Below are 121,633 nucleotides of genomic sequence, written 5' to 3'. Positions count from 1 at the left end.
CACTGTCCCACACTGGCACTGTCCCCACCCTGTCACTGTCACCACCCTGTCACTGTCCCCACCAGGCACTATCCCTGTCCTGGCACTGTCTCCATGTAGGCACTGTCCCTCCTGGCACCGTACCCACCGTAGCGCTATCCTCATCCAGGACTGTCCCCACCCCGGCACTGTCCCCACCCCGGCACTGTCCCCATCCTGGCACTGTCCCGCCCCGGCACTGTCCCCACCCCGGCACTATCCTTCCCTGGCACTGTCCCTGTACTGGCACTGTCCCCATTCAGGCACTATCCCGATCCCGCCACTGTCCCCGCCCTGGCACTGTCCCCACCGTGGCACTGTCCTCACCCCAGCACTGTCCCTATCCTGGCGCTGGCACTGTCCCGATCCCGGCACTGGCACTGTCCCTTTCCTGGCACTGTCCCCGCCCTGGCACGTGTCCCAGGTGCGCTCCCGTTCCAGCCCCGGGGCCGATGGGAGCCGCTCCGTTCAAACTGCGGCCGTTGTTCCGTGTCCCGTGGCAAGCCCGGCTCGGCGGGCCCGGCTCCAATTAGTGCGGCTCCAATTAGTGCGGCTCCCATTAGCGCTGCCGTGCCGTGCCGTGCCGTGCCGTGCCATGGAGGCCGGCGGGGTGCGCAGGGTCTCGCTCTGCTCCCGCCGGGCCGCTCCGCTCCCGGGCGCGTCCTTCTGCCTCAGCACCTTCGGTAAGCGCGGAGCCCCGAGCCCGGGGAGCCCGGGGGTGCCGCCCCGGCCGGGAAGCGGCTGCGGAGCTGCTGCTCCTCGCAGGAATCGGGGCCGGGCAGCAGCTCCTGCCCCGCTGTGCCCCGGAGCAGGAGCGCCCTGAGCCCGCTGCGGTGCGGGAAGCGCTCCCGGGGTCCCAAAGGCGCAGCCCGCTCTGCCCCTGCATGGACACGAGCTGGGGCAGGGCTGCCTGCAGCTGTGCCCCGTTCGGGCAGAGCCCCACGGTTCCTTTTTGCTCCTCGGGGTCTCTCTGTGGCTGCCTCAGGTGTGCAGAGTGGGTTTGGTGGCCCCTGGCAGCGCTGGCTCTGCGGGCGGAGCTGGCCCGGCCCTGGCTGGGAATCTGGACACCTTGTGGATGTCCTGGCCGCTGTGTTGTCACAGACATCTTTTATGAAAAATGCTTTCTTTAGGATTTTTCCTCCTGAGAAGCTGAGAGGCCTCAGGAACAAAATGTAACCAATGATTATCTGCTGCTGTGGAATGCAACAGGTGGATCTGGGATTGGTCTCATGTGGTTGTTTCTAATTTATGGCCAATCACAGTCAGCTGGCTCAGACTCTCTGTCCAAGCCACAAACCTTTGTTATCATTCTTTCTTTTTCTATTCTTAGCTAGCCTTCTGAGGAAATAATTTCTTCTATTCTTTTAGTGTAGTTTTAATATAATATGTATCATAAAATAACAAATCAAGCCTTCTGAAACATGGAGTCAGATCCTCATCTCTTCCCTCATCCTCAGAGCCCTGTGAACAGGCTCACACTGTGTCAGGACTGTCCTGGCAGCAGTGTCACACATGGGGCAGCTGGGTGCCCCTTCTGGGTGCTGCTTTCAAAGCAGCAGTTTTGTTTTCTTTCAAAGCTTCTCTTGCTCTCATGACCACGCAGTGAGCTCCTTCCTAGGGATGTTTACCCTTCCCAGGGATGCTGCTCCTTCCCCTTATGGCCTTCCAAGTGCCAAACTGCTCAGGACAGCATGGAAGCTGAAATCCTCCTGTCTCTGTCTGGAGGATAAAGGCCAAATAATGTGGGTTCTGTGGTGCCTCCTGTCTCTGGTACTAAGTGCAGGCAAAACATCATCTCTGCAGTCACAGTTCCCCTCGTGGGCTGAGCATCACTGGTGAGATGTGGAGTTGTGTTCTGAGCTGCAGAGCCTGGCAGGACAGGGCCAGCACTGCCCTCTCACTGAGGGTGGCTAGGAGGGAGTCTCCCAAAGGGCTGGTGCCAGGGCAGAGACTGTGGATGGTGATTTTGGGGTGCCTTGTGCCCATGGGGACCTCCCACCCAGGGAGGATCTGACACTGTGTCCTCTGGCAGGAACCCCCACTGGCATTTGATAGATGTTCTTGGCTGTCCCAGCCAGGCCCAGCACTGTGTTTTTCCTACAGAAAAGCATTTAAGAAGAACCCCAAATTTTCCATTTGTCAGAGACCATCAGTAAGGAACAGGTTTCCCTGCTTTTCTGCTCCCATAGAAGGCTGCCCTGTCCCCTCCCTTAGCCTGGCAAACCTCTCTCATGGGTGGGAACATGTTTGATTACCATCTTGTGCTTGTTCATGCCCATTTTCCCCTGTTCTCCTTGTGCCAGCTTTGTTCCTTGGCAGGAATTGCCTCTCCTGGCCTTGTGGGTCCAGGTGGATGGGGCTGGGAGCTCTCTGTGCTGCACCCCTGCAAGCCTGGCTGAGCTCTGTGATGGGATGTTCACCCAGGAGCTGCATGTGGCTTCTCCCTCTGCCCTTCTTCTGCACTTATTTTAATTTATATTAACCTTTATTTAACAGAGAGGACCTGGGCAAGCTGTGTCAGGGCCTCTCTGCTGGGGCTTGTTTCCCTCAGTTCTGGTTAGGGATGTATCAGGAGATAAATGAGGGGAAAAGGTTTCTCTGACCTCTGCACTTGGATTGAGGGGGGAATGCAGCCCATGAACCTGCCTTGACAGGGATTGTGCTCCTGCCCACCCAGGTGTGGCACCAGGTCCCTGCTCTGCTCCTCTGACAGAGTGCCCAGCTCTGTCTGAGCACAGGCCTTGGCACAGCACATCCCTCCCACCAGCTCCAGCTGGATCATTCCTCCCAGAGCAGCTTCCCTGTCTGATCCTGGTCCTACACAAGCCAGTGAGTGCCTGGGGTCAGGCAGGGGCTGGGGTGTGCTGTGGGTTCTGATTTGTCCCTTCATGTGCTTGGGAGACACTCAGGAACAAATGCATTAAGAGGGAAACATCCTCTGCTCCTCACAGAGGGGAGAGCACCTCAACTCCCAACCCCTACTATGGCCAATTTGTGTTTCTCCCCAAAAAGGCAGAGCTGCCCCTCTTCTCCCTGCTCTCCTGTCCTTGGTGCTGGGGACCCTGTCCCCACAGCAGTGACACACACGGGGCAGGGGTGACCCCATCCCTCACTGTGCAAACCCTTGGCCCCTGAGCTCCCCAGGAGCAGCCCCAGCCACCGCAGGGCAGGGCAGGACAGTCCCCAAACTGGCATCCCCCAAATCACCCAGCACAAAAACTTCCTCTCCCTTCATCCCCCTGACTCCTCCTCGTGCTGGGCTGCACTGGGGCAGTTTCCTTTGTGCTGTAACATCTGTGGTGTGCTAACAGCAGAGCAGGCAGGGCTGTGGGGCTGGGGCAGGGCTCTCTGGGCCCTCTGGGTGGATGAAAAGGCTTTTCCCACGGTGGGAGAGGGTGCCTAGGGAGTTCCCTGCTCCCATTCCCAGTGTGGATGGGCAGGGTGAGGCTGGGCTGGTGTGGGTGCTGGAGGCTGTCAGAGGAGGGATCCTGGCACAGGGGCTGTCACTGCCTTTGGCAGGGGCACAGAGCGGCAGCGACTGGGGGTGCACAGAGCTGTGCCCAGAGGGTTCCCACAGCCCCAGAGACCTGCAGGTGGCAGAGGGGTTCCAGCCTTGTGCCCAAAGCCTGCAGTGGGAGGATGACACTGGGGCACAGCGTTCTCTCTGTGGCAAACCAGTGTTAGAGCTGTCCTGACTCACCTCACCCACCCAGCTCCTGCCTTTGCTCCCTCACCTCACACTTGTGCAAATGCACACAGACCATTTCCACGTGTCCATGCACACGTGAGCTGCTCAGACCTTGGACTTTTTTTTTTTTTTGAGTGAAAAATGTGTTCTCTGAATTGTTTCAGGTTAAACAATCCCATCAGATATCCCCTCCCAAGCAAGCCCAAGCCCTTGGGTGTGTCTTTGACAAAATGAAATGTTGGGTTTTAACTTGCAAGATGTTTATGTGTCTGTACGTTATGTTTACTCACCTGTAAATGATGTTTACTCACTTGTTTGCTGTGTTTTGTAAACTGGGGAAGAAGTGAAAATGGGATCTTTGCTTTGGACTAAGGGAAACATGTAGCAGTGATGGTTTCAGTCCTTGGATTCTCCAGGGGTGTTGGGAAATGTTTAGTTTTGGGTCGATCCAGAACAGTTACATGATTAGAGACCCTTCACTGCCATTAAAATCTGCACATCCTATTGATGCTGGCAGGCCCAGCTCCTGGGGAACCTTTAGGGAGGACACCCAGAGGGGAGGCAGCTCACCCTGCACCCCATAACCATCACACCCTGTAGCCATCACACCCCATAACCATCACACCCCATAACCATCACACCCCGAGGGGAGAAACTCACCCTGCACCCCATAACCATCACACCCAGAGGGGAGAAACTCACCCTGCACCCCATAACCATCACACCCCATAACCATCACACCCCGTCACCATCACACCCCGACCCTGGAAACACCATGGGCTGAGTCCTCTGTCAGTCTGGGCCTTGTGGGGGGATTTCTGGGCTGATGCAGAGCTGCCAGTGCATGGAAAAGCGAGGGAATGGGTGTGAGCAGGCTGGCAGAGCAGTGGGGCTGCCCTGCTGTGGTGCTGTGCCCTCACCCAGCAGGGCACACCCTGCTCTCCTGCCCAGGGCTGGGGCTGGGGGTGGCAGTGCTGACCTCCACCCTGAGCCTCTGTGAACTGGAGGGAGGCAGGATGTGCCTGGCCCTGTGTGAGCCTTGCAGCTGAGGGGTGGCTGAGTCCCTCAGCCTGTCCCTCAGCCTGTGCCCTCATGTCCCTGGTGTCCCCAGGCCAGCTGAAGCTGTCCATCGAGGCGCGGGGCCGGACGCTGGTGCTGCACGGTGAGTGTGCCCCGGGGCATCCCCAGTGAGCCACACTGGGCTGGGGTGGGGACAGCATTGCATGCTCTTCTTGGTTGGGAAAAACCCTGGGGTGCAGTGGCACAGCTGGGAGCTCTTTGATTAAGAGACCAAACTGAAACCTTTCCAGAGACCTTCATGTGTTTGCACCCATGTGTATAAATTACTTTTATTCCATATGAAGAGAAAAAAGGCAAATGCAATTTGGAAAGTCTGAAATGCTTTATCTCTGCCAAAACACTTTTGCCATATTTGCCAGGATTTCCAAACTGTTCTGTTGCCTCCAAATGCTGCAGTTTTTAACACCAGCAGTATTTCTTCAATGAAAGTGTTTTGATGCTGATTATCAGAGAGGCCAATGGGAGTGTCAGAATGATCCCTTTTTTTGGGAAACACCTGTCTGGGGGTCTGGCACAGGCTTTACCCCAAATCCCTCCATCTGGAGCAGCCCCAGCGTGAGCTGGGTGTGAATGGTGGGGTCTTGTCCTGACACATCCCAACACATCCCTGGCACATCCTGGCACATCCCATGCACATCCCTGGCACATCCCTGGTACATTCCCAACACAGCCCTAACACATCCCTGGCCCATCCTGGCACATCCCTTGCCCCAGGCAGCCACAGGGGCCGAGCAGTGTGGGGCAGTGCCAGAGCAGTGTCAGTGCCAGGGCAGTGCCAGAGCAGTGTCAGTGCCAGAGCAGTGCCAGTGCCAAAGCAGTGTCAGTGCCAGAGCAGTGTCAGTGCCAGAGCAGTGCCAGTGCCAGGGCAGTGCCAGAGCAGTGTCAGTGCCAGAGCAGTGTCAGTGCCAGAGCAGTGCCAGTGCCAGGGCAGTGCCAGAGCAGTGCCAGTGCCAGAGCAGTGCCAGTGCCAAAGCAGTGTCAGTGCCAGAGCAGTGTCAGTGCCAGAGCAGTGCCAGAGCAGTGTCAGTGCCAGAGCAGTGCCAGTGCCAGGGCAGTGCCAGAGCAGTGTCAGGGCAATGTCAGTGCCAGGGCAATGTCAGGGCAGTGCCAGGGCAGTGGCAGGATGGGCTGTTATGTTTAACTGGAGGATCTGTTTGGCTCCAGGGGAGGGAGAGCAGGGCTGGGCAGGTCGGGCAGAGGGAGTGCAGTTTGTGCCCCTGGGTGCTGAACTGCTCTGCCACCAGCTCAGCCCAGGCTGCATTTATAGCACGGGTGTGTTAAAGGGAAACCATCAACCCCTGCCCCTGTCTGAGGGGGTTCTGCCCCACAGGGAGGGATCAGCCTGGGCAGCAGAGGGGTGTGGGGTAGGGAGATGCCTGCCCTGCTGCTTTGGGATGTGATAATTTCATCTCCTTTCCAGTCATGGAAGCAAAAGCTCTGATGGGAGCAGAGTGCCGTGCGTGTGACTCCTATGTGAAGGTGAGTCCTCCTGGGGCTTTGCTCAGGGACCTTTGTGCTTTTTGGGGACAATTTTGTGGTTGGCTCCTCCAAGCTTGCTCTGCACTGTTTTTCCCTTCCCTTTCCTTCTCCATCCTGCTCTGGAAGAGCATCCCTAGCATGCAGGGACAGCTCATGGGTTTTGTTGGCAGTGTCTGGATGAAGCAGAAAAGGGGAGGACAGGACCCTGCTGAGGGCTGTGCCAACCATTCCTTGCAAGAACACCCCAGAGGGTGCCCTAGGCCTGGTGGGGATGTTTGCTGCCACAGGGTGGGTCTCCTGCTGGGATGTGGTGTGGGTCAGACCCCAGCCAGCCACACTTGTGTACATCACTCCTGATTTTTCTGCTCTGTTCCCTCCCTCCCCTGCCCCAAGGGGTTTTGAAATGCAATTACCTGGCAGGCAGAAGGGTGGGGTGATCCCATCCAGCCGTTAGCACGGGCTCAGCAGGATCTTTGAGCTCAGCCATCCGTGCCAGTGCCTGTGCCAGTGTCCTGCCAGGGCAGCTGGGGATGTGCTCTGGGAATGTTAACACTGCTTGTTTTCCTCCCAAAGATGTCCATTGTGCCAGATGCTGGCTGCAAGTGCAGGCAAAAGACGAAGACAGTGCCAGACAGCAAAAATCCTGTGTTCCATGAGCACTTTGTGTTGTGAGTATGGCAGGGCAGAGGCAGCTCTGGGCCATCCCCGTGTCACACAGAGCACTGGGGACCCCGTGCCACTGTCCCAGGGCTCCCTCTCCACGCCACAACCCTGTGTTTGCTTTTGCTTTGTGATCTCTAATAAACACTGAGCACGCCTGAGCAGCTCTGCTGCTGAGATGAGGAGTGACAGCCATTATTCTGCTGCTTTTCAAGGCTGAAGTGCCCTGAACTTTTGGGCAGAGCTCTGCAGAGCTCTCAGCACACCCAGCATGGCAGCGCTGCTCCTGCATGCTCAGATCTTCTTGCTGGGCAGGAGCTGGACAAACACACTGCATTTCCTAGACCTGCAATAGTGTGACTGAGGAAGGTTAAAGGGTTTCCTACAGCTCCAGCATGTCTCTGCATGGGGAAGGAGCTGCATGACTTTGTTTGAGTAGAGCTTGTCACTGCTGGTGACGGGGGCTGTGCCAGCCCTCTGACCCATGCAGGGCTGGGTTTGGCACAGGCTGGTGCTTTCAGAGCATGAACTGGGACTTGTTCCTTGCCCTTACCCTTTGGTGTTGGATGTGTCTTCCTGCAAGATTATTTCCCCCCTGAAGCCACATGAGTGGTGTCCCCACACCTGCCCAGGAGAGGTGACATCCCCTTGCAGCTGTCAGGAGTGAGCAGATTGCTCTCTGGGCAGGGGCTGCAGTGCTCTGTGCAGGGACTGGAGGAGAACACCTGGCTGTGAGGAGCCTGTGGCTGTGAGGGCAGCCCTTGCTGGGTGCTCCTTGGAGGCTGATGGGCTGTGCCCTCTTGTTACAGCCCCGTGAAGGAGGAGGATGAGCAGAAGCGTCTCCTGGTCACAGTCTGGAACAGAGAGAGGAATTCCAGGTAAGGGGCTGCCAGCTGTCATAGGATCCTTTTCAGGTGGGGCTTTTGTGGCAGAGACCCTGTCCCCTGCTCTGGTCACCCCATGTGAGCTCCTCCAGGGCCCTGAGGGACTGGCCCTGACCTCAGGGCTGCTCTGCTCAAGGATTTGGCCCAGGGATGTCCCAGCTGGGACACTCCCAGGAGCATCACAGGCAGCAAACCCTGCCCTTGGCACTCTTTTGGTGCTGCCTGGTAGCCACCAGCTGGGTCAGCATTTAAACCCCTGTGGCCACTCATGCCTGCACTGTTGGCCAAAGGCAGGTGGGGCTGGAGTGGGCTGGGATCTCCCCTCCCTGTGGGGACAATGCAGGGAGGGCACCCAGGGGGGTGGCACCTTGCAGGCTGTGCTGCCAGCCCAGCAAGTGCCACCTTGGCCAAGCTCCTGCCAGCACCAGGTGGGCTGGAGGTGACCATGGGGCTCCAGCCCAGCTCCTCCTTGCCCTGCAGGTGTCTGCACCGTGTCTGCTCACACCAGGGGCATGTCCTGGGCACTGCCTGGCACCCAGCATGGGCAGGGATGGTTGGGGTGAAAAGGGGTGCCAGGGGGGATCTGGTGCTCCCACAGGCGTGTGCTGACAGTCCCTGAACTCTGGTTGTCCTGCAGGCAGAGTGAACTCATTGGCTGCATGAGCTTTGGTGTGAAGTCCCTCCTGTCCCTGGACAAGGTACCTCCGTGTCCCAGCGCAGGGTGTGGGGCTGGGCAGGGCTCTCTGGGCTCTCTGGCTGGATGAAAAGGCTTTTCCCACGGTGGGAGAGGGTGCCTAGGGAGTTCCCTGCTCCCATTCCCAGTGTGGATGGGCAGGGTGAGGCTGGGCTGGTGTGGGTGCTGGAGGTGGTGCGGAGGCTGTCAGAGGAGGGATCCTGGCACAGGGGGTGTCACTGCCTTTGGCAGGGGCACAGAGTGGCAGCGACTTGGAGTGCACAGAGCTGTCCCCAGCACAGGCTGCCTGCCCAGTTTGCAGGGGAGGGGACACAGGACATGGGGCCAGGCTGGCACGGGTCACATCTGACACGTGGGACGCATTCAGGAGTCTGCCCGATTCCCAGCAGTGTGCTGATGGGCACAGGGCAGCCACAGAGGTTTTTGGCTGTTCCTGCAGGAATTCTGTGCCAGAATCCCTGTCCCTGCTGCCGAGGGTTTGGTCACAGTGCTGCTGCCCCAGCCTGGCTGCTGCTGGTCAGTACAGCTGGCTCTGCCTTCCCGGGCAGGGCTCCCAGCGAGCACCAAAGCCTGGGAATGCTCCGTCCCATGGGAATGCTTCATCCCAGGGGAACTCTTCATCCCATGGGAGTGCTCCATCCTATGGGAATGCTCCATCCCAGGGGAACTCTTCATCCCATGGGAGTGCTCCATCCCAGTGCCCAGCGGGGAGGGGTTCTGTCCCTGGGCAGCAGAATATCTCAGCAAGCTGGAGAGGTTTCATGGAGGTGTTAATACATCCCCTGAGCTCACAGAATCACAGATCATCCTGAAGAGACCCACATGGAGCATTAAGCCCAACTCCTGCACAGACAATCCCACCCAGTGCCTGAGAGCATTGTCCAAAAGCTCCTTGATTTTTTAAAGTTTCTCACCTGAGGTGTGGATGTTTTCTGCATAGCAGGAGACTAAAAATGAGCTGCTGGTGGTGCTGGGTGAGAGGTGGGTGAAGCATGGCCTCCTCTGAAATTTGGACAAGTGAGGTGCAGCTTTTTTAAAACACTTTGGTGCTCACAGGACCTCAGCAAGGCTGACATGAGTCCTGTCCCCTGGCTGCTGCATGATACTGCTGGATATCCCTCTAAAAACCTGGAATCTGCTGGATATCCCTCTAAAAACCTGGAATCTGCTGGATATCCCTCTAAAAACCTGGAATCTTGGTGCTTCAGTAAAAACCTGGAATCTTGGTGCCTCAGAGTTGCTCATTCCCCCTTGCAGGGAGGATGGAATTTGAACTGTGGCTGAGAGCAGGACTGTGGGCTGTGTGTGTGAGCAGGTCTGGGCACCTCTGTGGCTGTAGCTGGGGCAGCTCCTGCCCTTGGTTGGGTGCATGGGGCTGAGCAGCTGCCCTGCATGCACAGCTGCCCTGCATGCACAGCTGCCCTGATGCACCTCTGCTTCCCTCCCCACAGGAGATCAGTGGCTGGTATTACCTCCTCGGGGAGGACCTGGGCAGGACCAAGCACCTGAAGGTGGCCATGAGGAGGCTGAAGCAGAGCCCAGGTGTGTCCCAGCACAGGAATATCTCAGGTGTGTCCCAGCACAGGAATATCCCAGGTGTGTCCCAGCACAGGAATATCTCAGGTGTGTCCCAGCACAGGAATATCTCAGGTGTGTCCCAGCACAGGAATATCCCAGGGGTGTTGGCAGGGCTTGCAGGAGGAGTCACTGCTGTGTCTGAGCCTGTGTGTGGAGCAGCCCCAGCCCCACTGCACCCTGTGGGCACTGCTCTGCCCTGTGCTGCTCAGTGGGCACTGGCATCCCAAAATCTTGTGGGGTGGGGATTCTGGCTGGTTCAGCAGTCCCTGCTCTCCTCTTCAGTCTCACTTCTGGGGCTCTTTGGGGACCCCAGCCCTGCAGCCACATCTCTCTCTCTCTCTTGCTTGGCTTGTCCTCATGCTGCCTCCTGTCTCTCACACTTGGGGCTCATTGCTGTGGCCACTCTCTTTGTCCCTGGGGTCTGGGCTGGATGTTTGGGAGCTTTTTCTCCTGCCTTGCTCTTGCCAGGGAGTGGAGGAGCAGGGGCTGGCCCAGGGCAGGGTGTGCAGCCACCCTCGAGCTGCTGCCTGGGGGGATGTGCCCATGCCATGTAAAGGTCTCATGTGCAGTGTGGGATTGCCAGATGTGCTGTCACACTCATGGGGCCTTTTTCTTTTTTAAAACATGTTTTAAAAATAATTTCAGAAGTCAAGCCAGGAAGTCAAAGTGCAGCCCAGGAGAACCAGGACGCTGTGACCCTGCAGCAGCTGAAGGTGGGTGTGACAGGGCTGTGACCCACAGCACTGGGAAGATGTGAGGTTGGGTGCCTGCCTGAGGGGTTTCCAGAGAGCCAAGGTGTGGTGGTGTTTGCAGGGGTCTTAGGATGAGGGAAGAGACGAGAATGTTGACTCCATGTTTCAGAAGGCTTTATTTATTATTTTATTATATATATTATATTATATTAAAACTATACTAAAAGAATAGAAGAAAGGATTTAATCAGAAGGCTAGCTGAGAATAGAAAAAGAATGATAACAAAGGCTTGTGACTGACTGAGACAGTCTGGACAGCTGGACTGTGATTGGCCATTAATTAGAAACAACCACATGAGACCAATCCCAGATGCACCTGTTGCATTCCACAGCAGCAGATAACCATTGATTACAGTTTGTTCCTGAGACCTCTCAGCTTCTCAGGAGAAAAAAATCCCAAGGAAAGGATTTTTCAGAAAATATCATGGCTACACCAAGGGACAGTGTTTTAGTGGGGCTGATGCTGAGGTGAGAGGGCTCTGTCACCTCCCTGTCCCACCATGGCTGTCACAGGCAATTTGTTACTCCAGCCAGGCCCCAGCTGGTGGAGGGGGTGATTTGGGTGCTCACCCCCATTGCCCCAGGGACCTCCTGTTTTCCAGAGTATTCCCACTCCAGCCAAAGCACCAGCAGTGCCTGGGATGGCAGGGCTGGCTTGGCACGCTCCTGCCCCACAGCACAGGCCCCTGCCTGGCTCTGTGGCTCCTTGGACACGTCTGCTCCTCTCCTCCTTCCAGGACCGTGTGCTCTGGGAAGGGAAAGGCCCATGGTGGAGCCTGGGTGATTTATAGGAGAGGCAAGGATGGGAAATGGGAACACAAACACATGGTTTGCATCGGAAACGGGGCTCGGGCGGCCCCGTGATTTATCTGTGCCGAATTCCGCCCTGCGCTTCCCTCAGCTGCATTTGCAGTTATTTGTTTTACAGCACAGGGCTGAGCAAGACAAACAAAGCCAGCGCCCCTCTCCTCCCTTCCTCTCCAGCAGTCGCCACTGGTTTGAGCAGTGCTGGCTGGGAAGGAAAGCTGCTCCTCCTCCCAGCCCCAGCCCCAGCCCCAGCCCCAGCCCCAGCCTGCCAGTGTGGCTGCCCTGACAATGCTCTGATGGCTCTGCCACCGCGGCTCCCCTGGCAGTGCTGAGGCTCCTCAGCTCCCTGCTTGGCCTCCCTGGCCCTGCCACCCTGGTTACTGTGCAGGAGAACCTGGATTTTGGGTTCCCTCCAGCCTTCCCTCCTTTATCATCCCCCTGTAGAAGTGTGGAAGGTGTTCTCTTCTGTTGGAACCACATCTCCAAGGAGTTGTGCCCAACTCTGGCAGTGGGTCAGCTGAGCCCTGCTGCTGGCTGTGCTCAGAGTTCCTCTTGGCTTTTAATTCCCAAATTCCACCAGGGATGCAGCTCAGTTGACCTCGGTGCTTCCCCCTTGGTGACTTTATGAGCACAAAGCACGGGGACATGCATATCCTCTGGGTCTGTGCTTTCAAAAACAAACTTTTTTTTTTTTTTTTTGCTTCTATAAACCCAAACCTCTGATTTTTTTATGAGTATGGAGTCATGTCCTTCATGGAGCGAGGCTCTCACAGCCAGTCCTGTGAAACGCCGCTCAAACATCCTCCAAGTGTTTGTGAGAACGTCGCAATAACAAAGTGCTCCGTGCGCCCCAAGAATGCCACGGGAACAAAAGCCACATCAACAGAGCTGGGACTGGGGAATACTAAAGAGTTGACAGGAATTTTAATATAAAACTCTCTCCCTTCCTCGTCAGTGAGGGCTTTCAGGAAGCCTCTGGCTTATCGTGGAGCGGCATACAGCGCTCGCAGGGGCCGGGGAGGTGAAAGGTGGCTTCCTGCCATTCTTCTCGGGAGCTGGGTTCCCATGGGCGGTCATGCCAGCGTGACTGGGGCTCCTTCCAGCCCGAGCAGTCCGGGAGTGCCGCGGGAGCCGCGGGGTTTTCATGGGCTCGGGGGGCACAGCCATGAACCGCTTCCATGGGCTCTGCAAGGTGTGCTCGGAGCCGAGGTACCGGCAGGTCTGTATCCCCCTGCACCCACCTGGGGCAGATCCCTGAGAGCCTGGCAGCTCTCTTGCCATGCCTGCATGTGGGGAATGGATTTGTAGGGCTGGATATGGCAAATGGATTTCTACGGCTGGATGTGGGGAATGGATTTGTAGGGCTGCATGTGGGGAGTGGATTTGTAGAGGATTCTTAAAGCTTGACAGAAAGCTCACATAGTATATAAACTTTGAGATAAGAAATGCTGGCGTAGAAATGTCATGGAATAGGACAGATATTGTTGTGAGAGGAATGCAACTAGAAATAAGTTCAAAGCATGGCCTTGTAAATAAAACAAAATACTTTGGAGAAATAGAACTATGAAAGATGCATTGTAGTGGGACCCTTGAGGGGTAATTTTAGATAATTTGCTTTAAGGCATTTACAGCATGGTGTGGCAAAAAGCTGATAGGCCAAGAAACACTTACAATGTATTGTAATTAGGAAATAATTAGCTTCTGATTGTGATGGTGAGAATTATAACATCTGTATTGTCTCACCCTTCACATGAGACTGAAAATTGAATAAAAGTTTTTAAAAGGCCTCTCAGTTGCCCATCTCTGGGTCAGAAAAGGGCTTAATCCAACAAATGGACTCTGTGGGTGCTGCTTGTGAGGCATCGACTTGATACCGTTACAATTGGTAAATTACAGTGAGGGTAGAAGGAAAGCATCTTCACATGGGTGCCTGTGGCTGGTCTCTGCTTGTTGCTGCAGTGGAGAAATGGGCAGGGAGGGGTGCTTTTCAAATATATATAAATTATTAAAATATATAAATATATGCAAATATAAAAAAATATATTTGCTGTACAACTTGCAGGTAGCGTGCTGATGGTAACAGTGTTAAGCTGCAAGGTGTTGTCCTAATTTTCCCCTTATTAGAGAAGAAGCAGGTACAGCAGGTTACTACTGCCTCTTCTAAAATTATTTTTGTGTTTTTGGGAGCCAACAGCACTTGTTTCCTGGGGAGTAGCTCACTGTGCTGGTTGCAGTTCTCTCAGTGCACAATGCCAGCTGTGCTTTTCCATGTGCAGGTCCCAGTCTCCTGCATTTCAAAGAAATATTCTCTCTGTGGGATTGGGACTCCCAGCTCAGGGTCAGCTTCTCCCTGTGCTCCTGAGCTCATTGTTCAGGTTATTCCAAAGCTGCTGTGGGGGACAGCAAACACTGGGAATTACAAAAGCTGCAGAATTCCAAACCCAACTGCCCCCTCCTTGCCAGGGCTGTGGTGACCATCTCATGCAGGAAAGCTGCTCTGCCTTGGCTGGATAACAACTGACTCTGCTTTGTCTCTTAGAGCTCCTCAGGTCTTTATTTTGAAAATATCCTCTGCATTTTTTGGCAAAGTTTGTGTACATCAAGCCTCCCCACCCACCTCCCAGCTCATGGCTGATGTTCATAGTTGTGCATAGTTGCATGGCAGCACAAATGGGCAAAAAATGGGAAAAAATGGGCAAAAAATGGAAAATGACTGTCTGAGATGGCCATGGTGGTGGGAGGTGAGGAGCATCAGCAGGGAGAAGCTGCTCTTCAGTGGCACAGGGCAGGTGGGGGGCAAGGTCAGCCAGCTCAGGGAGAAGGACTGGGGGGAAACCTTGGGCTGGGAAGTGCCCGTGGAGTCTCCGTGGTGGGAGAGATGCAGTGCTTGGTGTTGGAGATGAAAGTGGAGGATCTGGAATATCCTGAGCTGGAAAGGACTCACAGGGACCAGGAGTCCAACTCCTGGTTCATTCAAAGGTGCAGAGCCACCTCTTTGAGGAACCAGCAAACTCCAGAGAGAAAAATAGTGAGTGCAATGGGACTGGATCTGTGTTTGATCCTGCCAGGGCAAGACAGTTTCTCTTTTGAAGCCTGATTTTATGCTGAGCAATCACAAAGGGACAAGGTGCAGGGAAATGAAATCTCACTGCTTTGCCTTCCCGTGGTAAAGGAGTGAGGAACCGCATCACCTCCTTGGCAACTTCTGCTGAATTCCTCATCTTCCTTCTGCCTGTTTGTTCTCAAAATTATACAGGTCAGATGTAGGATTTTTAATTTTCTTTTCTCTGTCAGTAAAACAAGCATCTTGACTAATGTCTTGGGGGCTAATCAGGTATTTACAGGATCTGTCACGCTGAGCTGCTGCTGGAAGCCAACATCAAAAAATAAGTATAATTTTATTAATAAGCTCAATGCTCCTCAAATCAGGAGGAGAAATGAGCCTAAATCAACCCAGCATCCCTCCTCTCCAAACCCAGTGAGGGAAGACACACTCAGCCCAGGGAAGGGGGTGATGCACACAGATGTCTGGAGGACGAGAGTGTGCTGAGCTCGCAGCTCCCTCCGGAGCAGGGGAGTGCTGCTATTTCTGTATTCTCCAACAGGAAATGAAATGTTTAAGTGATCTGCTTAGAGAAGTCAGTGTCAGGGCCAGACTGCCAGGTTTTCCTTTCCAATGGCTTCTCAGACCTTTCCTTACACTTGGAAGGGCTGGGAGCAGAGCGTGTGCTAAACAAACACTCCTGGGAGCCTTTTAGCCCCCATTCCACCCGTGGGGGTCTCAGTGACAGCCCTTCCCCATCTCAAATGCCACGTGCCAGCATTTCCAGGGGCTGTGGGGCAGTGTGGGAGTGAGGATCACACCCAGTGGCTGCTCTCCCACCTGACAGGTGTCTCCCTGCAGATCACCATCCCTCGGGGCACTGACGGCTTTGGCTTCACCATCTGCTGCGACGCCCCAGTCCGTGTGCAGGCTGTGGACTCTGGTAAGAGACTGGATCCTTTCCATCCCTTTTGACTTGAATCAATTCTTGTTCCTTTCTTGCTTCCCAGAGCTGGTTGTGATACCCACGCCTTACAGGACTCGGGTACCTCCAAGAAACTTCATTAGATGAATTCTCTGTTGCCTCTAATGAGGTCAGAGGCCACTGGGTTAGCACTGTCACTATTTTGGCAATGTTTTCAGTAATTTGCAGGGATTTTGTTCCCTTCCCTCTCCAACCTGAAAACTGTCTGTCTGGTTGGGTGACCTTCAGAAATCATTTGGGGGGAAAACAGGTCAGAGGGGATCAGGATTGTGGGAATCCTCAGTTCCCTGAGTAGAACCTCTTGCTGTGCACCTGTGGGATGGACTGGTGTCTCCAGTGTGCTCTGTTGCTCCCCACTGCACCCCAGGAAACATGGGGATTTCATGCACTAGCTCTGAGGGAGCACTGCTGGCTCTGTCCTGGTGCTCTGTGTGTGTGGATGTGCTGCAAGGTGAAGCTCCAGGTTGGCTGATCCCACTTCATTTTCGGGTGTGGGTGTCAGATGGGGTTTGGGGGAGTGAGGGCTCCAAGCTGTGGAGCTCTCTGGGGGTCCCCAAGCTCCAGGGCTTCTCCTCCCCCTCCCACTCGGCCTCCTGCCTGGCAGGTGACTGGAATTTGTCCCTCTCAGGTGGCCCAGCAGAGAAGGCAGGGCTGCAGCAGCTGGACACGGTGCTGCAGCTGAACGAGCAGCCTGTGGAGCACTGGAAATGTGTGGAGCTGGCCCATGAAATCCGGTGAGTGCTCCCCAAAAACCCCAGGGCAGGGAGAGATGGTCTGGGGGAACCCAAACCCCAGGGCAGGGAGAGCACTGAGTGACTGTGGGAAGGGAAAAGCTCTGAGGGGTGCAGGACACTGGGAGAGGATTCCCTGGAGGGGAAGGATACAGGAAAGGATTCCCTGGAGAAGGAAGGATGCAGGAAAGAATTCCCTAGAGAGGGAAGGATGCAGGAAAGGATTCCCTGGAGAGGGAAGGACGCAGGAAAGGATTCCCTAGAGAAGGAAGGATGCAGGAAAGGATTCCCTAGAGAGGGAAGGATGCAGGAAAGGATTCCCTGGAGAAGGAAGGATGCAGGAAAGGATTCCCTGGAGGGGAAGGATGCAGGAAAGAATTCCCTAGAGAGGGAAGGATGCAGGAAAGGATTCCCTAGAGAGGGAAGGATGCAGGAAAGGATTCCCTAGAGAGGGAAGGATGCAGGAAAGAATTCCCTAGAGAGGGAAGGATGCAGGAAAGGATTCCCTGGAGAGGGAAGGATGCAGGAAAGGATTCCCTGGAGAAGGAAGGAAGGATGGAGGGGCTGGGGAGCACATGAGAGCAGCAGAGGATTTGGAGGGAGGAAGGGCTGCAGGGCTGGGTGCAGGACACGGTGCTGCAGCTCTGATTTCCCCACCCCATCTGTGCCAGGAACTGTCCCACGGAGATCATCCTCCTGGTGTGGAGGCTGGTGCCTCAGGTGAAGCCGGCCCACGAGGCCATGCCCCGCAGGTCCTCCTGCAAATCCGCCTACGACCTGCAGTCCCCTCCCCAGAAGCGGGAGAAGAGCGGCCCCGCGCAGGCCGAGCAGCGCCGCAGCTGCCACATCCTCTACGATGGCTCCGAGGGGCTGGGGCTGCACACCTGGGACAGGTACACGGAGCTGGGCAAGCGGGGCCAGAACACCCTGCCCGCCCTGTCCCGGGTGCCCTCTGCTGCCGACCAGAACTACATCATCCTGGCCCCGCTGAACCCCGGCAGCCAGGTAGGGCTGGGGCTGCACATGGCCCTGGCTGCAGCCTCTCCTGGCCCCTGCTTCAGCCTTATCCAGCATCAGCTCGAAATATTTGCCAGTTTTACAAGCCACACCTCTGTCCCCTTTCACTGTTTTCCTAAAGCATTTCCCTGCTGCCTCCCCTCAGGGCTCACCCCAGGGGTGTGTGGCGGACGTGGGGAGTGTTCCAGAGAGCCTTGGCTCCATCTGGCACTGCCTTTCCACTCATTACCTGGGGGGGGGTCACAGTCACAGCCCACTGTCTTGTTCCCACTGCACAAGACCACACTGTTGGTCATTGCTCTCCTTTTCTGCTGCAAAAATAATTTTTTTCCCCTCTCTGAAGTGCTCTGGCTTGGCTGGGTTTGGCATGTTACCCTCTGTAGCTGGTTGTGTCACTGTCCCTGGGGGTGACTGTGTCCCTGTCTCTGTCCCCACAGCTGCTGAGGCCCGTGTACCAGGAGGACAGCACCACTGTGGGTGAGTGTGCCTGGGCTGGGGGAGCTGCTCCCAGCACCCAGCTCCAGGCTGGGCCTCCTGGCACCATCAGCTCCCTGTGCCAGCCCTGCAGGGCTGGGGTTTGAGGGCAGGAGCAGCAGCCCAGGGGCTTTGGGATCATCCTTGAACCCAAAATCAGAGGGGAGCTGGGCACAGGGTGAGCCTCACATGAGGGGTCTGGGGAGCTCTCAGAGGGCTCTGCTGTGGGGACCTCCCAGGGCAGGGTGAGAGCTCTGAGCATCCATCCTGCTTCCCACGTGTTCTCCTCATCCATGAGGCCTTGCTGGGAGAGCTGCTCCCTGCTCTGACACTCCTTCAGTGCCACAGGAGTGAGGCTGTGCCTCACATCAGTGCCAGCAGCTGGGTCAGATTTGGGGAATATTCAAGCCCTGGGCTGCTGCAAAGTCTCTGAGCCAGCTCTCCTCAAAAAACCTTTGAAACATAAGCTCATAACATGGACCACAGCTGTGACAGGTGTGTGTGGGATGCCTGGAGCTCCCTGGGGATGGTTGGACCTGTGGGAAGAGTGGGCTGAGGAGGGTGGCAGGGCTGGGCACTGCAGGAATCCAGGTCCATGTGGAAATCCCCCTTGTCTGCTCATGGATTTGGGAGCTTTGGGAGGCTGTGCTTGCCTGGCCTGTCTGGATGCCCTCAGGATGAGCTGTGGATCCCTAGGAGAGCTGAGCTCCTGGAGGATGTGAACCCCTCAGCATTCCCTGTCTGGTGAGGGCACAGCTGGCAAACTTGGTGCTGTCTCTGAGGTGGGGCTGTGTCCAGAGAAAGCCAAGAGCGGGGCTGCAGAGCCGTGGGGGCAGTGCTGGGGAGCAGGAGGGAGCAGGGAGGGCCAGGCCCCCCTGCCTTGGGAGCTCCCAGCCCTGGAGCTCTGCACCAGGAGAATTTTCCACTCTCAGCTGCGGGGGATGTTTTGTTCTGTGGATAATTGCAGCTCTTTCCTGCTGTTTGTGGGTCCTGTGAAAAGATGAGCTGGACCAGGGGGACTTGTTCTTACAGTGGGGTGGGATTTGAATGGCTTGGGCTTCTTCCCGTAGCAAATTTTGGATTTTTATGGATTTGTTTTTAATTATTTAATGTTAAGTTCAGAGGGAGGGAGGTATCAGCTAACCTGAGCAGGGATGAAGTGTGGCAGCACAGAGCTGCCCACCCAGTGGCAGGAGCTGACATTTGGGTGTGTTTCTGTGCCAGGACCTGTGCAGGTGATTATTTCCTCTGATAGAACGAGGTGATTTAGGCATAAGAGCAAAAGCAAATCCTGAACAGCCCAGACAGATCTTATCTGGCCTGTGCTGAGCTGTCTCTTGAGCTTTGATGTTATCTGCCAGTGCAACCAGGAAAAAGGGAAAAGGGAAAATGTCAGGATTAATGCACTTAGAGGTGGAAACAAGCTCTTAGGTCATGAGGGTGCCCCCAGCAAAGGCAGCTGCTCCAGCCAGCAGTAAACAGCCAAGCTGGCTTCCCAGCCCAGGCTGGCTGCCTCTGCTGCCTTTATCTGGGAGTAAATGTGCTATTTCCTAATGCTTAATGGAATAGGTAATGCTGGGCAGCTTTGTGTGTTTGCTTTGGACCAGACCTTATCTGCCCTGGGCCATGGTCAGGAGTGTTTTGGCTCATTTCTGCCTGGGAAGGTGCTGGGCATCCCTCACAGTGCGAGGGTAAAAGGCTCTGGGTGGGAACAGGAGCTCCAGAGGCTCTGTGGTGGGAGCAGGAGCTCTAAAAGGCTCTGTGGTGGGAACAGGAGCTCCAGAGGCTCTGTGGTGGGAACAGGAGCTCCAGAAGCTCTGTGGTGGGAGCAGGAGCTCCAGAGGCTCTGTGGTGGTAAAAGGAGCTCCAAAAGGCTCTGTGGTGGTAAAAGGAGCTCCAAAAGGCTCTGTGGTGGGAGCAGGAGCTCTAAAAGGCTCTGTGGTGGTAAAAGGAGCTCCAGAGGCTCTGTGGTGGGAGCAGGAGCTCCAGAGGCTCTGTGGTGGGAGCAGGAGCTCCAGAGGCTCTGTGGTGGGAGCAGGAGCTCTAAAAGGCTCTGTGGTGGGAGCAGGAGCTCCAGAGGCTCTGTGGTGGGAACAGGAGCTCCAGAGGCTCTGTGGTGGTAAAAGGAGCTCCAAAAGGCTCTGTGGTGGTAAAAGGAGCTCCAGAAGCTCTGTGGTGGGAGCAGGAGCTCTAAAAGGCTCTGTGGTGGTAAAAGGAGCTCCAGAGGCTCTGTGGTGGTAAAAGGAGCTCCAGAAGCTCTGTGGTGGTAAAAGGAGCTCCAGAAGCTCTGTGATAGGAGCAGGAGCTCTAAAAGGCTCTGTGGTGGGAGCAGGAGCTCCAGAGGCTCTGTGGTGGGAGCAGGAGCTCTGGGGTGGCTGCAGGGAGGGAAGGAGAGGTGCTGGGGGTCCCCAGGGAGCTGCAGGAGGGATGCTCATTCCTGTTCCTGAGACATCCCTGTGGGGTTGAAGGAGAATGCTCCAGCTCCTCACCTGGATATGTTCAGTCCGAGTGGAGAGCTCTGCCTGCAGCCCCAGGCTGGCTCAGTTCATCAGCTACAGGAGGAGGGAGGAAGGAAATACGTTGATTTTTCAGTGGGGCTTCTTTTGAAGGTGTGAATTTTGGTTAGAGAGCCATGCAGTTCCTGTTGGATCTATTGCCTGTGAGTTTTAGGGCAGTTTTAGGGCAGTTTTAGGTTGCTGGGGTCCATCAGGACAGCAACAGCTGGGGTGGGAGGGTGCAGGAGAAAGGCTCCTGTAATCCCCCCTTTGAGTGAGGATAACTCTTCAGGGAAGAGGGACAGACTGAAAGCCAGTCAGGCTGCTTGGGCCTTTTCCAGCCCAGAATGCAATGCTGGAAAACAGAGGCTGATGTGATGCCAGCCTCATGAACAGTGAGCTCATCCTTTATAAATACACCCAATGTCTGAGAAAGCACTGCTGGCAGCAGCAGGGGTTGATCCAGCCATGAGTGTTTGTAACTCCTGCCTGGTTCTCTGGCACCTCCAATCCCAGCATCTTCTGAGAGCTGTCATTAACCCACTGCCCCATGGCATGGCATTCCTGCACTTTGCTAATTCCATGACCAGAATCCAGAGCAGGCAGGACTTGTGTGGATAAAAATGTTGAAGTTCCTCTCCTGGGGCCCCTTCTGGCCCTGCAAGGGGCTCTGAGCTCTCTCTGGAGCTTCTCCTCTCCAGGTGAGCACCCCCAGCTGTCCCAGCCTGGCTCCAGCCCCTGGAGCATCCCAGGAGCCTCCTCTGGACTCATCCAGCAGCTCCAGGTCCTTCTGTGCTGGGACCCCAGGGTGGGACAGAGCCCTGCAGGGGGACACTCAGAGGGCAGGGCACTGGTGGGATGTGCTGGCCTGAAGCAGAGCTTGCTGTGGCCTCCCTGGGGTCTGTTTGTGCCTTCCCAGCCGTGTCTGTGCTGCTGGTGGCACCCACTGAAGTCCTCAGGCCACCAAGCAAACAGCCCTGGAACAAAACCACCCAGGGGCCTCTTGTTTGCCATTAGAAACAATGGATCAGTGCTGTTATTCCTTGAATCCCTGGGACTGCTGGGCAGCTGAGTGATGCCTGTCCCTGCAGCTCCTGGCCCCAGCAGTTCCCCAGGATTCCCAGAGCCTGCTCCAGCCTGGGAGAGCAGGACTGAGCTGGAGTGACAGAGCTGGAGCTCCCTCCTCATCCTGTGCTTCCTTCTGCCTCCTGTGTCCATCCAGGGAATGGCTCTAAAGGGAAATCCCACACGGGCTCTGGGAGGAAATCCAGGCTGATGAAGACTGTGCAGAGCATGAAGAGCTATGGGAACTACCAGAACTGCACCATAGTGAGGCCTCACATCCCCCATTCCTACGGCACCTACGTGACCCTGGCCCCCAAAGTGCTGGTGTTCCCCATCTTTGTGCAGGTCAGTGCAGCCACGGGGGCTGGACGTGCTCAGTGCCCAATCTCAGCTCCAGGGAGTGCCCAGCCTGGGCATCCCTGCAAGGATCTCCCTCCCAGCAGGATCCCTGCCATGCTCAGCTCTCCTCTGGAGCTGGCTGCACTTGGCACAGTGCTGGGGGCTGTCTCAAAGGGAATTCTGTCCTGCCCAAGCAATTCTCTGTTGGATTTTTTTTTTCTCCTTTTCAGCTTTTCAAATGTGGCCCTTGGTACTTGCTTGGGTCAGGTGGAGGTGTCCCAGCTTTTGGGCTTCAGAGCTGACTTTGGAATTGCAGATCAGTGTGGTTCTTCTTGAGGGTTCTTGTGCTGTCAGTGTGTGCAAAGGGGTTTTAGTTTAGCTGTGGGCACACTAAAATTTGGGCAGCCAGGGCCTCACCATCCTCACAGGGAAGGATTTCTCCCCAATATCCCACCCATCCGTGCCCTCTGTGGTAAAAGGAGCTCTAAAAGGCTCTGTGGTGGAGCAGAGCTCTAAAAGGCTCTGTGGTGGTAAAAGGAGCTCCAGAGGCTCTGTGGGAGCCATTCCCTGTGTCCTGTCCCTCCATCCTTGTCCCCAGTCCCTCTCCAGCTCTCCTGGAGCTCCCTCAGGCCCTGGCAGGGGCTCTGAGCTCTGCCTGGAGCTTCTCCTCTGCAGGTGAGCACCCCCAGCTCTCCCAGCCTGCCCCCAGAGCAGAGGACAAGGATTCAGAGCTGTAATGGCTCCACAGGGAAAGTTCTGCCTCTGCAAGTCCATGAGCTGTTCTAAGACAACAGCCCTGAATTTGGTGGTGGTAGCTCTGACTTCCTCTGTGTCCTTCATTTTGTCCTTCATGTGGCCAGAACCCCAAAAATCTCATCTGCTCCATGTATTTTAGTACATTGCTGATGAATCCCTTCCTTTCTGAGCCTGTGGGGAGCCCTTTGTCCTCCTGTGCCAGTGGCAGTGTCACTGTCCCCTCAGCCCAGCCTGAAGCCATGGTCCCCATTCCGTGTCCCTCCTGCCTGAGCCCTGGGCTGCCTGAGGCCAGGCTGGGCTGGGCTGGAGCTGGGGGAAGGTGTTTGATCACCCCCTCCTCCCTGTGGCCCCTGGCTGAGCCCTCAGCTTGTGTTGGCAGGAACACAACTGGCACTTTCTGCCTCCTTACTCCCAAACCTCATCCTGGCTTGTGCCTGGGAATCTGCCCCTTCAGGAGCTGCTTTTCCCTCTGCAGGGCCCTGTGCAGATCCCTCCTGTTCCCACTCTGCTGCTCCAGGCTGCTGCTGCAGGGTCTCTTGTGCACTCAGGACACGTGAACCTGTCCCATTCTCCAGCATTGATCTGGGTGTGGCACGGGAAGGGACAGGAATTGCTAAAAGTTGCTTTAGGAGTGATGCACACCATCAGGTTCAATATTGGTGCCTGAGGGACGTGGGAACCTGCCCTGCCAGCCCTGTGGTTGTGCTTCCTGCTGACAAACACCCATAACTCCCCCTGCAGAGCAGCCCCTGTCAGAGGCAAGGCTGCTGCTCTTTTCACAGCTGGGCTGCTGGAGGTGTGAGTGCAAGGCTCTGCTTTCTCCTCTCACTGGACTGCGGATTTTGTGTCCTTCTGAGCACAGTGCAGGGTGGCTTCTCCCCATGTGAGTTACAGCTCAAAGTGACACAAAGTGGGTTTGGTGGGTGGAAAGTGTATCTCACTAACCACACTGCCAGTGGAAGGTTTGACTGTTTCTTTTGTTTCCTTTTTTTTATTTTTTTATTTTCCCATCCAAATGTAGCCCCTGGATCTTTGCAACCCAGCCCGGACTCTGCTGCTGTCGGAGGAGCTGCTCCTTCTCGAGAGCAGGAACAGGACCACACAGGTAAAACTCTTCCACATTCTCTGGGCTCTCCAAACCTGCTCTTCTGCTGTCTTACATAGAGGGTTGAATGATAGAATCACCATGCTTTGGGTTAGAAGGGACTTTAAGCTCATCCAGTCCCATTCCAAGGGCAGGGACACCTCCCACTGTCCCAGGCTGCTCCCAGCCCTGTCCAGCCTGGCCTTGGGCACTGCCAGGGATCCAGGGGCAGCCCCAGCTGCTCTGGGCACCCTGTGCCAGGGCCTGCCCACCCTGCCAGGGAACAATTCCTAATTCCCAATATCCCATCCATCCCTGCCCTCTGGCACTGGGAGCCATTCCCTGGGTCCTGGCATTCCACACCCTTGTCCCCAGTCCCTCTCCAGCTCTCCTGGAGCCCCTTCAGGCACTGGAGGGACTGGAAGGGACACCTCATTACATGGAGAAGGGAAATGTTTCATTGTGCAGTGACTGTATTGATATGATATTTGGAAAGGCTTCTGGATAGTTTATTGTGGGATAAACTAAATATCAAAACTCTCTGGGCTAGAAATCAACTGTTGTTCCTGTTGCCTTTGGGCTCAGAGAGAGGAAACTGTGGGTGGCAAATGCACATCAGTGACAGCCCAGCAGGCTCAGGAGGAGGGGGTTTAAGGATGTTTTGTGCCAGGTTAGAGAAGCACAGAGTGGTTCAGGCTGAAAGGCACCAGGGGAGGTCATCCAGTCCCATCCCCTTGTTCAGGGATCCCCTGAAGTCACTCAGGGTTGTGTCCACATGGCTTTGCAGCATCTCTAGGGAAGGAGAATCCACTAGAACTAGAAGCAGACAGAGAACTTGCTGCAGATGTTCTCAGAATTTCAGTTCCTGAAACAGCTCACGTGTCCTGCCCAAATTCCTCTCGTTCTTCTTACTTCAACTTTTCTGCCATGTTGTTGGAGAGCTGTTGGAACTCTGGGGGCACAACAGGACTTTGGCACCCCGGGGATGAGACAGCTCTTACATCCAAACTGGCAGGGTTTGGATGTGTTGATCACATTTGCTGCTGCTTTCACTTGCATCCAACTGCAAAGTCTGCAAAGCCTTGGAATCTGGGAGAGAGGCAGAGCCCACTCGTGCGCTGCTAACCAGGAACAATTCTTCTGGGGTAATTTCAGAGGATCTCACTGAGTAATTTGGGGTTGAATTCAGTAGGAGTGAACAATGTGTCATCTCCACAGATCTGTAGAGAAAGTTCTGCTTCACTGGTTTTAGTTTCTGGGTGGCCAACAGCAGAAGGCCTGAGCCAATTCCCATCACTGGCCACTGCAAACCAGCAGAGGGTTGTGCTAAGTGACTCCTCTCTCTCTCTGGTTTTCATTGTGTAATTCATCCCTTGCTTTGACTTGAACATCTTTTCCTTTTTTTCTGCCAAAAAGTACATGAAAATACATCAAAGTACATGACAAATTCCATGATTGATTAGAAAACTTGGCACTAACTTTTAACTAAACCCCTTTCCCTGTCTGCCCTGCTGTCCTGTGCTGCTCAGACTTTTCTGGGCACCTGCAGGACTGAAACCCAGGTAAACTGCTGTTGTGTGGCACAGCTGTGCTGGATGGTTTGGGGGTGCAGCTGAAGTCAGGAGTTCCTCCTGGCTGGGTTGGTTTACCTGCCTTCAGGTCAGACTCAGATATTTGGAGCAGCAGCCAAATGTAGAATATTTATGGATAACTAATGCTGTTTGCAGCCTGGGTGGGGTATTTGTGCACGTGGGAGTGATGAAGAACCCCAGGACAAGTGTGTTTGGAGGAGCAGAGACCCCAGTAGGGGCAGGGTGAGGAGGAAAATGTCTCAGGAAAGGACTCTGCTTATGATGCTCTTGGGGTGAGCCTGGAGCTGGGAGAGTCTCGGGTTTTGGTTGTTGATTGCTGCCCTGAGATGTGCAGGGTGTCTCTGCTTCGGCCCGTGCGACTGAAGAATGAGTCTGGACTCTTCACTTTTCGCTCTTGAGGTTGTTTATTAATTCTTATCTGTAAAATTTTCTTCCTGCCCAGCCAAGATCTGCTCAGCAGGGCAGCCACAGGCACTGTGACCGCCCCTGGGGCGGTGTTGTCCTTTTATACTACAAACTACGTATAACATATTGACACTTAATTCCCAGTACCTATCACCTATGTTAGACAGTGCACTTCTATTCTAAATATAACATATTTACTCTTAATTCCAATACCTATCACCCATGTTAGACAGTGCACTTCTATTCTAAATATAACATATTTACACTTAATTCCAATACCTATCACCTGTGTTAGACAGTGCACTTCTATTCTAAATATAACATATTTACACTTAATTCCAATACCTATCACCTGTGTTAGACAGTGCACTTCTACTCTAAACCAATCCCAAAGTGCCAACATCACTGCAGAAAATGGAGAACAGGAAGAAGAAGAAGAAAGGCTAGGCACGCTTAAGTTCTTCCATCTTGTCTCTGCAACTCCCATACCAAAATCTAAAATCTACATTTTCACCTTGTGATCATTTTGTTCTTAAGCTATTCAAACCTGTGTGACTTTCAGGTCCTCATACAAAGTTGGCAACTTGCTCCAAGGGTCAAGATCAAATCCCCAGGTGCTCTGGCTGCGTGCCAGGGTCTCTGAGCCCCCTGGTGGGGTCCTCGGCAATTCTGGACACCTGGAGGGATGTGCTGAGTTCTGACAGGAGAGGATTTCCCAGCTGGAGCTGGTGCCAGGGAAGGGCAGGGTGCAGGCCAGGAGTGTGAGGCAGTGTTTGGGAATGCTGGTGCCCTGGGGCTGTGCTGTCTGGGTGAGCTGGCACAGGGGCAGGGCAGCAGGGGCTGAGTCAGTGGGGTGAGGAATGAGAAATGCTGAAGGGAACAGCCCGTGGTGCTGAGCCCCTGCTGGCAGGGACAGTGGAGAGAGCAAGGCTGGGATGTCACCTGTGGCCCTTGGGAAGGGCTCTCTCCTGTCTGAGTGTGGGCACAGCCATGGAAGGCTCTGGGGAGCTCCAAGGAGCTCCTGCAAGTCTCTGCAGTGCCAGGCTCTGCTTTGGTCTTGCTGAGCTGTGAGGGGAGAGAACCTGAACCTCTGCATCCAGCAACACCTAAAACAGCCTGGACACCACAGGTGCAGGAGGGCTCTGACTCCTCTCTTTGCTGGCCTTGAGTTCTTTCCCTCTCTGCCTCCTCTGATGCCTGGACAGAGGCTGTCTTGTGTCCAACCAGTCCTTTCTTCCTTCCTTGCTCCATGAGGTTTTCTGTTTTCCCACTGCTCTTCCCACACAGCCTCTCTCCAGCTGGGCTCCTGTGCTTTGCAGGACTGTTCTCTGTGTGTTTTTAATCTGCTTTGCCTGAGAGGCTCAAGACAGGAGGGCCTGGGTGCAGGGCCCGGAGCTGCAGGTCCTACTCCTTTCTTTCCTTCCCAAACCCCCAGAATCTTTTCCCTGGGGCAGTTTCCACATCAGGCACTGCATCCTTGTCCCTGAGCAAACTCTCTCCCATCTCCTGAAGGAATCAACCTATCTCTCTGGAGGCTTGCCAGGGTCTGTCCTTTCCCTGACCTTACCTCTGGGGCAATCCTTATTCAGGCCTTAATCACATCCTGTCTAGACTTTGCTGCAATTCCCATTTTATGGCCTCCTGAAATCCCTCCAGCCCGTGGAGTGCCAGAGGAGCCAGCGGGCGATGGCCCACGGGGTGTCCAAGGTGGCCTTTGGCCCTGTCCATCCATCTCCAATGGACCTGGAGTTCTCCCAAAGCCCTGAGGTGTCTGCTCAGGGTGGGCCACGCTCCTGCCCTCCTCATCCCTCCTTTCTGCCACTCTGGCAGGGTCTGCAGGTCAGGATGGGCCTCCTGAGTCCTGCAGCCTCATGGATGGGCTTGGCTGGGTTTATTCTCCTCTCTGTAGAGGAGGAGCCTTTCTCCTCTTTCTCTCTTCAAGGCCACATTTCTGGGCATCTTTTCACAGTGATTTTGTTGCCACATTTTCTTCCCAAGTTGTGATATTGGCTCCCTCCTGCCCAGGGCAGGGCTCAGTGGCAGTCCCAGGGTTATCCCCCCTTGGGCAGCACACTGGCCCATTGCTCCTGCTTTCCCTCTTGGCTTTCAGTTTCTCCTGATTTCCCTCTTTAAATGTGTCCCTGTCTCCTGTGCCAGTGCTTTGCCAGTTTTGTCCTGTAGCTGCTCAGGTCCCTCAGCAGAAGAGGCTTTGCTGTTTGTGGTGCAGAGCACACCCAGGTGAGCAGTGTGGAGACATCAGGGTCAGCCTCTATGAACAACGTTTCCCCCCTAAAAGGCCCATGTGACAATGGCCATGTGGCCTCAGTCACTGCAGCAATGACCCAGGGTGCTCAGCTCTGTCTTCAGAGAGTCCTTCTGTCCTGGCAGCTCCTGGATTTCTGACTGTGGGCTAGGAAATTCTGCTAAATACCCAAAGCTACTTTGACCCTCCAAGGAGCAACTCTGGTGAATTCTGTGACCTGCCTGGGTGAGCCCAGACGTTGTGTTTGTTGTTTGTTTGCTCTTGACTTTTAGGAGCCCTGTGGTTTTTCAGGGTAGATCTTTTTGCCCAGGGCTGTTACAGACAGGTCACAGCCCGTCAGTGTGGGATGGCAGCCCAGGGCAGAGCTCCACGTTACTCCTCCAGTCCCTCCTTACCCCTGCTGCCCTGGGGTCATCCCTGGGTGCCCTCCTCAGCTCTCAGGTGTCCAGCTCCAACCTCTGGGTCTGCCAGAGCCCCAGGCCCTGCAGTGCTGGGCTGTCCCTGTCCCTGCCTGTGTCCCTGCCCCTGTCCCTGCCTCTGCCCCTGCCTCTGTGGGTGGAAGGGGCACTTTTGTTTTTCCTCCCAACAGCCTGGAGGAGCAGAGGCACCTCTATCAACTGCTCTCAGTTCAATTGTCTTCCTGGAAGCAGCATCTGACAGAGATGCTCCTACAGAACCTGCACTTTTGTGCTTTTACCTTCTACATCCTGAATACAATCCGTCCAATTTTCCTGTAAAAGTTCAATACCTGTAAATTCTTAGCCATGTAATTCCATTTCCAAGATTCCCTATTGAAACTTGCTTGGTTTTGAAGAGATTTCCCTGCTGCTTCCACTCTTTTTTCCACCCTTTAAACTTCCACAGGTAGTAGGTTTTCAGTTTCTTTCCTCCATTTCTGTGTTACTGTTAGCTGATCATACTTTTATCTCCTTCACTTTGGGTTGCTATCCCAAAATCCCTTCAGCATCTCTTCTTTGGGGTTGAGGGGCCTGAGATGGCAGCAGACATGTCCCAGAAAATGGCACACCTTTGGCCACCTTTGGCCACCTTTGGCCACCTTTGGCCACCTTTGGCACAAGGTGGGCATGGGATGAGGGTTATAGTGCAGTTTCTGCCTGGTTATTCCTTGTGTTACCAACAAGATCAGAAGGAATGAAGAGGGTGGATGTGGGCACAAGGCCAGCAGAGTGCTGAGAGCAGAGGAAGGGATTTTCCAAATAACACAGACAAGAACATCCCCTCCCTGGTTTCATTGTCAATTAAAGCTCCACCAGCAGCTTTGTACTTACTGAGAATCCCACAAAAATGAACTTGCACTGCAAGGAGAAGTCTTGTGGCAAGGGCTTGGTTTTGGATTTGGAGCCAGATGCTCTTCCCTGATGTGAGACTCCCCAGCATGTGACAACTGTTACCCAGCTTGTCTTCCTCAGGATGTGTCCATGAACCACAGACACAAACTGTGCTGTCAGCTGGGACTTGGTCCCTGTGGGAACAGAGTCACCTCTCTGTGTTCCCTCCCACCCCTCTGTGACTCTGGGTGTTGTCTCCTTTTGCTAAAAGACCACAAACCCTTCCTTGCTGTGGCTCAGTGTTGCAAAGCTTTCCCTTTGCTGTGGGAGGTTTTGGGGGGCACTGCAAGGCCCTCACCCTGAGCAGGTCTGGCACCCACTGTGCCACTGTGCCATTGCCACCTTGCAGCTGCTCCCTGGCATCTCTGATGACCAGGGACAGCACTCAGGGGCACGGCTGGAGCTGTGTCAGCTCAGGCTGAGCTCAGGGCAAGGCTCTTCCCCCAGAGGGTGCTGGCACTGCCCAGGCTGCCCAGGGAATGGGCACGGCCCCGAGGCTGCCAGAGCTCCAGGAGCCTTTGGGCAGCGCTGCCAGGGATGCCCAGGCTGGGGTTGCTGGGACAGGGGCTGGGCAGGGACAGGGGCTGGGCTGGGTGACCCTGGTGGGTTCCTTCCAGCTCAGGATATTCTGTGGTTCCATGATTCTGTGATCTTTGAGGCTCTCTGTGTGCCCCAGCTCCTGGAGAGCAGGGCAGGCTCACACCAAGCCTCTCATCCCTGGGAGGCTTCTGGGTCCAGGATCTCCAGTGCAGTGGAGAAACCCATTCTCATTTTCAAGGTGCCATTAATCTGAACTGATTGGACTGAGGACCTCAGGCAAGTAAATGCAGGGACAGCATTTCCTGTCCCTGGCCTGGAGGAGCCCCCAGCCCCTGGGACACCTGAGGCTCTGCTGGAGCTCAGCTCTGGGAGACACTTGGGTGGTGTTTCCTGTCCACCCCCACCGTGGTTTGAGGTGTCAGGTTTGTCCCCTGCAGCTGCTCTCTGTGGTCCTGCTCTTGTAAAAACCAAACTTTACTTTCTCACTGAGAGCAGTGAGGGTGATCAGAGGGATCAGATTTGCTTTCAGGCTGCAACTTCTGCAGAGTGCTGGGATTAGTTGGCAACTTTTTCCCTCCTCCTGCTGTGATTTGTAAGTGGGAAGTGACAGGAGGGAGCAGAGAGGGTGTGTTTGTGTGCTGTGGAACTGCCAGGCAGGTTTATCCCTCCTGTCACAGGACTCACCAGCCTCAGGAAGCGGCTGCCAAGTGAGGGGAGCCTCATCCGAAGCTCGCTGGGTGCAGCAGCCAGCAGCCCCTTGGGAAGGGCTGTCTGGGCTCCCTGGTGCCTCTCCCTGGGACAGAGGACATTTCCAGGACACTCAGTGCCAAGAGATGAGCTCCCTATAGCTTCTCCTGTGCTGCTCCTGTGCTTCCAGGTGACTCTCTTTGTCTACTCCGACCTGCTGCTCTTCACCAAGGAGGACGAGCCCGGGCGCTGCAATGTGCTGAGGAACCCTCTGTACCTGCACAGTGTCAAGCTCCAGGAGGGTGAGTGTCTGCAGCAGCAGCTGGAGGCATTTTGGGGTTTTTCTGGCTGCTGGCAGCAAAGGTTTCTGGCCAGCAGCACCCTGCTGTCCTGGTGCTTCCTGGTCATCCTTGCTGGGGTGCCAGCACCACCCCTGCTGTCCCTGCATTTACCTGGGAGCTCCATCTCCTGGGACACCTCAGGAGCACCCAGGCCCTTTGCAGCCTTTCTGGGTGCATGGCTCAGGATCTGGGCTGGCATTCCCCAAGTGGTGTCACCCTGTGACAGCGGGGACTGGCCAAGGCTGGGAAAGGGAACTGAAGCCTTGAGGTTTCCCCCATGATGCCTCGAGGGAGTTCAGAGATTGGCTCCAAGCGTGGCTGGCCAAGCTCCTTTGACCTTGACTTTGCTGCTTTACTTTGCTACTTCTCTCTTGAGCTGCCCACGGTTTCCCTGTTGCTCACATCCATCCCCCTGCTCACCCCTCTGGGGAGGAAAGGGCAAACCCTCAGAGCAGGGCTGGCGACCTTGCCCTCACCCTGCACCTTGGCTGACACCTTTTGTGTCCAGCTGAGGGCTCAGAGAGGGCTTCTAGGGCAGGGGTGACTGGAAATGGGTTATTTCAGGCTGTACAAAAGGCTCCCTTCAGCTCCTCGTGGTCTAAAGAGGAGTGAGGGAATTGCTCTACCACATCCTATTTGCTATGGTGGAGCCACTTGTTGGCCCTGGGCCCAGTTTCACCTTGTTCCTTGTGTGGTGTGGTCGCTTTTGGGTATGGGCTTGTTTTATGTACAGTTACCTGACTGTGCCACAGCTCCTCTCCAGCCCAGGCAGCTGCCTTGGGACCCCACAGGGGAAATCTGGATGAGATAGAAGGAGAAACTTTCCTGTCATGAGGTTGGTCAGATATTGAGTTGCCCAGAGAGGTTTTGTGATCTCCATGCCTGGAGGCATTCAGGACTCCTGAGTGCCCTGGTCTGTGTGCTTTGGTCAGGGATTGGACTCCAGAGCCCACCAGAGAGGCCCTTCCACCCCAAATTACTCTGGAAGTCATGAGCAATGTCTTTATGCAGTCCTGTGGCCCTGACCAAAAGAAATGAATCCAGATCTGGGCTGTTTCTCCAAAGGGATCCTTTTCTGGGTGAATTTTGCTGCTCCCATGACTTTTGCCAGCTGAGCCACGAGCCCTGTGGATGGGCTGTGTCTCTCCACATGCATCACGTTGTTCTGAGCTCAGTGCTGGACACCACAGGCTGCCTGTCAGTTGTTATTTCCCATTTCCAGCAACATTTCTGTTTCCAGATGGATTCCCTGACCTATTTGGTGGGAGCAGAAGCACAAGGGAGGGAGATGGGGCACCACAGCCACGAGCCACTGAGAAAAGCCATTGAAGCTTCCCTGGGGTTTGTTGAGTGTGTTCTCAGCACTGCTTATTTCTAAGAAAGGGACAAAAGAAATTGTTCCTTGTTAAAGTGCTTTTGGTCAGCTCCTGGACCGTGTGTGTGTGCTGCTCCTGGCTGCTCCCAAAGGCTGGGGAATAGCTCTGCTTGGAGAAATCAGCTTCCCTGGCGCTGCTCCTGGCTCTGCACACTGAGCTGTGCTTGCCAGCAGCCACAGGATTGAGCCTCCTCACCTCGGGCACGGTGGATTTGTGAGCAGTTTTCTGCCACTTATTGCCTTGTTGCCGTAATAACTCAGCTGGATCGTGTCTGGAATAGCTTCCCAAGGCTCTCCAAAGGAGATGGGGTCCCCACAGCACTGATTCACCCCCCCGTGCACTGGGAATCCAGCCCAGCTGCTGTTCAGGCAGCTCAAACCCCCCTGCTTGGGGCAGGGCTGCTTCAAAGGCGGCTGGAGAGAGCTCGGAGCTGTCTGTCCCTCTTGGCAGGGATTTGCTGCTGCTCTCCTGAATGACTGAAAGGCCCATGAATAGGAACAGGCGTGTGGCTGCCTCCAACAATTGAGACATCTCCGGTGCGCTCGGGGCCATTGTGCTGTTTCCTGTTCCTGCCGCTCGCTGCTCTGTGCGAAAGCAAATCAGTCTGATCTGCCTCACAATGCTGCCTCTTCCTGCTTCACAAGCCCAGCACCGGCTGATGAGCTGGCTCCCAGTGACACAGGGCTGGCTTCCTCAGCAGGCACTGTGGGAATTTCCACACACCGGGATCCTGGTTCCCCCGCAGTGGGTGTGCTCAGCTTTGGGACAGAGAGGGGCATTCCTTTATCCCTTTATACTCTGGGAGCCCATCCCCAGCTGGGATCCTGCAAACAAAGGCTTCTTGACATCCCAGCCTGCTGTGTTGTGCAGCCCCAGGATGCTCAAGGGGCAACAGTGGGATTTATGGGCCTTCTGTCCTTCCTTGGGATGCTGGGGGGCACCCAGGGCTTGCACCCTGCCACGCTCCCCCAGTGGGATGAGCTTGTCCCCTCCTGCAGATGGGTTGGGATGTGCTCAGCAGCTCCCTCCCTTCCCACACATGCAGGGCCTGGCAGCACCTTGTCCTGGCTGCTGGGTGCAGTCCCAGCCTTGCTGAGCAGAGGTGAGGGTTTGGGGTGCCTGCCCTCACCAGGGCATTGCCACAGCTGCAGGGCCAGCTTCCCTCTTTTTCCCATCCTTCTGACCCAACACCAGGCATGCACCCCCAGATCCTGAGAGCAGCAGGTGCTTTCCATGGGCTGCACAGGGAAGTGGCAGAGGCAGAGAGGAGCTGCTGTGCTGTGTGGGTGTGCAGGACAGGGTTTAGCTGGAGAGGGGACGTGTCCCTGCAGAGCTCCCACTGAGCCTCGGGCCCAGCCTGGCACAGGCTCAGCTCACGTCACTCTGCAAGGCAAACCAGTCCCCAGCTCAGCACATCAGGAAGAGAAGGAAATACCTCCAAGTGAGTTTTTTCCTCCTGCTTATTTCATTTTAGCTTTCCCCTGACTTTGTCTGAGGGAATGTGCTGTGCTGCTGTCACGAGAGCTGTGGGGAGCAGAGCTGGGGATCATTCTGGGCATCTGCCACCCCTCCAGTGCCAGCTTGTGCCTCTCCCGTGTATTTCTGGGCTCTGGGCACATCAGGCTCTGCTGCTCCACCCTGACCCTCGAGAGACTTGAAAACATGGAAGGAATCCTGGCAAACCTGGTTTGTGGTGAAATCTGCACCCAGGTCAGCCCTGCCTGGCTCTGCCATTGCCCTCCAGCCTCTCCCTGTGCCTTGCCAGGGATCAGCCCTGCCTCAGCCCAGCTGCTGGGATGGGCAGCCAGTTCATTACTGGAGCTCTCCCTAAAGGCTGGTAGAAAATGGGATTTAAGCCATTCCTTAGCCCAGACTGGCTCCCTGCTTTGTGTGTCCTGTAGGTACAAAGCTGCTGGGCCATGTGTAGCAGTGAGTCCTGGAGGGACAGGAACAGCAGCTGCTGGCTCTGGAGGTTGCTGGTGCCAGGATTCACAGCTCAGGGGAGAGGAATTTGAAAGGGAACTTAATTCTGGTGGGTTTTCACCTTGTCAGGATCAGTTATTACTGCAGAAGGAATCCACAGAGGCCCAAGGGGAGCAGGGTCATTCCCTGTCACACTCCAACAGGACCTTTCTTTATGAGGATCTCACATTGTGAAAATCATGTTCACTCTCCTGGGAAAATGTAAAAAGTTTAATAAAGGACAATAGGAGACAAGGAGCATAGAGCAAAGGTTATTAGGGCTGGGTGCATCTTGGCACCTAAGTGTTATCTTTGGGGATATCCCTTAAATACCTTTTCCCTTCCATCAGCCTGTTGCACATTCACAGACCTTCTGCATAGTAAACTTTTCCCCAAACTAGTTTACATGTTCCAATAATTGTTAGCACATCTCCTCCTTGGATCTGTTTTTTTAGAGTATGTGTATTTTTTGGTTATGGTTTTAGTCTACTTTTATTACTTCTAGCTTTTGGGCCTTGGTCCACCCTGTGACACTCCATGGTGAGTGCTGATAGCTGGCACATCTGTAGTAGGTGTCTTCTTCATATGTTCATTGGATGTTATCTAAGTAGGCATTTTAATACAAGTATAGCTATTTCACTACTATGTCTAAGCTTAATAGCAGAAATAAAAACTATATAACAAAGTTACTTTAACACTATTCATATAAAATCCATTTTAATATTTGTGAAAAGCCAGTATTATAATATGTATCTATAACAACATCATCAGGGAAAACCTGGCTAAAGCTCCTGAGGAAACAGAGCTGGGATGTGCTGCTGGTCCTCTGTGACCTGCTCTGCCAGTCAGCCTGGAGAGGTCCTGGGGCAGGGAAGAGCAGGGCCCAGCTCAGGAGAAGCAGGAGCAGCAGGACTCGTGGTGTGCCAGCCTTTTCTGAGGGGAAAAGCACAGGGTGAGGGGCTCCAATGGGCTCCACAGGGAAAATGCTCCCTGATGGTCCTGCTGGGAGTGATGGGAGAGGGGCTGGGAGCACTCAGGCACTGCCATGGGAGCAGTGGGGGTTTCTCTGTGTGCAGGGGTGAGGGATGGGCTCCAGCCAGGCCCAGCTGCTCCTGCTGCCAGGATCCAGCACCTCTTCCCTCCTGGGAATGAGCATTTGGAGGGGCAGCCCTGGATGAGCACGGGGAAGGTTTTGGGAACACACAGGGGCTCCTCACCTGAGAGGGCCACAGCAGCACTCCCAGTGGTGCTGGGCTCCTGCAGCCTCTTGTCACAGTGTCCTGGTGGCCCTGTAGGGATTTTCCAGCCCAAATCCTGCAAAATTCATTAAAACTGAAGCTGGCAGTGGAGGCAGAGCTGTGACCCCACAAAAGGCAGCTGGAATAGACACCCAGCAAAGGGCTCCAGGCCAGTTCTTCCTGGGTTTCACGTGGCCCAGGGAGTGACTCAAGAGGCACCTGAGTCCCTCAGTGGGTCACAGCTCTTATCTGGACATTTGGGCTGCTGCCTGCAGCAGGAGAATTGTTTTCCTCCAGGGAACAGGGTGTTTCCAGCCCTGTGCAGAGCCTGTTCCCATCCAGCAGCTCAGGCTGCTGAAATGAAGCAGAGCTTGTGCTGACACCACTGCAGCCATGCCCAGGCTGCAGGCCTGAGCTCCTGGCACAGATAATGTCATTAGGAGGGTCAGGGAAGCAGCAGCCCCACGGTGCTGCCAAGGGCAGAGCTGCTGTGGAGGGGCCAGCCAGCTCCTGGAGATGGGATGTTCTGCTTCTGAGAAGGGATGTTCTTCTCTGGAGATGGGATGTTCTTCTCTGGAGATGGGATTTTCTGTTCTGGAGAAGGGATGTTCTGCTCTAGAGATGGGATTTTCTGCCCTAGAGATGGGATGTCCTGCTCCAGAGCAGAGGTGATCCTGTCCTGGGGCAGTTCCATGTCCTCCTGTAGGGCTGGTGTATGCGTGGAGATGGGATGTTCTGCTCTGGAGATGGGATTTTCTGTTCTGGAGAAGGGATGTTCTGCTCTAGAGATGGGATTTTCTGCCCTAGAGATGGGATGTCCTGCTCCAGAGCAGAGGTGATCCTGTCCTGGGGCAGTTCCATGTCCTCCTGTAGGGCTGGTGTATGCCTGGAGATGGGGACACACCAGGGCCAGGGCAAATCCTCAGGAATGCCTTTTGTTTGGGTGCAGGGAAGGCTGGGCCTGCAGGGACCAGCCTGGGGGAGCAGCTGGAGTCTGACACATCTCCTGGGTTGTCTGGCAGCAAGCTGAGGAGCTCCTCTGGGTTCTCCATCATTTAGCAGGAGGAGGATGGCAGAGTTGGTGATTGTGTTGTCCCCAGCACCATCTCCTTTCACAAAGCTGTGGAAGTGGAAGTTCCCTGGCTGGGTCTCCTTGCTGGGCACTTTGTCCTCAGCCCAAAGGAGCAGGATGAGCTCCTTCCCTGCCCCATCCTGCTGCTTCCCATTGCTCTGGGATTTGGCTCCATCCCCTTGCAGAGGCAGTGCTCCAGCTGCTGGCACTGGTGGAGGCTGGGATAGACAGCAGGACGGCCCAGGACCACCAGGACCAGCCAGGACTTGGGGCAAGAAGCTGGAAATGAGATGCAGGAACAGGAGTTTCTCTGTGAGTCCTCCTGGGAGTGAAGTGCCCCCAGGGATAGGATGGAGAGACCCATCCTTGATTCCCAGGATGGCTCTGTGGGTGCTGCAGGAGCTGTGCAGCCCTGGGACGCTCCCACAGGCTGCAGGTGCCAAGACAGGTTGGGCAGCAGAGCCTGCAGTGGCCTCTGAATGCAGCAAACCCTTTCCAAAGGAGGAACCCCCGGGAGGATCCCTGCCAGGGCACTGAGTCCCTGCAGGGCCATGCCCGGCCCTGGCAGATGCCACATACATCACCCAGGTCACAGCCTGGTACTGGGGACAACAACAAACACTCATTCAGTGCTGTCCCTCAGCCAGTTCCTCTGCCAGTGGCTCCACTTGCAGAAATGCAGCTGCAGCTTCGCTCTGATCCTGGTTTTTCTTCCCTGCAGGTTCAGAAGATCGCAAGTTCTGCATCCTTTACCTGGCAGAGGTGAGTGCTGCTGATTTCCACTTTAACCTTCCAGTGAGAATGGCCAGGTACTGGCAGCTCTGATCCTTTCTTCTGGGGCAAGGAGCACAGAAAAAATTGATTTTAACTTCTCTTCAAATGAATTTGCCAGAAGCCTGGAAAAGAAAAGTAATGGCTGTAGAATATGTGAATAAGAAGCTGCTAAAAGCAGCTTGGGCAGCACTAGGACAGGTTTCTTTTCCCCTTCTCCCTATGGATTTTCCTTGAGACATCTCGCTTTTGTTTTCTCTTAGGATTCTTACCCCTGGGGGCAGACTTCTTTCCCAAATGTTTTGTCATTATTTTTAGGCACTTTGCTTTTCTTGTCTTCAAACATCCAGGTTTGGAGCCCTCAAATAAAATAAGGAAGCCTAGTCTGAAAGCAGAATCATAGCTGTAAACCCACATGTAGCTGAGTGCTCTAAGCAGCTTTGCAGTCACCCAAACTTTGGCACAGTCCCTTTTGTCAAGTCAAGGACTCTGCAGAGTTGGTTCACACTGGACCTCCCTAACACTGAAGGCCGTGGGGTTTTTTTGCTTTTGCAGTGACTTTGCTGTGTTCCTGCTTTCAAGGCCTTGTACTCTCTGAGGTGGAAAGGTGGGTCTGGGAAAGCTCCCCAGGGCACAGAGGAGAAAGGCAAACACTGCTCAGCAGCACTGTGCAATAATGAGCCATTGTGAAGGCTGGGTGCAAATGCTCAGTGTGGAAGTTGTTCACCTTGAGAGGCTGGAGCTGGGCCAGGGCACGACTCGCTGCAGAGTCCTGCACTCCCCTCCTGTTCCTTCCCTCCTGCTCCTTCCTTGTCTGCTGTGTGCTCTGTGGCTGGGCAGGAGCTGAGCCTCCCCTGGCTTTGCTCAGTGTGTGTCCCAGGGAGGGCAATGTCACCCTGGGCTGGTGACAGCTGGGCTGTGACTCAGCCAGGCTGTGCTGGGTGCTTGGATGAGGCTCTCCAGCATTTTCTCAGGCACTTGGAAAAATGCACTCAGAGTCTGATATTTGGTTTGGAAGCTTAGTGCCCCTAAGTAGAAGTGACCAAAACAGAGCTGGCTGTGTTTCATGAGATCCTGAGATGTGAAGAGTGTCTTTGTCAGGCTGTAATGAAGGGCTGGGCTTTCTTCTGAGGGGCCTAATTGGCTGTGAGAGCTCTGGTGATGGAGATCCCTGGCATCTGCTGTGGCTGGAGTGGAGCACTTGGATAGAAAATGTGAGATTTTTGCTTTCCCACCTCCTGTTCCCCCACAGACTTGAGCAGTTCTGGACTGGCCACGCTGTGGGACTCTGCAAACCCTGGCTGCTCCTCCTGGGCTGTTTTGGGGCAGTCACAAGGGCAGTGGAGCTTCCCAGCAGCTCTGCCACGTGCTGGACCCCAGGGATGGGTGATCCCCCCCTGCACTGCCAGCCCAGCTTTGAGGTGACACTGGGCAGCCCTGGCTTGGGGACAGCACCTTGCCAAGCAGGACATGCCCTGTGCCACCCTTCCCTGCCAGCCCCACGGCTGTAAGAGCTGAAATGAGGGAGGTGGGACTCCAGGGGCTCTCCAAAATGCAGTTTATTGTATCCAAAATGCAGTTTATTGTATCCAAAATGCAGTTTATTGTATCCAAGGTGTCACAGCAGTCCAGAGTCGTGGGTGACAGAGCTGTGCCCACAGCTGCCAGCTCCAGCTGCAGGCAGGCCTGGAGACCCTTTGGGTTTGGTTCCAATGCATTCTATACTTTTCTTTTGGTTACAATGCATTTTATACTTTTCTTTTGGTTACAATGCATTATAGACTTTTCTTTGCTCAGCATCTTAATACAGCAGAACCAACCTATACCTTAATTATTACCTATAGCCTATCATAACTACTATAATTACCACATTCATGTTACTGTTCTCCAATCACTCAAAGTTAGCACATTACAGTTTAAGCTAGGAGTTGTTTTTCACTTTTCTTGCAGTGGAAAATTCTGAGACCTTTTTTCTACTTGCAGCTTTGCTGCCTTGTTTGCCTGTGCTCTCTTCTGCTTGGTAAAAACATCTTCTTGTTTGGGGTGGGTTTATCCTTTGCTCTAAGCCATAAAACCCCTTCTAACTAACACAGCCTTTGCCTCCTTGGTTATCCAGTGAGACTGGCTCAGCAATTCTTTTCTTCTAGATCAAAACTTGCTTCCATCTCTATTCTTTCTTCAGATTCTACATTCAAAAATCTTTCTGCCAAGCACGCACACACCTGTGAGACTTTCTTGTCAAACTTTCATCCTTCCTAACACATGGCTGCTGCTCTGTCCTGACTCCAGGGTGGAGGGGACAGGAACCTGCCAGCTGTGGGTGCCCTGGGGCTCTCCAGCAGTGGGAAATTGGGGTTGGAAAGGGGAACAGAGGGGGGGATGTGTCTGTGAGTCAGCAGTGAGCCAGGGCAGGATGGGGCTCTCCCAGCAGACTTCTCTCAGACTTCTTTTCTGGGAAACAGTGACCTGCAGGTCACTTCCCCAGGAGCCACAGGGAGGGGGTGACAGGGCTGCAGGGGCTGGGCATGGAGCAGGAGAGCAGGAACCTCCCAGATGTGCAGCACAGGGGTTGTGCCCTTGGCCACAGGTGGAGAGTGAAAGGATGGGATGTTCTGGGAGCCAGCCTGGGAGCATTCCAGCATCTGGTTCTGGCAGGGAAGTCAGGAAGAGCATCTCCTTCAGGTTGTCTCTCTTTTCTTCTTTGCATTCACATTTTGGGAGCAGATCTTTGCTTATAGGCCTGTGGGGGTGTCAGCAGGAGGCTGGGAGGGGACAGTCCCCTCAGAGGTGTCCCTGCAGGGTGGCTCTCACAGAAACACTGCAGGGGGACAGTGGGGAGGCTGTGGGTGCCTCTCTGGCCTGGTGGGAGGCTGGGTTTGTGTGATAAGGTGATGTTTGCAGTGGGCCTGCTCTCAGATGAGGGCTGGGCACTGGGAAGTGCCACTTGCAGCACACAGAGTCCCTGGGCCATCCCAGTGCAGCTCTCCCCATCACCTGACAGCTCTGGTGTCCAGTGAGTGCCACACTCTGCTTGTGGCACCTTCTGCCCTGCTGAAAAGCTCAGCCTCCTTCCTGGCTGTGGGAACAGCCTCTGCAAGGATGGGCTCCCCTGAGGGGCTGGCTGTGCCCTGGGGACAGAAATTCCTCTGGAGAGAGGCTGGCTATGGCCTGGGTACAGAAATTCCCTTTGAGAGGGGCTGGCTGTGCCCTGGGGACAGGGATTGCCCTGGAGAGGGGCTGGCTGTGCCATGGGTACAGAAATTCCCTTTGAGAGGGGCTGGCTGTGCCCTGGGGACAGGGATTGCCCTGGAGAGGGGCTGGCTGTGCCCTGGGGACATGTTCAGGTTCCTGAGGGGGGTCAGGACTGCCTGGCTGCCCAGCCCTGGCAGCTGGAAGGGCTGAGGATGGATAAGGGCAGGATGTGTGAGCTCTCGTGGCTTTTTGGCCCCGTGTCACCCTGAGGGGTCTGTCCCCATCGTGACCTGCTCCATCCCTGGCTCTCTGTGTGCCCAGAGCCCTCTCCTGGCTCTGTCCCTGCTGCTGGTGGCTCAGGGGGGTTTGTGGCCACTCTCAGCTGGGCTCCTGTCGCCGTGGGCTGGGCAGACACATCCATTGTGCTGCTCTGATGGGCTGGGAGGTTGGAGGAAGCTCTTGAGCTGCTGTTTGTTGCCCACAAATCATCTGCAATGAGCACTAATGTGTTTAGTGCTGCTGAGAGCTGAGAGGAGCCCGTGGGGCCAGGCTGCCACTGCCTTTGCTGCAGGAAGAGCTCTCTGCTGAAGCCTTGAGCTGCAGCCTCCTGCTATTGCTCATCTTGAGGGTTTCTGAGTAAGGTTCTGACCCATAAGGTCACAAATTTGCATTTGGATCTGACACGTTACAAAATGAAAGTATGTTCTAATACCTGTGAGTTCCTTAATTTATTATAAACAAGACAGAAAATTCCAACCTTCAGGAAGTGTCACAAAAAAGCTACTGCTGGTCATCCTGTCTAATTGTGTGTAATAAATCACTGCACAGAGTTGGAACCCTGGGCACTCTGGCTGTTGGCAGGCAGAGCCAGCAGGAGCTGCAGAGCCTGCTGTGGGTTCCAGCACCAAGGGTGTTTGTTTTACAGCCTCTGCAAGGTGACAATTGCAGGGTTTGGGGATCCTGAGTGAACATGGACCCGGTTCTGGAGGGGCACTTGGCATCCTGGAAAGGCTGAATGTAGAATGGGATTGGAAAGGATGTGACAGCAGAGGGAGGTTCTGCACTGAGCTGTTCCCTGTGGGGGTTTTGTTCCTTCTGGTGGCTGTGATAGCCCCAGCACAGACATGAGCCAGGATTTTGGAGGTGAAGGTGGAGATGGAGGTGGTACCTTTAGATCTCAGGAATGCCTGAGTGTGTACCTGGGATCACAGAGTCCCAGAACAGCCAAGGCAGGGGCACCTGGGGCAGGTGTCACAGGAAGGTGTCCAGGTGGGTTTGGGATGTGTCCAGAGAGGGACACTCCACACCCTCCCTGGGCAGCTGTTCCAGAGCTCTGCCACCCTCATGGAGAAATGTTCTTCCTCATGTTGGGTGGAACTCCTGGTGCTTCAGTTTATGGCCATTACAGCTCCTCTAATTTTCTATTTGCCAGCTGAAATGTTAAAAACTCCTGGCAGTGCACTGAGACCTGGCCTGGGCATCTTTCCTTTCAGGATTTTAAGTCCAAAGAGCACAGTTTGAAGCTGAACAGCCCCTGCCTGTGACAGCCTCTGGCTGATTTGAGCACTGCAATAGGTGGAGCTGGCACAGGGTGCCCAGAGCAGCTGGGGCTGCCCCTGGATCCCTGGCAGCGCCCAAGTGTTGGACAGGGCTGGGAGCAGCCTGGGACAGTGGAAGGTGTCCCTGCCGTGGCAGGGGTGGAATGGGATGAGGTTTAAGGTCCCTTACAACCCAAACCAGTCTGGGATTCTGGGATTCAGTGTGGACCCACATTTCTGCACCCCACAGGATTTGGGGTGTGGGAGTTTGCATTTTGCCCATTCCCCATTCCCTGCAGGACACACTTACCTCATGGGATGTGTACAAGCTGTCAGCAGGGAATGTTTGCTGCCTGCTGGGAATGGGCAGCCTCAGAGGGAGCTGTGTGGAGCTGTGAGTGTGCTCCAGGGCTGCATTCACACCCTTCCCTGCTCCGGAAATATCCTGCTGAGAGGAAACTGCAGGTCAGGGGTTTAATGCATTGTTACAAGTGTTTGATTCCAGCCCAACATATTCAGACCAAATCGACTTAAAACCAAACAGCTCAGTAAGTTTTTCCTTTGAAAAGCACTGGCAAATTTGATCTTTTTTTTTTTTTTTTCCTCTGGAAGTTTTCATCTGCAGACACAGGAGTTTGTCTTGGGAAACAGAAAATCCTTCCAGCAGCAGCTCCTTGTGCTGCTGTGGTGAGCACTGGTCCAGAGCTGAGCAAATTGATGCTGTGACTCTGTGCCTGAGCTGGCTTTGCCTTGGACATGCCCATCCTGCACAGGAGAGCCTCTGGACAAGTGCCAGGGAAATGCCACTGTCCCCCACCTTGCCCCATCAGAGAATCCCAGACTGGTTTGGCTTGGGAGGGACTTTAAAGATCATCTTGTCCCAGCCCTGCCATGGCCAGGGATGGCACTCACTGGACAGAGCCCTGGACACTTCCAGGGATGGGGCAGCTGCTCTGGCAGCCTGGCTCTGTGTGGGCACATCCCTGCTCCTGCTCCTGCTCCTGTTCCCACCCTCGGCTGTGCCAAGGGGATGCTTTGCACAAATGGATCACAGAATGCTGTAGCCTGTGTAATGTGCCTTACTCCATCCATGGCCCAGCTCATTCCACAGCAGCATTCATTTCCCAAGGTGTTCTCTGCTCACTGGGTGCCCTTTGGGATGTGGCATTGTCCCAAAGGGAGGAGCCAGGGAGAGCCCAAGTTCTGTCTCCAAACAGCAAACCTGAATGCTGGGAAAAGCAATTTACTGATGGCACAGAGGACAAGTCTCAGGGACACTCTGGCAGGTTTTAAACACCTGGGTAATTCTGGAGCTGGCTGTTCTGGACATGTCATCAGCAGAGTTTGCAAGGAACATTTTGGGCACTGTCTGGGCAGACCTAGAGGGCACTTGGGCAGATGGTTTGGTGATAGGGGTGATAGGGAGAGGGCAAAAGGGTTGAGCTGACATCAAAGCTACATGCCCAAGTGAACAGCTGAGGGGAATTTGTTCAGTGAGAAGGGAGTGGAGATGAGCCTTTGTGTGGGAAATGGGCTGTGTGCTCTGCTGGAATTGTGTCTCAGTTTCCTCTCATTCACAAGAGGACAGGAGAAGGTGCTTGTTAGGTTTGTGGCTGTAATTTGTGTGATGGGCTTGTCCTGCACAGGGGAAGGGTCCCCTGGGCTGTGGGGAGGCACTGCAGGCAGGGCTCAGGCCCTGGGATCAGTCCCAGGACTTGGGGCAGAGGCAGCCTGGAGACTCCTTGTTCTCACCACTTTTGTGACAGAATATTGTGAGAGAACAGAACTGTGCACCTCTGTTCCCATCTGTTCAGGGGAAGGGGGGACTCCCTGTGCTCCATTCTGCTGCTGGTGGCCAGGAGATGTTACCCAATGAAAAATCCTTTCCTGCTCTCTGGCATTGCCTTTGTTTTCTCCATGGCTCATTTCTGGGATGCTGGAGAGGTTCCCCAAGCCTTGAGTCACCTCTGAGAGCTGGACACTGAGTCCCTCTGCCATGTCACACTCACAGCAGCAGCTTAACTCTTTCCTGAGCTGAGCTTTCCATTTTCCCCCCTCCAAAGGCCCTCAGGTCCCAGCCCCTGCATTTCTCTGGGTGGTGCTGAGCAGTGCAAGCTGCAGCTGCAGGGAGGCAAGGTGAGAGCAATGCCAGCCTTTGGAGAAGCCCCTCTGGGGGATGCTGTGACATGAGCCCACGTGCAGATTGCCCCAGATGCTGAGGCTCTCCAGAACTGCCCAACCCAGCATGGCCATGGCAGCCCCAGGTTCCAGTGGCAGTGTTCCCCTGGCCCTGCTGTCTCCTGGGATGTCCCTGGAGCTGCAACACCCATGGAGTGGCTCTGGAGCTGGTGGCCAGGCTGCTCTGTGCAGACAGACCCTGAGCTTCACCTCCTCTGCCCAGGGGCTTTCCCTGGGTCAGATGTTGGGTGACACCATGGCAGAGCCCCAGGCTGGCACGACCCAGAGCCTGGGCACAGGGCAGCTCCTGGGCACTGCCAGCTCCCAGCTCAGGGCTCCTCAGCAGAGCAGGGAGTGCTCATGTCCCACTGGAGGAGCAGATAAACAGGGACACTCTGCTCTCCTGGTTTTGTGCATCTTCACACAGCTCAGCCTGACCCTGAGTGTTGAGATAACAAAAAAACCATGAGTTTCCCCCCCCCAACTTTAATTTTGGGGTCACATTTCCCAGGTGTTGGCAAAAAGAAGAGTTGATTTGGTGCAGTTACAGTGCTAGAGAGATTTTTAAAATGCCCAGGCAGCACAGGGTGATGATTTCAGAGGGCCCTGGGACTGTTTGCTCTCTACCCATGGGGCTGTGCCAGGGAAGAGGCATGGAAAGCTCTGGGAGAGCTCTGGGGCTGTGCTGGCCCTGGGTGGGTGAGCTTGGTGCTGCTGGGGCCACTCAGCTCTGAGCTGTTTCCTCTTCCCTGAGAGGAAAGGATCCCTGCAGAGCAGGAAGGTGCTGGCCCTGCTCTCTGTTTGCAGTGGGGGCTCCGTGCCTGGCTCCTCTCAGGGATTCCTGGGAAGGCTTTTACCTGATGAGACATGTAAAGACAACTGCCTGGCCTGGAAAACAGCCCTGTGTCCTCACTGGCTGCTCCAGAGGGGGTGGAAAAGGTTCTTCAGGCTGATTTTCCTCCTGGAGGTTTAACAGAGAACCACAGAATAACAGAATGGTCTGGGCTGGACCTTAGAGCTCATCTTGCTCCAGCCCTGCCATGGCCAGGATGCCTCTCCCTGGGTCAGGTTGTTCAGGGTCCTGTCCATCCTGGCCTTGGACACTTCCAGGGATGTGGCATCCACACCCTCTGGGCATCCCCCAGGCTGTGCCATCATCAGTGCTCCCAGAAACAGGACCCAGAGCAGAGCCATGCAGGGATTTCTGTGTCCTGCCAGTGTTATCTCCATGCACATCCTCTCCTGCAGCACTACTGGCACCTTCTGAGCATCCCAGCTCTAGCAGGGCCCCTGCTGTTAGTGCCAGGGTTTGTTTTTTGGGCATCACCAGTGTGCCCAGCAGTCCAAAACCCACAGGAAGAGCCCTGGTCCCCCCCAGTCCCCCAGCAGGGAGCAAACAGAACTTTCTCAGCAGCCCTTGGCTGGTGGAGCATGAAGTCAGCAGGCAGCAGTGCCCTGTTTTGTGCACAGGATATTCCCAGGGCTGGCTGTTTCTCCCTGGGAAGGTTTGCTCTGTGATTTGGAGCCATTGTAGTCTGGAGCAGTTTCCGAGGTACTTCCCCTCTGGGATCTCTGCTGCCCTTGGCCAGGGCCCAACCCCTGAGCCTTGGAGGCCAGGGGCTGCCAGGGCTGGGCTGGGAGCCTGTCCCCAAACCACCCTGCCACCAGCCCTGGGGACAGAGCCTGGGGAAGGAGCACCAGTGCATCCCTGCATCTGTGGGAGGAGGGTGCCCAGAGCAGCTGGGGCTGCCCCTGGATCCCTGGCAGTGCCCAAGGCCAGGCTGGACAGGGCTGGGAGCAGCCTGGGACAGTGGGAGGTGTCCCTGCCATGGCAGGGGTGGCACTGGATGGGCTTTAGGGTCCCTTGCACCTCAAAGCAGTCTGGGATTGTGTGACATGACCCCTCCCTCCCAGCCTGGGAATGTGTCCCTCACACAGCCAGGAGAGTCAGTGGTGAGAGAACAGCCCTGGGCTCTGCTGGGCACTGAGCTCAGGGCACCAGAGGTGTCAGACTGAGTCTGGCTTCTCATTCCTGTGGTGTCTCAGCTTTGCAGTGTCACACAGAGCCCCAGGGGACCCTGCACAGAGGGGTGTCTGCATTCAGGGGCTCGGTGTGTGGGGTCTGGGGGCTCCTGCCACTCTCTGGGGGCTCCTCTCATGATTTATGGGCTACAGAGTGCACAGTCCCTCCTTGTGTGCTGTCTGCTGGGGTCGGCAGGAGCTCTGCATGGCCAGACCTGTCCCTGGCTGCCGTGGGGTTGGGTTCCAGCCTGGGGGAGCTGTTCCCATGGAGCAGGAGGAACTTTTCCTGCAGATCATCCTTGGCTGTGGCAGGGCCTGTCTGGTGCTGGTGCTGGCTTGGGCCATTCTCTGCAATACCTGCTGTGTTCTCCTGCCCTCCCTGGGCAGTGTGGGGTGCTGGGACTGCCCTGGCTCAGCAGTGGCTCCTGAGCACACAGCACCTGCAATAACATGTTTGTCTCTGGGGGCAGTGGCAGAAAGCCACTGGCAGCCACTTCAGTCACTGCCTTTATCTGGTGGCAAAGGCCCCCTTCACACCATCTGCATCCTCCTTTCCCAGCCCTGGAGATCAACCCCTGTTTTCTCTCTGTAAATATTGGCAGGCCAGCAGCAGCCTCCCTGAAGGAAAACAATCAGGGGAGGCTGTTCCCAGCTCGCAGGGCAGCGTGGGCAGGCACAGCTCCCTGACCCCTCCCCAGCCTCCCCTGGGTGGGCAGCTCCCTGCCCAGCATGGACCAGGCTCCAGGGCCACATGCCACGAGTTTTTATCCCAAATAACACCCAACCCTTCACCTGGCTGCATCCCAAAGGGCTTTGCCTGGTTTGGAGGCAGCTGTGGGTGCTCAGCCCCTGCAGGTTGGGCTTTCCCCAGTCCAGGTGAAAGTTTTTGGCAGAGCAGGTTAATGGGAGAGGGAAAACCAGAGCTCTTTCTTTGGGAAATGCACATTGGAGAGGTTAAATGTCACTGTGGTGATAATAAAACAGGTACATGTTGGATAAATGCAATTTTGGCTGTTCATGTGCCCCCTCAGCCTTGCCCACAATGGCTGGCACACACTTTGGGCTGGTTGCCCTTTCCCTGAGTTCTGGAGCAGAGGGAAATGTGCTCTCCTGGCTGTGCCACTCCTGGGTGGCCGAGGCTGGGGAGCCTGCAGCAGCTCAGGGGGAGCAGGGGGCACTTTGCTCTCAGCAGCCAGCAGGAGCTGAGCATGGCTGAGTGCTAAATTCAATCAAAGAGATGGGCTGTAATTGAATCAGGGAGGGGCTCAGGGCAGGGCTAGGTGAGCTCTGTGTCTGTCACAGCCAGGGGACAGAGATGTCCTTGGAACTGCTTTCAGCCTCGCTCCAGCAGAGCCACAGGAGCTTGGCAGGGCTGGGAGTGTGCAGCAATTCCAGCCTCAGGGTGGGCTCCTCACAGCTCCCCATGGCTTTGGGGCTCTGCTGAGCTCCTGCTTTGTTCTCTTCTCACCACAAGTGTGGGGCAGGGAAGTGCCAGCCTGGATTCCATCCCAGCAAATGGTGCCCATCCTCCCCTCTAAAGTGGGAATGACTTCCTAGGGATGAGTGGGTGTCACAGTGGTGCAGCCTGGTGACCTGCTAGTGTGGGACTGGGACAGACTGGGACATGCAGGATGGGAAAAACTCACTGTGACACTCCAGGGATGCTCTGAGCATCACTGCCACCCAGGATCTGGGGGCAAGGGGGAGCCCTACCACTTCCTGTCCCTGAATCCCAAACCTCTGCTCATTCTGGTTGTGCTCAGGAAGCCTGAGAAGGAATTTTCAGTGTTGAAGCCTGGAGGAATAAGTGTGGGGATGTCCAGGCATAAGAAAGCTCAAACTTTCTCCTTCATGGAAGTCTCCTTGCAGGGGCAAAGGACTGAGCCAGAGCCCTCTTTCCTAGGAGGTGATGTGGGAGCTTGGTTTATTTACCACTTCAGGGGAGTTTGGATGGAACATGAATGAATTCCCATCCAATGCAAACACTGATTTAAATGGTGTGACTAAAGAGCATTTCCCCTTCTGGCTGTGTTATGTCTCTGGAGTCACAAAGCTGCAGGTTCTCTCTGACCTTTCTGGGAAAAACCAGCTACTGGGGACCTGCCCTTCTGGAAGGAAATTCTGGGGGGAAAGAAAAAGGTCTTTTTTATGGCCCTTAGTGAACGACTCTTTTTCCTTTATTTTCAGTCTGTCCTGAAGTTGTGCTTTGATTTTTTTTCTCTTCCCCTCTGGATGATCCAACCTTGGGCATTTCTGGACCCTTTATAAAGTGAAACGTGCAAAATCCCAGCAGGCAGCAGATGTTATAATGCTTAACTTTTAGCATGAGAGATAAGCAGTTGAAGGGCTGGGAGACAGCTGCTGAGGGGACTTAGTCAGAAAGTTCCTTAAGTGAGTGAGATTTGGCCCAAAGAAAACCTGTCCAAGAGGAACAGAGGGTATGTGCAGGGAAGGGCACAAGAAGAGGTGAGCTCAGCTGGGATGACTTCTCATAATTTCTCTCAATCCTTCCTTGCTGCATATTGCTAACAGATAATGTATGACCAGAGCTGGAGCTTCATCCCCACATTCATCCTGGTGAGGAACAGGACAGGGAGGCTGGAGTTCATCCCCAGATACGTCCTGGTGTTCAGTGAGGAGCAGAATGGGGGGCTGCTCTGGAGTTTATCACCAAATTCTGATCCTGGTGTTCAAGGAGGAGCAGGATGGGGAGGATGCTGTGAAGTTTACCCCCAAATTCATCCTGATGTTAAATGAGGAATAGGATGGGGGGCTGCTCTGGATTTTATCCCCAAATTCACCCTGATGTTAAGTGAGGAACAGGACAGGGAGGCTGCTCTGGAGTTTATCCCCAAATTCATCCTGGTGTTCACTGAGGAGCAGGACAGTGAGGCTGCTCTGGATTTTATCCCCAAATTCACCCTGGTGTTCACTGAGGAGCAGGACAGTGAGGCTGTTCTGGAGTTTATCCCCAAATTCATCCTGGTGTTCACTGAGGAGCAGGACAGTGAGGCTGCTCTGGATTTTATCCCCAAATTCACCCTGGTGTTCACTGAGGAGCAGGACAGTGAGGCTGCTCTGGAGTTTATCCCCAAATTCACCCTGGTGTTCAGTGAGGAGCAGGACAGTGAGGCTGCTCTGGAGCTTCCCTGAGCTCTTCCTCCCAGCCCCACCCAGCCCAAAGGCTCTTGTTCTCACCAGTTCATGCTCTGGTGCCTCATTAATGTTTGCATATGGCAAAGAGCAGTTTCCACCCTCGGTTTCCCCTGCAGTGGCACAGGGTGCAGGACAGCCTGTGCTCTGCCTGTGCTGCTCCACTCCTGCTCATGGAAGCTCCCCTGCAGCACTCTCCCTGTCCCTGGAGGGAGCTGATCTCCAGTCCCTTTGTCTCACCTGTGCCCAGGGTGCAGGACAGGGCTGAGAGCTGTCCCCTGCTCTGCTGTGGTGTGTGGGGACAGAGGAGTTTGCAGGGCCTGTGACACACAGCTAATGACCTTCTCCCTGCCTGTGTTTCCTTTACGTCAGAAGTCAGAGTGCTTATTAAGTTTGGAGGCTTACTCCCAGGAGCAGAAGAAGAGGATCTGCTGGTGTCTGGCTGAGAACATCACCAAGCAGCAACATCCGGCAGCGGCTCCTACGGAGAGCAAGGTAAGAGAGCCACAGGAGCTGGGGATTCCTGCCTGGAGCACGGCAGGCTCTGCCTCTGGGGGGCTTTGCTCAGGGATGCTCCTGCCAGGAGGGTGTGCAGGAGGCTCTTTGATTGCCAGGTGAGCAGGGAGTTTGTGTTCAGGCACTGCTGTGTCTGCAGCTTCCTGCTTTGCCTGGGGAGCAGTGACTGCATTTGCATCTGCTGGCTGGAGCTGAGGCAGGCTGGGCTGACACCTCCCAGCATCTGTATTTGGATATTTGGACAGCTGAGGCTCCACAACCCCGTGGCCAGCCTGCTCTGAGAGCTTGCCTCTGGGGCAGGATGGAGAGATGAGAGCAGAGGGAGAGATTCAAGCTGGGATCTCTGGGTGCTGATGAAAAGGCTGAGGTGATGGGAGTAGTGGGGCAGAGATTTGCCCCTTCTGTGCACTTGGGTGGGCTCAGATGTTTGATCCTGACCCCACAGATGTGCACAAAGCACAGAGGGCTTGTTTGGGCAGTGCTGTTTTTCATGCCCAGCAAGGCAGCCCCAGCACTTTTCCCACACTGAGGAGCTCCAGCCTGGCCCGGGAGCGCTGTCTCAGCAGCTCTGGCAGAGAAATGTGTGTGAGCAGAGCTCTGAGGCTCTGCCTGCCCTCTGTGGGTGCACTGAACACCCTCACCCACCTCCTCTAGGGCTGGGGCTGCCCCACGGAGCTGTGTGGGACTGTGGCACTCTCTGCTGGGTCGTGTTGTGTCCCGGGGGCTGGGTTTGGATTGCTGGAGAGTGACAGTGCTCTGGGAGAAGAGAAATCCCTGGAGAGTGACACTGGGAGAGGAGAAACCCCTGGAGAGTGACAGTGCTCTGGGAGAGGAGACACCTGTGTGGGTGTTTGAGGAGCTTTAAGTGCTGCAGATGGGGATTTTGGGGGTAAAATGCCCGGATCCCTCCCTTGGCTGGTGCAGGGTGGTGGAGCAGCTCCTGCCCCATGTTCCTGTCCCCGTGTGGGGCCCTGTCCCCGTGTTGGTGCCTGTCCCCTGCTGTCCCCGTGTGGATGGCTGTCCCTGTGTGGGGCCCTGTCCCCGTGTTGGTGCCTGTCCCCGTGTTGGTGGCTGTCCCTGTGTTGGTGGCTGTCCCCTGCTGTCCCCGTGTTGGTGGCTGTCCCCGTGTTGGTGGCTGTCCCCTGTGTGGGCTGTCCCTGCTGTCCCCGTGTTGGTGGCCTGTCCCCGTGTTGGTGGCTGTCCCCGTGTGGGTGCCTGTCCCCGTGTGGGTCCTGTCCCGTGTGGGTCCCTGTCCCCGTGTTGGTGCCTGTCCCCTGCCGGCCCAGGCCGGTGGCTCCTCCCTCAGCCGCGGCCCGGCCCGGCCCGGCCGGCGCTGCCCGGCCCCGCTGCCGGCGCTGCGGCTCCGCAGGCTCCCAAAGTGGGTCAGCACAAACAGCTCCGCAGGAGACACAGCCTCCGGATTCCTTTTCCTGCACGTTTCAGGCGGACTAAAATAGCAACAGCAGCGCACAAAGCCTGAGAACCTCGTTACCAAGCCAGCCTCCCGCTCTGCGGGCGGCCCCGGGCCGCTGATGCACACAGGTGACAGCTCGGCCACCTCTGCTGGCCCTGGGGCACCCGGCTGGCACTGCCCGGGCACGGGGCCCTGCTGGAACCCACCGATCCTGGCTCTGTGCTGGGCTGGTGCGATCCTGCCACGGGCTGGGGACCATCCAGGGTGGAGCTGTGCAGGGACCTTTCCAATCTGAGCATCTCACAGGGGCAGCTCGGTGGGGCTCCACCATGGCAGGAGCTCTGGGCTCCTGGGGCTTGCAGGGGATGGGGCTGTTTGCCCTCCCCAGCCCAGACTGTTCATGGCAGGCCATGGGGCTGTGATCACAGCAAAGCCTGGAGCATCTGCTCCCTGAGCTCTGGAAGGAGCCTGGCCACTGGGCAGGTGAAAAAGTGCTCCAGAGGACATCACATCTCTTTCAAAAGCTTTTCTATGCCTCAGGAGCCAAGAGGGTGTTTGTTCTTTGGGTGCTGTGGAGAGCCACCATGGGCCCTCCAAAGTCGTGACAAAGGGGGTTTATCTTGGCTTACCAAAGCTGGTGGAAATCCCACTGGTGGGGTGTGGGGCCAGGAGGGAGAAAAGGAGTGTGACAGCAACTACCAGGCACTGTAAATTGAGTTTATAGCAACACTGCCATCCCAGCAAGGTGTAAAGTACCCAGGATGCAATTTTAAAGCAAATCTGGTGTGAAATGCAAGAAGGAGCAGCAGGGAAGGAGCTCCCAAGGGGACAGGGAGGGTGCTTGGGGCAGGGTGGGCACACAGGGCTGGGCAGGAGCCTGACCTGGGAGAGCTGCAGCTGGGGCTGTGTCCAGGCTGGTTTGTCAGGACAGACCTCTCTGGGGATGCCAGAGCAGTGGGAGACAGGAGCTGGGAAAATCAGCTGCTTCTTGCAAGGGAGAACTGATCCATTAGCTTGGCTTACCAGTCATTTGATACTAGGGCTATTTAGGGAAAAAACCCAGTGTCTGTGTTCTGTGAACAGACAAATTAAGCTGGAAATATCAGCCTGGCCAGGAATCTGATTTGCAAAGCTTTCAAAACTGCTGCAGCTTAGCAAGAGGCAGCTCATTTTGCTGTGGCCACAGTCTGGCCAAGGGGATGTGGGCTTTGCTGTGGGGTGGGAATGAAGGGCCAGCACAGCCTTGGTGCCAGCAGAGCTGTGCCATGTGCCAGCTGTGTGCTGGAGCCAGGAAAAGGGACACTGACCGAGCACAGAGCAGCTCCTCAGGAGCCTCCATGGCTGCCAGCAGTGGCAACCTCCAAGCTGTGCAGAGATCAGACAGATTTGGGGCTTTGGGGTGGTGCCTCCTGTTTCTCAAGGCCCCCCTGAGCTCTGCCTGGGCAGGGCAGCACTAAGGGCAGGAAGGTCCCTTGGCTCAGGGCAGGCTCTGCAGAGCTGGCAGTGCCTCTGGCAGTGCCCCTGGCAGTGTCCCCAGGGAGGATGGTGTCAGGCCAGGAGGATGAGCCCTGCAGGGGCTGTGTTGGCACTGCTGCTTTCAGAGCTGGCTTTGGAGCAAAGCTGTTGGTTTCTGGGGGACTTGAGCAAATACAGCATCTGCTTCTGGAGATGGAGGAAGAGACAGCCATGAGGGATGCAGCTGTGATAGTCCAGCCCAGCTCCCAGTGGGCTTTTCCTGCCAGAGTCAGGGCAGGAGGAGCTCTGGGGACAGCGTGGCTGTTGTTGTGGCCCAGCTCCCTGTCTCCAGTGTCAGATGTCAGTGTCAGGGATGTGGTGCAAATGGGGCTCTGCTGCCACTGTAAGACTTGGCTGAACTCCCCTGAGCTGCAAACCCACTCAGGCAGCTGAGCAGCTCCCAGGAATTACCCTGTGGGTGTTTTCTCCACCTGCAGAGCCTTCCCCCTCTCGTCCTTGTGCCCAGGTCTGCCCTGGGATGCTGCCCCCTGACCTGCGACTGTGCTGAGCTAGTCCCTGTAAAACACATCCCCAGCTTGGAGCAAACCTTCCCCAGCGGGGCTGTGAGGAGCCTGGAGGCTGCCTGGGGCTGCCAGGAACCACAGCCATGGCAATGTGACTACAGAGGAGCAGCTTTGTGCTTTAACTGAGTTAACCCCGGCTCGGGTGCTGACCATCAGTGCTGGGCTCCCCTCACATTGCTGCACCTGCTGGGCAAATTCAGCCTGGCTGAAGGAAGAGAGGGCAAATGCAGAGCAGGGGCAGGGCAGGCACCGGGCTGGAGCTGCTCCATCTGCTGTGGCTGCCAGGGAAAAGCTCCACACACAGCAAACCCCCGTGTGTGATGGAAAAGCTCCACACACAGCAAACCCCTGTGTGTGACAGACCTGCTGCCACCGTCTGATTCTCACTGCTTGTTTCTTTGTGTCTTCCACACTCAGAACGGCTGATTACTCTTCCCTTCTGGCTCCGTGACCTGAGATTACCTCGGAGATGATGGCTGGCTGTATCTGAGAGATGCAGATTATCCTTAAGCTAAATAATTACGGACACTCGGTGGCGTGGACTTTGGGAGTCCAGGACGGGTGCTCCCCTTGTTTCCCGAGGGCGGTGGTGGATGCTCAGCGCTTTCCCAGCCCTGCTGGGAGCAGCGTGGATGACCCGGCCCCTCCTGGCAGCGCTGGCTCCAGTGCGGGGGGACCGGCCCCTTCCTGGCCGTGCCTCTGCTCAGGAAGGGCAGGGCTGTTTCTCTCACTTATTTACAACGTGCTTGACAAGTGCGAGTAAATGAGCTGTCGGCAAAGCAAACAGTGTGTGATGGAGGGCTGATTGAAACCAGGGCTGGGAGGGCTCCGGGGCTGCTCCTGGCACCTGCAGCTGCTTCAGTGGGGTCACCCCTCTCCTGTCCCACCCCCTGCCTCCTCTTCCTCATCCCGAGCACCCCCAGGCAACCACCCCCACAATCCCTGCTCCTTGGCACCCCCTGCCCCAGCAAATCCCTTCTCCTTGCACTGGGGCATCTCCTGGCCCTCCTTGCACAGCCCAGCACCAGGCTCGGGGGTGGCTGTGACAGGCACCTGGGGACAAGTGTGGACAGCCCCGTTCCTCCCCGTGTCTCTGAGCAGGTGCTTCACTCACAGCAGTTTAGCCAGAGTGTGATCACCTCTTTGATGGGGAAGGAGAGGAGGATTTTGTACCTTCTGATTTTGTTTCTGGCCAAAGTCTTCCCATTTTGGGCTGGGAACCTGCTGTCCCATGGGTGCCGTCTGCTCCAGGGGGTTCTGCTCATCTGCTGCTGTGGGGCAGGACATGGCCAAGGGTGCAGGAAAGCTGGAGCTTGACCAGAGCCTTTCCTGCCACACACCAACACGAGAGGCTGGCCAGGGCTGAGCACATCACAGCAGCACCTGGAGGGCCAACCTGAACCTGGCCATACATTCTGAGCACCTAACTGTGCTGTCAGGGGGCTCAAAGAGGGGAGAAACCTTGAGGGTGACTCTGCCCCAATGAGGGTTAAAGCAGGATGTACAGCCTGGTCACAAAACCAAAACAAAGTCTTGTTCCACTGTTCCACACCAGGGAGCACAGCCCAGCTCTGACCCTGGACTGGGGAAACTCATTGCTGAGGACAGCCAAAGGCTCCATGGATCTGTGAGGCTGTGGGACCAGAGATGCTCTTCCTCTCTGAGTCAGGCTGCAGTGCAGCTCTGTCCACTTAAAAGTCTGGAGGAAGTTGTCCCACCTTGAACAGTTATGGAGCTACAGACTGGTTTGGGTTGGAAGGAATCTTTAAAATCCAGTTCTACCCCTCTGCCATGGGCAGGGACACCTCCCACTATCCCAGGTTGCTCCAAGCCCTGTCCAGCCTGTCCTTGGGCACTTCCAGGGATCCAGGGGCAGCCAGAGCTGCTCTGGGCACCCTGTGCCAGGGCCTGCCCACCTCTACAGTAAAGAATTTTTTCCTAATATCTGACCCAACCCTGCCTTCCTTCAGCTTAAGGCCATTCCTTTGTCCTGTCATTTCAGGTCCTTGTCCAAAGTCCCTCTCCAGCTCTCCTGGAACCCCTTTAAACACCCCTTCTAAACTCTCCCCAGAACCTTCTCTTCTCCAGGCTGAGCCACTGCACATCAGTCGCCTTCCAGCCTCCATTGCAAGGACACGTCCCAAGGCCCCAGGGAGCTGGGCTGTGCCTGTGGGGTGGATGGGATGCTGGGCTGGGTGCTGATCTGTTTATCACCTCCCCTGAGCCCTGGGTCACTGAACCCTGGCTCCCCTGGCCTCACTGCCAGCCCTGGTGCCCTTTCTGGTGGCACTGAGGGACTCCCAGTGCCTGAGGCAGGGGCAGGAGGAGTGGAGCAGAGGGGCCCAGAGCCACAGCTCCCCTGGGTTTGTTCCTTTGCTTGGCTGGGCTCCTGAGCCATGAGCAGAGCAGAGCTGTTCCCCCTCCCAGCGGTTCCTGGGGCAGATCTCTCCTGGCCAGCCCGCACCCCCTCACCCCCAGCAGCAGCAGCAGCAGCAGCAAGGCTCGGGGGCAGCCGGGCAGGAGCAGCTGCCAGCTCTGCCATCATGGCCAGAGGCAGTGTTAAACCCTGAGGGGCTGTTCCTGGCCATCCCCAAAGGGCTGGGAAGGGGGAAGCGCTGGCAGCAGCGGCGCCGGCAGCCGGGGGGGCTGAGCAGGGTGAGATCATCTGCACAGGGTGGGCAGAGCTGAGTGCTCTGAGCCAACGCTGCTGTGATTTAATGAAGGTGCTGCAAGTGCTTCTTGCAGCCTGCCAGGCTGGAGCCCTGTTCTTCTGTGCCCAAACACCTCCTGCCTCGGGTGGCTGCTCCTCTTCCCCCCAGGCATGGCAGGGGACTGTGAGCGTGTGGCTGGGCAGCCTCTGAAGCCAAGTTCAAGGAATTCCTTGCAAAAGTTACCCAAACCCTGATATCTCTGCAGAGTTAAAGGATCTATTCAATATTCCAGGAGGCTTTGGGTGGTGGTGCCCAGAGTGGTGTGGGACTGGTAGGCACAGCTTCATCCTGTCCCTGTGGCACCCTGGCCCTCCACCAGGTTTGGTGTCCTGCCCTGAACGAGCACCTTCCTATGCAGCAGCAGAGCAAGGCCTGCCAGCACCACTGCATGAGGGCTCTGTGTGCCTTTGGAGCCACCAGTGTTGGGTTTGGGACCATTTGGGATTCCTCCCTCCTGTGTGTGGCTCTGGCCATTGTCCTGTTGGAGGCAGTCACAGCAGAGCTGCTCTGCCAGGTCTTCTCCTCCCAGTGGATGTTTCTTCCAGTGGTCTCTGCTAGCACAGGAACATCTTCCAGCACCAACCTCATGGTCCTGTGTAGATGGTGTTGGGATGAGTCCTTCCCAGTGGATATGCAGTGGCTGAATGCATCAGGCTCTAGTTGTCACCCCCCTCATCCTGCCCAGGGGACAGAGCTCTGTCCTACCCATAAAGCTGCAGAGATTCCCCAGCTGAGCAGCACCGAAGGGAAAGGGTTCTGTGGGCTGAATGGCAGTGACAGGATCTGCTCCTTCCTCCCCTCTCTCACCACTCTGGATTTTTACTGCCAGGGATATTTATGACCCAGACATCATCTCACAGCTCCGGGTCCCCCGGCACCTGCCCTGCAGTGATGAGGCTGCAGGCAGCAGCTGGAGCCTGCTCAGGAGCTGTTCCCCCTCACAATGGGCACAGAGCAGTGGGTGTGGGCAGGCTGGGCTGGTGGCTGGGTCACTCCTCACTGAGAGGGGATAGGGACTGGGGTGCTCGAAGTCTCAGGGACATCCAGGCACCCCCAGTGTGGTGACATCCTGTGTCCCACAGACCTGCAGCCAGCCAGGTGGCCTCAGAGAGGGAACAGGCACAAAGCCTCCAGGCCCAGCTGCCTTCAGCAGTGCAGGCAGGATGGGAGCTGGGCACAGCTGTGGGGGTGGCTGTGCCAAGTCACTGCTGTCCATGGTGACCACGTGTAGCTGAGCTCAGCTCTGTGTCCAGTGAGACCAGGGAGCTTCCACATTTCCTGTGCCACTGCAAAGCTGTGGCTACCTGTGAGGCAGAGGAGGCAGCACAGTCCTGCTCCATCCCAGGAGCATTCAGGTGGCTGCAGCTGGCTGAGCAGGGGATGTGTGTGTGGCCAAGGTCTGTGCTGGAGCAGAGCTGAGCTCAGACTGTCACTGCAGCAGTGAGGGGTGGCTGTGGGGCAGATAAAGCCAGCACGTGTCTGGGAGTGGCTGTGCACACAGCCCTCGCTGTGCTCTCTCTCTCTGGAGCCATCAGGACACTTGCCTGTCCCTGTCAGTGAGGTGGAATGCCCAGCCTGGGGTCGGGTCCCCAGCCCGTGTGCATGGGGGTGCCACGAGAGGGCCCTGGCCTTGCAGGAGCAGAGGGGGGGCAGATGGTCACTCGTGGGCTGTCCCCTGGATGGACACCATCCACCATCCTGCATGGGCACCATCCACCATCCTGCCTGTTTATTCTCCCTGTCCCTGCCCGTTGGGGTCGAGCTGCTCACAGAGGTTGGGATGCCAAGGCAGAGCTCCCCATTGCAGAGCATCCCCCACTCCAGAGCCGTCACTTCGCTACAGAAAACAGTTTGGGAAAAAAACCCCGCGAACAGCGAACGTGCAGCAGAATTTCCTTAGGCAGGAAGCACCGGGATCTCTGCGCTCGGCGTCGCCGGGGGCAGGACAGGGCAGGAGAAGCGCAGGGTGATGCATGGCCCTTCCTCAGGGCACAGCGGCCGTGCGCTGCTGTCAGCAGGTAACAGCACCTCCAGGGACAGCCGGCAGAGCCAGAAATAGCACGAGGGGCACGAGTGAGCCGCGTCTGGGGGAGGCTGGGGCGGTTTCAGCCGCCGCTTGACACGGCCATTAATAACAGCAGGGCAGAGCCGGAGCCAGCAGCAGCCGAGCGCCGCCGCGGGCACATGGGGGCCGCTGCCGGCGGAGGGGCCGCTCGCTGGGCCCGGGGGATGCAGCTCAGGGGCCGCACTTGGTAGGTGTTACAAGCGAAGGATGCAGCTGAGGGCCGGGCAGGATCCGGCTCAGGCTGAGGGAGCGGCACGGGGTGCCAGGAGCGCTGGTGTCCTTGGGGATCCAAGCTGCGCTCCCTGCCCTGCTCTCTCCTGGGGAACCTGTGGCTCCTGCACGGCTCATTTGCCACCAGGCTGGGCTTGAGGGTTGGTAAGGGGCGTCCAGGGAGAGCGAACGGGCATTTGTACTGCGAGGATGTTTTGAGGTTCCCCCTCAAATTTGGGCTGTGCTCGGCCGTGCCGTCGGCACCAGCTGGCTCTTGCTGTGGGATCAGCATTGCAATGTGCCCACAATGTGGATTTTCTGCTCCGGGACTTTTGCAGCATTTTCGATACCGTCCCTGGACTGGCACTGGGGACCAACCAGCAGATTCAGGCTGGAATTGCAGCCGTGGCATGCTCGGAGTCCCGCTGGGGATGGAGGGCCCCGGGTAGGGATGGGCTGGGATGCGGAGCTGGGGCTGCGGGGGCAGCTGCGGGTCGGGGCTGGCAGCCCGGAGCTGCGGCAGGTGGCGAGCCCCTGGTGGCGGCGTTGGGAGGGTCGGTCCCGGGCTGGGGCTGACACCGAGGTGCGGGGTGGGAGCTGAGCCTGCAGCCGAGCTCCTCTCCCCGGGCACGGGGCCGCTGCCCTCGGGCGGGCTCCGCTTCCCGCTGAGCTCCGGGAGCGGAGCAGCCCCGGGGCCGCAGGGCTGGGGCTGGGCAGAGCCTGCGCAGCGACCCCCGGGAATGCAGGGATGGGGATCGGGATTTGGGCAGGTGTTGGGGAAGATGAAACAGGAAAGCCTTATAAATATGATTGCCTGGCAAAAGATTTTCAGAATATGGAAACTATAAGGGAGATTGAAATGAAAGCAAGCTTTGAGATCCCTCAGTTACTGAACAACTGGAAAACAATGGTGTGGCCAGCTGAAGGGATCCCCTTTTGATGGAACAACACCCTCTGCTTGCAGACAGGCCCAAGGGTCAGAGCAGACCCTGCCAGCTTGGCAGAAGGGGCCCAAAGAGGAGTTTGTAGGGTTTAAAATGTAGCACAGGATGGTAATGTAATGATTCTTATAGGCTGTATGAAAATGCTATAGGATTTGTGTATTGTACTAGACTGGTTAGTGAGAATCAGAATATTCAGCACAGAAGAAGATTTATGGTAATGGGAACCTCTTAGCTCTTACGCTTTTACTCTCTTACCCTCTCATCCTCTCTCTCCCTCTCTTCTCTCAGGCCTGCTCTGAGCTGTGCCTGGCAGCTCCCAGCAGGGCCCTGCACCCAGGCCCTTTGCAATAAACCCCAAGTTCCAGCCCTGGCTCCAGAGATCTCTCGTCTCAGTCCATCCCGACCATCCTACAGGCAGGGATCCCCCCGTGTTTCCTCCCCGAGGAGAGCTTCTCCTGCCAAGGCTTCTCCTGCCAAGGCTTCTCCTGCCAGGGCTCTGAGGCAGCCCCCGGCCGGGTTTTTGGGGCGGTACAAACATCACCCCCCATCTCCCATCTGCACCTCCACCCTCCCTGCCCTGCCCCAGGCACTGCCGGCCCTGCTGCTCAGACACCCGCGCCGCTTTTGCTGTCCCGCTAATTGCCCGGGATCAATTATTCATTGTGCAGTAATGAAGCAGGGCGAGGGTAGAAAACCCGGCTGTGCAGCGAGCCCTGGGCTCTGGCCGGCCTCGCAGAGGGTGAGGAGCAGAGCTCGGGGAATGCTCCTTGTGAGCACTTTCAGACCACGAAGATTTTCTCAAGTTTTGGTAGTTCTGCTTTGCATTTCAGGCTTTGCTTTCTTCCCCTCAGCCCCGTGCTGTGCTTTAGATGCTGTTCCCTGTAGCTGTGAGCTTCCTTGGCTCTTAGAAGTCACTTATAAATCCTGAGGTGCTCAACAGCCTTTCACAGAAGTTTCCAATCTGGTGGATCTGGGCATAGGTTGTCCCATGCTAAGAACCCAAATTGTAAAATATTTTCCTTCTGCTTTAGGAAAGATCTACTTTGGGAAGATTAATGTTTCCCTGGATGATGTGGGTGCTCTTTCTTGCATCAGCTGCAATCCAGCTGGGGTGGGATATTGCCTCTAGCACAGGGAACCCACTGCTGTCTGCATCTCTCCCAAAATAACCTTGGTCTCATTCCCATGGAGTTAAATGCTTTTGGGGACAGGTGAGGCCTCTCAGAGCAAAGGTCTTTGAAGGGCAGCAGGAGACAGAGAGGGACACAGGGAGGATGGAGCTGCCATGGTTGAGGACAGCCACAAGATTGGCTCCTCCTGCAGTGTCCCAGGAGGTCCATTCACCCTCCTGGGTGAGACCACAGCTGGAGCAGCACATCCCTTGCTTTCCTGCTCACATCCATGTCCAACAGCCTGCAGGGACTTCCCTGCTTTTCCCAATCCCTGGTTTTGGCTGAGGAGGTACTTGGGTGCAGGGCAGCTCTCTAAGCTGTGTTTTGCCTCCTCTTCCTCAGCACCACCACAAAAGAAAGAGAAAACCTGAGCATCCCTATCAGGAGCCAGGAAAGGCTCAATTAAACTCAATTAAATATCCCTGTGGCCAGGCATTCCTTGAGCCACAGTGGCTCCATGACTGAGAGGAGCAGAGGCTTTGAAATGAGAAGCTGAGAGCATAAAAAAAAAATATCCCTGACCTTCCCTTGCTGGGGATTCCAGGGAATGCCACCTGTGCCAGCACTTCTGGCAGTGGGAGAGCTGGCAGCAGCACCAGGACAAGGGCAGGGCAGGCTCCAGCTCTCAGTGTGCTGTCTCCATGGCTGGGGTTTTCCCAGCTGGAAGCCCCAGCTGTGGGCCACCAGCAAGGCCATGTTATTAAAAGAAATGCTAGAGAAGTCAAGGTTGTGCTGGCACTTGTTGAAGTTTTCTCTGCTGGTGAGCTGGAACTGTCCTGGATGTGAGCAGCAGCTCAGAAAAACCTGCTTGAGGTACAGACCAAGGAGCAGAGGCTTTGCAGTTCTTCTGCCCTGCCTTGGTTTCAATAAAACTTTAAACACTTGAAAAAAACCGAATTTTTGAGATAGTGAGTGATCCTTGATGGCAAAGAGAACCCAGGGAGTGGGTAACAGGTGCAAGGTTTGAGGATGTTGGAGCAGGCAGGGCAGTGTTGGCTTTTTTTTTGGAGTGTGTTGATATTTGCTCAATGAGATCATTCTCAGGAACTCTCTTGCTGTTGCTCTGGTCTCAGACCTATCATCCTCCTTCCCTAAAATGACCCCAGAGAGCCATCCTGGGCTTTGGAGACAGCTCTTGCTTCTGCTTTCTCTTCCCCTTCTCAGGAAATGCTGCCTTGGCCTCTCAGTCTGAGACAGAAACTGGAAGAGTGAAGTGTGAGATCCTCCAGGGAGGATGGAGTAAATCCCCTCAGCCCCTGCACCTGTCCCAGTACAGACAGGGAAACCCAGAGGCTGGGAATGGCAAAACCACTTTGTTGGGTACAGGGGAAGATGCAGGTGGTGAAAAAAGGGAAATCTGCACATGGAGGTCAGGGACACCCAGATGCCGAGAGCAGTGAGACCAAGGCATTGGGAATGGAGAAATCCAGATGTTGGCTGCTGGCTCCTGAGCTGCTGCTGCTGCTGCAGTGAGAGCAGGGAGTGTTTTGGGAGAGTCTGTGATGTGGAAGGACAGCAGCTCCTCAGACAGCACCAGCGCTGCCTCCACTGCTGCCTCCTCCAGCAGCCCCTTGGCCACATGAGGGGGTGAGAAGGTGTCAGCCCCCCTCAGGTACTGGAAAAGCTGCTCAATGGCTCCAGGGAGAGCTCAGAGCTCCTGCCAGGGCATAAAGGGGCTCCAAGAGAACTGGGGAGGGAATTTGGACAAGGGCCTGGAGTGACAGGACACAGGGAATGGCTTCCCACTGCCAGAGGGCAGGGTTAGGTGGTATACTTGGAAGGAATTCCTGGCACAGGGTGCCCAGAGCAGCTGTGGCTGCCCCTGGATCCCTGGCAGTGCCCAAGGCCAGGTTGGCTGGGGCTGGGAATAGCCTGGGATAGTGAACCCCATGGAAGGGGGTGGGATAAGATGGGCTTTAGGTCCCTTCCAACCCAAACCATCCTGTGAGCCTGTGAAACCTGGTCACATCCCCATCCTTGAGGTCCCAATCAGATTTGGGCAGCAAGGTGGCCTTGGCTGATGAAGTCCCTGGTGCTGATGAAGTCCCAGCCAGGAGCAGGTCTGTGGGCTGGCAGTGATGGCATTGCTGCCTCTCCCCAGCCCAGGTGATGCTGAGCAGAGCTCAGCCCTGTGCAGAGATCATTTCACAGCCCTGGTGATGCTCTCAGCCCGAGATGGAACCGACCCCGGCTCATGGTGAGGCTGCTGCTCATCCCCTCCATGCCAGAGAAGAGCAGCAGATGCTCTGATTGAATTAGTGCAAGGATTTAATTTAATCCCCAAATGTCTCTCATTTTAAAGGAGCCTGTTCATTTCCTTCTAGGACCTTATCAGATGCAGGCACCCAGCACTGTGAGCAGGACTGGGCAGATAGGCAGGGTTGGGGGAGGGCTTTGTGGGGACTGACTCCAGGGCTGTGTGGGTTTTTCCTCTAATTATTTCATGAGATAATGATGACAGTGATTGCAAGACAAATAAAACATCAGCAGCATCATTGAGGCAGCTCTGGTGCAAATGGGCAGCCTGGCAGGGCAGGGCTGGGAACATTCCCTTCTTAAAGGAATTAATGTGTAATTTCACCCCAAGGGTGGGGTGAGGGAGCATTCGCTTTGTGCCTGACACCAAATCCAGCTGTTTCATGGACAGAGCGATGCCATGAAGGGACCAAGCACAATGTGGTCTCTGAATTTGTGTTCTGACTCACTGGGGGTGATGCTGAGTTGCTGCTGGGGTGAGCCAGGCTGGTTGGGACAGAGCTGCTGCTCTCTGTGCTACAGGTGACACAGGGACCCTTTGGGTGTGATAAACCAGGACAAGGCACAGCTGGACACGTGTGGGCTCCTGCCCAGCTGGCTGTGGCACTGAGCTCCAGCATCTTCCTGGAAACCCACCCAGCTCTTTGCCCCCTGAGCTCAGGCAGGTGCTGCTGGGTGGTGTCTGTGCTGTCCCCTCTGTGCACAGGGGGCTCACACCCCCCTCACCCCCCCGAGGTGTTTCCTGGAGGTGCCAGCAGCTTCTGCAGCCCAACATCTGCACACAGCTGCCTGGGGATGTCCAGGATATCCCCTCTGTGCTCTGGGGAACGAGGGGTGTCCCCTGCAGGGTCGCTCTCCCAGGGGTGCTGTCACAGGCTGGAACCTCCATGGGGATGGAACCTCTGTCCACTCTGTGTGTGCCTCTTCCCAAAGGGATGTGAGCCTGGATGGGCTGACTCCTGGGGCTGGTGCCCCTTTTGAAGCTGAAGTAAGGGGTGTCTTTGTTAACTCCAACTTTCTGATGTCACTGGGTTTGTGAAAATGCTTGGATCTCAGCTGGGGATTCAGTGACTTCTTTTCTGGGTGACTTGTTAGCTGGGGATGGTCCTGTGGAAGTCCCTGCCCCAGGACGTGTGTAGGAGGGAGTTGCTTCTTAAAGAGAGGATTTTCTCTCCTTTGGTCTTTTTTTCCCTGCTGGGCTGGTTTTGCCCCTTTGGCTTAGACACAAAAATCACACAGGACTCTCTGCTCTGGCAAGGGAGGGCTCATCAGAGCCTCCCCCTGCTCACAAAAACAACCTTGGAGGTTCTTTCCCTCGGACTTTTCCCTTTGAGAGGACAGAGCTTGCTCAGGCCTTCCCCAACAGGCAAAGAGACCTGGGAAAACCAGCCCCAAAGGCACAAACCCCCGGCAGGGGCTGGCAGGAGTGGCTGTGGTTTTGTAGCCCAGAGCCTCGGGCTGAGCTGGGGCAAGGCAGGGATGGGCAGAGCCCGGCGCTTCCCTTCGGCCTTTGATGATAACGCGGTGCAGGAGGGGGCAGAGCTGCCGAGGAGCTGCCGGGTTTCTCTGCAGCCCCTGGGGGATCCCTGCAGGTCAGCAGCTCCAGCAGCCATCGGGGTGAGGATGCTGCCACGGCTCTGCCTCTGTGGCTGGAGCCCAGCCGGCACCCTGGGACTCCTCAGAACCCCCCGGTGCTGCCAGGAGCTGAGTGCCACCATCCTGCTCCTGCCTGCCGGGGGACCTGGTGTTCCAGGGCTCAGGAGCAGGACAGCAATGGGTGACTTGGCACCACCTGGGGGGGACATGGGGACGATGCCATCCCACCCCACCAGAGCACTGTTAGCATTGTACAAATCGGTGCCAGCATTGTAGGGGGGGTGTGAGGAGGTGAAAGGCTCCTCAGGAAGGTGGCAGAGAGATCTGGGGTGCTTCTGCTTTCATCCTTCTCTATCTTCTCCTCTGGCAGATGCTGGAGACGGACGCCGAGAAGCCGGGGCAGATGCCCTCGGAGGATGGGAAGGCAGCAGTGGGTGATGCCCCTCTGGCTGCCAAGGCAGCGGCTCTGGCCGAGCCCTGGGACGCTCTGGGGGCCACCCAGGCTCCTCTCCCGGCGGAAAAGCAGCCGGTGGCCACGGCAAAGGGAGAGGAGCAGCACAGCTCCCTGCCCGCCTTTGTCATCCCCGAGCTGCGGCTGGACAGCACCTTCAGCCAGAGCGCCGCGGGCACGGACGGCGAGGATGAGGAGGAGGATGAGGAGGAAGATGAGGACGAGGAAGATGAGGAGGAGGAGGAGGAGGAGGAGGAGAGCGACGAGCAGTACCTGGAGAGGAACGAGCTGAAGCGCAGCAGCATGATCGAGACGGGCGGGCAGGCCGGCTACACCCTGAGCGTGCAGGGCTCGCTGCGGCGCCGCACGCACAGCGAGGGCAGCCTCCTGCAGGAGACCAAGGGCCACTGCTTCACCTCCGATACCACCCTGCACTGCCCCGACAGCCAGGGCACCGCCGCACGCTGGGCTCTGCCCTCCCCCAGGACCCTCAAGAAGGAGCTGGTCAAGAACGGCGGCTCCATCCACCAGCTGACGCTACTCTTCTCGGGCCACAGGAAGGTACGAGAGCCTCGGCTGGCTGTGAGCTGGGACAGTTCTGGCTGGAGGTGTCCTGCCATGTGGCCCGTGTCTACATGAGTATGGCAAAGCTCCCTTCTGGGCACTCGGGAGGGTCCCTGCCCCTGGCACCAGCTCTGGAGGTGCCAGCAGCCGGGGCAGGGCGCCCAGAGCAGTGGGCTGGGGCTGTGGGTGGCACTGCCACCACTGCACCCATGGCCTGGGCAGCGCTGTCTGCTGGGACTGCTGGTGGCAGAGTGCCCCTGGGGATCTGGGAATGCACAGGGCTGCTCCCAGCAGCAGTGGGGAGAGTCCCTGGTGACAGTCCCCAGTGTGCAGGGGGTGCAGGAGCAGTGTGACCCTCTGCCCCACCCGCCTTCTGCAGGGCTTTGGCTGCTGTGGGGTCCATCTGGAGAAGCTGTGCTCAGCAGAGATGTGTGACCCCACCTGTGCTGTGGGAGGAGCAGCAGAGGCTGTGCTGAGGCAGCTCTGCCCAGGACTGGCCTGTGCAATCTGGGGGTCTGGGGTGCTCCTGAGCCCCCAGAGCAGAGCTGGCCCTGGCTGCATGGTGCAGGAATGAGCTGCCAGTGCAGAGATCATTCCTGGGAAGCCCTGCTGTTCCCATCCTCCCCAGGTGGCACTGGCAGGTTGCTGAAAGTGACCCCTGGCCCCAAACCCTGCTCTGCCCCATCCTCAGCTCTGGGTGCTGCTCAGGGCTCTGGTGCTCAGCCCAGTGCTCAGGGTGTGCTCCCAGCTCAGGACCTCCTTTCACAGCTCAGAACCATGTCCTGCTGCTTGGGAGCCCCTTGCAGAGCCACATTCTGCTCCAGAGCAATGGCTCCTTGGCAAGGAGAGGCTGCTGCAGACCCTGGGGTTAAACCCATGCTGGGTTAACCCTTTTCCTGCCATGCTGCTTGAAAAGCCACCCTGATGCTGTTTCCTGGAGGAATTTTTGGGCTCAGAGTCCCTGACCAGCTGGTGAGAGCCCTTCCCAGGGTTACAGACTGCTGGGATGGGGCTGCTGTCTGCAGGGGAGTCAAACTCTCCTGGAGACTGAGGCCAACAATTGTGTGCGGGAGGAGATGGGGGGTCCAGACCCGCCCTATCCCCGACAAAGAAAAGCCACCCTTGTGTCAGGGAGGCGGTCGCTGCCTGTCACACGTGCGAGGGAGGCGGTGACAGCGACAGCGCCGGCTGGGAGCGTCCCGTGAGCGGTGGCCTGAAGGAGAGCTCACAGTGCCGCTGTGTGTGCAGCCCCGAGCCTGCAGCCCTGAAACCCTACAGCCCTGAAACCCTGCAGCCCTGAAACCCTGCATCCCTGAAACCCTGCAACCCTGCAGCCCTGAAACCCTGCAGCCCTGAATCCCTGCATCCCTGCATCCCTGCAACCCTGCAGCCCTGAAACCCCGCATCCCCGAGCCTGCATCCCTGCATCCCTGCATCCCTGAAACCCTGCAGCCCTGAAACCCTGCAGCCCTGAAACCCTGCATCCCTGAAACCCTGCATCCCTGAAACCTGCATCCCTGCATCCCTGCAACCCTGCAGCCCTGAAACCCTACAGCCCTGAAACCCTGCAGCCCTGAAACCCTGCATCCCTGAAACCCTGCAGCCCTGAAACCTGCATCCCTGCATCCCTGCAACCCTGCAGCCCTGAAACCCTACAGCCCCGAGCCTGCACCCCTGCATCCCCGCAGCGCTGCCCGAGCCGGGTGGGCTCTGTGTCCCTGCCGGGCCCCCTGGTCCTGCTCGCCCTGCCCTGGGGAGCCGCCAGGGCTCTTCCTGCTCTCACCGGGGGGGATGATGTTTTCCCGGGAGGTGAACGGAGCTCCTCCTGGGTTAAACTGTTCTGGTGCACGTGAGACTGGGATTTTTGGGGCAGGGAATGGCAGCCTGTGCCGGTGGAGAGGGCAGTGTGGTGTCTGCAGCTCCCAATTCCAAGTCTGCAGCAGCTCTGGCTGCCTGGAGCCTAAATCCTTGCCCATGTGTTCTTCTGGGCACCCCTGCCTGTTTCTTCTGTCCTGCTCCCATTGCCTTATTCCCACTGCTCTGCTTCCACCACCCCATTCCCATTGCCCTATTCCCACTGCCCCATTCCCACTGTTCTGTTCCCACTACCCCATTCCTATTTCCCTGTTCCCATTGCCCTACTCCCATCATCCCATTCCCATTCCCCTGTTCCCACTGCCCCATTCTCACTGCCCTGCTCCCATTCTCCTGTTCCCATTGCCCTGTCCCCACTGCCCTATTCCCACTGCCCTATTCCCACTGCCCTGTTCCCACTGCCCCATTCCCATTTCCCTGTTCCCATTCCCCATTCCCACTGCCCTGTCCCCACTGCCCCATTCCCACCGTGCTCCCATTGTTCCGTTCCCCTTGCCCTGCCTCTCCAGCTGCCTGTGGAGGGAGTGCAGCAGTCAGGGAAGCCAGACACGGGGCTGAGCCACTGTGGGACTGTAGCCCCTGCCTACACTTTGGGAGCACTTTCATTGGTCTGTGCCCTTGAATAGTTCAGTGAAACCTCCCAGCTTTTTGGAGCAGGACGCTGATGCACAATTCCCACAGGGAATTCCCCACCAAGCTGTCAAGCTGCAGGGCCTCGCTGCAGGGCCATCACGTCCATCAACCTTGGTTATTTTCCCATCTGGGAGTGTTCCAGAGGGGCTCATCCCACAGCCTCTTTTAACACCATCGTGCCCGCTGTGCCTCCCCGTCCCCCCTTCCCGCGGTGGGGTTTGGAGCTGGATGTTTTATCGGGCACGGTGGGGAGCCTGGGGCTCCTCGGGAGAGCTCTGCCGCTGCCTTTTGTCCCCGAGCCCGGAGCCTGCCCGGACAATGGCAGGAAGGCGCGGCCAGCCCGTCTGCCGGGGCCGGAGCGGCGGGGGCCGCATTGTTCGGGCCCGATAAACTCCGGAAAGCCGAGCGCAGAATGGAAGGAAATGTCCGGAACCCCGGGCCCGGGGCTGCGGGCCTGAGAGCAGGGTTCCCACGGCCCGGCCGCGGGGGATGATCCTGGAAAGCGCCCGGCAGCTCCGGGGGCCCCGGGGCTTCTGAAACACCCCACGGCCAAGGCGGGCCCCGAGTGTCACAATGTCCCCTTGGTTCCATCAGGCCCTGCAGAGTCACAGTGCTCCCTGCGCTCCCTGAGGCCCCACATCACCCAGCCCAGGCCATTGCCCTGGTTCCAGTCACTCCCAGTATGATCCCAGTGACCCCCAGTCTCACTCAGCATATCCCAGTCACCCCCAGCATGCTCCCAGTCACTCCACTCCCACTGCCTCCCAGTTGCTTCCAGCATGATTCCAGTTGCCCACAGCTACTCAGAGTCACCATCAGTGCAGTTCCAATTGCTCCCAGTATATCCCAGTTTTCCCCAACATGGTCCAAACTGCCCTCAGCATGCTCCTGGTCACTCCCTGTATGATCCCAGTCTCCCTCAGTGTCATCCCAGTTGCACCCAGTATGATCCCAGTTGCACCCAGTATGATCCCAGTTGCACCCAGTCACCCCTAGTACAGTCCCTCTCACTGCCAGTATGATCTCAGTGGCCCCCAGTATTGACACAGTCATTCTCAGTTGCTCCAAGTTGCCCCCAATATGGTCCCAGCTGTTCCCAGTGTTGTCCCCTCCAGTATGGTTACAGACACTCCCAGTACATCCCACTTGCCCCCAGCATGCTCATTCCCAGTCAGCCCAGTTTCCCCAGTATGGTTACAGTTGCCCCCAGGAGGACCTCACTCATTCCCAGTACATCCCAGTTGCCCCCAGCATGCTCATTCCCAGTCACCCCAGTTGCCCCAGCATGGTTCCCCCTGGGGGTTGGGATGTGGGGCAGGATGTGGGGCTGGCCGTGAGCATCTGCAGCGTGCAGGGATGGATGGAATGCTAAAGGCCCTGGCCACGGTGATCCTGCGGGTCTCCCTGCCTGGTGCAGGCTTTGTGGCTGTGCTGGTGCTGCCATGAGCTCATGGCACATCCCAGATCCCCTTGGTTTGTCCAGGCTGCCCTGGAGCAGCAGTCAGAGAGGACACTTGTAAACTGCAATGATATGATTCAATTATAAGTAAATCGCTCTGATTTCTCCTGCCTGGGGACTGCTGGGAACTCCTGATTGATTTTGGGTGCCCAGCCTGGTTCTGGGGGGCTCTGTGGGCAGTGGCAGGATCCCTGTGCCCATTCAGCAGCAGGAGTAGGAGCATCAGGAGTGGAGATGTGAATGCCCTCCCTGTAGGAGGTTCTACTGTCAACATCTTGAACCTGGAGAGTACCTGGGCCAGCAGCCCTGGGGTCTCTTTGGATACTCCAGGAGCACCATGGGCTGAATTGGCAGAGGATGAGTGAGGGCAGGGAGGTTCCTGTGTCAGGAGCTTGTCCCTGACACTGCCATCCTGAGGAAGGGGCCCTGTGGGTGCTGTGGGTCTGGGCTGTGTGCTGTGGGGATGTGGGCATGCTGGCCCTGCTGGCTTGTGACACAGAGTGACACCGTGGGCACGTCCTGGTGTGATGACAGACACTGTTCTTCTGTTCTCCCCAGCTGAGTGGAGCAGACCCTGAGTGCAGCTGTGACGAAGGGGACGAGACCTCCCGCAAGAAACGCAGCAAGAGCCTGTAAGTGTCACACTGGGGGTGGCATCAGGGGGTGCCAGGGCTGTCTGTGGGGTCAGACACCTCAGCCTAGCCCTGCTGGAGTCCTCAGGATCCCTGTCTTCCCCTTGACTTTTTCCAGCAGCAAAGCCACAAACTGGGGTCTCACTTCAGAGGGAATTGTTTCAGGGAGGGTGCGGGGTGTGCTGGGGGCACTGCCCAGCCCAGCTGGGAGCGCCCCCTCCCACCGAGCCCGGGCAGGGTGAAGACCCCGGCTCTGGGGAAAAACAGCGTGCCCGGGTTCAGGGAGAGGACATGGAAGCGCTGAAATCTGAGCTGGGGGCCTCCTTCCCGCTGGCCCCATGCCGGGAGGAGGAATGGGGAGGTGGAATGGGGAGGGTCAGGCTCAGCCCTCGCGGCACATCTGCGGCAGCGCGGTGGGAGCGGGGACCGCGGGGACCCCCAGGGACACCGGCAGCTCTCTGCTGCTCCCGGTAAGGCTTTGGGGTGCCAAAAAGTGGGTGCGAGCAAGGACACGGCAGCCGTGGCCTTTGCTGTCCTCAAACACAGCTGCAGCTGAGGGGGGCAGGCGCACGAGTGAGGATGCGCGGAGCGAACTCCTCTGAACGCGGGTCCGGCCGGTGCCGGGGGTGCCCCGGGCCTGTGCCCCGTGCCCTGCGCCACGTGTGCCCCGTGCCCTGCCCCCTGCTCACATCGCCTGCACCCTGTGCCGGGCAAACGGAGCAGCCACACGTGCTTGGAGCGGCCCAGGGTGCGAGGGGGCTGCGCACGCAGCTGCCCGGCCTCGCCGCTGTGCCAGCGAGCGGCACTGTCGGCCCGCGCTGCCGCATCGCTGCCGCCTATTTTTAGCTCTTTTTATTCTTCCCCCCCCCCAGCACTGGAAATGAAAACGAAGCCCTTGGAGCAGGGACGTCCCCCCGGCCGCGTGGGGAGCGGGGCCGGCGGGGGAGGCTGGGCCCCCCCGGGTCAGGGGCGGTTGCGGAGAGGGCTCCGCTCACCTTGAGCGGCGGGGGATGCTCGGGGGATGCTCCGGGGAGCCTTGGCAGCGCCATTGGCTGCGCCGCCCCGTCCCAGCCGGCCCCGGGACTATTTATGGGGCGGGGGCCGCGGGGCCGCACTCGCTCCTCTCCCGGCACACGCTGCCGGCCTCCATGTACCACGCCATGGTGGACTTTTCGGAAAAATACCTGGAAAGGTAGGACAGCCAGCATCCTGCGAGGAAGGGGGATGTGCTGCCCTGGGCATGGTTTGGAAGCAGCGCGGGGTGATGGTGCTGGGCCTCGGGGTCATGCTGGGGTGCTGGGGCAGATCCATTTATAGAGGCAACTCCGCAGTGAAATCAGCAATTATTTTGTGGAATTATTTTTGCTAGGGCATTTATTGTGCAGTGTGGCTGCAGCTGGGGGCTGTGCCTGCCCGTGGCTGTCGCAGCCTGGGTCGGTGCCACTCCTTCTGTGCAAGAGTGTGCAAGAGGAGCAGCATGTGGAAGTTGGGGAGCTTCCTTAGGAGGTGTTTGCCTGGTGTGTTCCTGCTGGGAAATCCACCCAGGAGCCAGGATCACCTGCCTGGTGTGTTCCAGCTGGCCTGGTGCCAAGGGCTGTGCTCTGGGGGTGACCCTCGTGTGTCACACAAGGGGTGTTCAGAGCTCTGCCAGCCCCACCAGGTGCCCACTGCTGCCCTGCTAGACTGGGAGCACTGCTGGGAACAGCTGGGAGCTGCTGCCCTGCTAGGCTGGGAGCACTGCTGGGAACAGCTGGGAGCTGCTGCCCTGCTAGGCTGGGAGCACTGCTGGGAACAGCTGGGAGCTGCTGCCCTGCTAGGCTGGGAGCACTGCTGGGAACAGCTGGGAGCTGCTGCCCTGCTAGGCTGGGAGCACTGCTGGCATTGCTGCTCCAGGTTGTGTGCATGGCTGGTCCCTTGCGCTGGCGGGTCCCCGGCTGCCGGCGGCGCTGGCGGCGCAGCGATGGGAGGCAGACGCTGTTTGGAGCGTGAGGCTCCGTGTTTGGATCTGCATTTCCCACGTTAGCGGGTGCCTGGCAGCAGCGGGAGGTGCGTCCTGCTGGGACCACAGCCCAGGGCGTGTGAAGGCAGTGAAACTGTGTCCTTGAGGGTATGGATGGCACCAGGGACTGGGGGGAGTGATTGCCCTCTACAATCATTCTGTGGCTCATTGGACTGAGCCCTGGGGTTGTTGCACCTTTTATTTTACCCTCCTGGGACTGGAGAGAGCTGTGGGTCTGGAGAACATCACCTGGGGTGGGGTGGTGCATCCGTGCCCTGAACCCCTCCTGTCCCCCTCGTGTCCCTGGGCATGGCTTGGCCAGATAGAGGTGGCTTCTCTGAGCATCCTTGCTGTGCGACCTGTGGCAGATCCTGTAACGTTAAATTTGCAGAATCAGAAAGAGCAAGAAGTGAAAACTGAAGCTGCTTGCCTGATGAGATGTTGTCAGATAAGGAGCTTCAGATTTAGAGAGCAGAGTCCACGTGTGTTGAGAAAAGACTGATGCTCTTAAGTTTTGATAAATACATTACATTCACAGGCAGTGAAACACTGTCTATGTGCACTTTATGATGAGATCGAGGAGAGGTATTTTAAATGGAAGAAATTAAAAACACAGATGGAAGCTGTAATTCTTTCGAGTTATAACCGTTCTAGCCACATGTAATTAAGATAGCAATATACTTGCTTTTTAATGAGTGACAGATCAGAGCCATTGGGAGAAGACGGCCAGAAAAGGGAGTGAGAAGCAAGGCCCAAGCGCTAGAACTTGTCCTTGCTGCATTTTTGGGGTTTTTGGGGGTGTTCGGTCCCGGTGCCCGCGGTGTCCGGGTGCAGTGACCGCGCGGTGCCACGCGGGGGCAGCACGCCGTCCATCCCTGCCCGTGGTGGTGGTGGTGGGGGGGGCTCCTTTTCCCACGGCGCTTCCCAAAAATCCGCACAGCTTTGTGTGACTGGCAGCCCCCCGGGGCAACCGCGACCCCCACGGCCGTGTGTCCCTCAGTCTGTCTGCCCAGGGATGCTGGAGAGGGGGGGACCCGTGCGCGGGTGACAGAGTGGGGTGTCTTTGCCCCAGTGCCCTGCGCTGCCAATCCCGGCCACTCCTTTAGGGAAATGTCCCCAGGCCGTGTCCCGCCCGGGCTGGCACCGCAGACGTGTGAACACCCGTGGGGTTTGCGTGTGTGGGTGCCCACGCAGGGGGGACACGGGGCAGCGCGGTCCCCGCTCTGCTCCTCAGCCCGCTCCGCCCCGCTGCCTTCCCTGCGCTCTATAAATAACCCTCGTAAATCCTCGCCGTGATTATTTTTCCCCGCCGTCTCTTGAAAGGCCCCACTATCCGCCTCGGCGCTGATTTTTCCACCTTTCCTCAAGTTTCCCCAGCAACGGCAGAGCCGTCCCAGCCAGCGGCGGGGCTGACACAGCCTTTACTCACTCACTCGCCCTCTCCGGGCCGCCCCACGCCGCATTTAAAGCTCTCCGCGCTGAGCCCTCCCACTTCCCGTCCGCGCTGGCCGCTGCGGCAGGAGCGCGGCTCGGGCGGCCGGCAGAGCGTCCCCGCCGCTGTCCCCGCCGCTGTCCCCGCCGCTGTCCCCGCCGCTGTCCCCGCCGCCGTCCCCGCTGCCGTCCCCGCTGCCATGCCCTTCTTCCGCGACCTGTCCAAGCCGCAGCCGCTGGAGTTCCACGCGGAGATGCTGCTGGCGGTGCAGCGGCCGCACACGGGCAGCCTGCAGCGCCGGCACACCATGAAGGAGTAGGTGCTGGTGGGCGAGGGGCGAAGGAACCCGGGGGCCGGGGGTCCCCTCGCCCGCCCGCTCACGCTCGCTCTTCTCTCTAGAGCCAAGGACATGAAGAACCGCCTGGGGATTTTTCGGCGGCGCAACGAGTCCCCCGGAGCCAACCCCTCCGGCAAGCTGGACAAAGTGCTCAAATCGCTCAAGTAGGTGCTGCGAGCGGGCGGCGCGAGCTCGGGGACCGTGGGTTTGGGGACCGTGCGGGCTTGGGGACAAGCTGTGGTCTGGAGCTCCTCACCTCCAGGGAGGCTGTGTTCACCCCGTTTGGGGAAGCTGTGGACAAAGTTTTTGTGTCTAGAGGAGCTTTTAAAATATTTTTTTTGGCTGAAAATCTCCTGCTGGAGGGTGAGAGGTGCTGCCTGCACAGTGGCACCGCAGCAGCTTGGGCTGGAAATTTACCTGACAGCAGCGTTCTCCTAGTGCCTGTCTATGGAACTTTAACTGGCCAGAGGATGGTTTGAAAAACCACTTTGCTCTGGAGATGCTCCAGCAGCTGGAGACAAGCCCTCCCTGCTCTTGCTCCTGGCAGCTTCTCTGGCTGCTTGAATGGGGCAGCTGAAATCCCGCTTTTCCGCAGCTCTGCATCACCCAGGGCTTCTTGAATTCTTCCTTGGACACCCCCAGTGCCACAGCTGCCTGCACACACCCCCTGGGGGTGGATTTTCTTCCTGCCAGCCTAAAGGCAGCGGTTCCCTTTTGGCAGAGCTGCTGTGGTGCTGCCTGGTGCAGAGCCTGGCTCTGCCTTCAGCTGCTCTGCCAGTCCAGTAACAAGGTGGGAGCCAGGGCCAGCCCCTCAGGCACACAGTGTGGCTTTATCCTCTGGAAACATTTAGCAGGAGCTGATTTGGGAGCTGGGAGCAGCTGTGCTGGGCTCACAGCCTGGCTTTTAATCCACTGGAAATGTTTAGCAGGCAGCAAAAGCAGCTTTTGCTGCTGAGCTTTGCCAATGTCCGTCCTTCCTCCACAGGCCCACTCCCGAGGAAGCGCTCAAGTGGGGGGACTCCCTGGAGAAGCTGCTGCTGCACAAATGTGAGTGTGTGTCCATCCCTAACACTTGTGTTTGCTGCCAGGGGAATATCCAGACACGTGCCTGGATAAAGCTGGGATTTCCTCTGTTAATCCCTTCCGGTGTTTGGGGATGCACAAAGCAAAATTAGCCTCTCCCTTGTCTGCACCCCTCCTGCTCCTGCCTGGCCCATGGGGGATCTTGGGGGCAGGGGCCAGGGAGAGCTTCAGGTGAGGGCTTGGGGAGGAGGGGACAGGGATCCATGGCTGTGCCCAGTTTGGGGCTGTGCAGAGGGACCATGGAGCAGGAGCAGCTTTAGAACATCCTGAAGATGGGAGGACAGCCCTTCTCAGGCACCCCATCCTACATGCAGCCCAGGGGATGGCCAGGGGGTCCTGTCCCCACTCCAGCCCAGCCTCCCTTCTGGCTCTGGGTGCTGCAGCCAGGCTGGGGATGTGGATTCAGCTCCTGGACGGGCTGTGCTGCCCGGGCAGTGCCATCGCTGCCTGTTTGCACAAGGGGCTTTTTTGGGCAGTGCAGGGAGGGGCTTTGGGCTGCAGCTGCGCCAGAGCTGAGGCTCCTGTGGGGCTGAGGCTCCTGTGGGGCTGTTCCCTGTCTGTGAGCAGGAGTAGAACCACGTCCCTGTTTCCCACAGACGGGCTCGCTGCCTTCAGGGCCTTCCTGCGCACCGAGTTCAGCGAGGAGAACCTGGAGTTCTGGCTGGCCTGTGAGGAGTTCAAGAAGATCAAATCCCAGTCCAAGATGGTCTCCAAGGCCAAGAAGATCTTTGCTGAGTACATTGCCATCCAGTCCTGCAAGGAGGTGAGGGCTGGCTCCCACGCTGGTGTGCGGCTCCCGGCACGGTGCCTGCCTGGGGAGCTGCTCACCAGCCCTGGTTCCTCTGCCCACAGGTCAACCTGGACTCCTACACACGGGAGCACACCAAGGAGAACCTGCAGAACATCACCCGCAGCTGCTTTGACCTGGCACAGAAGAGGATTTACGGGCTCATGGAGAAGGACTCGTACCCCCGCTTCCTCCGCTCCGACCTCTACTTGGACATAATCAACCAGAAAAAGGGCAGCTCCCCGCTGTAGGCCCAAGGACTGTCTCGGGGCAGGCTGGGAGCTGTGTGTTTACATGGAATTGGGCAGTGGAGGCCTTCCCAGGAGCTGGTGGGAGTCGCTGTGCTGCTCGTGCCCGAGGCCGTACGGACAGGGGGCAGCTGAAGGCAGCGAGCCGGGACCGAGGGCACCATGGCCGGGCAGGCTGGCACTGCTGCAGCCCCACCATGGCTGGTACGACGCCTTCGGGGTGGCCCTGGCCTGGATTTAGCCTGGAGGGAAGCTCCCACAAGATACTGTGAAGCACCTGCCCCAGCCAGGAGTGTTGCTGGAAGGTGGAGAGTGAGCCCAGCTCGGCGAGGAGGAGGAGGAGGGGATCTCGTGCAGGGCTCTGGCGAGGGGACAGCAGCACCAACACAGATGTGGTCCTGGATTAAAGCCTTGTGAACTGGAGCAGCCCCAGGATGCTGCTGTGCTTCCCTGTGCCCTGGGGCCTCCCGGCTGCCCCGAGCAGCTCTGGCAGGAGCCCGGCGCTTCCTTGGCTCGTGGTGGGTCCCCCTGGGAGCAGAGAGAGCTGGGACCTTGCCCTGTGCTGGAGGGTGCAAAGCACCCCCTCCTGCCCTCACCCCTGGTTTATTTATTGCCCTCCTGTAGCTGGACACGTTGCTGTGTGCTAGGAAAGCCCCGTGTCCTCCCTGTTCCCAAGTTACAAGTGCAATATTTGTGTGTGTCGCGGCCGAGTTCTCCGGCGGAGTGGATGCCTTTTTCTTTTTGCAGGTGTGTAGATTTTGTAAGGTAGCAGGTTTTGTGTGCCAGACCCATTCCCTGGCAGCGGGCCGCTGGGGGAGCCTGGTGTAAATATCAATTACTGATGCCCTGACGACGGAGGGTTTGGTGATGGAGAAAAGCAGAAAAGCAACTCTGTGCAGCAGCCGCTCTCCTGACTCTGGATAACAATGCTGTGGTTGGGAAGCAGGGGTTCCTGCTGGCCCTGGCAGGGCAGGGTGCACTGCCTGCCTCCCAGTTTACAGTGCAAAGCATCTCTGCAGCTAGAAACAAACCTACATTGTCATGGTCATAGGTAAATAAAAGGAGAATATCATTTCTTGTAGCTGGCTTTTGTTCATGCCGTGTTTGTCAGCACCGGTGGAGCCGTGCAGCCCTTGCCTTGCTGAGGAGTGTAAAATCCTGTTACTGTGTGCCTAAAGAAGGGAAAAATCTGATTCCATGAATTTCTGAACTGTTTTTTATGATGGAGCAGCTGCCAGATGCTCCTGAGGCCAGGTCTGGGTGTAGGAGCAGAGTTTTGTCCAAAGTGAGACCGTTCCCAAGGCCAGTGGTTGCTGTTAAACACAGCAGGGCACAAAGCTCTGAGCAGGGAAATGCCCAGACACACCAGTGACCTCCTGCAGCTCCAGGTCCCTCTGGGGACACACCAAAAGCAGCAGCAAAAGGCTGTTCCAGGTCTGTGCACAGCTTGGCAGGGCTGCTCCTCCCCAGCAAGGGCAGTGCTCTGGTGTGGGATGCAAATATTTTGCAAAGGCTGTTCAGGGTGTGTTTGGTACCTGAAGTGCCAGCTGGTTGTGGTGGGCCTTGGACGGCTCAGGGGGTGTGACTGTGGTGTCACAGGGCTGTGCTGGGCTGTGGTGTGGCTGCCCAGAGTGCTGCTGGGGATGCCCAGGGCTGTGTGGCTGCCCCACCTGAGCACAGCTCTCCCCAGCAGGTACCATCTCTGTGGAGCTGCCTGTTTTCCCTATTCAGACAACCAGCAGGTGATGCCAGGTGAGGCAGAGCTGAGGGCTCTGCTCAGGGCTTGGCTGGGACAGCAGGTTGGTGAGGTGGCTCTCCTGGTGGCTCTCCTGGTGGCTCTCCTGGAGGCTCTCCTGGAGATGCTGTTGGCAGCCCAGGGTCAAGGTCCATGGATGGGGTCCCAGTGGTGCCCCAGTCACTGACCCTGGAGCTGCTGGGACCCGGTGGGTAGGGGGCACCCTCCCAGCTGCCTCCTCCAGGCCAGACCCTCCTCTTTCTCCTGGCACTGCCCAGAGCTTTCATCTCCTCCTTCCCAGCTGGGAGGGTTTCCCTTTGTGTCTGGACTCAACACAGATTTTCTTGCACCTCCCCCTCTCTCCATCTGCACTCTCCTGAGCTCCTCACTCCATCCCAAACTGTCATGCTAGGAAACTTACAGCAGGGTCCCTTCATTGTCCTATTTTTCCACGTTCCCAGGCTCACTGGGACACCCCCAGAGGGTCTGAGCTCGGGGGCTCTGTGGGCACTGGGCAGCTCAGTCCCTGCTGTCACCTTCTCCCTGCCCTGAGCACAGCCCCAGCAGCCCTGGTGCATCCTGTGGTGCTCCTGATGCCCAGGAGCATCCCAACCCCATAATCTTGCTGGGTTTTGAGCCTAAAACCTGCCTTCCCTCCAGGAACTATCCCAGCCCAGTGAGGCAGGGAGGGCAGGAGCGTGCCGTGGGATGTGTGGGGTGGGAATCTGGTGTTCAGCTTTGATCCCTGCAGGGGACAAAGGCCCCGTGGGGGTGGAGAAATGAGGACCTGGGCTGACTCTCTGGAGAGATGAAATAGCCCTGGGTGAGTGGCAGGAGCTGGGTTATTGCTGTAAGAGAATTTATTGCTGGGTTCCAGGCTGGCCTGAGTCACTTGGCAAACGCCATCCCCACGTGCCTGGGCACACTCAATTTCCTGGAAGGACAGGCTGGAGCAAAGCTGGAAGGGCCACGTGCTTTTTCCTTGTTTTCCTGGGATGGCCAGTGCCCCCTGCACAGGACAGGTCTCAACATGAACTCAGGTCTCCTCTTGGACTCTGTGGTGACACTGAAGCCACAGCTTTGTCCTCTCTGTGCTGTGGGAGAGGGGCTGTGACAGTTTCTCCAAGACTTTGTGCTGCAGAGCAGAAGGTGTGAGCAGCTTGGAGCTTCTGCATGGGAACTGCTGAGGGAAGTGAGCCCATGGAGGGGGCTTGTGCTGGGACATTGGTTGGGATGGAGATCCAGCCCAGGTTTGTTTGGGACATTGGGGATGGAGATCCAGCCCAGGTTTGTTTGGGACATTGGGGATGGAGATCCAGCCCAGGTTTGTTTGGGACATTGGTTGGGATGGAGATCCAGCCCAGGTTTGTTTGGGACATTGGGGATGGAGATCCAGCCCAGGTTTGTTTGGGACATTGGTTGGGATGGAGATCCAGCCCCACTGCCTGAGGGGACACAGGGAGCTCTTACAGGGACACTGAGTTTACAGCACAGAAGAGGAAGAGAAATGTCCTTCTGTAGCATAAAATCAAATATCCAGAACAAAATCCAGTCATGCCAAGAGAAGAAATTCCTGACTCTTTGATGCCAATGCCACAAGCCTGCATGAAGGGAATGGGAATTAGGTATATCCCTAATTCCTAATTTGAGCCACAGCCTCAACCCAACTGACCCTGCTGGAGGGACATTCCCAAGGCAGCAGTGCTGGGATCAGGGGGGTCACTGGGCGGGGGGTGGCCCTGGGGGAGGAGAGGGGACATTTCCTGCCCTGAAGCCACCCAAGAAGGGTGACAGCAGGAGCTGCTGCCTGTCCTGGGCTCATCCCAAAGATCAGGGATGTGGGGAAGAGCTGCCTGTGGACATCACTGGTGCTGCAGCCAAAGAGAATATCCCAGTGTGGAAACTGGTGCCTTCCAAAACAGGGAGCACCTTATCTCGGCAGATAACAAGGATTTATCTCTGGGCTAAAAATTAGTGGTTGCTGAGTTGCAAATAGCAGCAGCTCAGCCGTGTTTGTTGTGTGCAAACAGGGCAAAGTCCACCCAGGTGCTTCTTGTTCATCCATGGCACAAAGCTCACCCAGCTGAAGGAAAAGCTCCCAGGGAAGGGATTTATGTGGGAAAATGGCAATTATCACCAGAAAGAGCTGAAAGCTTCAAAAACTGACGTTTTTGAGAAAGGTAAAATGTCCTAAGGTCCTGGGTTTAACGTGATGGTTCCCTCACATCCTCAGGGATGACGAGGTTGGAATGAACAAAAAGCACTTGGAGAGGTGGGAAAATGTGTCACCTGTCCCAGGTGATGGCCTTGACTCTCCAGGTGTCCCTCAGGTCAGGATTGCATCAGCTGTCTGACGTGGCTGGCAGCCAGGGATGGGTGCTGGGGTCACCTGTGAGTCACAAAAGCAAAGGAAGATCTGAATGTGGCAGCTGAAAATGCAGCTCAAGCTGCTGAGCACCTCTGGCATGAAGATTTATTGGGAGAAGGGGATGAGGAGGGAGAGAAGGGAATGTGGTCATCCCAGGTGAGCACCTGCAGCACTTGGGCTGCAAGGAGCCTCATTCCAGAGCTGGCTGCAGGCCAGGAGCACAAAGCTTTTCTCCTCTTTCTACAGAAACAGAACTTTGCCTTTTTTTTCAGGCGTGTCCTGTGCCCCAAGACACTCCAGCACTGCTCAGCCTTTACTGGGCTTTTCCAAGACACCCATCCTGGAGGACAAACTTACCCAAATAAACAGAACTTTCTACTGAGCAAAATCATTCCTTGGACCCCTGATTAGACAAATGTTCTCAGAATAGAAGCAAGGCTGCTTTCCAGCCACAGACTAAACACAGCTCAGCAGTTTGATACTGAAACCACTGGCACAAGAATTCCCAGCCTGGAGTAAACAGCTGAGCTGCTGTGACAGTCCCTTCACCCTGCTCACGGCTCCTGAGGCTTATCAGGAGCACCCTGAGCTCTAATTTGGGTGCTGAGGTGCCCAGGAGCTGTCTGGAGCCCCAGCCACAGGAGCAGCCAGCTGTCTGCAGGGTGGGGATGGAGGTCAGCCTTGGTCTGGGTTTGTCTGGGGCCTTTGGCACCCCCTGGGTGTGATAAAGGTGCAGAGTCTGTTTGTCCTTCCTGCTGGTGACCCCAGGGCTGGGCTGGGCAGGGGAGGGGGTGCTCAGCTCATTGTCCTGCCCAGGGTGCCACAGATGCTCTTCCAAAGCATCCCTGGACTGGGGCTGGCAGGACCAGTGCCACCAACCTCTGCAGGTGGCATTAACGATGTCACCCCCAAACAATCCAAGGGAGCAACTGCAGAGAAAGTAAAAGGCTTCTGAGGTAAAAGTAAAACCAGACTCAGAGGTTTCTGTCAAGGATACAAACCCAGCTTGGCTGGGCCGGGGCCAGGGCAGGAAATGCAGCAGTGCTGGAGTCCCCTGGGTGCCTCCAGCTCAGTGGGGAAGCATTGTTGTGGCCCTCTCATTGCTCATTTTCTGATTCTTCCCTGCATGAGGTCATTTTTACTCAGCCCATCCAGCTCACACATTCCCTGGAGCTGGGGAGGAAAGCAGATAATGCTGAGTGCAGCCAGCCCGCAGGCCTGGGGAGGATGGAGCAAAGGATGGTGGAAAATGCTTTGATTTGTGGCTGAGCAGGGCTGGGACACAGGGAGGGGACAATGGGGACCTGCTCCTCTGAGTGACCCCTGCCAGCACCTCCACCCCCTTTGTAAAGGTGAGAATCCCAAAATCAGCTCCACAGGCAGGGATGGAGCTGATTTTGGGATTCCCACCTTGGGGAAATCTGGGATCCCCCATTTCCCTGTCCCCCTCCCTTGGCAGAGGGAGAGCTGGGGGAGGTGGGGGAGAGGAAGAAGAGCCAAGCAGGAGCAGGGGGGGCTGTGGATGGAGTGTTTGCACAGGAGCCATTTGCAAGTAATTTCTTGTCCCTTCCTGAACTAATGGGACAATTACTTGGGGCCACACGTGTTTCTCATGGAAAGTTCCACACAGGCCCTGCGTCATCTCCTCGGGGGAGCAGCCCTGCTGGCCCTGGCGTGATTTTCTAGACAAAGACAAGCAGGTGAAACTCCTGCTCCTGAGCCTGGGACAGCTGGGATGGGTCACAGAGCACCAAACAAAGCTCCCAGGGCAGAAGGGGCTCACGTGCTGAAAGCTGATCCCCAAACAAGCTCTGGCATGGAGCTGCTGGGCCTGGCACGGGGCTTTTGGATGTGTCCCTGTGAGTGTGGGCCCTGTGCTCTCCAGGCAGCTCAGGAGAAACCAGGGGGAATCCTGCAGAGGCTGCTGGGGTGGAGGGAGGAGAGGGGTGGATGTAGCAGCATCCACAGCTTTGGGAAGGACAGCAGGAAAGGTGATGGAGCCAAAGCAGAGCCAGCAGAGCCAAAGCTCTCAGGGTAGCACAGGTGCCACAATAAGGGACAGCAGCACAGCGTGTGACAGCTGACAGAGCTGGGGACAGCAGGACAGGCCCTCTCATGGCACAGCAGGAAACCAGAGAGGGAGGGGTTTCATTGCTGGAAGGGGACCAGAGCTGAGCCCAGTCCCAGCTGCCCCCCAGGTGCTGGGGACATTCCTGGCCTGGGCAGGGGGGGACAGAGAGCCCAGGGATGCACCCCAGGGATGCACCCCAGCACTCTGAGGAGCTTTGCATGGCCATGGCCAATGTCCCCCAGCACACAAGGGGTGCAGGACAGAGCTGCAGGAGGCCAAAGGCCTCATGTGAAGATGAATCCTCTGTTTTTCTACAAGGGAAAAATTAAATTCCATAGCTTGAGGATGGGTCCACTGAGTTAATGCTGGAGCTGAGGGGAGAGTCCTTCCCTTTGCCCTCTGAGCACTCACAATCTCTTTGGTTGTGGGTAAAAGATGGGAGCTGAGAGCCAGATTTTGGCCTGGGCTGGGCTGTGGGATGGCCCCATGGAGCTCAGGGTGACGTCTCTGCTGTGCTCAGCTGCCCTGTCCCCTGTCACTAAAGCTCATCTCCCTGACTGGTGATTCTGATCTCCACATTTCTGTGTTTTCTAGAGATTATGCCTAAAATCTTTTTTTTTTTGGCCTCCCCAGGCCTGAGCAGCAGTGAGAGCTGTGCAGGCTGGGGTGTGGATGGGGATCCTGGATGGCTCCTGCAGCAATTGCCCCATGTATTTTATTTAATTTGTCATTTGCATGCAAACAATCCAGTTAATTAACTGCGTGATCTTTCAGGGAGCACAAGTGTTGCCAGAGGTAGGAAGTCTGATAAGTTGATCCAGCCAATCTTTCCCTTCCTAAAATAAACAATGAGGAAGGAAGTAGGATGGGAGCCCCTGAAAATCACATTTTAAATAGTATCAGCTTTTATGGCTGAGCCATAAAACCACAGTTCCTGAAGCCCTGGCATGGCATTAATGAGATGATAATTATGGCCACACTCGTTCCTGCAGCTCCATCACAGCCCAGGAATTGGCTCTGGCAGGGAGCAGGGGGGGCTCTGCTGTGCCCACGTGCCAGGGAGGTGATTCCAGGAGAGCTCCCACTGCTCTCCCATAGCTGAGGCTCCAGCCTGGCTGCTCTCAGCACACAGGGCACGGCTCTGCCTCCCTCAGGGCACCTTGGGGACTCTGGGAGTCCCCAGCCCTGTGGGGAATTTGCTGGAGTCCAAGCCTGGTGGCAGAGTGGCCTCCCAAGGGACAATTCCCACCCTGTCCCTGCTCTCCTGCACAGGGAGGAGCCTCAGGAGCAGCTTCAGGGCCACTACTGAAGATCCAGAGTGGCTCAGCTTGGACCTCCTGGTCCATCCTGGTGTCTGAAAAGGCTGCAGGGGCACTGCCCTCTCTCACAGGGGTGTTTTAGAGGGATGGAAGTTTGCTGGGAAATGTGTCAGCCCTTGCTGGCTCCTCATCCAGGCACCTTCCATCATCCAGAGCACGCTGGGTTCCAGCTGAGCTGTCAGCCAGAGCCCTCTGGGAGCTGCAGGGACAGACCCCACCAGGGGTTACTGCCTTGTGGCTGCACAGGTTTGTGGGGTCGGGGTGGCACCACCAGCCAGCCTGAGCCCTGTGGGAGGGTGGGTCAGACACTGGAGGTGTTTTCCAGGCTCTGGTGTTAAAGACCACTCGTGCTTGGGTTTTCTGGTTCCGCCCTCTTGTCCTGCTCATCTCTCCTGTTTCTGGGGGTGGCTGAAGCTCTTGCTTGCTGGATAAAGACAGGCTTGGGGAATTCAGCTGGTTTTAAACCCTGAGGGTCCTGTCTCCCCAGTGCTCCATTGCTTGGGTGGGATTTTGAAACCCATTAAATGTGGGTTCTACTCCTTGGCCTTCCATCCTCTCTGTTCTCTGCTGTTTCTCTGGCTGAGGGTGTTTGGATGGGAGCCCTCACATCTGGGCTCAGCTGAAGTTGGGCTCAGCTTAAGTGGGGCTCAGCTGAAGTTGGGTTTAGCTGGAACTGGGCTCAGCTGAAGTTGGGTATAGCTGGAACTGGGCTCAGCCTGGGCAGTGGGGGAGGCACCACCCAAACCCCACTCCAGTGTCCCACTGGCAGTGATGCTGCAGGAGCAGTGGGACCCAGCAGGGGGGTCCCATGGCTTTTCTGCTCCTCTTCCTCCCCCTGGACCTCCCTACCCTGCCCAGCACACCCTGCTGGCCCTGCCCACCCCTCCTGAGCCCTGCTCCTGCCACCTGGGATGGAGGAGTTGGTGAATCCAGGACTTCCTGTGAGAGATTCTCACCCTGGCAGCGCTGCAGAGCCCTTCCAGTGGGGCTTTGCATCTGGGGGACACAGCTGGGCTGGCTGGGGACACTGCTGGGCCACTGCCACGGGCTCTGTCCTCAGAGCATCCCAGCCAGGTTCAGGTGGGACTTAGGAGGAACGACAAACACCTGGGTCCTGTTCCCCATGGAGTGACAGGACAAGGGGAATGGCTCCAAACTGAAAGAGCAGGTTTAGGATATTGGAAGGAATTGTTCCCTGGGAGGGTGGGCAGGCCCTGGCACAGGGTGCCCAGAGCAGCTGGGGCTGCCCCTGGATCCCTGGCAGTGCCCAAGGCCAGGCTGGACGGGGCTGGGAGCACCTGGGACAGTGGGAGGTGTCCCTGCCCAAGGAATGGACCCTTCCAACCCAAACCACTCTGGGATTCCATGATTCCACCCCCAGTACTTCCCCCAGGCACCACCAACTCAAAGCCCTGTTTGCTCTGCTCTGAGCCCATCCTGCTCCTGTTCCCCTCTTTTCCATGGCTGCAGAGTCTCAGGAAATGCCAGACTCCTCCAGGATGAGGAGCCAGGGATGGAAAGCCCCTGGGCTGGAGCAGGGGTTGTGTGGAGCCCCACTGGCTGCCCTGTGCTCTCCTGTGGTGCTGTGCTTGGTTATTTCCAGCTGTGGCTTCTGGAAACCTTCAGTGCTTTTGCCACTTTTAGCCCTGGTGCCTCAGTAACTGCTCCTGGCAGGGCTGGGGCTGCTCCTCGTTCTCTGGAAAAACCTTAAAATGCTGCAGAGAGTCAGAGGAACGCCAACTAAGGAAAAAAATAACAACCAGAAAAACAAAACCTGGTCTTTTTCCAATCAAGCTGCAATGTTGTTGTATTTTTCTTAAAGAAAAACACATCTCCTTTTTTTCCTGGATCCAACTGGCCCCTGCACTCTCCATTGTGCCAAGCTCCCAAAATAACTGCAGCTGTCAATGGAAATAAAGCCTGGGAGAATCTCCCGTGGCTGTCTCACCCTCCTGAGCTCCTGGTGTGCCCCACACTCTCTGCTGGTGACAAATCTTTGCTGTGGCAGCTCCTGGGTGTTCCAATCCCAGCGCTGTGAGGAGCAGCCCCCAGAGGTGGCTCCTCCAAGGCTGGCACAAATCAAGGGCAGCACGAGGTTGGCAGCTCTGGTTTGTTGGTGGATCCCTGCAGGGTTTAACCCTTTGGCTGTGGGGTTGGCAGTGCCCCACTCGTGGCCAGAGCAGGGTTTGGGGTGTTCTGGGCTCCATCCCAGCACATCCATCCTTGGTCCAGCCAGTGATTCCCAGATGAATTCTTTTGGACTTGGGAGTGCTGAGGATCTGCATGTTCCAGGTCAGAAAAGGAACAGTCACAGCACTCGTTCTTCTGGATGAAATCCCTCAAATTGTTTGGTTTTTGTTTTTTTTTTTTAATTCCTGTACACAAATGTTTCCCTGGCCTCCTGCTGCCTCCCCCAGGAGGGGCCTGGAAGCCCTGGGGGCTCTCCTCAGGGGTGGCTGCTCTCCCACAGGCACAGGTGTGTTTACAGGGCCCACCAAGGCTCCTTTGCCCATAAACTACAGAAATGCCCTGGAAAAGCAGGGTCAGGCCCAACCTCTGCCCAGCTCCCTGGCCAGGATGCCCTGGACTGGAGCCTCAGGGCTTCAGTGCTGGTTTCCTGTGGAAGGACTGAGCTCTGCTGGGGCTTTTGGAACCAGAGCTGGCCTCTGTGAGCAGGGCTGGGGGCTGGAGATGTGATATCACCCAGTGGACATCATCCCCAGGGTGATGGTGCCGTGGTTTCACCCCATTGTTCCCTCCTGCCCTCCCTGCTCTCCCCCTGCCTCTGCTGTGCACCCTCCATTTCTGCAGCCCAGGATCTCTTCTGCTCCATGGGGCAGCAGCACGGGCTGTGCCTGGCTGTGGAAGGAGCAGGGATGGGGCAGCAGGTGGAGGGTGAAGGGCTGGGCTGGGGAGTGCCTCCACTCTGGCCCCAGGTATGAGGCTGCTCCTGGACACCATGGAGGTGACTCCACTCCGAACATCACAGCCCTTCCTGTCCCCTGGCCTCGTCAGAGCCCCTCCTGTCCCTGAGAGCCAGCCCTGCAGAGGCTCCTCCAAAACTGCAGCAGCCAGGTCAGAAGGGGCTGGGCTGGAGCTGTTATCAGCCAGGGCTGGGAGGGAAGGGAGTGCCGGCCTGGCCAGGCCCTGCCTGGGGCACCGTGGCATGAGTCACAAGGGTTAGAGGTGAGTAATAAAATAGCTGCCTCTCACCATGAAGAGACAGGTATTATGTGGATGTACAGTGCTATGTCCCCCAAAGTCCCCTTTCCCTCCCCTTGTAACAGCCTCAGTAGTCAGGGCATTCAGAGAGGGCTGGATTCTTACCAGGAGGGTGGCAGAACAACACCTGACCTCCAGCCAGGATGTGGGAAGGTAATCTCCACCAGGGGATGGCAGGGAAGGAGTTTGTGGGAAATGGATTTGTAGAAAATGCCATGGAATAGGACAGACATTGTTGAGAGAGAAATGGAACTAGAAACAAATTTCAAAGGATGGCCTTGTAAGTAAGACTGGATACTTTGGAGAAATAGAACCTATGAAAGATGCATTGTAGTGGGACCCATGAGGGGTAATTTTAGATGATTGGGTTTAAGGCATTTACAGCATGGTGTGGCAAAAAGCTGATAGGCCAAGAAATACTTATAATGTATTGTAATTAGGAAATAGTTAACTTCTGATTGTGGTGATGTGAATTATAACATCTATATTGTCTCGCCCTTCACATGAGACTGAAAATGGAATAAAAGTTTTTAAAAGGCCTCTCAGCTGCCCCATCTCTGGGTCAGAAAAAGGCTTAATCTGACAGAGTTGACTGACCAAACCTTGGGAGGGGCTGGGGGTATAAAAGGCAGAGCATCCATCTTGTAGAGCAGCACGTGCCTGGTAGTCATGGGGGCTCCCAGCACTGCAATTTTTCCTTTTCAGTCCTTTTGTTGTATTTCTTTGTTAAGGTTTAATAAACCTTTGACATTTTAAAGGTGAGCAGTCATTTCTCACACAAGGGTCACGGGGTGATTCAGCTCCAGGAGTCACCAGTGCCCTGCCTGTGCCACGTGGGCAGGGCTGGCACAGGGCACACGAGTGTCCCTTGTCCTGCAGGTCCTCAGCAAACCATGGCCAGAGATGCATGGTGGGGCTGCAGGGGGCACTGGCAGCTCCAAGTGAGCCCAGGGCCAACTCCTGACCACTCTTGAATGGAGAGCATGGATTGGGGGCTGATTCTCCTGAAAACAATGGGCTGTAAACTGGGGAGGTGCCTGGCAGAGAGGGAGTGCAGGGGCTGGGGCCAAGGCCAGTGTTGTGTGTGATTCCAGCTCCTGGACCTGCAGGTAAGGACACAGGACAGAGTGTCCTGGTGGGCCCATCATGAACCTGAAGGGTTCTGGTGCCAGGGCACGTGATGGGGTTTGGCAGAGCAGGCCCTGGGCTGACGGAGGAGGTGGGGGAAAAGGGGCTGGGCCTTTGTCAGCTGAAAGCACCGAGGCAGCCCTGTGGTTGCAGCAGGGGTGGGAGAATTCTGGTCCCTGCTCCAAGGACTTGCAGCCCCTCATGGGCAGCTCCATGGGAAGGGTTGTGCACTGTGCTGGCCCAGCTCATGGCAGGGGATGTCCCCTGTGTCCCTCCATGGCCCTGTGCTCCAGGAGGAGCTGCTGGAAGGGGCCACTCCAAACAGGAATGAGTCCCAAACAGGACTGAGTCCTGGGAGCCCTGGTGGGGCAGGAGGCAGCACTGGGGCTGCAGGAGACCCCTCGAGTGGGACTGCACTGATCTGATGGGTCTGGGAATGCAGCTGCTCTGGGGTGATCCCAGAGGTCCCTCCAGACAGCATTCCCTGGGACTGCAGGGGGACATGGCAGTGCTGGAGGCTCTGCAGCTCCAGAGCAATTCCCAGTCAACCCAGTGCCCCCAGTGGGAGCAGAGCCCACCTCTGGTCACCTCCTGCTCCTGCCACCACCCCTCTGCTCTCCTCCACCTTCCTCTTGCTGCTGGGATGCTGCTGCCTCTGTCCTCTCTCCTGCCTCTGCTGCACTGCATGGATTTGTCCCAGGGCTGTTCCCACTGCCTGGTCCCTGCTCAGTTTCTTGGCATTTTTTTCCTGCAAATCCGAGCCAGGCTGGTGCTTCCAGGGGGTTTCTGCAGGTTGGAGATTTCATCACTTTGTTGTCTCCTATTGTGCTGCTGGCAAGGCTGGAAGCCTTTGGAGGTGAGGTTTGTGTTTGGGTGTTACCAGAGCAACCCTGGCAGGCTGAGAGCCTTTGCCTGTCTGCAGCACATCTGTCCAGCAGCTGTTTCCAGTCTGTACCTGTGGGCTCGGGGCCTGCCAGGGGGGCTCTGCTCTGCTGGGACCCTTCAGGGGGTGGGACCTGGTGGGGAGCCAACAATTGGCCCTTGGATGTGATTCCCTGTCTGCCCCAAGGATTGGAGCAGGCTCTGGAGAGTGAATTTACAGTAAAAGGCTGACTCAGTGTAACCAGCCCAGGAACAGGTGGGGGAGTGGGACAGGGTTTGCCACATGGTCTGAAGGGTGTAGGGGGTAAATCCCATGGGAAAGGGGCTCAGCCTGGAGCAAAGGAGGCTCAGGGGGCCCTTGTGGCTCTGCACAGCTCCTGCCAGGAGGGCACAGCCAGGGGGGGTCGGGCTGTGCTCCAGGGAACAGGGACAGGAGCAGAGGGAACGGCCTCAGGCTGGGCCAGGGCAGCTCAGGGTGGGCACTGCAGGAATTTCCCCATGGAAAGGGGGCTCAGGCCTTGGAACTGCCCAGGGGGGTTTGGAGTGCCCGTCCCTGGAGGGGTCCAAGGAAGGGCTGGATGTGGCACTCAGTGCCTGGGCTGGGGACAAGGTGAGGGATGGGCACAGCTGGGGCTCCATGGCTGGGAGGGATTTTCCAACCCAAACAAGTCTGGGATTCTGCATGGCCCAGCTCAGACACTGCCCATGCCAGAACATAAAGGACCTTCTGTCCACTCAGTGACCCTCACCAGGCTCTTGGGTTTCCTTTGCAATCTTTTGGGGTCTAGAAGCTCCCTCTGCAGCACTTTCCAAAAGGAATAACCTCCAGCTCTGCAGCCAGGCTCAGTCAGGCTCGGGCAAGAGGCCAGGACAAAGCTCCCCAGCATCCTGTGATGCTCACCCAGCTCAGGCAGGAGAGAGGGCTGGAAATAGCCCTGGAGTTTGGGTGTCTTTGTGGCTGGGACCTTGTGGGAAAATTCCCTGTGGTTGCCTGACTGCCAGCAGTTTTCCAAGGGTGTTTGCAAGCAGCACATGCCTTTGTGAAATGCAGGGAGCAAACGAAGGCTGGGCTGTGTCTGCAGGGCAGGAAGAGCCCCCCAGCAGCACAGGAGGGATGGAGAGCACATGTCCCCAGCTGCTGGGGCTGTGGGATGGGGCTGGCCCTGCTCCTGTGCCAGGCAGGGCTGGCTGTGCCCCTGTGGTGCCCCAGGGAGGGACAGGGACCCCTGTGCCCCGTGGCATTGCCCTGGGCTGGCTCTCCCTGTGCGCAGGAGCAGGAGGGATCCATCCTGCCTGCCCTGCCCCACCTCACTGGGATTGCTCCAGGGAAATGTGCAGCTTGGCCAGCTTGGTTCCCTGGGATAAGGTGACCAATTGGAAACGCAACATTTTGGTGGCAAACTGGTCTTTGGCCATGTCAGTGTGCCCTGGACTGGAAATGGGATTGCTGTGAGGGGAGAGGGTGTCCCTTGCTCCCCTCAGGTGAGACCCCACCTGCAGAGCTGCCTCCAGTTCTGGGGACCCAAACAGAAACAGGACCTGGAGCTGCTGGAGCCAGGCCAGAGGAGACACCTGAGCTGCTCCAGGGCTGGAGCCTCTGCTCTGGAGCCAGGCTGGGAGAGCTGGGGGTGCTCACCTGGAGAGGAGAAGCTCCAGGGAGAGCTCAGAGCCCCTGGCAGGGCCTGAAGGGGCTCCAGGAGAGCTGGAGAGGGACTGGGGACAAGGGATGGAGGGACAGGACACAGGGAATGGCTCTCACTGCCAGAGGGCAGGGCTGGATGGGACATTGGGAATTAGGAATTGTTCCCTGTGAGGGTGGGCAGGCCCTGGCACAGGGTGCCCAGAGCAGCTGGGGCTGCCCCTGGATCCCTGGCAGTGCCCAAGGCCAGGCTGGGCAGGGCTGGGAGCAGCCTGGGACAGTGGGAGGTGTCCCATGGTGGAATGGGATGAGCTTTAAGATCCCTTCCAACCCAAACCAGTCTGGGATCTGGGATTCTATCAAATAGATTTTCTGGGGCTCCTGGGGAGGAATGGACACATTCAGGAATGTTGTTCACAGTCACTTTCAGAGGAGGATCCCTCAGATTTCTTTCACTTCCTTCCCAAGGTGCAAATTTTTATAATTTTATTTCAAAGAGCTGCTTGTGTATGTTGTGAACCTGCATTTGAGCTGGAGCAGAACAACTGCAAAGGAACAATGAGACATTTGGAACATCACAAACTGAGAGGATGGAAAAAAAATTACCCTCAATTTCTTTGGGCTCCATCCCAGCTCCAGGACCATTAATTCTGTGTGTCCCTCGAACACACTGGATGTTCCCTTTAGTGCAGCAACTGCAGAAGATAAGAGCCATGACCTGGCACCAACTCAGGGTGCTGAGGAATTTCTAAGCTCATTTTCTGATAAGAGCCTTCCCAGGGTGGCTGGAAACAGTTTGTTTTCATGGGTACTCTGCAAGGTCAAGTTGTTCAGCCAGGGCCACCCCCCAATAATGCTGAGCAGGCTGAAGTTAGGGTGGGAAATTAGGGAAACAAGGCTGTGGCACTGCAGACCCTGCAGCTCCTGGCAGTGCAGGCAGCTCGAGGCAGGTCCAGGAAAAGCAGAGGGAAGGAAGGGAATTCAAAGTGTAAAACTGCTGAATGAAACACTCACATTGTCCCTCTGCAAGGGGAAGGGGTTTCTGCTCCAGGAGTTGGGGTCACCCACCCTGGCCAGCAAAGGTTGCCTGGCTGTGTCTGAAGTAGAGCAACATTTGCTGCCTTTGGGCTGGATGAGAGCCTGGGACCTGCACCATAGCACCTTCTCCCCACTGCATTTTGTGACCAAATCCAATCTTTGCATGTCCAGGAGGGAACAATCCTGCTCCCCTGAGCAGGGGAAGAACGGGGAGCTCCTGGTTCCCCACCAGGTGCTGCAGGTCCATAACTCCATTCCCAGCTCCAGCCCCATGGGTGCTGGCTCAGTCCAGGACTCAGTTCCTGTCCCCCACAGCAGCACCCTCAGGGTGCCCTGCCTGCCCCAGCCGAGCTCTGGAGCTGAGCCCTCCCTGCCCTCTCCAGCACATCCCGTGGAGCTGACAGCTCCTGTGGGCAGGGCAGTGACCCCGGGCTGGGCACTCGTGGCCTGAGGGCAGAGCTGCCAGGGCTGGGGGTCTGTGAGGAGCAGAAGGGAGAAGCCAGAAGCCAGCAGGATGCACCAGGGCCCTGCATTGCCCCACGGGGCTGTGGTACCACTGAAAGGTGCTGGGACAACACCACTGTGTTACAGATGGATAATGAGCTGATTGGTCTCACAATTCAAAGATAACTATTGTGTGAATATGAAGAAAAACTTTAGTGATGTACAGTTATGTTATTGCAGTTTAGATGTCCTCTGTTCTCCCCACAGTTCCCTTTCCCCCTGTATTGTTGCCATCAGACAGCCTGGGCTGTCCAGGACAGGTACAAAGAAGCTGCACAGGTGTCCCTGGCATGGGGCAGCTGGGAATGGAAAAGCTTGGGGGTGCTCAGGGGGTGGGCATGGAAACACCTGATCTGCAATCAAGTTACAAGAAAGCAGTTTTCACTGATAAATGGCAAAGAAGAGCTGCCTGACAGACTTTGGGAGGGGCCAGGGCTGGCTGATGCAACCCCCAGGGGTATAAAAGACTGAGCATCCATCTTGAAGATGAACCAACCTCATGGTATCCATGAGGGGCAGTTCTCAGTGCTGCAGCTTTTTCCTTGTGTAGTCCTTTGTTGTATTTTTGTTAAGGTTTAATAAACCTTTTTAAATTTTCAAAGTGAGCAGTTGTCTCTCAAAACTGGCTGAGAAGTGTCCAGCAGCTGGGCCTGCTGCACCCTGCCCAGTGCAGGATCCCCCCAGTCCCAGCTGCCCATCCAGCTGGAAAAGGACTTTGCATTTCCAGAGGAGTCCCCATTTGCTGGGAATTCATGCAGACGAGGACAGGGGGTCACCCCCCTTCCCAAGGCCTTGTTCAAGGGGCACAAAGGAGAACAGATGTGAACAAGCAGCCCCCAGAGGCTGCCAAGCCTGGGGTCACCCTGCTGGGGCTGGCTGGGGGCAGCTGTGAGGAGAAGAGGCAGCAGAACACCTTGGAGCCCAGGAGCAGCACTGCAAGGGGGATTTGGCACTGCCAGGGCTCTCTGCTGCACACACACAGGCTGCTTGTGTGGGAGCTGCTGCAGGCAAACCCTGGAGCACAGAGGTGTCATTGACTTCACAGGGACTGGGCACCTCCTTGAAGGAGGTACTTGTGTGTTTGGGGCTCTGGAGCAGGGTGAGTTTGCTGGATGGGGCTGGGGTGGAACTGCAGGACACTGAAATGCTTCAGGGCTGAGATCACTCCTGGCCCCGTGGAACGACTGCAGGAGATTTATTGACGTTTATCTTCATTGCTGCAGAAAAATGAGTGGTGTGTTTGAGCCAGAAAGGCAAAATCAGGCTCTTGGAAAAGCAGCAGGGAGAGTTTCCAGTTTCCAAAGCTGCTGGGTGTTTCAGGGAAGGCTCCCCCACCCCAAGCCTCGAGATGCTCCTGCAGTAGAAGCCCAGCTGGGAGGGAGCAGGAGCATGGAGCTGTGTCTGGAGTCAGGGATGGCCTCAGGGGCCAGGCTGGCTCTGATGTGCTGCTCCCATGAGGAAAGGACACTTTCCCTGCCAGAGTAGCCCACAGAAACCTGGGAAGGTGGGGGGATCACTATGGCCCAGATTGCTCTGAAGAGTCACGTCTTGCCCTTCTGGGGAGTGCACCTGGGCAGAGCATCACCAGCACCGTGTCCTGGGCAAGCTCTGCCCTCCAGGGCTCAGAGCAGCCCAGAGGCTTTTTTTGTTAAATTAAATCAGTTGAATAATGTCAGGGAACAGCTGGGAAAATGGGCAGGGGGGTTCACAGGGAGTTTATGGGAGGCCACTGCTGTGTGCAGTGTTTGTGGGATTCTCCCTGGGCTTGCACAGGGGGTGAAGGGCACCTCTGGGACCTGCTTGGATCTGCTGCTCCCCTGGCTCCTGTTGTCCCTGCTGCCAGGAGGGAGCAGGGCTGTGGAGCAGGGCTGGCACACAGCTCCCACCACTGGTGCCAGCAGGGCTGAGGGCTGGGGGTGGCTTGGGCTGGTGGTCAGGAAATGCTGGACCTCATGCCAAGAGACTCTCTGGGAAGCAAAAAGATTCCCTGGGCTGGGTGGCTGGAAGAGGTGGCACAAGGAAGGCTCTGTGTGTGTGTCCTCCAATGCCCACCCTGCATCCCAGCAGCAGGAAGAGCCTCTGGGCTGGTTGGAAGACACAAACATTTCTGCTGAGGGCTCTGGGAGAACCAAGCAGACCCGTGGTGGGTGCAGCCTGCTTGGCTGGGTGCCCCAGGCCTGGGGCTCAGACCCCTTGGGCTGTGCTGCCCACCTGAGCAGCCCAGAGAGCAGAGAGCAGGAAATGCTGGGCTCTGGGGACACCCTGTGCTGATCCCAGCCCCTCTGGAGACTCCCTGCCGGTGGATTTCTGCCCTCTGCTCCCTTCCCTCAGAGGTTCTCCCAAAGGAAATCTCCAGAGAGCACCTCAGGGGGGCTGAGCTGTGCTGTGCATCCCCCAGAGCCGAGGGATGGCCAGCCCAATGTGATAAACACTTGTGAAAATGTAAAAAGTTTAATAAAGGACAATAGAAGACAAGGAGCATAGAGCAAAGGTTATTATGGCTGGGTGCATCTTGGCATTCAGCTAAGACTACACTGGCATTTTTGGGGATACTATTTAAATATTATTTTTATTACATCAGCCCTTTGTGTATTTATAGACTTTTATATATATCTATATATAACTAGTTTACATATTCCAGGAACTATTTTACATGGTTCTTCTTTGGGTCTGCTTTTTTAGAGTACATGTGTTTCCTGGCTATGGTTTTGGTTCTTTTTTTCATTACTTCTAGTTTGGGCTTTGGCTTATATTTTCTTCAGACAGTTGGTGCTGATTGTTGGTATATCTATAGTAGGTGTCTTCATATGTTCATTGGATGTTAATCTAAGTAGGCATTTTAATACAAGTATAGCTATTTCACTAGTATCTCTAAGCTTAACTAACAACAGAAATAAAAAAGGTATCTTTATAACAAAGTTACTTTAACATCACACATATAAAATCTATTTAAGTATTTGCCAAAAGCCAATGTTATGTATCTATAACAGCATCCCAGCCCATCCTGGCACCCTCAGCAAACATCTGGAGCCCTCTCGGTGGCCCTGCATGTCTGAGGGCTCTGCTCCTGCCCTGGCAGCCCAGCTGGAGTCTCCTGCTCCTGGGTCCGGGGTATTTTTAGCAGGAGCTGCATCTGCCTGGGCTGTGGCTGTGGCTGTGGCTGTGCCCGCCGCTCCTCCGGAGCCGATAAGGGAGCAGCGAGCAAACAATGGCAGCCTCAGTTATTTTTGGCTCCGAGGAGCTCCTCACCAGCAGCATGACTTTTTAATAAACAAAATCCCCTTCATGGAGGGCTCGGGGGAACAATGGCCCCATTGATCCCCCGCACTGGCGAGGCTGCAGCAGAGGAGTCAGTGAGGGCCGGGCTGGGGCGGACAAGGGGCTGCACAACAACGGGGCTGTTCTGGAAAGGGCAGGAAAGGCTCCAGGGCCAGGAGGCTGAGCTTCCTCTGTGTGTCCCTGGCTCTGCTCCTACCACTGCTGCAGCCTCCCTGGCAGCTGGGAGAGCACAGAGCCTGGGGTGGGAGCCCACCCAGCCCAGGATTTGGCTCTGAGGGTTGGGGATGTGCCCAGATGGGATCTGGGGAGGTTTGGGCCCAGATGGGATCTGGGGAGGTTTGGGTCCAGATGGGATCTGGGGAGGTCTGGGCCTAGATGGGATCTGGAGAGGTTTGGGTTCAGGTGGGATCTGGGGGAATTTGGGCCCAGATGGGATCTGGGGAGGTTTGGGCCCAGATGGATCTGAGGAGGTTTGAGCCCAGATGGGATTTGGGGAGGTTTGGGCTCAGATGGAATCTGGGGAGGTTTGGGTCCATATTGGACCTGGGGAGGTTTGGGCCCAGGTGGGATCTGGGGAGGTTCCAGGCTCAGATGGATCTGGGGAGGTTTGGGCTCAGATGGATCTGGGGAGGTTTTGGCCCAGATGGGATTTGGGGAGGTTTGGGCTCTGCAGGAAGAGGAGCCAGAGGAGGCTGGGTGGCTGCTGTGGGTGGCACAGGGACAATGGCCAGGAAAGGGCAGATGGAGGCTGGGACCTCCTACCTCATTGTCCCCCCTGTCCTACTGTCCCTCCAGCCCCACTGCTCCTCCTGTCCCACTGTCCCCCTTGTCCCACTGTCCCTCTTGTCCCACTGTCCCTCCAGCCCCACTGTCCCTCCAGCCCCACTGTGCCCCCTGTCCCACTGTCCCTCCAGCCCCACTGTCCCTCTTGTCCCACTGTCCCTCTTGTCCCACTGTCCCTCCAGCCCCACTGCTCCCACTGGGGCTGCTCTGCTCCCACACTTCCTTACCCTGAGCTGGGAGGGACCCCAAGGATCATCGGGTCCAGCTCTTGAGCAAATGGCCCCTGTAGGGATCAAAGCCCCAGCTTGGTGTCACCAGCAATGTCCTGAGCACTGGGACAGCTGAAGAGGATTTTGGGACACTTCTGTTGAAGCAGGCTGAGCTTTGGGAAATGAGAGAGCAGCTGTGCTCAGGGCAGGTAACATCTCAGTGTCTGTGCTGGCTTGCCTGGGTTATCTGGAGATTTTGGGATAATTGTGGGTTCCTTCCTGGGCCTCACAAGGGAGGTTTGCTCACTGGGAACGGCTCAGGCAGCAACACAAGATGAAGACATCTGATAAAAGGGCTTAGTGGTGAGGAACACCCGTTCTGGGGCCTTGTTAGAGTCCTCTGGAGATGTCGTTTTTGTCAGCCCTGGGTCTGCCATCAAGATGTTGTGAGGATTTGGCTCTTTGCCCTAGGAGAGGGGTCTCTGCTCCCAGCAGCAAGCTCAGATCTCTGCTGAGTTGCTCAGCTCTTCCCCATGCACTTGGCCAACGTTAAAAGGGGAATAAAGTCTCCTCTGGAGAGACATGGGCTTATTTATAAACATTTTCAAGTGTTCTGAGCTGGGCAGATGAAAGGGACTGTTAAAGTGCAAACCAAAGTCTTCTCATCAATCCTTAAGTGTGTGATAACAGCTCAATTTGCCCTGCTACAGGAGCTTTCCAGCTCCTTCTGATTGCTCTGACAGCTGATTGCTGCAGTTGGAGGGATGCTCAAATGTCTGCAGCACTGACAACTTTCTGCAGCACCCAGCCTCCTCCTCAGCTCTGTGCTGGTGGCCCGAGCTGCCTTCCTGGGTGTTTCCTGGGAAAGAATGCACCTTGGAACAAGCAAGGCACCCAGACAGGATGATAAAATCAGGTTTTTAATTTATTTACATGCCAAAAATGTGGGTTTTTTGGGCTGTAGAGGATCATGGTCAAGCTGTCTGATTTGACACAGGCTTAGCATCCACCTGGAGGAGCAGACAGACCCTAGACTCAGTGGTGAGACTCAAGGCCAGCCCTCAGGACAGTCCCCATTGGTGTCATCCAATTTCTCCAGGCATTTTCCATGTGCTGGTAGAGCTGCTCCTGCCAGGAGCTGTTTGGGTCTGTGACAGTTCTACACAGTGTCTGTGTGAAAACTCCAGGGAAAGCTGGGCTGGAGGAACAGGACAGAGCACCAGGGATTCAGGCAGGGCCTGACTTGTTATCTGCTGGCATCTGCTCAGTGCTGAGCTCTTCTGGGAGCCTCAGATGTGGTCAGGGCTCTGAGGAGGTGGGGAGGGCTGGCAGGCAGACGAGCATGGCTGGGGCTCTGGGGATGTGATTTCCAATCAAGTGATGCCCCACAAGCATCCTCAGATGGGGATCATCCTTTGATGGGGCAGACAAAGAGCTGCTGTCCCTGGGCTGTGCTGGATCTGCAGGTCCCAGCACCACCACGCTGCTGCTCTGCCTCCAGCCCAACCCAAACCCACCCTCCAGTGCAACCACAGGAATGACCCTGCTGGACCAGGGCTGCCAGGCTGGCTCCAGAGGGAGGTGAAGTTCTTGTTTTCCTCCCAAAGGGACAATGACTTTCAGAAAAATGGCTGGAGGAGTGAGAGGGCTGAGCCCAAGGGATGAGACCTCAGCCCCTGGCACAAGCCCTGTGGCCACGCAGCCATGGAAGAGGAGCTGGTTCCCATCAGAGAGCTGGGATGGGGATCAGGTGCTCCAGTGCTACTCCAGGACCCTTTTTTCCCCCAGTCCTGGCTCCAGTGTCCCCTGTCCAGAGCATCTCAGGGAGCTGAGTGGAAGAGAGGAGAGCCTGATCTGTCCCTCTCTCTGGAGCTCAGATTTTGGCTCTCTGAGCCCTTGCCTGGAGGTTCCTGTGTCAGTCCTGGTATCATCCTGCCCAGAGCCCCCTCCTGGCTGCTGCAGGGTGACCCATGGCCCTGAGGACAAGGACAATGAGCATTTCCTGTGCTGCCTTCAGCTGGGATGTGGGTGCTGGACGTGCCCTTGTGCCAGACTGTCTCACCCTGAGATGTTTCTGTTCCGTCTCTCTCAGCTCCTGCTGTCTTGGCTGACCTTCATCCCCAGCTGAGGAGGAAGCTGTGCAGAGAAATGCCAAATACCAGGTGGGAAATAGGAGCAGGATAGGAAAATTACCACTGCTGAGTCCTTGGGGGAGCAGAGTAACAAATCCTTCCAGGGAGAGCCTGGCACAAGGCCACCTCTGCAGACAGGAAAATGCTCTGCACTTCTATGTCCAGGGAGAGGGCTGGGGGATGACACGGACACCAAACATCCTGCAGGGAGGGCTGAGAGCTTGGGCATTGCTCCCCATGTGCCAGGGAACACCCAGACCTGATGGGATTTTGCCTGGGATCCAAAGAACCCATCAGTTTCCCCTCCTGTAGCTTCCAGGCTTGAGCATTCCAGTGGCCCAGGCTGGTGGCCCCAGTGCTGGGCCTTAGCACAGGGCTCAGGCACAGAAACTCTGGCCCCCTGCATGGTCCTACCCAACTTTATCCCTCTGGCCAGGTCTGCAGGAGCTCTGAGATGGGTCCTGGGTGCTCCAGCTGCCCTGATGTGTCTGCAACAGCAATGGAGGCCATGGCCAAGCACCTGGCTCCCACCCCAGGCTGCTGCTCCTGGTGTTCTCCAGGTGAAGAGGCTGTGGTTTGACACAGGGAAAGCTGGGGAGGTTCTAATCCAGGTGGGTCAGTGCAGCAACATTGCCTGGTGCCTCTGGTTCACACAGGAGAGGAAGGGAATAATTGGGAAAAAAACTTAACAACAAAGGAGGGGAAATTTTTCACTCAGCACAGGCACAGCCTGGGGAGTTCACACAGAGGGGGATGGTGTTGGGTGGGGTTGTCCAAGCTCCTCTCCTCTGGACTGGGAAGGAGCTTGGAGCCTTTCACACTGCACTTCTGGCCCCACAGGCTCCCAGAGGGATCAAGTGTCCCCAGAGGGATCAAGTGTCCCCTGGCCATGGCTGGGGACCAGGCTGTCCCTGGCAGCTCCAGAGCCCTCAGTGATGGGTGGGGGGTGATGGGGCACACCAGCCATGCCACTGCAGCTCTCCCAGGGCTGCCTGGCCAGAGGCTCTGCCCACAGTGTCCCCAGGGAGGGTGATGGCTGTCACAGCATTCTAGGAGCCAGCTGGGTCAGTCTTGCAGAGCTCACTGAGTGTGGCTGCTGAGCTAAGGGGGTTTTATGGGAGGTGGGGAAGTGTCTGTGGTGGAGCAGCAGGAATGTGGTGGCTCGGGAGGAGGGGACATTTCCAGTGTGTCTGTGCAGTGATGGAGTCCCCAGCCAGGTGTGTGGGGATAGGGAACAGTGCCAGGAACACCTCCTAATTAATCCAGGAAATGTGGTACCCCTTGGAGAATGGGTAAATGTTCCTGGCTCTTCCTTCAGACCCATCTCTCAGAAGGGGAAATATCCAAGGTGATCTCAGCCCCAGATCCTACCCTGTGTCTGTGAGCTTGAGAGCAGAGAGCCTGCCCAGGACACTGGCCAGGGGATAGAGGAGAATGAGAGATGCTTTTGGCTCATCTTGGCAGGCCCAGGTCTGGTTTGCTTTTGTTTCTGTCTCTTTATAGCACTTGTGAATGTGTTGCTCCTGTTTGACTCTTGGGAATAGATATTTGCTTGCACCATCAGCCTGGCTTATGTTCATGGGAACTTCCCAGCTGGCTGCCAGACTGTGAGTCACTGCATCCCTCGGGCACAGCAATCCCCAAAATCAGGGGCTGGGCCTCTCCTGCAGCCCTGGCAGGCCCTGGCTGCCTGCTGTGGACAGGGAGGCAGAGCTGTGCCCAGCTGGGAGCCCAGAGCTGGGCTGGGAGAGCACCTGGAGGAGCAGCTGAGCTGCAGCCAGGCCCAGGGAGCTCTGGTCTCTCTCAGGAGCTTGATTCCTGTGTGGAAGCCTTCTGGAAGAATTTTAGCTGGGGTGTCAGCCTGTGGGTCCATCCCTGCAGGACACAGAATTGTTGCTTTGCTGACCCTGCCTGGCACCAGGAGCAGCTCCAGAGGCTGCCCAGGGGTGCAGGAATGAGCAGGATCAAAGCCCAGCACTCTCTAGAGGAGCTGGAGGTCTGGCAGCTGTGGGGAAACTGAGGCAGAGCTGAGCCAGGGGTGGCTCTGGGGCTGGGGGCACAGGAGGCTGTGTGGGGAGGGGCAGTGCCCCTTGCATATCACACCCCAGGCGTGTCACCCCTGTCACCACTTCCAGCTGAGGCAATGCAGGGACGGGGATGAGCAGGGACCTTCCCAGCCCTGGGAGCCTGGGGATGTCCCAGGGAGGTCCCCACAGCCCTGCTTCCCAACATGGGACAGAGCCCTGCAAGGACACCAGGGCCTGGCTGGGATCCTGGCTATAAACGTTTGGTGCCACTCCAGCATGAGCACAGGTGTGGGAAATGAATTTGTAGGAAATTGGACAAACTTGATAGAAGGTTTATATAGTGTGTATTTGTATATAAATTTTAAGATAAAATATTGATTTAGAAATATTATAGAACAGGACTTAGATATATTATAGAATATTGTTGAGAGAGAAATAGAACTAGAAATAAGTTTTAAAGGATGGTCTTGTACAAAAGATTAGATATTTTAGAGAAATAGAATCCAATACACAGGGAAAGAGAAAATGCAAACTTTCCAATGCTTTTGGTAATTTTCATTTTTATTTTGGGAGGAAGGAGACAATTCCAGCAGTGATACACTTCTGTCCACTGATGTTTTCTTTATGGATCCAGAGGTATGGGGACAGGTTTTTCTGTGCTATCACAAGCCAATAACCCCACTGTGCTGAGAGGTCCAGCTGTGAGTGCCATGCACTGGCCTGTCCTCACTCTGGTGCAGTAAATCCATGAATGCCAAGGATTCCCCCATAAAACATCAGCACTGTAATCCCCAGGAAAGGGTGTGAATGTTGGGTATCATAAGGCACCAATTGTGGGTGTTGTGATGACAAACAGCCCTTTTTTTCCTGGGGTTTCTGGAGGCAATAAGCCACAATTAGAAAAGCACAAAGATAAAAGCTCCCCAGCCGTGCTGCAGCAGGGGAGCAGAGCCAGGGCTGGGCTCAGAGGAAGGGGCTTCACTGGGTCCCCGTGCTGGGCCAGAGCTTTGGGAGAGGTTCTGAAGATGAAACCCATGTGCCTCTTCCCACAGAGCACCCGGCAGAGCTCAGAGCTGTCTCTTTTGTCAGCTGCTTTGTCAGCTTCTGCTGCAGTCCCGGGACTTTGGGCTGCCATAGAATGGAATCACAGAACAGAATCCCAGACTTGTGTTGGAAGGGACCTCAAAACTCATCCAGTGCCACCCCTGCCATGGCAGGGACACCTCCCACTGTCCCAGGCTGCTCCCAGCCCTGCCCAGCCTGGCCTTGGGCACTGCCAGGGATCCAGGGGCAGCCCCAGCTGCTCTGGGCACCCTGTGCCAGGGCCTGCCCACCCTGCCAGGGAACAATTCCTAATTCCCAATATCCCATCCAGCCCTGCCCTCTGTCAGTGGGAGCCATTCCCTGTGTCCTGTCCCTCCATCCCTTGTCCCCAGTCCCTCTCCAGCTCTCCTGGAGCCCCTTCAGACCCTGGCAGGGGCTCTGAGCTCTCCCTGGAGCTTCTCCTCTCCAGGTGAGCACCCCCAGCTCTCCCAGCCTGGCTCCACAGGACAGAAACCCTCCTCCCCTGCCAGGGAACTTTGGATCCAGGTTTTCTCAGTCCCCATTGTCTCTGGACAATGTTCTGAGCTGAGTTTCCAGGAATGCAACTTTCAATACAAAGCAAAACCATGTTTTGTACATCTCCTTTCATTTCCTGCTGCTCTACCAATTAAACCAACATGAAAGCCATAATGCCATAAAATATGGGAAACATCTAGAAGAGGAATCATGAAATAATTTCCTCTTGATGTAAGTAAGTATTCCGTCCCTCTCAGTGAAACTACTTGTAATTTTTGTCTAATTACACAGCTTTTTATGGTGCTAACGAGTGATCCACAGTCAATATCCTACCGGGGCTCTGACTTGTTACTGCTTTTGAAGTGGGAATCTTCTCTCTCTCTTTTGAAAATGAGTAAATGTAATTCCATGGTTGGGTTGATGCACAGATTCTAAATGTTTATGTATTTCAGCAACAGTACTTTGTGTTTCCTCAACTTTAAATCATTGCCAATATGAACAAGGCCAGATTGGGCAGGGCTTGGAGCAGCCTGGCATAGTGGGAGGTGTCCCTGCCCATGGCAGGGGTAGAACTGGAGGGGCTTTAAGGTCCCTTCAAGCCCAAACCATTCCATTATTCTGTGATTCTATGATTTGCCTCACACACAGCCCCTGACTGTGATTTTACACAGACATGGGCACTTCTGGCTGATTCCTTCCCTGGTGACTGGCCCAGAACTGGTTTTGTCTAGAGTGGAGAGGACCTGCACCAAGGAGCTTCAGACTTGATATGAAAGAACATTTCTTTGGTGAGAAGGTGATCAAACACTGGAACAGGGTCCCCAGAGAGGTGCTTGATGCCTCAGGTCTGACAGTGCTCAGGAAACATCTGGACAATGCCCTTAACAACAGGCTTTAAATCTGGGTCATCCTGCTCAGGCAGATGATCACTGTAGGCCCCTTATTCTATTCTATTCTATTCTATTCTATTCTATTCTATTCTATTCTATTCTATTCTATTCTATTCTATTCTATTCTATTCTATTCTATTCTTTCACTGACTGAAATCCTAAATCTGAAGGAAAATGTTGGTATTTACCCCAGGACAGATGATAACAGATTTGCACTCAGTAACTCCAGGTTATTTCATTCTGTTAACATCCAAACATAAACATTAATGCAATCCTAAGTCTATTTAACCTCCACCCAGAGCATCACATTTAATTTGCTGTACTGCTGTGGAGTTAGGACACTATTATCATCATCCAACCATTCATTTAAAGCACTGAAATGCACAGCCCATAAGCTCAAAATGAAGCTGCTCTGCCACAAAGGAGGAATTAGCAATCAGTCATTCAGTTTTGGCCTGCTCTTAAGAAAAGTTTTGGTTCCAGTATGACCACACTCTCTGACAGGAAACTTTCTCCCAGAACAACTTGGCTACTCTGTGGTGAGGTTTGATACTGAAATCCACTTTCCCACACACTCCCTTTCTCACATTGTGGCTCCACCTGAGCCTTGGGAGAGTCTCAGGAGGGGTTGGTTCATCTCTGGTCCTGCAGAGCAGGTGGGCAGGCCAGGGCTGGTTTCGCTGCCCTTGAAGCACTTTGTGCATCTCCAACACTTGGCTGCACACCCCAAACCCCCTCTGCAGGGCTGAGATGGCCCCAGGTGTCACCAAAGCTGTGTCACCTGTCATTGCCCTTGCTTTGCCAGGGTACAACTGAAAAATGAAGTTTTTCCATGAGGCTGTGGCCTGTGGAGGAACAACCTTTGCAGTGAAGCTGTTGTCAGGCCTGTCAGGTACCATGATTGAAGGAGAGGTTGATTTTTATTCCTATGTAGGAAGCAGCCTTTTCTTCTGGCAGCCCAGGACCACCTCCCCATGCTTTCAGCACCATCCCACCTCTTTGGGGCCAGGATGTGGCAGCTGAGCAGCGTGGCCTGGAGAAGGAGCATTGCTGCTTCCAGGGACATGGGGTGGGCACAGGGGGAATGAGAGAGCAGAGCTGTGGGAAGGGACCTGGAGGTCCTGGTTGATGGCCAGTTGGACATGAGCCAGCAGTGCCCTGGGGCCAGGAGGGACATCCCTGTCCTGGGGGCATCAGGCCCAGCATTGCTGGCCAGGCCAGGGAGGGATTGTCCAGCTCTGGGCTGGGGCAGCTTCACCTCGAGCTATGGGGGCAGTTTGGGGCCCCATGATATAAGAAAGAAATTAAACTGTTAGAGAGTGGCCAAAGGAGGGACACAGGGTCTGGAGGGGCCCATGAGGGGCAGCTGAGGGCTCTGGGGTTGTTCAGCTGGAGCAGAGTGAGGGCAGAGCTCCCCGGGGCTGCGGCTCCTCCCGAGGGGCAGCTCCCACCTCTGCTCTGGGACAGGGACAGGAGCCAGGGCACGGCTGGGGCTGGGCCAGGGCAGCTCAGGCTGAGCTCAGGGCAAGGTTCGTCCCCCAGAGGGTGCTGGCACTGCCCAGGCTGCCCAGGGAATGGGCACGGCCCCGAGGCTGCCAGAGCTCCAGGAGCCTTTGGGCAGCGCTGCCAGGGATGCCCAGGCTGGGGTTGCTGGGGTCTGGGCAGGGACAGGGGCTGGGCTGGGGGATCCTGGTGGGTCCCTCCCAGCTCAGGAGATTCTGAGATTCTGAGTTCACCATGGAGCAGACCAAGCAGTGTGGTCACTGTCTCTTTGCTCTGCAAGGGTGGGTGAAGGCTGAGTCCCAGGCAAGACTGGGCTTGAAGAAGCTGCTTTTGTAGCAGTGCTGGTCATGGGGAGGAAGATCCTGGCCTCAGCACTGGCCTTTGGCATTGGCAGCCAGCAGCTGCTGTGCCAGAGGGCTTGGCTGGCTTGCTGTAAATAACTCCTGGAGCCTGTGAGCTGTGCCTGGGCCTGTGACGGCAGGAGCTGGAGCTGAATCTCCAGCACATGATCCCACTGGCTCCTGTCCATGGCAAAAATACCTCAGGAGGGATCAAGAACTGCCCTGCAGTCAGGACAGCTACCATCTCTTACAAGAGCAGCCAGGCATTATCTGCCCACAAAACACTGCTGCTGAGGGATGTCTGGAGCCCAGCAGATCCCACATGACCGGGGAAATTGAGGGCTGAGCCTGGAAGTCTGGCTGCTGCCTCAGCCCTGAGGAGCAGCCCAAAGACACAGCTTTCAGAGCCTCATGCCTTCCAGACAGCTCTGACCAAGGCCTGCCTTCCCCTGCCCTCTCTGCCTCCAGATCTTTTCCATCTTTTTGGGTTCTTCCTGCCAAGAGGACCCTGATTCCTGCCTCTCCCCATGGGGCTCTCAGAGCTGTTGGCAGCAGCACTCCTGACTCTTCTCTGTGGGACTGGGGACAGAGGGAGGTGCTCTGGTCACTGCTTCTGCTGCTCTTGCCCTCCCTGATCATTCCCATTCTCTGCTGTCCAGAGGATGCTCTCTGGAAAGGAGCTGCTGGACAGGCTGGACAGCTACTGCCAACCCACCAAGGAAACTTTCTCTCCTTTCTTCCTTGTAGCAGAAATACATCAAAACATTCTTCTGAACCCACATTCAACTCACTTTAGGAAAGGTGTGCCCCATTCCTAAGTAAAGGGGAGACAAAGAGTAGAGAAATAACCTTTCTCCTGAATTAACTTTGTCTCATCTCATCTCATATCTCATCATCTCATCTCATCTCATCTCATCTCATCTCATCTCATCTCATCTCAATCTCTCAATGGATTGATGGGAGGTTCCTTCCTCTGCTTTTGTCAGTCTGGAGGGAGAAGCAGTTCTCGGACATGATCTAAGGAGTGCCTGGGGAAGGTGCAGCCAGATGAGGAGGATCAGGAAAAATGTCCTGTTCTCCTCTGCCCTTGGGCTGCTGAACTTCACAAATCCCACCAAAGTCCTCTTGACTACAAGAAGAACTTAGAAAAGTCTCTGGAAGTCCAACACATCAGAGATAATGGGCTGGGGTCTGGAGGAGGAGGACTGATGTGCACTGATGGAGAAGAGGCTGCAGGGGAGGAAGGCAGGATAAAAATGTGAGATGGTGCCCAGGGCAGGGTTAAAAGCTGCTGAGGACTGAGGGAAGAGGGAATTTCCATGGCTTAGTCTTGCTCTGCATATTGCCTGCCCCCAGCCTGTGAGATTAATCACTGCCTTTCACCAGCACCAGAACAAAAAGATCCCTCCCCCCCATGATATAATAATCTGAAAATTCCACAGCTCCAGTTTAGCCAGAGCCAAAAACCTCATTCTGGAGACCCTGCTCCATTTTTCAAAGTCCCTATGCCTTTGAAGCTCCTGATTTCAGAGGGATGACGCTCCCTTCCCGAGGAGCGATCCAGCGCAGTCTCCAAACCCTATGAATCACTCTGGCCTCGGGGAATTGCCACAAGTCACTTGAGTGGCTAAAAATATCTCTGAGGAAGCAGCACAGAAATACCCATATCCGCTGATGCCGGGCTGGGAGGGCACTCTCCAAATTAACCTGGTCCCGTTTCTGCTCCTCCTGCCCTGCAGGGTTGTTCCTCGGTGGGAGCAGATCCGAGCACACACAGAGGTTTGTAGGACACTTGGCTGCTCTTTAGGGGGAGAGGGGTGGTGGAAAAAACATTTGTGTGGCTTTAAGGTGGCTCTCAGCTCTGATTTCCAGGGGATTCTGAAGCGCAGGGGATTGTTCCAGAGCCAGGAGTGCTAAGCAAGGGGGCTGATGGTACTCTTAGAATCATGGAATTAAGCTTGCAAAAGGCCTCTAAAATCATGAGTCCAACCATTCCCCCTGGAGTGCACTGCCAAGGCCACCACTAACCATGTCCCCAAGTGCCACATTTACACATCTTTTACATCCCTCCAAGGATGGTGGCCCCATTGCTGCCCTGAGCAATTCCAATTCCCTACCACCCTTTCCATTGGGAATTTTTCCCTAATATCCAAACTAAACCTACCCTGGAGTAACCTGAGGCTGTTTTATCTTGTCTTGATGGAGTCCAGGGCTGGGTGTGATTCATCTCCCCTGGAGCTGCTTCCAGCTGTGTCTGTGTGTTTATCTGAACCAATCTTGCCAGGAAGATTTCACCCCAACAACTTCTCAGTGGGAAGCTACAGATGGCAGAGGGACAGAAGGGTGGGGCACAGCCTGGTTGTGCTGCCCAGCTGCCCGTGGGCCCTGCAAGGAGCTGCTCCCTGAGATGGTTCAGCACAGAGCAGCAGCCATGCTGGTTCCCCAGGCTGCCCCAGGCAGTGTGGCTGGGAAGGGAGTTCAATGTCTCACACACCTACACAGGTCCCATCCAGGCAGAAATAAATCAGTCTATCTCAAAAATACACTCTTTTTTTCCTGTGAGAATAAATGCTCTTCCCCAGCCTGGACTCCAGCAGATCCAGCACCATCAGTCCTGGAGCAGGAGCTCCTTGGAGCTGTGAGCACTTGGGGGTTTTAGGAGCATCACACTCATCATCACAGAGGGGATTTACCCACCCAGTGCCTCTGGCTGAGGGCCGATTTCTCCTGCAATCACTTCTAGTTCATCTCAGACCTTGAGTTCCCAGCACAGTGTTGGTTTGCTGTCCACTGCTCTCCAAGGAGGCTGATGGTGAGATGGGGATGTCCCCATGGGTCTGTCCCATGTCCTCAAGGACATCAAAGCTGCCCAAAGCCAGTTCCTTGTCATTCCCACGTCAGCACTGGGAGGATGCCAGGACAGTGAAATTCAGCCCATTGAGTCCAACTGTCCCCCCTGGAGGACAAATGTCACCTAAGCAGTGAGAGGTGACCCAGACTCCTGAGTGTGATGTCCTGTGTTTCCAGGGGAGGATGGACATGGATGATTGTGGCAGTGGCCATAATGCCAAAGACAACACAAGCTCTCCATGCTGGTCCTGTGTATGGAACACACACTTTGACTTCATGACAGCTTGGAATGATGTCACGTCCCAAATGGAAACTGGTTCCAGTGAAGGAGTTTGGCTGTTCCCCAAATTCTGGAGCAAGAGCTGCTGAAATGAAAGGGGGAAGTCATTTGGGTTGGGAAAAGTGTATAAAACTAAAAAAATTGAGTTTGACTGCAAACAAAGCAAAGAATGAAAAAAAAAATTGGAAAGAATCAAGTAAACATCCTCCATGATGATATTTCCAGACAGTAGAACTATGGTGCAAAGCTGGCCTGGATTTGTTTATGCTGGAGACAGTCATATCCGTGGAAGATTATTGCATTCACTTCCAGAAATAGCTGGAGAATACAACCACCAAACATCACCCTTGTACAAAGGTTACATCTGCTGGAGGCACAGCACAGATCCCAGACAGCCAAAGCCCAGGGACTGATGTCATGGACAGCAGCAGGAACATTTCTCTGAGTACAGGGTACCTGGGATCTCCTTAACTTACAAGAATCTGGGCAAATGATTAAAACAAAGCTTATTTCCCTGTGGTTTTTACTGATTCCACACACCCTCTCTCTAAGTCACTGAAGTTATTTCTGTTCCCCAGCTCTGTCAAGGTGAGGTCTAAACACACAACATCTGCTGCAGCCTCGCTTTATCCACTGAAAGAAAATCCACAAAATGCCACCACAATAGAAAGGAGAGCAAAATAATAAAAAATAACCCCTTTAAGCCCTTTTTATCCACTAACATTTGCTTTATTTAGGTGGCCCTTGATCCCCCCTCCCCAAAGGCAGGAGGGAGGGGGGCTGGAGCTGCACATCCTGAGGGTGAGCTTGGGGCCAGCTGCTGCCCACTGGCACAAGGCCAAGGAGCCCAGGCACCAAAGCCAAAGCAGAAATGCAGCCCCAATCTGTTTGCCCCACGCTGGCTCATGGAGGGAAGGGTTTTTCCTTGGGAAGGGCTCTTTGGAATCAAAAAACTCGTTAATAACCGAGAGGAGCCTGTCTCGCTCCTGGAGCCGCCTGGCCGCCAGCCCGAGCTGGGATTGAATTACTGAGGAGAGAGGAGGAAAGAGGAGGAAAGAGCCCCTCACGGTGCTCTCCAGCAGGGATTGGGGCTGCTTTGTGCCAGTCAGCAATGCAGCAAGAGCCAGGCAATGGGGGACACCAGAGCCAGGAAATGGGGACAGCAGAGCCAGGAAATGGGGGACACCAGGGCCAGGAAATGGGGGACACCAGGGGCAGGAAATGGGGACAGCAGAGCCAGGAAATGGGGGACACCAGAGCCAGGCAATGGGGAACACCAGAGACAGGAAATGCGGAATACCAGAACCAGGAAATGGGGACACCAGAGCCAGGAAATGGGGGACACCAGGGCCAGGCAATGGGGGACACCAGAGCCAGGAAATGCGGAATACCAGAACCAGGAAATGGGGACACCAGAGACAGGAAATAGGGGACATCAGGGGCAGGCAGTGGGGACACTAGGGACAGGAAATGGGGGACACCAGGGCCAGGAAATGGGGGACACCAGAACCAGGAAATGGGGGACACCAGGGCCAGGAAATGGGGACACCAAGGGCAGGAAATGGGGGAGACAAGGGGCAGGAATTGGGGACATCAGAGCCAGGAAATGGGGGACACCAGGGGCAGGCAATGGGGGACACCAGGGGCAGGAAATGGGGGACACCAGAACCAGGAAATGGGGGAGACCAGGGGCAGGAATTGGGGACATCAGAGCCAGGAAATGGGGGACACCAGGGGCAGGCAGTGGGGACACCCCTGTGATGTCCCATGTGAAGCTCTCAAGGGCCCCACCCAGCCCAGGTGGCAGCTGAGGCCTGGCTCAGTGTCCCAGGTGCCACGGGCACTGCCAGCGCTGTGACCCCAGGAGCACAGAGGGGATGATTTGGTGCCAGTGGGAGCAGGGTGCAGCAGTTTCTCAAATCCAGGTTAATTTTCTGCAGGGCAGCCAATGTCCCCTGGCTGTGTGTGCTGGTGACAGCTGCTCCAGCCAAGGACAGGGCTCTGAGGTCACCCTCACCCCACTGGGCTTGATTCTGGGTTCTCTTGCTCCAGAATTTGGGGAACAGCCAAACTCCTTCACTGGAACAGTTTCCATTTGGGACATGACATCATTCCAAGCTGTCATGAAGTCAAAGTGTGTGTTCTATATCCAGGACCAGCATGGAGAGCTTGTGTTGTCTTTGGCATTATGGCCACTGCCACAATCATCCAGGGTTCTCTGGGTATCTTGAGGGCCCTCATCCCATTATGGAATCATGGATATCCTGAGCTGGAGGGACCACCAGGATCACTCAGTCCAAGCCCTGTCCCTCCCCAGACACCCCCCAGCAACCCCAGCCTGGGCATCCCTGGCAGCTCCTGGAGCTCTGGCAGCCTCGGGGCCGTGCCCATTCCCTGGGGAGCCTGGGCAGTGCCAGCACCCTCTGGGGGAGGAATCTCTGATGCCTCATTTAAAAAGTTCATGGCAGGATGACAATGAGGCTTCCATTCCTCGTATTTTTTATATTTTTATCAAGCCATAAACCACTCTCTGTGGATAAATGGTGTTAATTTGAGACTTGTCCTTTGGCAGAATCAGGGTTTATCAGGAGGTTGCAGCCTGTCCAGATCTCCTTCCACCTGGCACACATGGACACATCCCTGACAGCTGCAGGAGATCCAGGGGGATCCTGGGATTCACTGCTTCAGAATCAGAGCCTTCCATAACTCACCCCCCTAAAACCTGTGCATGCTCAGTCTGATACACAAAAAGCCTCCTCTAGGAATTCCCCACTTCTCTGATGTTTGTGATGAGAAGTCAGCATGGAATTCAGGGAAAATGATTGATTCAGGTTAAGTGAGTGTCACGTGCTGAGATCCCTGTGAAGTCAGGTGTCTGCAAGACAACAAACCCAGGCAAACAAAACCCTTTCCTGCTGATTCTGCTCTGCACTGTTGGGGTTTTTCTTTCAGAGAATTTTGGTGTTTATGGCCAAGGAATTTGTTGTCAGTCCTTGGCTGTGATTTACATTTCAGTAGATGCACGGTACACATTTTGGCATGCAAAGATTAATGCAGGCTCATTTTAAAGTATTCTTATGTGTTTTAAAATGAACACTGAAGGCCTTCAGCACTTGCATACCAAGCACTTTCCATCTCTCTTGCCATCTGTATTGGATTAAAGAATATAAAAACTTCAGCTGGGCTATTCCTGCTGAATTCCCTGGGATAACTCTCAGGAAGAGAGGGCCATTTTATGATGGGCTGCCTCAACATTTCTTTGTATTTAATAGGAAAAAGATCCCAAATCCTCTACAATTCTTCAGCCCTTTGCTAGGGGAAGGAATTCATAAACTTCTGTTCTCAACACAATGCATTTACACCATACTTTGCTGTTTAACACTTGTGGGTTGAGAACTTGGGAGTAAATATTCAGCCTTTCCCTCCCTTTAAATTCTGACTTTGAAAATTAAAATTTTAGTGGCAAGTGATGAATCATCATCATAATTCAAACCATATGGTGGAAGCACTTCTCACATTTTCAACTCTTCTCACTGCTGCTTCTTCCTTGAAAATAACTCGACAATAGATTATTTCCCTCTTAGCTAAGCTGTAATGAGCCACATGAAATGCTTTGAAATCCTCATGGTTTCAGACTTCAGAAACCACAAATATAAGTATGAATATTTTAGCCAAATCTTCCATTATTCTTTCAAAGAGTAGTTAATACATTTTTGGTGATACATGGAGCTTTTGTCCCACAAAAGGATCATTTTAGACATGGAAAACAACTGTATTTAGCTGGCTGTCAGGAGTGTGTCCATGGATGATGAACTGTGCTGCACATCTGTGCCTTCTGCAGTGCTCCTTTGCTTATCCTCATGTTTTGCTATTTCTTAGCAACAAAAGGAAGTTTGGAGAGCTTTTTCTTCCCCCTAAAAATTGCACCAGAAGTGTCTTTATGTTCCACTTTTACACTTGACAGTGCACCCTGAGCATTTGAGGCATTTCCTTTGCTCACCCTGCTCAGCCTTTGGAGTGTTACCACTGTCTGTGCTCAGTCCTGTATCCACGGCCATGTAAAAGGCAGCTGCACTTCCAACACCCTCATTTGTGAACTGAAAATTGCTCCTGGAGCCAGTCAAAGGCCTAATGATGAAATAAATACAAAATTCTCATTGGCCACAGGGAGTGCTCAGTGCAGCTCTGGTCCTGCCCTGCCCCAGGGGCTGCTCACCCCCTCCTCTGCTGGAGCAGGGCCTGGGCCAGGGCTGGGACAGCTTCAGGTCCTGCTCTTCTGCTCAGATTTGGGGTGTCCTGGAGCCCAGAGAAATTCCTCTGCTCTGGAGCCAGGCTGGGAGAGCTGGGGGTGCTCACCTGCAGAGGAGAAGCTCCAGGGAGAGCTCAGAGCCCCTTGCAGGGCCTAAAGGGGCTCCAGGAGAGCTGGAGAGGGACTGGGGACAAGGGATGGAGGGACAGGACCCAGGGAATGGCTCCCACTGCCAGAGGGCAGGGCTGGATGGGATATTGGGAATTAGGAATTGTTCCCTGGCAGGGTGGGCAGGCCCTGGCACAGGGTGCCCACCCTGGATCCCTGGCAGTGCCCAAGGCCAGGCTGGGCAGGGCTGGGAGCAGCCTGGGAGGTGCTCCCAGAATGTGGAGAAGCTGCTCTGGGGGTTCCAGGCCTTTTGCTCCATAAATCCCCCTGTTCCCCTCGGGAAGGTCACCCCAGGCTGTTCCCAGGGTTTGGGGCTCAGTGCCCATCCCATGGCCCATCCTGACCCACACCTCCCCTGGCCTGGCCACAGCTGGGCTCCCTGGGGTGGCTCCTGCTGAGGGATTTGGGGCACAGGGGCTCCACTCCACCGTGTCAGCCCCGTGTTTCCATCCCGGCTCCTCCCTTCCTGCCTTTCCTGGCTGAGTGTTCCTAAAATATCCCCCGTTCCTAATCAGAGAGACAGAAGGTAGCCTTGCTCCTGATCTGTTTTGCAGACAGTGGCTGCTCCTCCCCATGGCCTCAAAAAGTCTCCATCAGCAGCTGTTAAAATCAAAGAAATCATACCAGGATGAAGATTTTACACATTTCTTATAATTAATTTTTTTTTCTTTTCCCCAAGAGGAGTGTTGAGATTTCCTGTGCGGGTTGATTTAAATATTTCTTGTATTAGAATTATTTTTTTTTCCCCTAAGAGCAGGGTTGTGATTTCCTCTGCTGGGTTTGCATCTAGTGGAAGAAGGGTCCTGACCATGCCTTGCTTCCCACTGGACTGAGCCCCACACAAGCCCTGAGCAGGGGCCACACTGCACAAAGAGCTGCTGTAAATCAGCCTGGCAGCAGCAACAAAGTCTGACAGCACCAAAAGAGCCCCTCCTTGGCTCTGCACACTGGAAAGGTCTGGCCCCATGGCAGGGTTTGTGTTCAGAAATGCTCCTTGCTGATTTGTCCATAGCCTGGTTTATATATTTATTTCTGTATTCTGAGTGGAGCTGTTTGCTTTGGCCACCCTGAGGGGCTCTCTCTGTGTTTGGTTTCCAAAGCACACCCCTGGAAAGGTGTTGCAGTATTTTATTCCAATAGAAAGGGAAGGAGCAGAGTTCCTCATTTGTCAGCACAGCCTCCAGGATTATTTTTCCAGGTGGATTTTGTAAGAGGCACAAGGCAGGAGAGGATTTTATGCAACCAAGTCAGTCTTGGCCCATCCCTGAGGGGGATCCTCTCCAACCTGAGAGCAGCACAAATGCAGCAGCCAGGTGAAAAAAGCACCTCTGCTTCGTTCCCTGCAGTGGGAGGGAGGGAGGTTTTGGGGTTGGTCTCTGCTGGCCCTCAGGGATCTGCCAGGTGGATGTGGAACAGTCAGGACTGCAACACCTTTGGACATTCCCCAGGTGTCCCAGCTGGGAAAGGGGCCCTGGAGCCTGTGCTGGGAGCAGAGCTGCCCTGGGGAAGCTTCTGGGGCAGTTCAGAGCCTGTGGGAAGCTGGAGCCAAGCACTGGGAGCAGCACTCATGAGCTGGAGGTGCCCCATGAAAAAGGAACAGGAATGTTGCTGTGGCTTTCAGTGGAGCCAGGAGTTCAGGGTTTCAGGATTTCAGGGTTTCAGGGTTTCAGCAGTTCAGGGTTTCAGGGTTTCAGGATTTCAGGGTTTTAGGGTTTCAGCAGTTCAGGGTTTCAGGATTTCAAGGTTTCAGGAGTTCAGGATTTCAGGGTTTCAGCAGTTCAGGGTTTCAGGATTTCAGGATTTCAGGGTTTCGGCAGTTCAGGATTTCAAGGTTTCAGGATTTCAGGGTTTCAGCAGTTCAGGATTTCAGGGTTTCAGCAGTTCAGGGTTTCAGGATTTCAAGATTTCAGGGTTTCAGCAGTTCAGGGTTTCAGGATTTCAGGATTTCAGGGTTTCAGGGTTTCAGGATTTCCGGGTTTCAGCAGTTCAGGATTTCAGGGTTTCAGGGTTTCAGGGTTTCAGGGTTTCAGGATTTCAGGGTTTCAGGGTTTCAGGATTTCAGGATTTCAGGGTTTCAGCAGTTCAGGATTTAGGGTTTCAGGAGTTCAGCAGTTCAGGAGTTCAAGATTTCAGGATTTCAGGGTTTCAGGATTTCAGGATTTTAGGGTTTCAGCAGTTCAGGATTTCAGGGTTTCAGGAGTTCAGCAGTTCAGGATTTCAGGATTTCAGGGTTTCAGGAGTTCAGCCTCTCCCTGAGGGGGGCCTGAGCAGGGTCTGGCAGCAGCCAGCCAAGGGTCTCTCTGCAGAGCCCAGCTGGTGACTGCTGGTTCTGAACTGGTGTTACAGGGCAGGACTGGGGCACTCAGCTGTAGGTGATGGTGCTCCACAGAACCTGCAGCATCTGCAGGGCTGGAGGATCCAGCACAGACCCCAGGATCTGCTTTAGGATACCCCAAACACCAAACCAGGCTTGTGGGGGCAGCTGTCCCTTCCTGAGTGTCACTGGCAAAGCTTTGCCCCCACCCTGGGGATGTTGCCCAGTGACCAGCACAGACCCCCCAGCTCTGCCCTGAACCCCCCAGAATCACCCAGAACTGGGCTTAGGCCAGGCTGAGTCCAAAGCAGAGGCTGAAATTCCATGGGTTTGTCTGTGGAGATGCTTGTGCTCCTCCTTTGGCTTTCCCTTCATCCTTTCCCTCCTTTCCCTCCACTGGGAAGAAGCAGGGAGTGAAAAACCCTCCCTCCACTCTTCAAGCCTGTTTGTCTTTGTTCAGCCTCATGTTCAGTCCCCTGGAAGGGACCTGGGGCCTGGAGGACAGGCAGAGGTGGAGTTGTGCCAGCCTGAATGTAACATTGCCAAAATCCATGGATCCACAAGGATGGTGCTCAGTCCTGCCCTTGTCACCAGGCTCCAGGACCTTACCCAAACCAGGGCACTGCGCTGGGGTTCATGATTTCAAACATGAGAGGGAGGGAGGCACTGCAAGGCTGAGGAGTCCTTGAGACAAATCCAGCACTGATATTTCCTACCAGACAAACACAAACCACTTTTTATATACAGGGACAAAAATAATGGGAATAACAAACACAGTGGGTAGAACATTTTGACTTCTGGTGAAGCACTGGGCACTGGAATTTTTTCAGCATCCTTTGGCTGCCCACTGGCTTGGGCAGCCCCAAATTCCTGGTGAATGTTCAGCAACCACAGCTCTTGGTGGGCTCTGCAAGATTTACCTTCCTAAAAGGCACTAGCCCAAGGAGAGCCAAGCTCTGTCCCCAAGTGCCACGAGGTAAATGAATCCAGATTTGTTCTGAGGTAGGGCAAGTGGCCCTGAGAGTGCTTTGTTTCTTTCCTAAACCTCCCAAATGAGGCATGTCCTTAATGTCACAGGCCCTGTGTCACCTGTGTGCTTTAGTGTCTCCCCCACAGCTCTGGGACATGTGGGAACAGCCCCCAGGAGCAGCTCCTGCCCAGGCCAGGTGCTCACAGGGCAGAGAGAAGCTTGCAGGCAGTGCCTGGGCTGGCCAGGGGTGGGAATGTCCCCTCCCAGGGCAGGAAAGGGGGACAGGAGGCCAGAGCACCCAGCCCACAGCCATTTCTGCCCCACTGCCTCCGTGGCAGGCATGGGACACACTCATGGCTCAGGGATGGAGCTTGGACAGGGCGGGGATGCTCCCCAGGACAAGGATGATCTCCAGGGCAGGGATGTTCCTCCAGTTCAGGGGTGTTCCCCCAGGACAGGGATGTTCCCCAGCACAGGGATGTTCCTCCAGTTCAGGGATGGTCCCCAGCACAGGGATGTTCCCCCAGGACAGGGATGTTCTCCAGTTCAGGGATGTTCCCCAGGACAGGGATGTTCCCCCAGTTCAGGGATGTTCCCCCAGGGCAGGGATGTTCCCCCAGGACAGGGATGTTCCTCCAGGACAGGGATGTTCCCCCAGGACAGGGATGTCCCCCCAGTTCAGGGATGTTCCCCCAGGGCAGGGATGTTCCCCAGGACAGGGATTTTCCCCCAGTTCAGGGATGTTCCCCCAGGACAGGGATGTTCCCCAGGACAGGGATGATCCCCCAGGACAGGGATGTTCCCCCAGTTCAGGGATGTTCTCCAGTTCAGGGATGTTCCCCAGGACAGGGATGTTCCCCCAGGACAGGGATGTTCCTCCAGTTCAGGGATGTTCCCCAGGACAGGGATGTTCCTCCAGTTCAGGGATGTTCCTCCAGTTCAGGGATGTTCCCCCAGGGCAGGGATGATCTCCCAGGACAGGGATGTTCCTCCAGGGTGCTTTGCCCAGGTGCAGCTCCTGGCCCTGCACCTCCAGAGCCTCTGGTTGGGCTCTCTCCACTCTCCTGCTGTGGCCAATTCCTGCACTCTCCTTCTGGACCTCAGGTGTGCCTCAGGGTGCCCTGCAGGAGATTCAGCTCGAGCACACCCACGACTTTCTCAGTACAGTCAGCCCAGAGTCCTTGACAGGAGAGCAAATCTCTCCTTTCCCAGTGATCCAACATGGGCTTTCCAAAGGAGCTCAGCTTCTCCTCTGCAGATGGTCTCAGCTGAGGGCACAAATCCCTCTCTGATGCTATTCTGGGGTTTCCTGCTGCTCTATACATTACCGGGGGATACTTGCATAATTTTAAACTCAGTCCTATGTAGGCCACTTCTTATTTTTAAAAAGGAAGTTCAAAGTCAAATCCTCCCCCAAACTCCTTGAGAAGTCTATTAGGGTGTCCTACTTTCTTACAAGTCCTTGAACCAGAACATTCCCCCCTCACCATCCTCCTCCAGCCATCCCTCCTCAGCAGCACCATGGGTACCACAGCAGTGTCCCCATCCTTCTCCACCCCTCCCACTCCCACCAGGTGACCCAATGGTCACTGTGTTGTGAGCAGGGGATCCTGGGATGGCCACCCAAAATCAGCATTGGCTGCCACAGGACATGTGCCAAGGCCTTGCTGGTGTCCCTTGTCCCCTGTGTCACTCTGAGTGACCTGGGCAGAGCCTGTGTCCTGCTGCTGCTGACTTTGGGGTGTTTGAGATTGAGATCAGCTGGATCTCAAATAAAACTCCCCTCTGGCTGAACAGCCTTGCCCTGAGCTCTGCTGTGCTGTGCACGTGGTGCTGGATCCTGCTGAGCAATTTCATCCTCCTGAGCCTCCAAGTAGGCAAAACCCTTGGGAGAGTGGAGCTGGCACTCCCAAGGTCACCCCCTGGCTCTGCTTCTACACTCAGGATGACACCTCTGTGTTGGCAAGGATGAAAGTTTGACAAGAAAGTCTCACAGGTGTGTGTGTGCTTGGCAGAAAGATTTTTGAATGTAGAATCTGAAGAAAGAATAGAGATGGAAGCAAGTTTTGATCTAGAAGAAAAGAATTGCTGAGCCAGTCTCACTGGATAACCAAGGAGGCAAAGGCTGTGTTAGTTAGAAGGGGATTTTATGGCTTAGAGCAAAGGATAAACCCACCCCAAACAAGAAGATGTTTTTACCAAGTAGAAGAGAGCACAGGCAAACAAGGCAGCAAAGCTGCAAGTAGAAAAAAGGTCTCAGAATTTTCCACTGCAAGAAACCTGAAAAACAACTCCTAGCTTAAACTGTAATGTACTGACTTTGAGTGATTGGAGAACAGTAACATGAATGTGGTAATTATAATAGTTATGATAGGCTATAGGTAATAATTAAGATATAGGTTGGTTCTACTGTATTAAGATGCTGAGCAAAGAAAAGTCTATAATGCATTGTAACCAAAAGAAAAGTCTATAATGCATTGTAACCAAAGCCAAAGGGTCTCCAGGCCTGCCTGCAGCTGGAGCTGGCAGCTGTGGGCACAGCTCTGTCACCCATGACTCTGGACTGCTGTGACACCTTGGATACAATAAACTGCATTTTGTATACAATAAACTGCATTTTGGATACAATAAACTGCATTTTGGATACAACAAACTGCATTTTAGAGAGCCCCTGGAGTCCCACCTCCCTCATTTCGGCTCTTACACCTCTGGTGCAGCTAGAGTGAAGGAGAGCACAAGGAGCTGCCACTGAAGGTCACCTGCAGCCCTGGGGCTGTTTTTGGGGTCCAGATCCCTGTTTCATGTCCAGGTGCTGCAGGCTGGGGTGGCCCTGCCTGCACTCCCAATCCCCATTTCCCTGTCCCTGCTGGATGCTCTGTGCTGCCAGACCTCTGCAGGGCAGCAAAGTGAGAGCTTAGCACAGCTCCAGCAGCAGGAGGAGGAGGAAGAAGAGGAAGGGGAAGGGGAAGAGGAAGGGGAAGGGGAAGGGGAAGGGGAAGGGGAAGGGGAAGGGGAAGGGGAAGGGGAAGGGGAAGGGGAAGGGGAAGGGGAAGGGGAAGGGGAAGGGGAAGAACAAGTGAGAGGTGAAACACTGGGTGCTCCTCAAAGGAGATCATTGGCTTCCAGGGGTCTGGGTTTCACTCAGCCTTGACAAATCAAAGGAAGAGATTCCCTGGAGGATGGGAATTAACACCTAAAACCATTATTAAAAGCATTATCATCAACGAGTTTATTAAAATAACTCCAGCTGCAGAGATGTGTTAATGATGACAACACAAACCACAGTGCTTGGGCTGACTCATAGGAAACTGAGCATTTTCCTTCTCCCAGTCATGGGCCTGGTCCTGGAGAGCCACTTGCTGCAAGCCAGGATCCCAAAATCGGAGTGAAAACTGCTCATGAGGGCTGGGAGAGCCAGGGTGTGAGTCATGGTGTCTTTGGACACCTACGAGATTTTCCTGAATGACAGTGGGTGCTAGAAATAGAAAACACAGTTAGGAGAGACTGAAATAGAGATAAATCACCCCAAACCCTGATTCATCAAATTTTTGGCCATGAGCTATGTGGGAAAAAAGCCCTTGGCCTGCACATGAGCAGCCCTGTGTCATTGGCAATGGTGCAGCTGAGGAGAAAGGCTCCAGCCAGCACAGGAACACTGCCTGGGCGAGCCTGGAGCTGGTTCCACAGCACTGGGGATCTTTACAAGTGGCAGGAATATTATCTGGATACTTCAGAAACCTCTCTTGGTGCTTGCCCTGCCTGGTGCAGCTGCAGAAGCACTTGGAGAAGCCTCATGGACACCTCAGTGGGAAAAGGAAAGTTTTGTGATGAGGGTTTGCTTGCATAACATCCAGGAAGCTTCCCAATAGAGCAGGTTCCCAATAAGGAAAATCAGACTTTCCAGTATGCTTTCCTAGAAAGCAGCATGGAAAGTCCTTTTCCCTGTCCCTGCAGTCCGTGTATTTCTGATGATTGGTGCTTCAGGAAAGGTTCAGCCTCTCCTTCCCTCCCTTGAAGCCAGTTTGGTTTCCTTTTGTTTTATCATTAAATCAGCCCTGATCCTTATTGGAAATAAAGCAGCAATTTTACAGAGAATTATGGAATCAGAGACTGGATTGGATTGGCAAGGAACTTAAGGACCAATTTATTCCACCCCTTCCATGGCAGGGACACCTCCCACTGTCCCAGGCTGCTCCCAGCCCTGTCCAGCCTGGCCTTGGACACTGCCAGGGATCCAGGGGCAGCCCCAGCTGCTCTGGGCACCCTGTGCCAGGGCCTGCCCACCCTCACAGGGAACAATTCCTAATTCCCAATATCCCACCCATCCCTGCCCTCTGGCAGTGGGAGCCATTCCCTGTGTCCTGTCCCTCCATCCCTTGTCCCCAGTCCCTCTCCAGCTCTCCTGGAGCCCCTTAGGCCCTGGCAGGGGCTCTGAGCTCTGCCTGGAGCTTCTCCTGTCCAGGTGAGCACCCCCAGCTCTCCCAGCCTGGCTCCAGAGCAGAGGCTCCAGCCCTGGAGCAGCTCCATGGCCTCCTCTGGACTCTGCCCAGCAGCTCCAGATCTTGTGCTGAGGTCCCCAGAGCTGGAGGCAGAACCATTCTGTGATTCTATGAGAAAATCCCACAGCAAGAAGCATGGGGCTGGGGCTCAGCCCAGGACAGAAAGGTTCTGGATCCCAGCTCACTCTGAGAGCCCATCCCTCGGAGCCCAGAACCCGGCCCAGAGTGAGGTCAGCGTTATTTATCAGTTATTTATCAGTTATTTATCAGTTATTTATCAGTTATTTATCAATCATTTATCAGCATCCCTCTCCTGGAGCCCCCTGGAGTCCCAAGGGGCTCTCAGGAACACCGAGCTGCAGGCACAGAGTGGCAGCAATTTGCTCTTGTTGAAGGCCCAACCTCTGCCTTTATTATTAGCTTGATAATTACTTTGTTGTAAAAACTCGTCACCCTTGGAAGTAATTAATTCTTTGGAACCAAGCACAGCAGATGGGCTCCTAATTTATTTGAAATCACGTCGGAAGCAGGGGAGTCTCTCGCTCAGTTTGATAAACACGGCATTTTAACCTGGCACTTCATTCCCTTTCAGATTCCCAGGAAATCTCCCTTAGGGGATTGGATGCTGACTCACTGCGGGGCTGAAAGGCTCAGGATGGGATCAATTTGTGAAGCGTGGCCTTGCTTTAATCCTTTCTGGGCACAGTTCCTGCGGGCAGGATGTGCAAACAGGCCGGGAGGAGCCGCCCTGCTGTGCTGGCAGCCGCTGCCTGTGAGCCTGTGACAGATTTACGGGGCTGGCCAGGTGCAGAGGCTCCCTGCAAACAGCTGGAGCTCCTCCTGCCCCCTGCAAGGAGGATTTTCCCCATATGCCAGCCTTGCTCCAGCCCCTGCTGCCGGTGGTTCAGTGCCCTGAGGGCTCTGGGCTGGGATTTCAGCTCCTCAATGGCAGAGGTTTCCATTCATGCTGCAATCTGCCCATCTGTTCTCTGGCTCCTGAGCCCTAAATTCTCCTTCCTGCATCTTGAAAGGACAGCTGAACTCGGAATATTGGGCTGGGAATAAGCAGGCAGCTGACAGAAAGAGACAGCAAAGCTCCCAGCAGGGAAAATGAGGGTGAAACAAGAGCAGGAGAGCTTGGGCTGCACTGGAGCTCAGTGGAGGCACTTTGGGCTCTTCAGGTTAGGCTCAAATCTGTGTGGGAATGAAGCAGTGAGGGAACAATGGCAATGCCTGGGGAAAGGAGGTCTGGCATGCAGGGATCTCCTGTACTGATGGGGATGAAACTCCTCTCTCTGCCTGGTTTGGGCTGGAAAGGCTCTCAATGATCAGTTCATCCACCCCTGCCATGGCAGGGACACCTCCCCCTGTCCCAGGTGCTCCCAGCCCTGCCCAGCCTGGCCTTGGGCACTGCCAGGGATCCAGGGGCAGCCCCAGCTGCTCTGGGCACCCTGTGCCAGGGCCAAGTTTTGCTCTTCAAGGCCACTGGAGCTGGAGAAACTGTGACCTCATAACCCACAGGGCCCAGAAAATGTTTTTTGAATAATTCCAGAAATAGCTGTAGAAATTTCTAAAGGAAACTACCTACATTTTTTTTCCCCTTTGCTCAGTAGAAAAATAACTTCCCCTCCCAATTTTTCAACATTTCTGCAGAAATCAAAGCTCTTCCTGGAACTGGGTTTTTTAAATTTTGTGGAAATCCTTGGCAAAGGCTTCGTGTGGGAGGCTTCTGGACAGTTGGTGTCTGTCTGTCAGCCCAAGAACCTGAATCCTGGAGGGAGTGCTGGGGATAGATGACAACCAGAGGCTACTGGAAGTGTGCAGTCATTTAATGTGCAGTAATTAAATGTGGGATCATTAATGGAGGGATGAAGGCTCCCAAGGGCCCCCAAAAGTTCCGTCCCAGCAGGAACAGGCAGAGCTGCACCTCCCAGACATCAGGG

General features: G+C 55.8%; 1 protein-coding gene across 3 annotated transcripts; it reads left to right on the top strand.

Moving 5' to 3' along the window:
- Positions 1-12,804: 12,804 nt before the first annotated feature.
- Positions 12,805-76,811, top strand: RGS3 (regulator of G protein signaling 3). 3 transcript variants are annotated; one of them, XM_054516972.1, is made up of 16 exons: positions 12,805-12,858; positions 15,544-15,625; positions 16,296-16,401; positions 17,070-17,403; positions 17,853-17,892; positions 21,607-21,794; positions 23,566-23,649; positions 30,655-30,766; positions 37,175-37,215; positions 49,680-49,802; positions 64,601-65,242; positions 69,771-69,844; positions 73,675-73,776; positions 74,598-74,659; positions 75,292-75,458; positions 75,548-76,811. In XM_054516972.1, the coding sequence occupies exons 1-16, from the start codon at positions 12,805-12,807 to the stop codon at positions 75,731-75,733; spliced, it is 2,397 nt and encodes a 798-aa protein (XP_054372947.1). In that variant the 3' UTR covers positions 75,734-76,811. The 3 variants fall into 3 exon arrangements, with proteins under 3 accessions (XP_054372947.1, XP_054372948.1, XP_036250030.1); XM_054516973.1 differs by lacking the exons at positions 12,805-12,858; positions 15,544-15,625; positions 16,296-16,401; ... (7 more) ...; positions 64,601-65,242; positions 69,771-69,844 and adding exons at positions 70,625-71,036; positions 73,212-73,590; XM_036394137.1 differs by lacking the exons at positions 12,805-12,858; positions 15,544-15,625; positions 16,296-16,401; ... (7 more) ...; positions 64,601-65,242; positions 69,771-69,844 and adding an exon at positions 70,631-71,036.
- The last annotated feature ends 44,822 nt before the right edge of the window (positions 76,812-121,633 follow it).

The sequence above is a fragment of the Molothrus ater genome, chromosome 20 (genome assembly GCF_012460135.2).
Source record: "Molothrus ater isolate BHLD 08-10-18 breed brown headed cowbird chromosome 20, BPBGC_Mater_1.1, whole genome shotgun sequence".
Classification (NCBI taxonomy): Eukaryota; Metazoa; Chordata; class Aves; order Passeriformes; family Icteridae; genus Molothrus; species Molothrus ater.
This window is presented reverse-complemented; position numbering and strand designations above follow the sequence as displayed.

What these genes read in the sequence shown, in the direction of transcription:
- RGS3 (XM_054516972.1), top strand. Translation starts at nt 12,805, where the DNA reads ATGAACCGCTTCCATGGGCTCTGCAAGGTGTGCTCGGAGCCGAGGTAC. An exon ending in AAAGTGCTCAAATCGCTCAA is followed by an intron (nt 73,777 to 74,597) that starts GTAGGTGCTGCG and finishes CTTCCTCCACAG; the next exon opens with GCCCACTCCCGAGGAAGCGC. An exon ending in CCATCCAGTCCTGCAAGGAG is followed by an intron (nt 75,459 to 75,547) that starts GTGAGGGCTGGC and finishes CTCTGCCCACAG; the next exon opens with GTCAACCTGGACTCCTACAC.